Here is a 108,022-nt window from a genome sequence, read left to right on the forward strand (position 1 = left end):
ATTGACAATCGGAGGTCGTGGACCCCACGGGGTTCCAGATCGACCGATTTGGCAGTTTATCGCTTCCTGAGGTCTCAAGTCTTCTAAGACCGTTTTAAATGTCTGAAATGCTAAAGTGGGCATAGGATTTACTTTAAAGTGAGTGCACGCATTTCTAAGAGTTAGGGGTCTGGGTTTTTAATTTAATACTTTTATTGAGCAGTTTTCTTAATTTAATATTCATGGTTAATCAGGCACCAGGGGCCAGATCGACCCACAGGAGGGACCTTCAAGAGGTCCAGCTAGCTCGGACCAGAAGTGAGTGGACCTTTTTTTTTATAAATAATTTATATAAATGAATTTCATTATTTGATATTGAATAAGTTTTATTTATGGTGATTTTACTAGCATGCTTGTGGATTTAATTATCTTATTTACATGCTGCTAGTCGATTATGCTAAGTAATATAAAAAAAAGCAGAATTTGAGATTTATATTAGAGGAAATAGCAGCTTAGTTCAGATCTATCAAATTACAGTTAATTATCAGACTTTTCTAAAATAGTTTATTTTAAAACCACCATGTACCTAATTGTGGTTATTACCCTCAGTTATACCGATGTCTACGGACATCCAGTTTATTCTCAGTTTTGTCAGTGCACTTGACATTTGCCTCACGAGTTTCGGGGACGTCGGACCGTGAGTGCCAGGATTTGCAGCTCGGTTGGACTTGGTGTCGCCGAGGTCTGCCATGATTTGCAGATCAGGCTGACTACGGTCTCCTGAATCCTGCCAGATAGGCTCGAGCTGACTTTGTGTCATCGAGACCTGCCAGCGGATCAGGCAGACTATAGTCCTCTGAATCCCGTCAGTTTGCGGCTCGGATAGACTGTGTGTCGCCGAGACCTGCCAGGGGAATTGACGGAATTACAGGGGTACACTTAGGTGGTAGTTTTAAAGAGATTTCAGTGCTTTTATGCGAATGTTGATTACAGTAATTTTATGCGAGCTTTCTCGACATTTGAGGATGTTTTGCATCTGCATAGAAATATATATATATATATACACATTTATGTGAATGCTTTATATTTGAATACAGTTGAACTTCAGATTTACATAGCTATTTTTCTATTGTGGGGGTTATTATGTTCACATATTATTTTCTGGAACTTTCTTTTTGTCCACTCACACTTTCAAATGTTTTGCGCCCCCAGGCAGTAGACGTGCACAGGAATCCACCACCGGGCCTTCTCCTAGCTCCCGCGCCACCCACGAAACGTAGGATTTTGTTGTAAAACACTGAAATTCTTGTAAATTTAAGCAACTGCTCTGATATCTGGTTAGAGTTGAGAACCGGAACTGTGGAATGTTTTGTTTACTTATTCTGGCAGTTGGGTGTATATAACTGTTTGTTTAACAGGTGAAATTTTTTGGGTTTGGAAAAATTACAGGGGAGACTCTGCCGAATTTTCGGTAGGAGTCTAGGGAAGTTTTAAAACGTAGGTTGTAACAGGAAGGGTAAAAAGGTCTTTTGTGTCCGACATTCGCCAGGTGTCGGACACGCATAGGGTCCCACTCGAATTCCAAAGTGGAATTAGGATCGGGTCCTGTCAATGTAACATGTACCATATTAAACTATAAAATTAAGGCATTCAATATAGAAATAATACCTGACAATTAAATATGTATAACCCCACAATAAATAAAATAAAACAGTCAAAATACTTAAATAAATAAAAACGGTTAAAATTTTAAAATCTTTTTAAAATTCCAATAAAATGTGGCAATAATTGTGGTGTTAGTTGTGGTTTTCTTCTTTAAACCTAATTGTTTAGATAACATTTGTTAAGGTGAAATTTTAAGATGAGGTCTCAAGCTCTAAAATCCCTCCATGAATTCACAAATCTCATCATAAGTGTACTAAACGGAGCACTTTAGCAATATTGGATTTTAAGTGCCATCTAGCTCCAGGCAAAACTTTGGTCTCCCATCTTAGTCCCAAATTCCAACTCAAACCCCTCATTTAGGGGGTGTATTCAATTCAAACATTTAATGACTTTCATAGAGTTTAAAAGTTTGGAGGTATTCAATTTAGATTTTTAAAGAGTATATAAAAGTCTAGTGGTATTTAATTGTGACTTTTTAAAAGTATTTAAATATTTGGTGGTATTCAGTTATGACTTTTAAAAAATATTTAAAAGTTTGGTGGTATCCAAAAAGTTAATGACTTTTAAAAATAAATGAATGACTTTTCTATACTTTTAAGGCTAATTGTTAATAGCAAAAGTCTTGCCAATTTACTAGTGACTTTTATCAACAACATGAAAGTATTTAAGAATTTGTCATCTCTATGAAAGTCACTCACTTAAAAAAAGTCTTTATAAGTATGAATTGGATACACCCCCCTTTTTGGAGGACTGCTTATTTAGTCAATTATCTATTAGTTTATCACAAAAAATTGGAAGGAAATGCATTGCATGATGGATTTAACTAATTTAAGTTGATTATATAGCGAGCTGACAAACACTGTGAGTGTAGAAAATATGTAGTAATTAATGAAAGAAGATTAAACACACCACAATCATTTATATATAATAATTTACTACAATATTTTACATTTTATACATTGCATGGTAAGATACATAAATGACTTAGTACCACATAGAGTTCCTATGAGGTTCAAAACTTTCACTATCTTCATCATCTCTATGTGTAGAGTAAGTGTATTGTGAAGAGTAGTCATCGAATGATAAATCCCCAAAATAATTTTGCATGTAATTGTTAACATGCCACCCATATGGATCCGAGATTGGTTGACGCTGTCCATGAGCAAAATCATTTGAAGATTGAGTCTCAGATTCTTTCCATGAGCTGCTCGATTCCTTCCCAAGAGGAATGGGATATGAAGGGTAGGGAAATGGTTGGTTATGAGTATAATCATAGTTACTACTTCCCACTCCAACAGAGTCTGAAGTTATAGATAACGAATCATCTTCTTGACTTGACAAAATCGCCTTGCCTCTTTCTCTACGAGTATAGTCCTTCCCTATGGCACCAATCCCTAGTCCTGCCCGCCTACTCCCATGGTCCTCATCTTGTGTTGCATGCGTGAAGTTTGCCTCACCAGTGAAGGGGCTCATAAATTCGGGAGACGGTCCAACATAGTTTCCATATCCACCACTACCTCCAGCTCCACTATATCCTTCATCATTCCCACCTCCAGTGGTAGGCGAGTCTCCTGATCTTGTACTAGAGCTATCATTAGTATCGGCGGGATCTTGTGGTTGAGTAGGATTGGAAGAAGGAGGAATTCCTTTATTTCTTGGTCTTGGGCGCAAAAGTTCTTCCAAAGAGTCAGCGCTGCTAGATCCCACCTCCTCCTCTAATACTCTTTCTACATTTATCCCTTCATTACGTGCTTCTTCAGCAACTCTTGGAGCTGGGTTGCCTTCATCATCATCTAAATGAAGAGGTCTTATCCATTGATAAAGTTGGTTACCTTCTGTATCATCATCTTCAGCAGCAATATCAAACACATCTAGTGGGTCACCACGGTCGACATGATCTATTTCTGCTTCCTTATCTCGAATTTGAAGCTTCATGTTGTAGTAGCAATAAACTAATTTTTCCAACCTACTATGAGCCAACCTATTTCTTTGCTTTGTGTGAATGAGTGCAAATGTACTCCAATTTCTTTCACAAGCAGATGAGGAAGTTGTTTGTGATAATACTTTGATTGCTAACTTTCTCACAGTTGGTGCATCAGTCCCATACATGATCCACCATTCAGCTGTAATGAAAAATAATGTTGATAAGTCTAATAACTCCAACAAATTCTATTATAAACTGATAGTGAAATATGTTTACACTCACTAGGAGACATTTTTGTTCGAGCAGCAACTGATGTTGGTTCTCCAAAAGTTCTTCTTGCATCTTTAAACCATGTTAGCTGAATTCAATAAATCGTGTTAGTGTAATCCAACAATGTAATTATTATAATTTAAGTAATTGTGTACCTCATTTCCAAATTGGCCAACTGCTGGTGATGCAGGGTCTAATTTAGAATATACTTTGTGTACAGCACGTATAAGGGTACCATCATCTCCAACACCGGGTCTGTATTGGTATCGAGGATTCAAATAATATGCTGGTCAAAGAAACATATACTATAATAAGAAAAATAATACTTATTCAACTAAAGAAATGAATTGCAAATTATGACATAATTTATACCTGCTGCATGCAAATCGTGATATAATGTTTTATACCATCGGTCATCAATTATCTTTATGACCCACCTTGCACCATGTTTTTTTTCCAATTCCTCCTTCACTACACGCATTAACTCATATATTGCCCCCATAGTAGGATACACCTCTGTGTCAACGATCCGTAAAACTTTGTAAAGAGGTTCAAACACTTGGCACACATGTTCTGATTGAGTCCAAAAAGAATGATCAAGCACTATACTTTCCACCATACGACCTGCATTTGAGCGGCTGAAATTGTGGTTGGCCCAATCTTCGCTAGTGAATAGTTGCTTTAACCCTGATTTCTTTTTAAGTAGGCTGTCTAATGCAATATAGTTTGTGGCGAATCGAGTGGTAGCTGGACGAATAATTTCTCCTTTGCAAAATTCACGCATCTTTGCCAACAACCAACCGTGATTGTAAATATAATTTGTGATCGTTCTAGCTCTTTTTATGACATTGGAAATATTCTCTCTCTTCCCCATTGCCTCAAACATGAGATCAATACAATGTGCTGCACATGATGTCCAAAATACATTATGATGCTTCATTAACTTTTTTTCGGCTTTGACAAATGCAGAACCGTTGTCGGTCACGACTTGGACAACATTATGCTCTCCCACCTCCATGATCACATCCCTCAATAGTTTGTAAATATACTTGTAGTTCTTTATATGGTCTGAAGCATCAACAGACTTCAAAAAAATTGTCTTTCCCTTTGAGTATACCATGAAGTTTATGATAGACAATCTGGTCGGGCCAGTCCATCCGTCACACATGATTGTGCAACCATTAGTTTCCCACTTTGACCTCAACTTGTTGACATACTCGCTAATGTCTTTATACTCCATTTCCAAATATTTGTTTCTTACCTCATAGGGAGTAGGAGGTTGTACTCCAACACTGGCCTGTTGACATCCCAATACCATATTTTTGAAATGATGTGATGATGCCTTCTCAGCAGGGACATTGTCATAGATAAAGAACTTGCTAATTAGACGCCCCATTCCCTCCTTCACATTACCTCCAGCGAAATAACTCCAAACACTCTTTTGGCGTGCTTTGGATGATTTATATAAACTTGGGGCCATTGGTGGTGTTGGTTGTGATTCCCTAACACTTGCTCCCCGTCTCATCTGTGCACCACCACTTGTCCCGGAAACTTGTGCTCTATTAGGAAGTTTGTGGAGGTGTTCTCTTTCCCATGCTGACTGTTTGGAGGCACGTAATGCTTGTTTAAAATTGCGTCGCTCTTCAGGTCCCATGTCATCATCATATTCATCCTCATCGTCATCATCATCACTGTCAACTGCTTGGCCAATGACTTCTCCTCGTAGTCCAGCTCGAATATTTTCCATTCCATGTGTTTTCTTTTCCTTCTGGTGTTGTTTATTTTTTAACAATGTGGTGATGAATGCCTTCACTTCTGGGGGAACACTATCGCATCGTTGGACATTATTTCCTGGATCTAATCCACTAAGATGATACTTAAGTCGTGTCACTCCACCACTCTTCATTACCCGACCACAATATTTGCAAATTGAGCCATTTTTGTTTCCGTCTATTGGGTCTCCATGTTCCCAAGCTGGATCACGTTTAACAACTCCACTAGACATCTTAAACGTACCTATATTTATTTGTCATAGAAATTATGTAATTATTTTTGGCCAAAAAATATAATAGTGACGGTTATATAAGAGAACCTAAATAATAAAGTTATTCTACGGAAGAATTAAATAGGAAGCAAGGAAAATGATTGTAGGAATTTAAGTAATTACGAAAATAATATTGAATAATAAAACCTAATAATGAATAATAATCCAATTCAGTAATAAAATAATAAATAACATTAAACATATTAAAATTATCCTAGAGAATAATTATACAACATTACTTAATTACTTCAAAGAATTAACATGCAAGTATTATTTGGTTCTCATATCACATGCACCAGTTCACACAAATTTTTTGTTGTTGTATAAATTACAATAACATATATATAAGTTTGTAAACTTACCTTAAATATGAAACTCTTTGTGTAAAGGCCAAATAGAATATGCATGAACCAACAAGAAAACAATAATGAAACAAGTGTAACAAAATGTGATGGAAGCATATAAAGTCTTTAATAATGAATTTAGAGACAATAAATACACATGTAAGTGACCAAATAAAGAATAGAAAAATTAAAAACCACATGTCATTGACTAAGTAAGTAATTGACACAATTTAAAATATAATACCACCCTTAAATTTGGAATAGATAATAATAAACATGCAAATTAAATAACAATAATGAATGAGAATAACTTACTATGAACTTGTGGGGAAATTGAGGTTGATAGATGTTGAGAAAAATATGAGCATTATGTTTTGTTTTGGAGAGATGTTGAGAAACAAGAGACGGCATGGTAACCTAACTATATGTATAGAAATATGACTACAACTAATTAGTTAGGTGTGTGGTTGAATGGTGGAGTAAAAAAGTTAGTTGAAACGTGGTGAGTAGTTGAAAAGTTGAAACTTGAAAACCAGCTCGCAATTAGTTATTATATATATTAGATTACATAGATAATAATCACAAACTGACGACCAGCGCAGTGGTGAAGAGGCTGCCAACTTCGAGCCCCAGCGTGCGCAGGTGAGGGAGTTTACATGTTTAATTTTTGAAATTTCATCTCGCGATGTTATCGCGATATTATCGATAATATCGCGATATATTGACCATAAAGAAGCCGAATATTGAACGAAAATATCGCAGCCGAAATATCCTCGAAAATATCGACGAAATTATCGATATATTGACGATAAATGGAAGGTTATGTGCGAAAATATCGTCTGTCCAAAAAAACGATATTTTCGCCGAAATATTGGCGAAAATATCGGCATTTAATACACTGGTGGTATCCAAAAAGTTAATGACTTTTAAAAAGCTTATTAAATGAATGACTTTTCTATACTTTTAAGGCTAATTGTTAAGAGCAAAAGTCTTGCCAATTTACTAGTGACTTTTATCAATTCTATGAAAGTATTTAAAAATTTGTCATCTCTATGAAAGTCACTCACTTAAAAAAAGTCTTTATAAGTATGAATTGGATACACCCCCCTAAATCAAAATTGTCAATTTACTGATGATCTATTTTTTGGTAAATTAAGGACTTTAACTACATAAAAATAGCCAATTTGAGACTTGTCGTCAATTTTTTAGATTTCCATCCAAACTTTCGTTAAAATGAGGAGTAAAATCGTAATTTTTTTTATTAAAAAAAAAAATGAGAAAATTTTAAATTTTAAATTTTAAAAATAACAAATAAAATGAGAAAATAACAAATAAAAAAAAACCCAGCCCCTATCCCTGTACCCAACATAGCCGCACGCTCCCCGCCTCCCCTCCTCCCCGCCTCCTCCGGCAAGCGAAAGCCACTACCCAAAGAGCGACTCTACGTAGCTTGGATTCGATTTGAGGGCCAAAGGAGACACCTCCGTAAGTTGCAACAACTCGACAACAAACGACGCCGCATCCACCGCGATTTCCATACTCATCTATACACATATACAGATCACAGAACCCTAGATTCAGAATTCAAATCCCCAAGAGAAGTGAGAGAAAGGGAGAGAGTTTCGGTACCCACACATTGTTGTTCCGTTTGAGGAATTTGATTCCGTTTTGCATTGGCTGATTACGAATTCAAATTGTCCAGGTTTGGTTAATTCTTGTTTCCACTGAATAAGCATTTTGGAAAATTTCCCTGTTTTGTGAAATAGACAAAGCATAAAGAAAAAGGGTGATCATGAGTAACTATCAATTAGGTGTTTGGAGCATATTGAGAAGTACCGAACAAGTTCCATATTTGATAGGATATGTGACCATTACATCTACATCCATACTATGTAGCTTTTAATCCAAGAACAAGTCTCTACATGGTTGTTTAGCTCTTGACTGAGTGATTGCTATTTCTGCTTAACTGTTGATATATTTAAAGAAAGTAATGAGCTTGAGCAAATTTGCATGCAACTTAGAAATGTTCATGTCACAGCTATATGTTGCTTTTGACGGATCATCATGGGCGTGCATGACCTACCATTTATAGCTGGCCAAGAGGTAGAATCAAGATCATTTATTGCAGGTTTTCGTGGTGCATGGTTCCGATGTAAGGTATCTATCATGATAAAGATTACTAGCTTTATCCATTGATGATCAATTTTGTTTCATCCTAAGTGTATTTTAAACTTGACTGTTGCACTCTTAAAACTGTGGTTAACAATTGCCAACATTTTGTATTGGTCTCATTGTTTTCACTATTGATACTGATACAAAACATTTATAACATTTGTCAGAGTCCGTTTGTTTCCTTATAAAGGGATATTAGGGAGTGCGAATGCTAAGAAGTTACTTAGGAATATGAAAAGAGTCATCCTTTGTTTAAGGAAACCTTAAAAGTCTGTTTAGGGTGGAGGAAGAATCATTAGTAATCAAATTGTAAAAGAGACAGTACCTGCAGTCTTGAAGATCATATTTTGACAGAACAATATGGCTTTGTAACAAAGGATTGGTTGTTTTATTAGTATATCAGGCTTTTTATGATTTCAGATTTAAAAAATCTAGGTTTGGAGTTATTTATCGACTAGATCATGCTGTTGGTAGGCAAAGAAACCATCAAACAGATGTGACCAATGCGTTCTAGAAATATTTCAGCAATAGCAGCCATTGGCAGAGATTTCAAATGAAATAGATGAAACTTTCCCTTTGCATTGACCACTAATTATTAATCAGAATGTTGATTGTCATCAAGATTTGTGACTTAAGGTGGAGATACCAGAATTTATTGGAGAACAACTAGGGGAAGTTTTGGGTTGGTTAACTGAAGATGAAAGAATTTTGAATACCTTGATCTTCCAGATAGAAAGAAGGTGAAGTTGGTAGTAGTTTAGTTGAGAGGGGAACTACTATGAAGGACAAAAAGCTCAAGTAGGAAACCAGCGAATTCAATCCTGCTCTAAGATGCATAAATTGACCATAGTCAGTTCTTCCACTAAACTATAAAGGAAACTTATCTTATTAATACTTAATAATAGTAATACCAAGCCCTCTAAAAGGAAATCATTAAGTTTGAGGATAAAGGCTAATGTTAGCTGAATCTGTGATGCAGGGCAGCGGCTATAAGCTGCTGTCCAGCGACCCAAACATACCCAAAAAACAGAGGATAGAAGGATAAAGCAGTAGAATCGAAGTTGGAATGAAGATAACTGAGTTCTAGGGCAAAATCCCAATAGAAACTCTATAGACTAAAGTCTGAAATTATATTCATCAACAAAAACTAAATACAAGAGTCTCTTAGTAGCCTGTTTATACTAGAATATAGAAAACCTAATTGACGTAGAAATTAAAAACCTAAACAGGAAGTTAAACCAAATCCTAGTAAGAATAGGAAAACAAGTAATAAAATAACCTATTAATTTAATATAACTAAAACTTAGCCTTGTTGGCTGATGCTCACTTAGATTAGGAAAGTCTAATAGATGCTCCTGCATCAATCTGAAATGTAGATCTTCTTGTTATTTGATAGGATAAAGAGGATAAAGGCTAATGTTATTCAGGAAATTAGGAACCAGTAGTCTGGTGGAATTAAATAAGAACCATGCTGGACTATAGGTTGTGTTGGTTAGGAATGAAGATTGAAGCACATGTATGACCTAGAAACCAACCTAATTATTTTTTAATAGGACCTGAATAAGTAGCTTCTGGATTAGGCTCAAGAAAATATCAGGCAGATTGTTTATGATAGGATTGAAGTTTTGCATGATGAAGTTGGTGGTAAAGAATATATTTGTTTACTGCATAAAGTATCTTTTGAAGATGATGACCTAACACTGAAATTTTCAGTCAATTACAATGATCAATTGGTATCAAGATGTTGTTGATCATGCAATGAGGATGCTGTGAATGTTTCTATACCAACTACTTTGGTTGATATTGAGGGGGACTGAAAGTTTTGTGAGGTTTTCAATCATGATTTAGTGAATCTTGCCAACAAATTGAAGGCTGTAATTGAAGGAGGGCCAAAATATTATGACATCCAATGAAAGTCAAAGACCCTGTTTGATTTCTTATAAAATAATAATAGTATGGGTCAGGAATACTAAGAAATTATTTATAAATGTTAAATAGTCATCGATGTTTTGTGGGAGCATTAAAAATCTGTTTAGGGAAGAAGAAGAGTTATTAGTAAGATATTTTGATAGCGACGTATTGTCTTATAGAAGTATTGGTATTTTCAGGTCTTAGTATATCAGATATTTTCGAGATTTCTCCTTAAGAATCGAGGCTCAAACAATGTTTGAAGTTTGAAGTATGATTAGTCATCTACCTACTGTGTAGCAGGGACTCTGCTATGTTCTATTTACATCATACACCAAGAAGTTGTTGACCATTTAGGTAATCAAAGGCCTCATTCTTTCCTTAGGCATTTACTTTCTCATAGAAAAGATTCTGATGTTGAAAAATTTCATTAAACAAGGAAAATTCCGATGTAGTATGTGTTTCAAGCAAATGAGTACATGAGTTTTAATACATTTTCATACAGTTGTTGGGCTCTCTCTCCCCCATCCCTCTCCCTCTGTGTGATCTCTTGAGTGATCCATAGGTGCTGGTGGGATGGCATGTCTTTTGGTTAAGAAGGCAAGTAGAGCAGAGTGGGTAACTGTTAGAGTGGAATGATAGTTTATTTGAGAGGCAGATACTATTTTGGAAGCTAGGTAGAAGATTTTAGGGAGGAGGTAGAGTTTTCCCTGGGATAGAGTTATATTGTTTTTGCTATTTTGAACTGAGTATTATCAGGGATAGTTGGGGTTGGGGAGTTGTTGTTTTCTAGCCGATGTGTTCTCGATGGACTTCTGGTCCATCTTGCTCTGTAAATTTCTTTTAACAAAATTGCTGTTTCTTATCAAATAAATTCTGGAAGTAAAATACATTTCTTGTGGTTGCATTCTCCTGTTCCCTTAAGATTTTTTTTTGTAGCTTTTGTATTTTCTTTTTGTTCCTTGGTTATATTTCATAAAATCTTTACTTACTCCACTAATAAAGAACAGATTTTACTGCAATATTAGGTGGGATTTTTAGATTTATGACTAAGCCTTTAGAACCATTTGTGTGCATAATTTACTTTTTCCAACCTGAATTATTCAACATATACATGCTTAAGCTTTACAAATACTACCATCAATTCTCCTATTTTTTGCTAAAAAAATTGGGCATCTGATATAACTTCCAATGATTTATGGTTTAAGGTGTCTGCTTGTGCATATACATAACTTCCAATGATTTATGGTTTATTCTTCAAGATAATGATATCGTGCTCTCTAAATGTTTTAATTGTCACCCAGATAATAGAGATTGCCTGGAGAATGGGTCAGATTTCAACCTCCTTGGAGTATTTTGACTTTCCGGGTGAAAGTAAGTGATATCCGTCGGTATGTTTCCTCAATGAGGATTTTTTTTTTTTTTTTTGAAAACGCTTGTTTGAGTTTGTTCTATATTTATTGTATATGTTAATGTACTTGATTAGTTGTACTTTGATTTTGAGGATCATAAAGTAATTTATTATGTAAGAATTGCATATACTATCAAACAATATGGTCTGTGAGACGGAAATAGTAATAGTTGCCTAGTTTTTATTTATATCTATGAAGGCTTCGTTTCTGGTTATCAAGTAAAATAAATATTGTGATGGCTCTCTTTTTCCCTTTTTGTTTTCTGTAATTGTCCTTATCTGCAGAAATAACTTGGACAAAAATATATCAAGCAAGCCATGCTTATAGTAAAAAGTCATCAAAGTCAAGAAAATTGCAATTGATGTTGCGGCCTTACTTTCCTCCTGTCTATCACGAAAGTACAATGCCTGATGTCAATACAATAGCGGAGGTGGTAGTTCTTGTCGGTGATGTCTGGAAAGTGGGAGATTTAGTTGATTGGTGGAAGGATGGTTGTTATTGGTCTGGAAGAATAACAGAAGTATTAGGGAATGAGAAAGTTAAGGTGATTCTTATATTCCTCTCATATTGTCTTGTCTTATTTTAAGTGCTGACTTTAGATACGTGTTTTCATTTTGTGTCGTGGCGCATTCGTTGAGGTGTTAAGCATAATTTTTTCCCCCTTCAGATTCTACGCTGTCTTCACTCCAATTTTTGACAAACCAATTGTTTGACCTCTGATTCACTGTAGATTGTTTAAACATAGCCGAAGTCATTGACTCCTTACAAAACCATGCTATACATGATTTTTCTTGAGCTCTTCGCTTAATTCACATGTCATTACTGGGTCAGGGGGAATGTGCTATGTTTATCTAGTGCAATAGAGTACTAGCTGCACTTGTTCGTTGAACGATAGTTACTTTGATGTCAAAGAGATGCTTTGCTTCTATATAATAATTGGTGTTCTCTATTTTTTTTCCAGATTGAGTTGCCGCCTCCTCCTGTTGGCGAAGGATGTTCCTATGAAGTTTCTTGCAAGGACTTGCGCCCATCCTTGGATTGGTCTCCAGAAAATGGTTGGACAGTACCCACAACGGTACCTACAGCCCATTCATTTATCTGTATCTTTTATCCTGTGTTTCGTTTATGCTTTGTTATGTAAAACTTTGTTTGAGCAGAAATATCAGATATTACCTCGAAATTGAGATGTGCGTTTATTTTGAATAATCATGTCCATCAGCTTGAATTGTCAGTTGTCCACATGCCCATCACATGATGATGATGATGATGATGCGGTACTTCCGGAAATTGGCACTTAACTAATGAGTGCCATGCATGAAATCATTTGTGAAGTTACAATATATATATATATATATATATATGTATTGCTTTTTACTGAGAGCTCTCTTTCTCTCTCACGTTGTCACTTTGGTGTTGAACTTTTCGCATTGACCTTGCATCTAGTATTCTCCTATTGAAAATAATACATCTTTCATTTTTTTGTTTTTTGTTGGAACAATACGTCATAGCGTTTTAATTATTTATGTTCTGTTTATTTTTTTTTCTGCAATTCTTACTTCTTGCCATCATGGGCTCCTGATTCATGAAAAAATGCCACAATCCTTGGCTAACCAATAATGCATTTGTCACCCATGTTAACATTCTTTCTCCAATTTGGTATTGAAGTATTAAAGCTACTTCTGCCTTGTCACTTTTGGTGGTTCTTCTGCCGTGTAGGTTTTGATGCTTCATGTTCAATTAAGAAAAGGAAAACAATTATTTTATCCTTCTATTTCTAAATTATTTGGAATGCCTTTTTGGTTGCAGGAGAGTGAAAATGGGCATCCTTGTGCTCGAGTAATGAAGCCTTGTAATCAAGGTACGGATGCACATTTTACTTCTCACTGGTCAACAATATATTTGCAAACTTATGCATGTTATTATGTTGTTTTTATCCTTCTGACTCCAAAATCTAGGGCTAGCAACAACTGGCTGTTATAAAATAAAATTGAAGCCATTAGAGGTGATTACTTATACATTGTGTTTTAAACTTTTTTTTTTTTTTTTTTTTAAAACTTAATTTTTATGTCAGTTCTGACAAGGCATTGGAACATCGACTATTCTAAAATGACAATGTCCATAAGACTGAGTGGTCATTTGATCTTTGGTGGAGTTGGCCAGTTGCTAACCTGGTCAATTATTAAACAACCAAAGATAAAGAAAGATCAAATCAGATAGCAGAACTGGAACCAATTTTATAATTCAATGGGATGTGGTGCCTTCTGGAAACTTAAGCATTTGCAACACTTATGCATCTTCTCCAGCCTTGTGGGCTTTGGTTATTGTCAATGCTGCTTGAACGGGTTTCAAATGCCACTCAACAATATTGAGATTTTAACCTTTTTATTAGGAGTTTAATACTTTGCCTTTGAATATAGTAAGATCTGGTCATTAGTTAATATAAACTTTGAATTGCATCCATAGTTTATTGACTTTTATCTTTCATATTGCTCAAGTAGAGGCTTTTTTTAATATTTTTTTGGGTGGACCATATGGAGAGGAAACAGTTACATACACATACAAGACTAAAATAGGTAGATCCCGTACAGAGGCTTGTTAAAGCTTTAAGCCAAACTAGTCTTCCCACATTTTGGCGTTGCTTTTCTCATACTACTTGTCCAGGCCTGGTGAAAGTACAGCAGTTTTAAGCATGTGGCAACTGTAGTTACACCTTATAATCTCCGTATAGGCTTATGTGATGTTAAAGGCAAATTATGAGTTCTTGTATAATTATCCAGTTAACACAGGTCATATAGATATTGGTTTCAACTCCTCCTTGGTTAAGATTGACATGGGACAAGTGAAACCAGATAAAAGTTTCAAGAGTTTGAAATGAATAATGAAAAAGTCTATGTTGAGCTTAAAAAAAGTAATAGTAGGAGAAGAAAAACAGAACATCAACGCTATAAGAATATTGTGGTGGAATTTTTGGTGAGTGTATAGTTGTCTGGCACCAGGTTTCATATCACTTCTATTGTAGTGTGCATAATGCAATCAAATTTAACCATAACAACTTGCTTCTTGCTCTTGAATCTTGCCTTTCAAATTTTTTGTAAACAGGAACTACAATTAATAGCACAATTGATCTGATTGAGAGAGGATTATATTGTTGTTGCAGGGGTCATTTCAAGCTTGACAGCCCATTCTGTAGGTGATGGAAGAAAGGGTGTCCAAGCCATTGCTGGAGCATCACATCCTTCTTCTCAAGTATCTGCTAGCTCATTGCAACCTCTTGATGGATTAGAGGAAATGGCAAAGCAACCGTTAGGTGCTATAACAGCAAAGTTGACACCCACACCAGAAACAAATGTTGATTCTGACATGGCAGATAGTGGGATTGGGAAGACGAGTTGCTCAGATAGTGTTTCAAGTTCGCATATTAAAAATGCATCAAAGGGGATGGGGAGATCTACAACTGGGAAAGACAGAGTTGACAACAATGGGTCCTTAAAGAAGTTGAAAACAGATCAAAGCATAGTTTTAAATTCAATGAGCTCTGATACATTAGAAAGTGCGATTTTAGACTTGGAGGAACTTGTAAACCGGGTTAAATGGATGAAGGGTGTCTTGGAGATTGGAATGCCTTTGACAAGTGCCATGCGCCCCACTTGGAAGTTTTTGTGACATCATCCCTCGTCCACACCAAAATGACTGAGCATTTTCACGCACAGTAAGTTTACCTTGTACACAGCACACAGCTATAACATGAAAAATTCTGAATGGCATTTAGATTGTTACCAACTCATACCCATCTGTTTTTGCCGTTTTCTTCCTTGGGGTTTAGTTGTTATTTGTTGAAAAACTGAGTGTACTGTGAAGCACATATTGAAAGGAAGGATGAATTTTGTGCACAACTTTCTTGACAAACGAACACTTCTCTTGTACCCACACTCCGTATAATTTTCCTCAAGTACAAACTTAAGGTCTATGTCCAGTGAATATACTGTCTTTAATAAGTATGACTTTGTGAATTTCAAATTCTAACTCTGGGAGTGGCAGAAACAGATTGAGATTGGCAACTCTTTTGGTGAAGTAGATTAGTTTGTGATTGACATATTATGAAGTACTATTTCAATTGTGTTGATGCGTGGAAAATGAGTTTAGGTAAAGTTTACTTGCTGACAGTTAAAATTTGTGCTTCAGTTTGCCCTGGTTTTGCTAAACAAAGGCAACCAGGGCTTGTGAAACATTTGCTGGTCCTGAAAATATGCTTTCTCAAAGATAATCACGTACTTGATAAATATAAAAAATGCTCATGGTGTGATGCAATAGTCTTTGTTATGATATGAATTGCACTCCTTTTGCCATCTGGTTGTGATGAAGCAATAATGACAATTTTTAACTGCTTTCATATTGGGTCTGGTGCCAAGGAAGGCAGGAGCAAAATGGACCAATAACATAGCCAGGAGAATTCACCTCTGTCCAATCTAGCAACTTTTTTTAGCACACTTGTGGATTATGGATATTCATGAGTAAGCTGCATTTAACCATATTGTTCCACTGCATTGTTATAAAATTTAGCATGATTATACCTTGCCCTAAGTATGTTTTTTTTCCCTTCTATTTATTCAGTCTTTTGTTGGAGATTGATTCTGTCGTCCTGTTCAAGATCTAGAGCCCTGAAGCAGGAAAGCTATCAGAAATTATTGATCAAATTTTGATTGCAGAAGCCAGACATTCTGAAGGCTCTTTCCTTTACCTGGCTTTAGCTTCTTCCAGTGGTCTCCATATATACCACGTGTTGAGATGCTTTCTTAATCTTGTAAATCAGTTTTGTTGTGATACTGTTATTACTCGTACTGAAAATGCCATTTTACAAGCCAACCTGTCACTGAATGTGCTTTCTCAAAGATGTGCAGTCAAAAATGCCATTCTACTTCATTTTTTTAATACAAGCGATAGTCTAAACTACAAGGGGGTTTTCACACACATTATACCAAGGTGCCATAAGAGTTCGAACTTGAGATCACTGGTTTGCAAGTCAAGGCCCTTCTCCATTGGACTAGACCCCATTGACCCGGGGCCTCCCATCATCTAATAGTAAATACTAAAATGAAACATGAGATGAGATCTATAATATTGCACTATGGGCTTTGAAATTATTTCGATTTTTGACATTTTATATGATTATTAACACATAAGAAATCAAATGGTTTATGAGTTTTACATTAAAATTTGTAATCCAATATTAAAAAAATTCAAAAATAAGATTGATTAGGAAAGTAGTTGATTCCATACTTATTTGTATCTCCCTAATCCTTGATGTATCCGATTCACACTTTCTTGGTTCAATATAGAAAACATCCATCAAAGTAAGACTACTTTGATTGAGAACAGGGGTTGAGTTCTATAGCATCTTCCTTAAAGGGCGGTAGGACTTGGATTGTTCGCCGTTCTAGAATTATATAGGCCTATGCAAGTACAACACAAATACTAAATGGGCTGGCACAAACACGAATGGACCCAATTTTAATGGGCTGAATCGGGTCAGGCTATTATTTCATTCTAGATTTTTTTGTTTTGATGAAATATAGGTTTTATATTTTTTTCTGGTCTGAAATAATAGATCTAGATTGTAAATTAAAAAAGAAAAGGACGAAATAAAAAATGAAAGTATAGGGGAATCTAACTCGAACTTCACCGGTTTATTCACTCTGAAAAGCATTTCAAACTCAAAAACTTTCCCTCCTTCCTTCTCTGAAAAAATGGAGCCTTTAGCTCTCAAGCTGATAATGGTCCAAGGCCCGCGGGAGGGCGAAACCCTAGACTTCGGACCCGGATCCAAGGTCCGAATCGGCCGCGTCGTCCGGGGAAACAACCTCCCGATCAAAGACTCCGGCATTTCCTCCAAGCACCTCTCAATCGAATACGAATCAGGCAAATGGGTGCTCCGAGACCTCGAATCTTCAAACGGTACCCTGTTGAACGACACCAAGGTCACCCCAAACACGCCCTTGGACCTCAGCGACGGCGACGAAATCAAAATCGGCGAGTACACCTCGATCACCGTGAAGTTCGACGGCTACGAGGAGAGCCGGCTCAGACGGAACCCTAGGCGTGCCGCAGTCGCAGTCGTTGAGGAGACTACGGTGGTGTCGGTTGCACAGGGTCGGGGCCAGAGAGGTAGGGCTGCGAAGGAGAGGGAAGCAAAGCGCGAGTTGGAGAAAGAAAATGCTGAGGCGATTGAGGCCATAGGGAATCGAAGGCGGGGCCGACCGCGCAAAGCTAGGGTTTTGAAGAGTGAGGTTGAAGATGAGAAGCCGGTGGAGGAAAATTTGGTTCCGGAAATGAGTACGAGGCGAACTCGGAGCTCAAAGAAAGAGGAATTGGGAAAGATTCCAGATAATTCTGGTGTAGATGGTGGAGAGGTGAAGATTGAGCCAAAAAGGACACGTGGCGGTGCGAGGAGGAGGAATAATGTACCAGAGGAGCTACCGGTGTGTGATAAACCTGATGTTCCTGAGCAGAGAGACTGTGTAATAATTGATGTGAAGGACGATGAGGCTTCAAAAGAGCTGAATTTTGAGGAAGAGAAACATGAAGAGGCTGGTAAAGAGTTTAATGTTAGAGGAGAGAGTGGTGATAAGGGTGAGAATGGAAGTGGGAGTGGTGATAAGGTTGACAATGGAAGTGCGAGTGGTGATAAGGTTGACAATGGAAGTGCGAGTGGTGATAAAGGTGAGAATGGAAGTGGGAGGGGTGGCAAGGGTGACAATGGAAGTAGTAGTGGTGTTAAGGGTGACAATGGAAGTGGTAGTGGTTCAGGTGTTAATGAGAGTTGTGACTTGGAGAAGATGACACTTGGCCAGTGGTTTGATTTTTTGGAGGTTCATCTGCCGAAGCAGATCATTGATGAGACGGAGGAGGTCATTGGGGAAATGGTAGAGAAAGCTAAGCGACTTCAGGAGTACATGGCACAACAGAAGGAGAAGGGTCATGTGCTTGTGGGCTAAAGGGAGGAGCTGGGAGGATCAGAACCTTGTTTTTTGTGGTAAGTTGCAGCTCTAAATTTCTCTGTTTTTGTATGAATTACTTTGTTAACGAAATTTGTATTGTGTTGGTTTTATTATGATAGACCTTAATATATGCATATGCCATTGCTTAACTGCGCTGAAGTTACTAGGTTTTTAATTTGAAGTCTTGGATATGAATACGAAGTGGAATCTATTGAATGTCTAATAAGGGGTGAGATGAAACTAATTTAAGTGCAGAAGTGAGCATGATTTATATTGAGGGGGCTGGTTTAGCATTTGCAATCAAGTGTTCTACCTGAGAAATATGACTGATAGCAAAATAAAGAATTTTCCCGTTTTGGGTAGGTTGATTGTGTGTTAAAATTGTATTACTGATAAAAAGGAGGTCACATATGTACACTGTCAAAGCAATGGTTTTTGATAACTTATCCAATAAAGAGGGAGCATAAATGATATGCTGCATTCTCTAGCCAATTGCTTGTGCGTGTTTGTTCATTGTGTTATGGAAAAAATAATTGAATTGTTTATCACCAGAAAGCATTCTCTCTATGAAGGCCTTTAGAACTTATTATTCTTGTGTACTATGCAAGATAAATGGTTTTCAAAACAAATTGTCTTGGGCGGCTACTAAACACTGTCAACTACTGCTGTATATCAGAGAAATGAAAATTTTGAATTTGTGATATTTTAACATTGGTGACCAGAAGTTATCATCATCTGTAACATTCTCGATGTGTGACAACATTCAGTAACTGTTATGTTGTGTTTTTTTTTTTTTTGCCTGTCTTAAGTTGAAATTACCGGTGGCATGCCCACAACCTATGAATGACTATCTTGTAACAAAGTGATTTAAGTTTGGAATTGATTGAACTTTTCACTGGGCAAAAGTTGACCCGTACTGTTGTGTTTTTTTGTTTGTTCATTCGGTAATTTCTCCAGGATATCGGTGTGGTGTATGCAAATCCAAATGTTAGGGAAATCTTCACTCAAACCATCTGGACCAGATGATTAAATGAAACTAAGAGCAAGTCACACTACACAACAAATTCAAGAAATGCTTGAAAGCTCAAGCATTCGGGTATTAGCTTCCTTAACTGGCTTGGCATGTCAAGTTCATATAGGTGATTTCCTTGCTGAATTTGGGAGTGCAAAGGAGATAATGGTGACATCTTCTCTAGTTCATATCTATCTGTATTAGTCTGACCTAGTTTATATATGCTGGTGACATCTTCTGTAGTTGTATATATATCTTGCCATGAATTTGTTAACTCTTGCGTCCAGGTCAGTTACAAGTCTTGATTGCAGACATAATTTTACTGGACAGGTCAGTTGGGTTAAGTGGATTGAAATTTAGAATCTACTTAACAAAGTTGGATCTTATGGAAATATTCCTGTTCTAATATAACCTGCTTCGATTGCATTGTTTGTGAGACATTTACAAATAGGTTAACTGGATTAAACCTTTTATACAATCAATTCCCATCCTCCTACTCTTTTCCTCATCCCTTTCATTCTTCCTCTCATTTCAGACTTAGTTCATTCTGAGCCTTGAGGGCAAAGGAATGATTCATTTTCATGCTTTTAAGTATATTATGTGTAATGTTTTCTTATAGACTATACATTTTATTTCATAACATAGCCACAAACATACATTTTATAGACTTTGGGTTTGGACTTAATTTAGATTGATTGATATTAAATATTTAGCCCTCAAATTTACATATTAGCCGTTGGATGTGTTTTTTTTAACCCTTGAGATTGAATGGATTAATCATGGCCATGAGATGAAGCTTAATCAGCATTATTATTTTATTTTTTTTATAATAGTACTAGTAGGATTTTGAAGAAATTTTGTTTGAATACTAAAGTGTCCGAGGGTGCCCTCTTGAACTGAAATTCCTGGTTTTGTTTTTTCATGGCAAACGTTTCAAACTAATCCTTTCATTCCCATCCCACATTCAATTGATGGAATTTGATATTACTGACTTGGGCAACATTTTTGTCTTTCTTTTTCTCCTTTTTTTGTGGTGCATGTATGCGTAGCCTGCTAACATGCATACCAAATGCCCAAGTCCTATCAAATTCCTCTTAAGTGTGGAGAGAGAGATCTAGGCTTTATTTGATTAGTTATGTTTTATAAATTATTTGACGGACACGTTAGTGTTGGGAGACGAGAGACTTCAAACTTGGTCCAAAAAATGTGTTTTTACTTGAGCAAATGAGATTTATTTGGTCCAACGTCTCCAAAGGAATATTCTTCTCTCGCTGCATGAAATCTCTAAGTGCCTAAAAATATATATTAGAGTTTTCAAAAGAAAGTAAATATTTTTTTGGGAGATTCACTATTATACTCAATATAAGGGCTCAAGTTATAAAAAAAAAAAAACCTTATATGAAATGGACTTTAGAAACACATTTAAAGTCCATTTACAACTTAACAAATATGCATTTAACTTCTTAAAACAAGCACTACCCCAAAACTTTATAAAAATACACAAAACACTCAATAGAGTATCAAAGTAATTTAATAATCAAAATTAAATTCAATAGGACTAGCTGTCATTTTTTGAGTTTGTTTATAAAAATTAAATTGTGTAGGGTTTATTCATATTATTAGTGCTAAGAATGGGTATATGACTAAATATCTTTTTTTTTTTTTTTAATGTGAAAGGAGATTCGAATTTGTGATATTTATTTTAAGAAAAGTATAGTTTATTGGTGTAACTGCATATACTTCTTTTTTCATACCAGCAATACTAAGGGAAGGGGAAATCGAACTTAAGATCACTAGTGCAGGGATAAAAACTCATAATCACTTGAGTTACAAATCCCTCACAACTATATATGCTTCTTAATATTATATTCCGGGTTGTTCAAGAAATGTACTTTAAAAAAAAAATATATAAGTGATAATCTAAATTACTTTAAATTCATTTATTTTATTAAAATTAATTTCAACTCAAGAGACTTGACTCACTATCTTAATTGGCTGACATAACGCACTTTTGCTTAGAGAATGTACTTCAAACTATCTAAAATAAAATTCGAATTTGTGTTATTTTCTAAGAAAATTATTATTATGTTTGGGGCTTGGCCGCCACGCACCACCTTGTTGTTTTCTTTCTAGGACTGATATTTTTTTTTTCTTGCGCCTCAAGATTGATTGCCATTGGAAAATAATTATAATGTTTGGGGCTTGGCGCCACGCACCACCTTGTTGTTTATTTTTTATTCTTGCGCCTCAAGATTGATTGCCATTGGCCCACGAAGTCGCGTTTTTGCCAATGAAAAACAACAAGAATACATTGTTTTGCTGATTGTGCCAAAATCTTCTTTGACTTAGCCGCAGATAAGTTTCAATAACATGAGACGTAATTGACTTGGACAGGCCCATTAAATTTTTGGACCCTTGTAACCACAGAACCATAACTTCTCTTTTGAATACATATAATTCAGGCATATATTGTTGAAAAAATTAGAGTATACAACTCTAATATAGATTTGTTAGAGATAAAATAAGTAAACAATTTACTTGTATTAAACTCATAAAATATTACAATAAAATAATTCTTAAAGAAAAAACCGACTCTTACAAACACTTTTTTTCACTTCTAAACACAAACTCTAAAACACTCGTAATCCTCATAAAAACTACTTAACTCTATAGCTTATTGCTCACTCTTTTTTGGACTCAATCCTTGACTCTTGATTGGTTAAATTATAACGCTTCTTTCGGCTGGTGGATGACTTGCTAGGAGTCTCTCATGGCCGTCAGATCTCCTTTAATAAAGTTCAGCTGTTAGGTGGGGTTTTTTCTATTCATAGTTGTTGTTGCGGACACATTTTTATTTTTAATTATTTAATTAAACAGTGTTATGGTCCTTTAAAAGGAGGTGGAGGGTGTAGGTAGGTGATACTGGTGTGTGTTGAGACTTGAGAGAATGCACGTACCAAGCACAAAACTTGTCACAATAGAAGAAGATATGGAGAGTTCTTCTAAGCTACCCCTTCATCTCTGCCATGTCCACAAACTTTCAATCGTCATCAACCGTACACATATATTCTTCCACTCTATAGCTTTAGTCTTCTTGCTTTACTACAGAGCTTCTTTCTTCTTCTTCCAAGACTCTACCAAAACCAAAGCAACCACCGTAGCATGGCTTCTTGTGTTTGTCTCAGAAATCCTCCTATCCTTCGAGTGCCTCCTCGGCCAGTCTTCTCGGTGGCGTCCTGTTTCGCGAACAGCGTTCCTGGAGAGGCTGCCTGCCGATGATAAGCTCCCGGCTGTTGATGTGTTCATCTGCACTGTGTAAGATTTTTATGTTTTAAATCTCACTCAAGTGGTCTACTAATCAACATAGAGTTCCAAACCAACGTGGAGACTAGGAATTTGATTATAACTGGACTTGTAAGTCTTGGAGAGAAGTGTTTCAGTTCAAGTCCAAGACTGCTAAGGTTCCTAATTTATAGTGGATTAGAACTCCTAATTCTGATGCAATAAGGAGAGGTTGAGGACTCCTTGATGGGCAAGGAGTCCCGACTGATGCATATAAATACACAGTCCCTGCTCATATCGAAAACCCCACTCAAAAGAGCTCATACCCCATCTGTGAGAGAGATACAGAAAGCGATATTGAGGAGTTGTGCTGTGTGTCAAGTTACTCTTTCAATCATTCCAATGGCTACAGAACAAGGTAGTGTTCTCTTATATGCAATCTATTTGGCTTACATGTGGTATTAGAGCTTAGGTTGCATGTTTTAGAACCTAAAAGCAATTCAACCTAGCATGTTAACAAAGTCTTAATAATTGAAACGACACATAATGTTTTCAATAATCTGAATTCAAGTTTTAATCGTATGTGTCTATTTTCACTCTTCTATTTATATAGATCTGTTAAGCATGTTTCATATATAAGGATTTTTGTCAACCATGCTCGAAAGCTTCACGATCAAGAATCCAAGAAATCTTGGATCAACCAAGCAAGCCACAGCGGTTTGGTTGATTAAAAGAATCTCGGATTCAAGAAAGATGATCGAGAAATATTGCACAATGGACCATTGTAATCTTGATTGCCTTCTGTCCACAGATGTTGGTAATCATGGTTATGGTGATTCATTGTGGTGTGATGCAAAATATGGGATATCTGAATTAAACAGTGATTACTTTAAATCCACAGATGTGAGAAATCATCCTGTGAAAGAAATTCATGTATCAAATATTTTGGTGATCACTATAACATGTTCAGTTCTCAGCCCACAGGCGTAAATTGATAATGTACAGATTATTTGGGGACAGTTTTGATTTATGCGTTTATTTGTTTCAATAAACTCCTACAGTTTTTGCTACCAACTTGAACACCATCGAAACCCTCAATGGATCAAACTATAAGAAATGGAAAAGGGATCTTGAGATGGCTCTGGGATTTCTAGACTATGACTTGGCTATAAGAGAGCAAGCTCCAGAAAAGCCTGCTGAAGGAGCAATTGCAGAGGAAATAGCTCACTTTGCCAAATGGGAAAAGGCAAATAGGATGGCTATTTTGATCATGCTCAAGTCTATGTCACAAACTGTGAGAGGAGGTATTCCACCTTCCAACAATGCTAAGGAATTCCTAGAGTCAATTAGCCTGAAATTTAAGGAATCTGAGAAAGCTGAGATGGGATCCCTGATCAACAAACTGACAGACATGAGGTATGCTGGCAATGGATGTGTTAGGGTGCACATTCTAAACATGATCGATATTGGTATGAATCTAAGGGGTTATGGAGTCAACATAGATGACAATATGTTGGTTCACCTTGCACTCAACTCACTGCCTATAGATTTCAAGCAAATCAAAAGCTCTTATGTTGCACAAAAGGAGTCATGGTCTCTCAATGAATTGATTGCAATCTGTGTTCAGGAAGAACAGAACATTAAGAAGGAGAAATCTCTCAATCATGTCAATCTGGTCCAAGACATGAAACCTATCAAGAAAGATGGATACAAGGAAAGAAATAAGGAAAACAATGCTGCTGGAAAAACCAAGAACAATGACAAAGGTTCAAAGGCAGTAGGTGTGAATAGAGTTAAGTGTTTTTTCTGCAAAAAGTTTGGACACATGAAGAAAGAGTGTCGTAGGTACAAGAGGTGGTTGGAAAAGAGGCAAGCTAAAGGTAATGAAATCCAAGTTTGTTTTGAATCAAATTTAATTGATATATCACACTATAGCTGGTGGCTTGACAGTGGGGCAACAATACATGTTTCTAATTCCTTGCAGGGGTTCACAACCAAGAGGGTGCCAAACAAGTATGAACTAAAGGTGTTCGTTGGCAATGGAGTCCAAGTAGAAGTGGAATTCATGGGAGCAGTCAAGATTGAGTTAGAGTCTGGTTTTACGTTGGATTTATTTGAAGTAGCTTATGTACCTTCCATGAGAAGGAATTTGGTGTCAGTAGCTAGGCTTGTTAAAGCTAAGTTCGAAGTAGTAGTCAATGATGTTGGATTTTCTATTTTGAAGAATAAAATTTCAGTTGGTAATGGAACTCTTGTGAATGGCATGTTTTCTTTAAATATCAAAGAATATGAGCATGCTATGAATGTTGCAAGCACCAGCAAAACACAAAGCCAAAATGAATCACCTAACTTATGGCATAAAAGACTTTGTCATATTTCCAAAGATAGAATTAGAACTCTCTGCAAAGAACATGTGTTGCCGCCACTTGACTTGGATGAATTGAATGAAATTTGCATCAGTTGTGTAAAAGGAAAACTCACAAATGCAAGGAAGAAAGGGGCAATTAAAAGTACCAATCTGTTAGAACTCATTCATACTGATATTTGTGGTCCTTTTCCAACACAAACTCATGATGGTTTCAAGTACTTTATCACTTTTACAGATGACTTCTCACGTTTTGGTTATGTGTATTTGATAGCAGAAAAATCAAATGCTCTAGACATGTTCAAAGTGTTTAAAGCAGAAGTTGAAAATCAACTTGATCTCAAAATCAAAGTAGTTAGATCAGATAGAGGGGGTGAGTTTTATGGCAGATTTGATGAAGCTGGAAGAAATCCTGGACCCTTTGCAAGATTTCTTCAACAAGAAGGCATTGTGGCTCAATATACAAACCCAGGAACTCCACAACAAAATGGAGTCTCTGAGAGAAGAAACAGAACCCTCAAAGATATGATGAGATCCATGATTGCCAGTTCAAATCTTCCTATTTTTCTTTGGGGAGAAGCCCTGAAAACCGCAAATTATATTCTCAATAGAGTACCAACTAAGAGTGTGAATCAAATACCTTTCGAGCTTTGGAACAAAAGAAAACCGAGTTTGAACCATATAAAAGTCTGGGGATGTAAAGCTGAAGCCAAGTTGTATAACCCTTTGGAAAAGAAACTAGATGCTAGAACAACTAGCTGCTTTTTCATGGGGTATCCAGAGAGGACGAAAGGATATCGATTCTACTGTCCAAATAATACAACCAGATTTGTTGAAACTGGGAGAGCAGTTTTTATAGAAGAAGAAAGTGAAAACGTTGAAGATAGGACATTGGATTTTGATGAACTAACAGACAGCAATATCATGCAGTCTAAAGAAATTGAAGAAGAGGACTATATAGTTCTACCAAATACTATTTTGCAAAATGAAGAAACAGCACCTCAGGAAACGGTGCCTCAAATGCACCAAGTTGATGTCAATGCACCAGTTGAGATGAATATTAACCAACCAGAAATCCATATAGATGCACAGCCACAAAACCAATATAATTTACAAGAAGAGCAAGAAGTGAGAAGATCAAAAAGAACCAGAAGATCAGCCTTGTCCAGCGACTATGTTTATCTTCAAGAATCTGAGCAAAATGATCCATGCCTGGAAGATCCCATCACCCTTAAACAAGCTTTGACAAGTTCAGCAAATGAGCAATGGTTGCAGGCAATGAAATCCGAGTTAAATTCAATGGAGAAAAATAAAGTATGGGAATTGGTTCAATTGCCTCAAGGATGTCGACCTATAGGGTGCAAATGGATTTTCAAAACTAAAAAGGATTCCAAGGGTCTCATTGACAGATACAAAGCTAGGCTAGTTGCAAAAGGATTCACACAGCAGGCAGGAGTTGATTACAATGAGACATTTTCTCCAGTCTCTACAAAGGATTCGTTTAGAGTCATGATGGCCTTGGTAGCTCATTTCAATCTCTACCTCCATCAAATGGATGTAAAGACTGCATTCTTGAATGGAGACCTCTATGAAGAGATCTACATGCAGCAGCCTGAGGGTTTCATTCAAGAAGGGAGAGAAGATCAGGTTTGCAAATTAAGGAAATCCATTTATGGATTGAAACAAGCTTCTAGACAATGGTATTTAAAATTTGATGAGGTGGTGAGGTCTCATGGTTTCAGTGAAAGCCCTGTGGATGAATGTATATATATTAAAGTCAGTGGGAGAAATTTTATTTTTCTGATACTTTATGTGGATGACATTCTCTTGGCAAGCAAAAATTTGACCTTACTACATGATACCAAAGTTTTTCTGTCAAAAGTTTTTGATATGACAAACCTTGGAGAAGCCTCTTATGTACTTGGTATTGAAATCAGCCGTGACAGGGAGAGAGGATTGCTTGGATTATCCCAAAAAGGTTACATAGAGAAGGTGTTGAGAAGATTTAATATGGAGAATTGTGCAGGTGGAGATGTGCCCTTCTCAAAAGGAGACAAACTGAGTATGGAACAATCACCTAAAACTGAACAAGAAAAATTAGAAATGGTTGACAAGCCCTATGCCTCACTTGTAGGAAGTTTGATGTATGCTCAAGTCTGTACTAGACCAGACTTAGCTTTTGCAGTAAGTGTTTTGGGAAGATTTCAGTCCAACCCAGGCCAAGCACATTGGGTGGCTGCAAAGAAAGTTTTAAGATATTTACAGAGAACCAAAAGTTACAATTTGGTTTATAGGCAAGTTGAGAATCTGGAGTTGTTTGGTTATGCAGATGCAGATTTAGGAGGATGTGTGGATTCTCTAAAGTCCACTTCTGGTTATGTATTTCTTTTTGGAGGAGGAGCTGTCTCGTGGAAAAGTGTGAAGCAAACACACACTGCAACCTCCACTATGCAGTCTGAATACATTGCATGTTATGAAGCTGCAAGTCAAGCTATCTGGCTTAAGAACTTTATCACAAGTTTGAGGGTTGTTGACTCAATTGAAAGACCAGTTCAGATTTGGAATGATAATAGTGCTGCAGTGTTCTTCACCAAAAGCAACAAAAGATCATCAGGCACTAAACATTTGAAGTTTAAATATCTATCAGTTAGAGAAAATATCAGGGATGGCCTTGTGAAGCTTGATCATATTGGTACACATTTCATGATCGCTGATCCGTTAACTAAGGGTCTGCCAAATGGTGTTTTTCATGGACATGTAAGGAGCATGGGATTGGTGTCCAGTTTTGATAGGGAGGACTAGTGGGAGTCTGTTGCAGAATCTAGTCTTTCATTTTGGTAGCTTGCATTTTGTTATTTGAGAACCTTGATTGAGTTTCACTTAAAGTGCAGTTTTCTTATTATTTGATTCTGTGTTTAATATGTTTAAACAAGTGATTTCAGTTGGTATCAAGTGTAGACAAGCTAGCTTCAATAACTACACTAGATACTTACTCACGAAAGAGTTATTTTGGAAAGGGAGATCTTGTAATCTCTTAAAGAATGGACTGCAGATGGTAATGATATATAAAGCTTTTTAAAGAAAAGTCATGTTCATCTTGTGTTCTAATCTTGACGGAAGCTTTATGTGGCTGTGCAGATAGGTATATGTGGTTATAAAGGTCCTGGATGTTTTATATTCAAGGCACCTTGATGATCCAATGCTTGTTTTCATAGTTGACCAAGAGCTTGTTTAGGAATACAGTTTAATCGATTTCCATGGCCATAAAGTAGTCAAAACATGGTTTTGTTGATTATTGACCAAGTGGGAGAATGTAAGATTTTTATGTTTTAAATCTCACTCAAGTGGTCTACTAATCAACATAGAGTTCCAAACCAACGTGGAGACTAGGAATTTGATTATAACTGGACTTGTAAGTCTTGGAGAGAAGTGTTTCAGTTCAAGTCCAAGACTGCTAAGGTTCCTAATTTATAGTGGATTAGAACTCCTAATTCTGATGCAATAAGGAGAGGTTGAGGACTCCTTGATGGGCAAGGAATCCCGACTGATGCATATAAATACACAGTCCCTGCTCATATCGTAAAACCCCACTAAAAAGAGCTCATACCCCATCTGTGAGAGAGTATACAGAAAGCGATATTGAGGAGTTGTGCTGTGTGTCAAGTTACTCTTTCAATCATTCCAATGGCTACAGAACAAGGTAGTGTTCTCTGCGGATTTGGGGGTGATGAACGGCATTCATGAGAAGAGAAGATATTTGCAAGTGTGAATGAGAGTTGAAATTTTCGAATTAACTGTATATCACCGATTTATTAGAGAGATGATATACAAAATCAACAGTTAATAGGACACAAGAAAACAGTACTCATATGTGACAATATATTATGTATTATATTAATGGTGTTTCTAGCTACCAGAGTTGATGGGGGAGATTTGGGTGCAGGAGAAATATGAGGCGTTCAAGAAAAAAGTAAAAGCAACGGTTGGAGACACAAGGAGCGGACCGAGTCGAAATCACCCTGCAGTGATTGAGGTATATATTGACATTTGGTATTGTTTTGGTTTTGAGAGTAAGCCTTGGTCTGTGATCTCATCATCACAAAAAGCCATGTTTCCAAGTTCTTCTTTGGTTTGCCAACCAACAAGTGAGCATTTTCCTATTTTGTCCTTTACTAATGGATATGTATAAACGCAGTTAGCTATATAGAAAGCATTCCATGCCCACACAAAAAACAAAAACAAAACGAGAAAATACATGTCCCCACCGCTAACATGAATTCATGATCATAACCCATATCTGGAAATTTGGCAGGTTATACAAGAAACATCCAGCGAGGATGCAATTCAAGAAAATGAAACCAAAAATATGCCTCTCCTTGTATACGTTTCTCGTGAGAAAAGGCCTTCTCATTTTCACAATTTTAAGGCTGGAGCGCTCAATGTTCTAGTATGTATCTCTCTCTTTCAATTTTTCGTTAATCTTCTTCTATTTATGCATTTACGGTAATATTCTTTTATCAAATATCTAGTATGATCATCGACCCAAAGTGACAATGTGACATAATTTATACAAGCCCGACTATGTGACAAGTGAACAATTTTTCTATGCATCTATGTATTTATTTATTTACGTGTAAATTAATATATTGTGCACTTATTGTTTTTCAGCTACGGGTCTCTGGTGTGATAAGCAATTCTCCGTACATATTAGGGCTAGATTGTGACATGCATTGCCATGATCCAAGTTCGGCTCGGCAAGCAATGTGTTTCCATCTTGACCCAAAGATATCACCCTCTCTAGCATTTGTTCAATTCCCTCAAAAATTTCACAACATCAGTAATAATGATATCTATGACAGTCAGATGAGGTCGATATTTTCGGTATGGATTCAAGGACAAAACTTCACATTAGTTATACATGAATATATTTAATTACAAATTGGCCCCTAAATATAATTAATGAAAATCATATATATATATATTTTATGTGCAATAATATATCTGACAATTTTATGACTTGTTGGTCTTGACTACTTTCAAAGCTGCTATGGCAAGGTGTTGATGGGGTTGGAGGGCCAGGTGTGGCTGGTACTGGCTATTACATCAAGAGGTTGTCCTTATGTTCAAGCTCCAAACATGAAGGTGTGTTTTTGTATACATAGTTTTACTTGGATCGACTTGGTAATTGAGAGTGCATATCTGTGTCATTGTCTTTGTTGTACAACTGCAGGTCACACTTAATAAATACCAAACAGTCAATCACCCAGTTTTTGTCAATCATTTCAGTTTGATCGTATTAATCTTTGCTTCAAGGAAAAAGCTATGGTTTGAAAAAGAAAATTAAATTGTTATTATCCTGACAAGTTTATCCTAGGACATCGAGTGCAGGGTAAATGTTCTGCTTGAGCTATCAACCCCTTATCCATTAATAGTATATATTCTTAGACATTATATAAGCATGTATTTGTATGTTATAATTAATCACAAGCTTCTTACTAGTTTCACTATTGAATTTCCAGATGGGGATCCCATGAAACTTAGACAATCTTTTGGTCCATCCAATGAGTTCATCAAATGCCTCCACCAAAACAAGAAGCCTGATATGCTCATCCACAGAAAGAATGCATTGCTAAATGAAGCCCAACTTCTAGCCTCTTGTGCCTTCGAAAATGGCACCGAATGGGGGGAAGAGGCAAGTACAGATACTTTTAAAACTATACCCATTGAATCATTCAACTTAATAATATTAATAATTATTGTGGTCTTTCTTTCATTTATGGCAGGTTGGTTTCATGTATGGGTCTGTGGCGGAAGATTACGTCACAGGGTTTCGTTTGCATTGCAAAGGTTGGATTTCAGTGTATTATAATCCACCAAGGCCACAGTTCTTGGGCAGAGGTATCACCAATTTGGATGACTTTTTTGTCCACGTAACTAGATGGACCTCTGGGATGGTTGATGTTCTTTTCTCCAAGTTTTGTCCTCTTATATATGGCCCTTTGAAAACGTCCACTTTCCTTCAAAGTATGTGTTATGCAGAAATGGCTCTTGTCCCCATTTTCCATTTCTTGCCATTGTGGTGCCTTGCTACCATACCTCAGCTCTGCCTCCTCAATGGCATTCCTTTGTACCCAGAGGTAATTAAAGATTCTTTTAGCATATATTTCTTCCTATCGAATATCTTTTGCGCAAATGATTCAAGATAAAGAGTACTTATCTTTTAAGGAAATTCTTGCGCATAATAAAAAAAATTTATCTTTTATTACGCTATCTGACAACAAAGATTGACACAGTCTGACAATGTCACAATATAAATATTTATCTTATAGTCATCCATTCTATTCTACTGCCCTCATAAAAAAAAAAATAATTCTCGTCATAAAATCTTCAATTTGATTTAGTGTCATGCAATATCCTAATACATACTGGTCTTGTTCTTGGATTTGCAGGTCTCAAATTCATACTTCATTGTATTTTCGTTCGTATTCCTATCGTTGATTTCAAAACATTTATACGAGGTTCTCTCAACGGGATTTACGTTTCAACATTGGATAAATGAACAAAGGGTATGGATGATGAAGTCAGTTATATCTGACTTATATGGCAGTGTGGATGGCTTCATGAAGAAAATTGGTATGAGAGAAGCCAGTTTCTACCTAACCAACAAAGTTGACGATGTTGACCAACTCAAGCGTTACAACATGGGGGTGTTTGATTTCCAAACATCAATATTATTTCTTGCTCCAATGGCTGCTCTGGTGATCTTGAACATGGCTTCCTTTGCAGTTGGGATTTATAGAGTCATCTTGTTGGGGGAGTTGGACAAATTTTTCATACAAGTTTTCATACCCTTTTATGTCATTTTGATGAACTACCCTATCGTTGAAGGGATGCTGATAAGGAAAGACGGGGGTCGCATTCCACCATCAGTCACATTACTCTCTGCCATAGTTTCCTTGATTTTCTATTTTTTGGGTTATATTATTTTCATGTAGCAAGGCCAATAGGGACATGGCCGGTGTCCATGATATTTCTATCTTTTTGAGTTAATAATATGATTTGTATGCTTTTATTCTTCTTCTTATTATTATTTGTTGATGCAAAAAAGTGATTTGGCACTTTTGGGCTTAACTTAGTGATGTATTGGGCCTTCTAAATGCTCCGGCCTTGGTAGAGCGATTGATTTGCAAAATGAGAACGCTCGGTAAGACCTAGGGCACCGGTGTTGAAACGGCCGAAGACTCTCCAATGCCTAAATTAATGGCTAAGTATGCCGAAAGTTCCAATTACTTCCATTCGGGGACTTGTGCCCCTTTTTATAAGTCTTGAGAGGTATGCATGTTGTGTAGAATTTCAATGTGGGACTGTAGACATTCACTGTGAGTGCTCCACGTGGCCAAGGGATGCATTCGTCCTGACCTTGCCATCGGCAGTCTATGATGCTGAAGGCTACCTTGCCGATGCTCTCTTTTGTCCATGTGGCATGCCCTTACAAGGAGAATGAAATTTCTCGCACACACACTACTAAAGTGTCAAGATGGTTCAAACCTAAAACCATTGCTTTGCAAGTCAAGGTTATTTTCTTTTCTTGTTCGAGTATAAGCGATAGTCTAAACTAAAGGAGATGGTGGGTTTTTCACATACACTACTATGATGTTATAGAGGTTCGAACCTGCTTCCACTAGTCTGCAAGTTAATACCCTTTTCTTTTATTCACTAAAGAATTCTACTGCTTTTGCCTTCAAATTAGGTGTTCTATAGAGTGAAGCCATAATATGATTAAATTGTATCACAAAACATAAATTGTATAAAGAATTCTATAAAGAATTCTCAGTGTCTAACGCTCGATTAATTGTATCACAAAACATAAATAATAGGATTAAATTATCCTCTGCATTCCTCTGTATGTGTACTTTTAATATGGAAATGAAACAATTTCTATTTTCACCCATTATACACATACAAATTAATTCATGCCTTTTGTATGAATTCATTAATGAAAATACAATAAATAAAAAATTTCGACATAGAACCCTTAGGTGCCTACTGCCTGCAAATAGTGCACCTTTAATAATTGTCGTTTCTATGAATCCATTTGTATTCATCCATAAACGCTCATTCATAAGCCGATATATTGATTCATATATACAATTGCTAGTTACAGTGCACCATTCATAATATATAATATTATTAAACATTCACCCAACTTCAAAATATGCACTAATTATTTTATCAAAGAAAGTTAATCAAAAACACAATAGATCATGAACACTGTTACGGTTCAATCAAATTAAAAGATCAAACCCTATAAATCATAATGGAAAATCAAGAGAGTTCTTAACCATGCTCTAATACCACATGTAAATTTAATATTGGATAAAACCATAAGAACCCAATCCATGACCAAAAATCTTGAACTTCATGATTTTCACAATAACATTAGGCGAAAATTCAATTACACTATTACATACATACCTTGAATGATTAGTCTTCTACCATATCAAGATATTTGCCTTGAGCGATCTGTAGGCAAGCCTTCAATGTTGAGGAAATAGATTTCTCTCTCTAGCCTTTTGCACGTTTAGAAAGACCCTAATACATGTCTTCATCAGTGTACACATAAGATGGGTATGTGCACTATTATAAGTATAGCCGCCAGGCTATACTTATTTTTTAAAATATAAATATAAGAGAAAACTGAGTACAGCTGCGTGGCTATACTATTTACATATATAAGAGAAAACTGAGTATAGTGCGCCTTGCAATTAGAAGCCAACGCATCAAAATAAGTATAGCCGCTCGGCTATACTATTTTTAACAAAACGAAAAAGAAAACAAGTATAGTCGCTCGACGATCATTAGATCACATAAGGAGGTTACCTCTAATTAATCTATCTTTTGTCACGCTATCTGACAACAAAGATTGGCACAATCTGACAATTTCACAGTATAAATATTTATCTTATAGTCATCCATTATATTCTACTGCCCTCATAAAAAAATAATTCTCGTCATAAAATCTTCAATTTGATTTAGCGTCATGCAATATCCTAATACATATTGGTCTTGTTCTTGGATTTGTACGTCTCAAATTTATACTTCATCGTATTTTAGTTCGTATTCCTTTAGTTGATTTCAAAATATTTATACAAGGTTCTCTCAACGGGATTTACATTTCGACATTGAATAAATGAGCAAAGGAAATGGACGATGAAGTCAGTTACATCTGACGTATATGGCAGTGTGGATGGCTTCATGAAGAAAATTGGTATGAGAGAAGCCAGTTTCTGCCTAACCAACAAAGTTGACAATGTTGACCAACTCAAGCGTTACAATATGGGGGTGTTTGATTCCCAAGCATGAATATTACTTCTTGCTCCAAGGGCTGTTGTTGAACATTGTCTTCCTTTGTAGTTGGGATTTCTAGAGTCATCTTTTTGGGGGAGTTGGACAAACTTTTCATACAAGTTTTCATACCCTTTTTACGTCATTTTGATGAACTACCCTATCGTTGAAGGGATACTGATAAGGAAAGACTGGGGTCGCATTCCACCATCAGTCACATTACTCGCTGCCATAGTTTCCTTGATTTTCTAGTTTTTGGGTTCTATTATTTTCATGTAGCAAGGCCAATAGGGACATGGCCAGTGTCCATGATATTTCCATTTTTCTGAGTTAATAATATGGTTTGTATGTTTTTATTGTTCTTATTATTATTCTTTAATACAAGCGATAGTCTAAATTACAAGGGAAATGGAGTTTCTCGCACACACACTACTAAGGTGTCAAGATGGTTCAAACACAAAATCATTGCTTTGCAAGTCAAGGTTATTTTCTTTTCTTTTTCGAGTATAAGAGATAGTCTAAGCTAGAGGAGATGGTGAGTTTCTCACGCACACTACTATGATGTCATAGAGGTTCAAACCTACTACCACTAGTCTGCAAGTCAATACCCTTTTCTTTTATTCACTAAAGAATTCTACTGCTTTTCCCTTCAAAATAGGCGTTCTATAGAGTGGAGCCATAATATGGAAGAAATTTCACCAATAGAGTGGACCTCTCTCTCATGGCAAGAGAAGAGAAAAAGCTTCAACCATTGAGTTCAAGTTGAGACAAACTACCTCTTAGTTTAATAATTTTTTTCGTTTCATATTTTTCCTTGTTTTAATTTTAAGGAAAACTCAAATTTGAAATCCCTCTTAAGTTACAAATAAAATAATAATAAAAAGTCCAAATTATGGTAATGTAAAAATAGAACTTACAGGTAATGTATGATTTTTTTTTATAAAAAAATTATGACAAAAGTATTACTAATTATGATAACATCAAACTTTTGGTGGACACGTCAGTGTGTAACACTCAATTATTGTATCACAAAACATAAATAATAGGATTAAAAATTGTTAAAAGACTTCCTTCCCAAGAAAATGCTGACATGGCAAATAACTGTATTATCTTAACCAACCTAACTAATTCCAATTACAAAGAAACCCTCACAAACGATCAAAGATTCTTTCAAGTATCAAAGATAACTGTATTATCTTAACCAACCTAACTAATTACATGCAATAACTTCGCTTTCAGCCCCCGACTCTTGAATGTTAAAAGTTTAAAAGCCACACTCACCGCTTCATCAACCTTCCACAAGATTTCTGCTTAAACCCCTATTTTTCTTTTTCTCTTCAAAACCCATCAATCTCCTCCAACAAAACCCACTTCCCAGAATTCAGAAAAACCCAATTCAGTTCATCAAGATCTCTGCTTTTTTGTCTTCTCCAATGTCGACTTCTTCTTCTCACCAAGAAAACCCAGAACCCAAGAAAGTCCAATTCCCATTGGACTCAACTGCGTACCAAATCCTCGATGAAATTGGCTTCGGCGTCAGCGCTGTTGTTTACAAAGCCATCTGTTTGCCGATGAACAACACAATCGTGGCAATCAAGTCCATCGATCTCGATCAATCCCGGGCCGATTTCGACAACATTCTAAGTGAAACCAAGACGCTCTCTCTTCTTTCACACCCCAATATCCTCAGTGCCTATTGTTCTTTCACTGTGGACCGTCATCTTTGGGTCGTCATGCCGTTCATGTCCGCCGGGTCTCTCCAATCCATAATCTCCTCTGCTTTCCCCGACGGCCTACCTGAGCCCTGCATTGCCGTCGTCCTCAGGGAGACACTGAACGCCATGTCGTACCTTCATGAGCAAGGGCACCTTCACAGAGACATCAAGGCTGGTAATATCTTGATTGACTTCAATGGGTCGGTTAAAGTTGCAGACTTTGGGGTTTCTGCATCTGTTTCTGAGGCCAATTTGAGTGGAGAGTCTTCGATTCGGTTAAACGATGTTGCTGGGACGCCGTATTGGATAGCGCCGGAGGTGTTACACTCGCACAACGGCTACGGATGCAAGGCGGATGTATGGTCTTTTGGTATCACAGCTCTGGAATTGGCTCATGGGGGGCCTCCTCTGTCTAACTTGCCTCCTTCAAAGTCTCTGCTTTTGAAGATCATGAAGAGGTTCCACTTTTCGGATTATGAAAATCATCAGGACAAGAATTACAAGAGCAAGAAGTTCTCTAAGGCCTTTAAGGACTTGGTGGGTTGTTGTCTTGATCAAGACCCGAACAAGAGGCCCACTGCGGAGAGGTTGCTGAGGCACTCGTTTTTCAAGAATTACAAGGGCTTGGATTTTCTGGTGAAGAATGTGCTTCTGGGTTTGCCCAGCGTTGAGGAAAGGTTCAAGAAAACCCAGGGTTTGGGTGGGCTGATGAAGGAGAAGGGTATTAATGCTGAGCATGGTGAGGATGAAGAGGAAGATGATGAAGGTAGCTCAGCGAGGCAGAGGGCTAAGCACAGAAGGATTAGTGGGTGGAATTTCAATGAGGATGAGTTTGTTCTCGACCCTGTGTTCCCAGTTGAGCCTGAAGGCGATTCTGCGGTGAAAATGGTTCGGTTTGGTGGAGAAACCATCATCCAGGACAGGGCAGGTGAGTGGAGTGAGTCGAATCCGAGTTCACCGGGTCGGGTTGGGGAGGAGGCCAAGAGTGAGAATGTGGGTGTGATAGGAGCTGAGAGGGAAGCAATGTCGGTGGGTGAGCATAGTGAGAATGTGGGCGAGACAGGGGGATTGTTGGGTGGTGGTGGTGTTGATGTGGAAGCCCTGGTGGGTGCCCTGAGTGGAAATGTGGGCGGTGGTTTGTATGGGGAAATAATGTTGGGTAAGCTGGCGGATTTCATAGGGAGCTTGGATCAGCAGAGGCAGCAAATTCTGACATTGTTTGGCATGGTGAGAGGGGTGGATGCTAGGCAGGTGATCAGAGAGGAGGAGATGGGGCAAGTGATTGAGAGGCTGAGGGTGGAGTTGGAGAACGAGAGGGAGAGGAATTTCCAGTTGGAGATGGAATTGGAGTCTCTAAGGATTCAGGTTTCTGGTGCACATAGCAGCACTGGGGCTGGTATTGATTGAGATATGTTAGTTGAATTTTGAGGCAGGACATGCATGCATATTTGCAAATTGCAAGAGAGTTTTGCTTTTTGATTAATGGTGAATTCTTGGCATGCTTTTGCTTTTTCATACAGAAGAATACAGATTCCTTTGTTGTACTTTTGATGGACGACACCATTTCATCTATTGAGGTCATTCATGCAAATTGCAAACATCTTGTATCGGTCTCATTGTTTTCACTATTGATACTGATACAAAACATTTATAACATTTGTCAGAGTCCGTTTGTTTTCTTATAAAGGGATATTAGGGAGTGCGAATGCTAAGAAGTTACTTAGGTATATGAAAAGAGTCATCCTTTGTTTTAGGAAACATTAGAAGTCTGTTTAGGGAGGAGGAAGAATCATTAGTAAGCAAATTGTAAAAGAGACAGAACCTGCAGTCTTGAAGATCACATTTCGACAGAACAATTTGGCTTTGTAACAAAGGATTGGTAGTTTTTAAAAACTCCAGGTTTGGAGTTATTTATCGACTACATCATGCCGTTTGTAGGCAAAGAAACCATCAAACAGATGTGACCAATGCGTTCTAGAAATATTCCAGCAATAGCAGCCATTGGCAGAGATTTCAGGCTGGCACAAAGACCCTGTTTTATCGTCGGAGGGCCAAAATATTTACGACATCCAATGAAAGTCAAAGACCCTGTTTGTTTTCTTATATAATAATATTAGTGTGGGTCAGGAATACTAAGAAATTATTTATAAATGTTAAATAGTGTGTTTTGTGGGAGCTTTAAAAGTCTGTTCAGGGAAGAAGAAGAGTTATTACTAGTAAGATATTTTGATAGCGACGTACTGTCTTAATTATACAAGTAATGGTATTTTCGAGATTTCTCCTTAATAATCGAGGCTCGAACAATGTTTGAACTTTGAAGTGTTCTTAGTCATCTACTGTGTAGGTAATCAAAGGCCTCATTCTTTGCTTAGGCATTTACTTTCTCATAGAAAAGATTCTGATGTTGAAAATTTTCATTAAACAAGGAAGATTCTGATGTTGTATGTGTTTCAAGCAAATGAGTATATGAGTTGTAATACATGTTCATGCAGTTGTTGGGCTCTCTCTCCCCCATCCCTCTCCCTCTGTGTGATCTCTTGAGTTTTCCATAGGTGCTGGTGGGATGGCATGGCATTTTGTTAACAAGGCAAGTAGAGCAGATTGGGGAACTGTTAGAGTGGAATCATAGTTTATTTCAGAGGCAGTGCGACACCAGCTCCAACGGTAAAAAAAATTTGAACCAGCGCGACACCAGCTCCAACGGGAAGATGCCACGTGTCGCCCTCCCAGCCCTCCGATCAGCATCTCTGAATCCAATCTAACGGCTGGCATTTTTTGGGCAATAAAATTATGAAAAAAAAATCAAAATTATTTTAAAAAAATTCTAAAAAATTCAGTTTTTTTTTTTTTTTTTTTTTCTATAAATACCTATCAATACCCTTCACTTTCAACACCAATCCTCATACATTTCATTATACTTCTACTATTATTCATTCTTTACTCAACATTTTCTTCTTTTTCACCTTGTATTTTTATTTCATATTTTTATGGCTTCTTCTATCGAAACCGGAGGGGCTTGGAGCACCATGGAAGATGTTTCCTTGTGTGAGGCTTGGCTCCAAATTTGTCATTGTCCCATGTCCGGCAATGAGATGAAATTTTTTCATATGTGAAAAAAAATTCATGCCGAATTTTGTGAAAAAATTTCGGGATCTACTCGTACGGAGATGACATTATCTAGTAGGTGGAAAATTCTCAATAAAGAGTTGGGAAAATGGAGAGATGCCCTAGCAAAAGCGGTGGACAACTATAGAAGCGGGGAAAATCGTACTAACGATGTAAGTATTTTATAATTTTTGTTTTATTAAGTTTAATCTCCTAATATATATATTTTGTTAATATTTCTTGCATTTTCAAAATTTTGTTAATATTTCTTGCATTTTAAATATTTTGTTCATATTTCTTGCATTATCAATATTTTGTTAATATTTCTTGCATTTTAAATATTTTGTTCATATTTCTTGCATTTGAAATATTTTGTTCATATTTCTTACATTATCAATATTTTGTTAATATTTCTTGCATTTTAAATATTTTGTTAATATTTCTTGCATTTTCAATATTTTGTTAATATTTCTTGCATTTTCAATATGTTGTTAATATTTCTTGCATTTCCAATTGTTTCTTAATTTTCTTGCACTTCTAATTTATTTGTAAGGTTAATTTACTTGCATATCCAATATATTTAAAATATTTATTGCATTTCCATTTTTTTTGTTAAATAGATGATTCAAGCACAAATGTGGTTTGGTGCAACCAGGGGTGACAAAAAAAATTTCAACCATCATGAATGTTGGGAGGTGGTGAAATATTGCAAACGCTTCATAATTATTCTGACGGGTCCCGCCGTTGTGTTAAACGAGACACCACTCCGTGATTCAATGACATAGGATTCACCTCTCGTGTAAGAACCCAAAACAAAATATCAAAAAGAAAGAAAATATCTAAAAAGGTAAGGAAAATATCTTTTAGCGAAATGACCAAATTGCCCTCACATATTTTAATGGGGGAAAATTTGGCTTTTTAATCGGGAAAGAATTTGGGAATTTCGCCTACGCCATTGCGTAGAGCGCGGCGAAAGGAGTTCGTAGACACGGAGTAGACCCGAATCGGAGCCGTAACGAAGAAGTTATGGTCTAAAAACCGCGAGGGGCAAAATGGTAATTTGGTCAAAAAGTCAGATATTTATATCACTCTCTCTCCTCTCCCCCGTCAGCTCTCTCTCTCCTCCCGCAGCTGCCCTCGCCCGCGACCTTCCTCCCTTCCCGACGTCGCACCGGCCGCCTCGCTTGGAGTTGATCTCCGAGACCGGTGCCAAACAAACCAGCACACGACGGCCGACGTTTCCTTACCCACCTCCGCCGCTGCCGTGGTCGGAATCGGCCGGAATCTGCCATGGAAGTCGACGGTTCGTCCGAATGCCATCCGAACTTCCAGCCGCTCGATCTCCTCCGTTTCTCAACCAAATCAGTCGAGTGAGGTATCAGGAGCCCGACAGAATTTTAAAAGGAGACCTCCGAGGGATCGAAGTAGCTCGGACCATCTGCCGTAGAAGTTCGCGGGATCCACCACCGGGCCAATCATAGTTTCTGCGCCAAGGTAAAGTTTTGCAGAAGATCCTTGCAACCTTGAAAACCCTAGAAAATGCTCTGATATCATGTTGAACATAAGGAATTGAGGTTGGAATCTGTTTGTTGACTTAGTCTGGCTGTTGGTAGGGTTTCTGAGATTATTTGACAGGTGAAAATTTTGGGATAAATCAAAAATACAGGGGAGGTTCTGCCGAATTTTCGGCAGAAATCTAAGGAAATTTAAAGAGAAATTGAAGTCAAAAGGGTAAGAAGGTCATTTGTGCCCGACATTTGTCAGGTGTCGGACACGCACAGGACTTGGCTCGAATTCCAAAGTGGAAATTGGGTCGGGTCCTGTCATCTCGATTCCCCTATGAGTCAAAACTCACCCATCGAAAAGGAGCAGAGGCCCATTGGCCGAAAGGCCGCGAAGGCAAAGAAAGCGGGTAATTCAAGCAATAATAATTCAAAGTTTTTGGAGGAAATTGCAAGGCAAAACGGCATAAGAATTGAAATGGAGCAGAAACGCCAGGATAAGAGTTGGCCCTTCAAGCCGAGTATGCACTAGAAATGGAGTATTTGCGCAAAAAAGATATGGACAAGACGGATCGGGAAACCATGGTGATGGATACAAGTCATATGTCCCCTGAAACAAAACAATTTTGGAAGGTAGAACGAAGGGATGTTATGAGAAGAATACTTTTCCGGGATGATGGGTCTAGCAACACGGATTGGTTAAATGATGGAAACCATTATATTAGTTAGCATACCTTTTATGTATTTGTATTTTTCATGTTTTCTATTAAAGTTGTTGTAATTCATGTATTTTATTTTAGTAGTAGTAATTCTTAATGACTTGTATTAGATTTCTTTATTTAATAAATAAAGCATTCAATAAATTACCTTTTTATTCAACGTATTCCATACTTCAAATAAAACAAAATAAAAATAAAAAAAACTACAAACAAGGCACAATAATAATAACAAACCACAACCAAACCATAATAAATAAAAATACAACACAACCTAACCATAACTAAATAAAATATAACCAAAGCATCTATGCTCCATCATTCATCTTCATTGCCTTTCATCGCCTATAGATGCTCCATCAAGTGAACTTGACGCATTTCATGAATATACGAAGATTGCATCTCTGTATATCGATCTATCATTCGGGTCATCAAATGACCATCCCTCACCAACGGTTCCGGCTCAAACGGTTCTCCACTTGGCCCCATGGGCCTTTCATAAATCTGTGTCAAGGCCGTGTTCATTGGATCCGGTTCGTAGACCTCTAAAGCATCATAATCATACTCATCCTCCACAATCATATTATGGAGGATGATGCAAGTCATCATAATGCTTTTGAGGATCTCCTCATCAAACATACGGGCCGCACCTCGAATAATCAACCACCGAGCTTAAAGGATGCCAAAACACCTTTCGACATCTTTCATGTATCCCTCTTGATAGGTAGCAAATAATTTTTGCTTACGGGATCGGGGATTCGAAATGGATTTGACAAAAGTGGTCCACCTCGGGTAGATGCCGTCAGCTAGATAATACCCCGTCTGGTACACTGTATAGTTGACTTGATAGGTGATATTGGGGCCCTGGCCTCTCAATACATCTTTAAAGACCGGGGATTGACCCAGCACGTTGAGGTCATTTTGGGATCCTGCAACTCCAAAGAAGGCATGCTAAACCCATGTGTCGAAGCCAGCAACGGCTTCAAGGATGATACTTTTTTGGCCTTTTCTATTTCCGTAATCACCTTGCCAGGCAGTTGGGCAATTCTTCCATTGCCAGTGCATGCAGTCGATGCTACCAATCATTCCTGGAAATCCTCGAGCTTCGGCTTTTTGTAGAAGCCGTTGGAGGTCCCTAGGAGTAGGTCTACGCAGGTAGTCCCTAGTGTACAGAGTTTCAACTGCTTGACAAAATCTTACCAAAGCCTCCAACATAGTGGACTTCCCCCTCTGGGCAATCTCATACACCTGATCAGCAGATGCTCCATACGCCAACATTCGTATAACAGCAGTAAGCTTTTGCTCCGGAAGAAGCCCCAAAACCCCCGTAGCATCATACTTTTGAATAAAGTATGCATCATAATTGCAAATATCATGCATGAATTTATTGAACAAATGGGGTTGCATTCTAAATAGCCTTCGAAAATAAACATCAGAGTACAAAGAAGTTGGGATAAAATAATCTTCCAAAAGATTCTTACCCTGAGAATGCCTATGTCTTTTCACATTCCGGTGGCGGCCAACTTGTGAACCACAGAGGTGACCTTGGTTCTCTTCATCTTGCAAAGCCACTGCTATGAGAACTTGTTCATCGACTTGTCTCTGCAACTCATTGATTTCATCTGCTCTACGGTTTCTCTCATTTGTTTCTCGCTCTTGCTTCTCCAAGCATCTCCTAAAATCTTCCATTGAGAATGAATGAAGTATGAATTCTAAACTCTGAGAAATGAAAATATAGAAAGATGTGGTGTGAGAGGTATGAGCTGAGCCCCTGGTTTTATAGAAAATTTTGGCAAGATAGACATGCCATGTGGCTTGATTTGATTGGATGAAAATCTTATCTGAAATTTGAAATTCATCCGAAATTTGAACCCTAATTTGTACGAAATTTGAATTTTGAAATTCATCCGAAATTTGAACCCAAATTTATCTGAAATTTGAATTTTGAAATTCATTCGAAATTTGAACCCAAAAATCTTATCCAGAAATTTTATCCGATTATGAATAGTCTTGACACGTAGGAACCCGGAAATTTTATCCGAAAATATTATCCAAATTAATTATTTTTTTAAAAAAATTTGTGAAAAAAAACAAAAAAATGAATAATAATTGCCCTTAGCCATGACAATGGGTGGAAACACAAAATACTATTTGCAAGGGCAACCACTATTCAATGAATAGTGGCTGCCCTAGCTCCCCCCTTGCCATGACTAAGGATAAATGGGTGGAGTTGCTCTAAGGGAGGGGACTGAGTTTTGGGTCAGAGAGAGAGAGAGAGAGGCTGCAATGGGTTTGGGTTTTTTTTTATTTTATATTTTTTTATATTTATGTTTAAACTTTTTTAATCAATTAGAATGTTCATTAATTTTAAAAAATATTTATCTGTATTTTTTTTTTAAAATTCCATAATTTTTAAAGGTTTTATTGTAAAACTTATTTTTGGAACTAAAAAAAGTTTTTTTTAGGGAAGTATACATCGTTTTTATTTTCAAATATTTATTTAATTGAACTTTTAGTGTTTATTTTTTAAATTTAATTGCTTAAGTTAAGTTGTAAATTGAAGGAAATATAAAGTTAATATATATAGTAAGGATAAATTTGGGAACAAAAGATATATTGTCTAATGCATTAATGTCATTGTTTAAGTGTAGAGAAAATGACACATGTCATAAAAAGAAGGGATAAATTACTCAAATTGTCCTCAAACTTATACCCGATTTACATTTTGGTCCTTCAATTAAATTATTCGTTCAAATGGTCCATCTCTATATTAATCGCTCCATTGATCCTACTTTTACATTATGTTAATGTTGCTGTAAAAAATAAGGGTAAAATCGTCCATAACCGCCCTAGGTGATAAAGTGGTGAAACATAGGTGATAAAGTGGTGATATATAAGTGATAAAGTGGTGATACATAGGTGATACAGTAGTGATAAATGTAAGAACCCAAAACAAAATATCTAAAAAGTAAAGAAAATATCTTTTAGCAAAATGACCAAATTGCCCTCGCATATTTTAATAGGGAAAAATTTGACTTTTTAATCGAGAAAGAATTTGGGAATTTCGCCTACGCCACTGCGTAGAGCGCGGCGAAAGGAGTTCGTAGACACGGAGTAGACCCGAATCGGAGCCGTAACGAAGAAGATATGGTCTAAAAACCGCGAGGGGCAAAATGGTAATTTGGTCAAAAAGTCAGCTTTTTATAGCTCTCTCTCTTCTCCCCCGTCAGCTCCTTCTCTCTCCTCCCGCAGCAACCCTCCCGCGACCTTCCTCCCTTCCCGACATCACACCGGCCGCCTCGCTTGGAGCTGATCTCCGAGACTGGTGCCAAACGAACCAGCACACGACGGCCGACATTTCCCGGCCCACCTCCGCCGCTGCTGTGGTCAGAATCGGCCGGAATCTGCCATGGAAGCCGACGGTTCGTCCGAATGCCACCCGAACTTCCAGTTCGAATATCTCCCTCATTTCTTCACCAAATCTTTCGAGTGAGGTATGGATCTTCACCTATTTTTCATGCTCTAACTGATGGTAGGCTGGGCTTTGGTCGATTTCACCTCTAGATCACTCGATTTTCGACTTGAAGTTTGGCCGAAACTTCGGCCCTTCGAAACTACCATTTCCGGTCACTTTTGGGGGGTAGTCCAAGAACAAAAGTGACTCCAAATGGGGTGTTTTACCTAGGGTAGGAGTTTGGAGTCTCGGTTCCACGATTTTTCGGCACACCCGAATCGCTTTGGACACCCGATCTGCCCCGCGCGTGTGGAACGCGTGGGCCAGGGTGGGGACATGGCTCTGGCCAGTTTTGAGGTCCTAGTGTCGTCACGAGCGTGTGGGATTTCGCGGATCTCGATTCGGAGTCCGTTTGAGCCCCGAACGGATTTTCCATATCGCGCGATCCGTGAGTGGTGTGTCGTTAAATAGTCGGATCGAGCTGAATTTTGGATATGTCGGTCTATGTGATTTCAGGATCACGTAGGATTCGACGGATTGCGAATCGGAGTCCCGGATACTCCGAAATCGCGAACCCTGGGGCTAGGGTTTGAGTTTTAAGCGATAACGCGATTTTGGCCAATCCGACCTTCCGATTCGGACCAAATTCGCAGAACATGGTTCCCGTTGTGTGAGAAACCTTCAGGGGAATCCAGATTGGCCATCGGAGATTGTGGACCCAACGGGTCCCGGGTCGGCCGATCTGACAGTTATCGCTTAGCTGAGTATCGGACCTCCCAAAAACTGGTCCAACTGCCTGAAAGAGCTAATGTGGGTATAGGAGTAGTTGGATTGAGATGCGCGTATTTCTAGGAGCCGGGGGCAGGGTGTTTAGTTGAAATTCTTTTTATTCAGCAGTTTATTAATTTAATCTTTCGGGGTAATCAGGCACCAGGAGCCCGACAGGATTTTAAAAGGAGACCTCTGAGGGATCGAAGTAGCTCGGACCATCTGTGAGTGGACCTTCTTTCATAAATCAGATTTTATGAATGAATTGATGTGCTTTTGTATGAATTGATGTGCTTTTATATAAAATAGATTTTATAAATGATTTTATCTACATGAGTTTTATAAATAAGTTTATTTGAGTAAGTTTCTTCATTCAGTCTTTGAGTAAGTTTTAATACGATTTTGAATATGAGCAGTACAGTAATAATGCTATAAGTCGGTGCTGCTTATTTACCAGTTACAGAAACAGAGTTTGAGTTTTGAATCAGTTAAGACCGCAGCACGACTTGAGTTTTACAGTTATTATTCAGATATTTCTTTTTAAAAGGACATTATTTTAAAACCACCTCGTACCCGTTTTCTTTGGTGATTACCCAGAGTTGGACCGATGTCTACGGACATCCAGTCTGATTATAGTTCAGTCAGTGCACTTGACTTGCCTCACGAGTTTCGGGGACGCTCGGCCCGTGAGTGCCAGGATTTGCGGCTCGGCAGACTTGGTGTCCCGAGACCTGCCAGGATTGCGGCTCGGGTGACTCTGTGTCCCCGAGACCTGCCAGGATTGCGGATCAGGCTGACTACGGTCCCCTGCATCCTGCCAGAGCGACTCGAGCTGACTTGGTGTCATCGAGGAATCTGCCGGCGGGACAGGCTGATCATAGTCCCCTGATTTCGCCAGTTTGCGGCTCGGGTGGACTGCGTGGCGCCCGAGACCTGCCAGGGAATTGACGGATATAACAGGGGTACAATTAGGTGGCAGTTTTAAAGGATTTTAAAGCTTTTACTGCAGATATTGTTTACTCATTCTTTTAGTAAATTCAGTCGAACGAAGTTTTAAAGGATTTTGAGCTTTCTTTTATTCAAGGATGATTTTCAGCCATTTTATATTGGTCTCTCAGTAATTGCACATGTGTATTTTTGGTATTTTTATTTAGTATACCAGTTCTTTGATTCTTCCAGGCAGTAATATCTTTATATCAGATCGATTATGTAAGTTTCTTTATTAGTATACTAATTCATGCTTATAGAATCTTTTATATGGAGATATAGTTAAATTTTCGAAGTATATACATCTCTAGTTATTTCAAAATGGGGGAATCATATTCTAGCTTGATTTTAAGAATCTCACTTTTTGTCCACTCACAGTTTAAAACTTGTTTTTCGCCCCCAGGTTGTAGAAGTGCATAGGATCCACCACCGGGCCACTCTTAACCTCCACGCTTCAAAGTCAGGTAAAGTTGTAGAAATTTTTCCTGAAAACCCGTGAACTTTAGAAAATTGCTCTGATATCGAGTTTATTGGAAAATTTGAATCTGGCAATTTTGGTTTATCCTATTCTGGCAGTTGGGTGGAATATTTGAGATTGTTTACAGGTGAAATTTTGGGACTGGTCAAAATACAGGGGAGACTCTGCCGAATTTTCGGCAGAAGTCTAAGGAAAATTTAAAGAGAAATTGAAGTAAGAGGGCAAAAAGGTCATTTGTGCCCGACATTCGCCAGGTGTCGGACACGCACAGGACTTGGCTCGAATTTCAAAGTGGAAATTGGGTCGGGTCCTGTCAATAAAGAGGTGATAAAGGGGTCAAAAGTCTTATTTGCCCCCATAAATGTAGCATGTGCTGCTCACATGACTAAATTTAACAAAAAATGCAACGGTAGAACCAAAGCGCCGATTAATAAAAAATTGTAGACCATTTGAACGAATAATTTAGTTTAAAGAGCAAAATGTAAATCGAATACAAATTTAAAGACCATTTGAATAATTTACCCTAAAAAAAGGAAAAAAATTCAAAAGAAAAAATTAGAATAAAAGTTGCTAGCATTCTCCTTCAAAAAATTCAAATGGGTTGCATATCTCTTAGAGCATTTCCAGCAGTTTGCCCCTTGCCATGGCAAGGGGAGCCCTAGGGCAGCTATTATTCACGTGAATAGTAGATACCCAAACCCCCCTAGCAAAGTGTGTTTCCAGCAGTTGCCCTTTGCCATGGCAAATACTATTCCTTTTTTTTTTTTCAGAACTTTTTTTACTTAATAATTAATTTAGATAATATTTTCGGATAAGATTTTTGGGTTTCTACGTGTCAATACTATTCATATCGGATAATATTTTCGGAGAAGATTTTATTTTATTAGTTGTATTGGTTGGTATTTATAGAAGAAAAAAAAAGTATGAGGATTTGGTGTTAAAAGTGAAGAGTATTGGTTGGTATTTATAGATACTGGCGGACCCATAATTTTTTTAGCAGAGGTGCAATATTGACTAAGTATGAAAAATGGTTTTTCGGAATAATCATTTTTTCAAGATAATTTTTGGCGGCTTTTATTCTTTACACATCAAATAAGAAAACTTGATTTTATGAGATTTTAATATGAAGTATATATTGACTTAATGAGCCATCATTTTTAGCCTAAATCGTATTTTGCACTAAAACCAATTTTTCATATTTTGATTTGGTGGGAATTTGATTTTCTAGTATTTTTATTTGATTCCAAATGAGGGGTACTTCCTTATTTACATTGTAAACTTAAATAAATAGAGTAATATAAAAATAAATGAAAGTAAAAAGACATAAATGTTGAAAATGGAAATAAGGTATAGAGAAAAAAAAAATATCAGTAATTTTTTAAATTTTTTTTCATTTTTTAATTGCACAAAAATTGGCTGCCATTGGATTGTTGGAAAACGTCTGATCGGAGAGCCCAGCGCGCACCACGTGGAAGCTAGCCGTTTGGGGACTATAGCGGGGGCATCATCTCCAAAACGCAGGCCGGCGCTCGGGCCAACCTTCCCCTCAGGCCAGCCCAGTTTGCTGAGTCCCACTCCTTGCCCAGGCCACTTTTTATTGCTGAAAACAGCATTTTGGGCTTGGTCCGCCTAGCCCTCCCCTTGGTCCCCTTGCTGAAAATGCTCTTATATGGTCTACATTTGTTTTTCTAAGAATGCTGAGAGGTAGGACATGTGCTGGGTAATATTATATGATTAATATTTTGTAGAATATTATATTGGTTAAACAATGCTAAAATATGAAAACTATGAGAAAATGTTTGTTTGTGGGAATTTTCTGTGTATTCTTCTCCTTGTATGAGGTCATATTTATAATACAACGAAACCTGAATGGGCAAGTAAATAATAAATTCCTAAATCTATTTGTAGGAAATCAGGAATTAAAGTAAATCAATTACAATTATAATAGGAATTCTTGGTGTGTAAGGAAAGTAAGTCAATATCCACAAGTCACGGGTGCATAGATGTCGCCAATGCCCAACTGATCTAGTGAATTGTGGAATGCTTTACTGGAAATCGCCTTTGTCAAAATATCCGCCAATTGATCCTCGGATTTCACAAAAGGAAACTGAAACACTTTAGCCTCAAGCTTTTGTTTGATGAAGTGTCGATCCACCTCAACATGTTTAGTACGATCATGCTGAACCGGATTCTGTGCAATGGCTATAGCAGCCTTGTTGTCACAAAAGAGATTCATTGTGGATGTAGGTTTATACCCAAGTTCAGTAAGCAACTTTCTTAACCAAAGAAGTTCACAAATCCCTTTAGTCATGCCTCTGAACTCGGCTTCTGCACTGGATAAAGCTACTACATTCTGTTTCTTGCTTCTCCATGTCACCAAATTACCTCCCACGAATGTGAAGTAACCCGATGTGGATTTTCTATCTGTTACATTACCTGCCCAATCTGCATCTGAATAACCATCAATATTTAGATGACCATGCTTTGAGAACATAAGTCCTTTTCCAGGTGCAGACTTCAAATATCTAAGTATCCAAAGAACTGCATTCATATGGTCTTCACTTGGAGAGTGCATAAATTGACTGACAACGCTCACCGCATAAGCAATGTCTGGTCGAGTATGTGACAAATAGATCAATCTTCCCACTAACCTTTGGTATCTTTCTTTGTTAGTTAGAACTTGATCCGGATATTCTCCAAGATGATGATTCTGAACAATAGGAGTGTCCGCAGGTTTACAATCTAGCATTCCTGTGTCTGTCAACAAGTCTAAGACATATTTCCTTTGAGAGAGAAATATGCCTTGCTGCGATCGAGCCACCTCAATTCCCAAGAAATACTTGAGTCCACCTAGATCCTTCATCTCAAACTCCGTAGCACAGATAGTCTTGTAGCTGTGATATTTCCTGTTTATCATTCCCAGTAATAATCATATCATCAACATAGATTATTAATGCTGTTACCTTCCCTTTTCGATGTTTCAAGAACAGAGTATGATCTGAGTTGCACTGTTTGAAACCATTGTTCTTCATTGCCATGGTGAACCGTCCAAACCATGCACGTGGTGATTGTTTCAATCCATACAATGCTTTTCGTAACCTGCAAACTGTTCCAGTCTTGAGTAGTATTATATCCAGGAGGAATGTCCATGTACACCTCCTCCGTGAGTTCGCCATGTAGAAAAGCATTCTTTACATCAAACTGGTGTAGTGGCCAATCCAAATTAGTTGCAAGGGACAATAAGACTCTGACGGTGTTTAACTTTGCAACTGGAGCAAAGGTTTCTTCATAGTCTATACCATAGGTCTGTGTGTACCCTTTTGCCACAAGTCTTGCCTTGTATCGCTCGATAGATCCATCTGCATTGTGTTTTATAGTAAACACCCATCTACATCCGATAGTCTTTTTTTCTCGGGGTATAGTCTCCAATGTCCAAGTCTGATTTTTCTCAAGGGCTTTCATCTCCTCTTTTATAGCTTGGACCCACTTAGGATCTTTCAATGCTTCAGAGACCTTGGTTGGAATATGGATAGCAGACAACTGATGCACAAAAACCTTGAGTGGTTCAGACAGCTTCTCAGTGGATACATGATTTGCAATTGGATACTTGGATGTCTTGCCAATATCAGGTGAATAACGGTTTGGTGGTTTCCCACGATTTTGCCTGAAAGGTAATTGATATCCAATAGTTTTATCATCTAAATGCACAAGTCTAGTAGGAGTAGTTACCTCAAGGATATTCTCAGGAGATTGGTCTGTTGGTACTGTTGAGTTAGAGGGGGGGTCTTCATCTTGTTGTTCTGTATTGTCTGTAGGTGTGAGACTCGGATCAAAAATATCTTCGCATGGATCAGGTGGGTCAGGCAATTGATCGCTATGAATGGGCGATTGGTCGCTTTTCGACAGAGAATGTGTAGAGAATTTCTTTATTTTTCCAAGTTGCTCCAATTCTGCTCTTCACTTCGTATCTCCCCCTGAAGTGTAGAATTGGATGATGGGTCATGGAAGAACAGCTCAGATTCCAGAAAGGTCACATCCAAAGTGACATAGGTTCGTTGGGTAGGAGGGTGATAACAGCGGTAGCCTTTCTGATGAGTGGCATAACCCACAAAAACACAACGAAGCGCACATGGATCAAGTTTGCTACGTTGATTTTTGTGGAGATGAACGAAAGCCACACATCCAAAGATTCGGGGTGTGAGTACCAAAACAGAAGGCAGAGGTCTGTGTTGTGCAAGCACCTGTAAGGGAGTTTTAAAGGTCAGTACACCAGAAGGCATGCGGTTGATCAGATGAACTGCGGTGACAATAGCATCATCCCAGTGATGGCGAGGAACATGAGCGCCAATCAGAAGTGCTCAGGCGGTTTCAAGAAGATGTCGATTCTTTCGTTCAGCAACACCATTTTGTTGTGGTGTCTGAGGACAAGTCGTCTCATGGATAATTCCATGTTGTTGGAAGTAAGTCTGAAAGTCATGATTGACAAATTCTCCACCATTGTCCGAGCGAAGAATCTGGATTTGAGCATTAAACTGAGTTTTCATCTGTTTGTGGAAGGACTGAAAACAGGAAAACACTTCGTTTTTATTCTTCAACAAATAAAGCCATGTCATCCGTGTACAATCATCGATGAATGTGACAAACCATCGAACACCAGAAGGAGCAGTGATAGGAGAAGGTCCCCAGACATCAGAATGAATTAACGTAAATGGAGTAGTACACTTGTTCGTACTCAACGGGTAGGGCACACGGTGACTCTTGGCCAAAATACAAGTATCACATGTGAAGTCAGAGTCCTTGAAACCTAAGAATAAATCTGGTATAAGATGCTTCATATAACTAAAAGACGGATGTCCCAATCGACGGTGCCACAACCAGATTTGCTTTTGTTTGCTATCAAAGGGATGTGTCACTCTGTTAGCCATGCCGGGACTGAAGTCATCGACATAATATAGCCCCCCTCTCTTAGTACCACGACCAAGAATCTCCTTAGTGTGAATATCCTGAAGCAAACAAAAAAACTCGGGTAAATGAGTACACAACAATTCAATTGTTCAGTAAGCTGACTAACTGACAACAATTTAGTGGATAAAGATGGAACAAGTAAAGTATTAGACAGTGTGAGAGAGGATGAGAGTGCAACAGGGCCAGCCCCTGTCACAGGATAAGTAACACCATTGGCATTTGCAATACAGGTTCGTCGAGGTTGTGTAGTATTCAGAAAATCATCAGGATCAAACGTCATATGATCGGTTGCACCGGAATCAATTATCCAGCTCTTGGAATCAATCTTATCGGAAGTATGGAATCCATAACCAGTACCATTATTGGTCATATTGCATTGTCCTCGATCTGTAAGAGTAGCCCACCAATTGGGGTAGCCATGCGATTTAAAACAAGTCTCACAAGTGTGTCTCGGATCACCACAATATGCGCAATCTGGTCCATGTGTCGGGGTCGTTAGTCTAGAAGTCATAATCTGTGCAGCGGAAGATGCATAGGATACAGGTTGAGTAGGAATTGGGATCGGAATCTGAGCTGAGTCGGGGCCGGAGTCGGAGTCGAAATCGGGATCAGGGTCTGAATCAGAGACAAATTCGGGGTTGGGGTCATCATCGGAGTGGGGGTCGGGGTCGTCTTCGGAGTCGGGGTCGGGGTCGTCGTCGTTATAGTCGGAGTCGGGGTCGTCGTCAAAAGAGGATCCTGATTCTGGATCGGGTTCGGGGTCAAAGTCTGCATCTGTAGGAGCGGAGCCATCTGGGCACTCAACTCAACGATGGTTGGTGGAGAATGAGAGAAGGAGTCGGTGGTGCTACCTCCATGAGGGTTGAAAAAATCATCAACCCCCATAGCAGCGGCGGGGGGTTGAAACTAGAGTCAGCAATTCCAAGATCGCCGCTCTGATACCATGCTAAAATATGAAAACTATGAGAGAATATTTGTTTGTGGGAATTTTCTGTGTATTATTCTCCTTGTAGGAGGTCATATTTATAATACAACGAAACCTGAATGGGCAAGTAAATAATAAATTCATAAATCTATTTACAGTAGGAAATCAGGAATTAAAGTAAATCAATTACAATTATAATAGGAATTCTTGGTGTGTAAAGAAAGTAAGTCAATATCCATAAGTCACGCCAACAAATAATATTACAATGATAGGTGGGACATGTGCTGTGTCAAAGCGCACATGAGGATGGCTGTCATTTGAACAATATTACAACGATTGGTGACAATATCATATGATATACCATTTCAAAAAAGAAAAGAAAAGAAAGAAATAGTTCCTCACCTTGGATGGGGACTTGGGGACTTGGAGTTGCTTAGTACGAAGGTTGATGCAACTCCCCACCCAAGGCGTGCATGTCTTAATAGCAAGCCACCACGTGCGCCCTAACACCTTCTCACAATCCACTACTGTTTGTCGTCATGGGACGACCGCCTATAAGCTTGACTCAAATCCATCAAGGAATGTCCTGCACGTATTCCAAGGGCACGTCAGACACCTCCAGTTGTTGGTTGTGCTAAAAACACCTACAACAATTGATATTCAATATTTAGCCATTGGATGTTTTTTTTAACCGTTGAGATTGAATGGATTAATCATAGCCATGAGATGAAGCTTAATCAGCATTATTATTATTATTTTATTTAAAAAACAGTTCTAGGATTTTGAAGAAATTTTGTTTGAATTCTAAAATGTCTGAGGTGCCCTCTTGAACTGAAATTCCTGGTTTTGTTTTTTCATGGCAAACGTTTCAAACTAATCCTTTCATTTCCATCCCAAATTCAATTGATGGTATTGGATATTACTGACTAGGTCAACATTTTTGTCTTTCTTTTCCTCTTTGTTTTTGTGGTGCATGTATGCGTAGCCTGCTAACATAACATGCATACCAAATGCCCAAGTCCCTATCAAATTCCTCTCAAGTGTGGAGAGATAGATCTACGCTTTATTTAATTAGTTATGTTTTATAAATTATTTGATGGACACGTTAGTGGTGGGAGACTAGAGACTTCAAACTCGGTCCAAAAAATGTGTTTTTACTTGGTCTAACAAATCAGCTTTATTTGGTCCAACCCCTCCAATAGAATATTCTTTTCCTGGCTGCGTGAAGTCTCTACAGAGTGCCTAAAGTTTTCAGAAGAAAGTAAATATTTTTTTTTATGTGAAAGGAGATTTGAATTTGTGTTATTTTTTTTTTTAAAAAAAAAGAAAAGTATGGTTTATTAGTGTAACTGCATGCACTTTTTTTTATAAAAAAAAAAAAAAACAAGCAATATTGAGGGAGAGAGGAATTGAACCAAGGATCTCTGATGCAGGGGTAAATGTTCATAACCACTTGAGTTACAAATCTCTCACAACTGCATATGCTTCTTAATATTATATTTCGGGTTCTTCAAGGAAAATATTGTTTTGAAAAATATAGTCTTTTTTAAATACAAATGATAATTTAAATTACTTTAATGGCATGTTTACTAATCCGTAGTTAGATTAGGAGGAATTCAATTCCGGAATTGAATTGAGGAGAATTAGATTCTGAATTCCTATTGAAGTTGTTTACTAAACCATATGGATTCAGGAGAGTCAGATTCCAAATTCCTTTTAAAGTTGTTTACTAAACCATATGGATTTAGGAGAGTCAGATTCCAAATTCCTACTAAAGTTGTTTACTAAACCATATGGAATTGGGGTAGGATTTGTACTAATTACTAAAATGTCTTCATTTTTAGATTAAAGTAGATGACAAATTTGGAATTTTTAAAATTATATGAGGATATAATGGGTAAAAAATAAGAATTTCTAATGAGTTAGTTCTCCGGAAATTAGAATATCATCTCCCACCGAAGAATTGAATTCCTCCAAAATCAAGAATTCAATTCCTAATTTTGTGTGGGCCCCTCTTACTTTTTAATTCCTTGATATGAAGTAAACACATGAATCCTCCATATGTAGAATTCAATTCTTGATAAGAATTCCAATTCCTAATTAATAAACACACCATAAATTAATTTACTTTATTGGAATTAAACTCAAACTCAAGAGGCTCGACTCTACCTTAACCAGCCGACATAATCTACCTATGCTTAGAGAATGTACTTAAAAACTATCTAAAATGATATTCGAATTTGTGTTATTTTCGTAAAAAATAATTATAATTTTTGGGGCTTGGCCACAACGCACCACCTTCTTGTTTTCTTTTGCTGATTGTGCCAAAAGCTTCATTGACTTAGCCGCAGAGAAGTTCCAACAACATGAGACGTAATTGACTTGGACAAAATGCGTGGCCAATTTTGAGACGTAAACTTGATTAATATCCAAACATATAACAAGTTGATGGTGGTCCTTTGCAATTAGGAACAAATTACTTGTGGAGATGTCATATGAAATAAGCCCGTCTTTTTCAAGGCAAATTAAACATTTGAAGTTTCTGTTTGTTTTAACGAAACAGATATACAATACAAGTTCTGTTTGAGAACTGTGGAGAAATATCACTAAATCCGTAGCTAATTGGTAACTATAAATTAAATAATCAATGGATACTCTCTCTCTCTCTCTCTCTCTCTCTCTCTCTCTCTCTCTCTCTCTCTCTCTAATATTATTGTAACGTAAGTAGAGAAAGTTATTAGTCGTCCTCATTGAAATACATAGTCACAGAAGTCAGCCGGCCGCGGCCATGGTATCTTGCTGATCAAGAAAACTGAAAACATTTTTCAACATATTTTTATTTTTAAATTTTCATAAAGCTTAGTTTTACCTTAATTTATGAGTCAATACTCTGTCGTTTATGGTCCTTTAAAAGGAGGTGGAGGGTGTAGGTAGTTGATTCTTGTGTGTGTTGAGAGAACGCACATGCCAAGCACAAAACTTGCCACAATAGAAGAAGATATGGAGACTTCTTCTAAGCTCCCCCTTCATATCTGCCATGTCCACAAGCTTTCAATCTTCATCAACCGGACACATATATTCTTCCACTCTATAGCTTTAGTCTTCTTGCTTTACTACAGAGCTTCTTTCTTCTTCTTCCATGACACCACCAAAACCAAAGCAACCACCTTAGCATGGCTTCTTGTGTTTGTCTCGGAAATCCTCCTATCCTTCGAGTGGCTCCTCAGCCAGTCTTTTCGATGGCGTCCCGTTTCACGAATCGCGTTCCCGGAGAGGCTACCTGGCGATGATAAGCTCCCAGCTGTTGATGTGTTCATCTGCACTGCAGATCCGGAGAAGGAACCGACTGTTCGGGTGATGAACACTGTGTTATCTGCCATGGCAATGGACTATCCTCCAGATAAACTTCATGTGTATCTGTCTGATGATGGTGGTGCTGCTGTGACTTTGAAGGGTATGACAGAGGCTAGGAGGTTTGCAAAGTGGTGGCTTCCATTTTGTAGGAGGTATGGGATCAAGTGCAGGGCTCCGGAGGCTTATTTCTCTGCAGAAGAGGAGGATGCTGATTTTGGCGGCAGCGAGTTCATTCAAGACAGAGAAGATATTAAGGTGAATGAGAGTTGAAATTTTTGTATACTAACCAACACAACATTTTATTACTGACAAAGCTGGCCACACAAGCTATATAATTAATTTGAGCATTAAATGAAAAAGAAAACTATAACATCTCAATTGAATATCTATTGTACGATTTCGAATTAACTGTATGTGACCAATTATTAGAGAGATGATATACAAAATGAACCGTGAATAGGACACACGAAAACAATACTCAAATGTGACAGTATGTTATATATTATTTAATGGTGTTTCTAGCTACCAGAGTTGATGAGGGGGATTTGGGTGCAGGAGAAATATGAGGTGTTCAAGAAAAGAGTAAGAGAAAAAGCAACGGTTGGGGACACAAGGAGCAGACTGGGTCGAGATCACCCTGCAGTGATTGAGGTATATATTAACATTTGGTATTGTTTGTTGACTAATTTGGTTTTGATATATATTATCATCAATGTAAAGAAATCTTTTACTTTTACACCTTCTAAATAAATATCAATGGTGGTGACACTTGTAGCAAGTTAGTATTCAAAAGAAAAAGGAGAGTCAAATTCTAATCAAGCATGTAGAAACAAATAAAATTTATAAATAGAGCTATATTTAAAACCTCGTCCCTAGATATAATTTTTGGGAATATGTTGAGAGTAAGCCTTGATTTGTGAGCACATCACAACAAACCAAGTTTCCAAGTTCTTCTGCGGTTTGCCAACCGACAAGTATGCATTTTCCTACATAAATTCATGATCATAACCCATATCTGGACATTTGGCGCAGGTTATACAAGAAGCATCCAGTGATGATGCAATTCGAGAGAATGAAACCAAAAATATGCCTCTCCTTGTTTATGTTTGTCGTGAGAAAAGGCATTCTCATCCTCACTATTTTAAGGCTGGAGCGCTTAATGTTCTAGTATGTATCTTTTTTTTTCGATTTTTTACTAATCTTATAGTAATATTCTCTTATCAAATATCTATAGTATATGTTACGCATTACCAAAGCTATGAATCTAGCACCACACATTCAAACTAATAATTCATTTTATCATCGACCCAAAGTGACAGTTTGACATAACTTATATATGCCTAACTGTTTGACAAGTGAACAATTTTTCTACAAATTCATGTATTTATTTATTTATATTTACGTGTAAATTAATATATTGTGCACTTATGTGTTGTTTTTCAGCTACGGGTCTCTGGTGTGATAAGCAATTCTCCTTACATATTAGGGCTAGATTGTGACATGCATTGCCATGATCCAAGCTCGGCTCGGCAAGCAATGTGTTTCCATCTTGACCCAAAGATATCACCCTCCCTAGCACTTGTTCAATTCCCTCAAAAATTTCACAATATCAGTAATAATGATATCTATGACAGTCAGCTGAGGTCGATATTTTGGGTATGGATTCAAGGACAAAACTTCACTTTAGTTATACATGAATTAATATATTTAATTAAAAATTATCCCCTAAATATAATTAAAGAAAATCATACATATATTTTATGTGCAATAATATATCTGACAATTTTATGACTTGTTGGTCTTGACTACTTTCAAAGCTGCTATGGCAAGGTGTGTCCTTATGTTCAAACTTCATACATGAAGGTGTGTTTTGCATTCGTCATGTGTGTTTTTGTATATATACTTTTACTTGGATCGACTTGGTAATTGCAGCTGGCTAGCATCATATCATATCATATCATTCATATGTGTCATTCTTTGTAGTTCAACTGCGGGTCACACTTAACAAATACCAAACAGTCAATCACCCAGTTTTTGTCAACTCATCAACACCAATCATTTCGGTTTGATTGTATTAATCTTTGCTTCAAGGAAAGCTATGGTTTGAAAAAGAAAACACCAATCTGCAATCACCCATAAAAATTAAATTGTTATTATCCTGACAAGTTTATCCTAGGACATCGGGGGCAGAGGTAAATGTTTTGCTCTTAACTATTTGAGCTACGAACTCTTTATCTATTAATAGTATATATTCTTAGACATTATATAAGCATGTATTTGTAATCATCCATGTACATTTATCTTTCTTGTACGTTCTATAGCTAATTACTAGTTTCACTATTGAATTTCCAGATGGGGATCCCATGAAACTTAGACAATCTTTTGGTCCATCCAATGAGTTCATCAAATCCCTCCACCAAAAGAAAAAGCCTGATATGCTCATCCACAGAAAGAAAGCATTGCTAAATGAAGCCCAACTTCTAGCCTCTTGTGCCTTCGAAAATGGCACCGAATGGGGGAAAGAGGCAAGTACAGATACTATTAAAACCATACCCATTGAATCATTCAACTTAATAATAATAATAATAATTGTGGTCTTTCTTTCATTTATGGCAGGTTGGTTTCATGTATGGGTCTGTGCTGGAAGATTACTTCACAGGGTTTCGTTTGCATTGCAAAGGTTGGATTTCAGTGTATTGTAATCCACCAAGGCCACAGTTCTTGGGCAGTGGCACCACCAATTTGGATGACTTTTTAGTCCAAGGGACTAGATGGACCTCTGGGTTGGTTGATGTTGCTATCTCCAAGTTTTGTCCTCTTATATATGGCCCTTTGAAAACGTACACTTTCGTTCAAAGCATGTGTTATGCAGAACTTGCTCTTTTCCCCATTTTGTATTTCTTGCCATTGTGGTGCTTTGCTACCATACCTCAGCTCTGCCTACTCAATGGCATTCCTTTGTACCCAGAGGTAATTAAAGTTTATATATATATATATATATATATATATATATTTCTTCCTATCAAATATCTTTTACGCAAAGGATTCAAGATAAAGAGTACTTATCTTTAAGGAAATCCTTGTATATAATTAAAAAAATATCTATTTTTTGTCACGATATCTGACAACAAAGATTGTGAATCTGAACTATTAACACCAATTAAAAGCCTCAATAATTATGGGTGTTTAGTTGTTATTAACCCCTAATTGGGCACATATATGTGTTCCTATACTGACTAAATGACACAAACAATTATAAGTGGGGACATGTATCTATGCTCATTTAGAGGGCAATAACTACTAAACATCCGTGAATATTCAGGTCATTTTTACTAGTGTGAGTAAGTTTATTCTTGATTGAGTGTGTGGATTATATACACAGTCTGACAGTCTGACAATCTCACAATATAAGTATTTATCTTATAGTCATTCATTCTATTCTACCGCCCTCATAAAAAAAACAATTCTTGCCATAAAATCTTCAATTTGATTTAGTGTCATGCAATATCCTAATATATATTGGTCTTGTTCTTGGATTTGCAGGTCTCAAATTCATACTTCATCGTATTTTCGTTCGTATTCCTATCGTCGATTTCAAAACATTTATACGAAGTTCTCTCAACGGGATTTACATTTCGACATTGGATAAATGAGCAAAGGATATGGATGATGAAGTCAGTTACATCTCACTTATATGGCAGTGTGGATGCCTTCATGAAGAAAATTGGTAAGAGAGAAGCCAGTTTCTTCCCAACCAACAAAGTTGACGATGTTGACCAACTCAAGCGTTACAATATGGGGGTATTTGATTTCCAAACATCAATATTATTTCTTGCTCCAATGGCTGCTCTGGTGATCTTGAACATGGCTTCCTTTGCTGTTGGGATTTCTAGAGTCATCTTTTTGGGGGAGTTGGACAAATTTTTCATACAAGTTTTCATACCTTTTTATGTCATTTTGATGAACTACCCTATCGTTGAAGGGATGCTGATAAGGAAAGACAGGGGTCGCATTCCACCATCAGTCACATTACTCTCTGCCATAGTTTCCTTGATTTTCTATTTTTTGGGTTATATTATTTTCATGTAGCAATGCCGATAGGGACATGGGCGATGTCCATGATAGTTCCATTTTTCTGAGTTAATAATATAGTTTGTTTGCTTTTATTGTTCAAATTATTATTTTTTAATACAAGCAATAGTCTAAATTATAAGAAGGAATGAGGTTTCTCGCACACACTACTAAGGTGTCAAGATGATTCAAACTTAAAATCATTGCTCTGCAAGTCAAGGTTATTTTCTTTTCTTTTTCGAGTACAACCGATAGTCTAAACTACATAAGAGGGAGGGTTTCTCACACACACTACTATGATGTCATAAAAGTTCAAACCTGCTACCACTAATCTGCAAGTCAATGTCTTTTTCTTTTATTCACTAAAGAATTCTACTACTTTTGCCTTCAAATAAGACTTTCTATAGAGTGGAGCCATAATATGGAAGAAATTTCATCAATAATTGTGTTTGACAATGACCAGAGCAGAGCCCAACAAGTTTGGGTTGAACCTAGCCTAGCCTAAACTCAACATAATTGAAGCCCAATATGTTTCGACGGGATAGCAACATTACATTAACAATATAGGATGCCTCTCCATGACCATGCCCAGAATACTTCTGAACCCCTCTCATGTTGACTGCCCTTTTTCAAAATCACTCTTACGGCAAGAGAAGAGAAAAAGCTTCAAACATTGAGTTCAAGTTAAGATTAGGGCTGGGCGAGGTCCAATTCGATCTGGTTCAGAGCTTAACCCAAAATTGGAGTCAATATTGTTCATCCAATTCGGTCCGGTTTGGTTTTTAAAAAAAATAGAAGAAAACCAGATCAAGCTGAATTGTCTGATTTGGTCCGGTTGTCCAATTTAAACCAATTTGGGCCAGTTTACTATTTTTTTAAAATAAAAAAATTTGTTTCTTTGTGGGCTTTAGTAGCATATAAGGCCTTATTCACATTTCTATAAAAATTTGGCCTAAAATAATTTCTACATGCCATCTTAACTTCCAAATACAAAACATGGTCATCCAATCCAAACATACAATCTTAATAATTATATCTCAATGTAAAAATTGATAATTAAATTACAAACCAAATTAAAAATTTGAAACATAAGCCAAAAATTAAAACATAACACCAATGAAGGCTTCACATATTAAATTATCATTGGAATGAGGGACTTGAGTTGGTAGGTGCCAGTAAAATTGTAAGATCTACAAAAAAAACACACACATTAAAACATTAGGCAAACATGCAACTATATATATATATATATATATATATATGTTAATAGTATACATCATTAAATCATATCAAACTAAAAACAAATACCTGACTCATTGGATTCAACATAGCAGCATTAATAAACTGATAAACCCATCCAATTAATGCAATTAATTATTTATCAATACTACTATTAAACTGCTTACCTATGGCTTATGAGGAGGTGAACTGCTGCTGCTGCTCTTGCTACTGCTTCTTCTACTCAAAGACAGATAAAACACCCTCCACCATCAGAACAAGCTAAAGCCAAGTACCAGATCTTTTAAAAACCAAACAACCCACCAGTCCCATAGAAACATGAGAATTTTTTAAAGTTAAAAAACAAGTAGTGAACACAAATTTCGTAGATAAACATGTATCCAATGAAACTAAATAAAAATGCTCAGACGTAGGCATTCGTGACAAATAAAATACAATAAAGATGAAAGGACATAGGCAAATACAAGCAAATTTATATGGCGGTGAGATCCTAAAATAGATTCAAACGAACATGGAGTGAAACTCATTCAGATCAAAACTTTAAAAAGAAATTGCTAAAAATCATTACCTTCTTGGACTAGGAGATATCTTTCGGGGTACCTGTAAGATTGCACGAATTAAGCCTTGTATGGTATCCGAGAAGCTAAGCTCTCTATCTAAACAAACAAACACAAACCTTCCGAGGATCCTCGACCTCTGTCAAAGACAAGCAACAAAAAAGATGAAGACATATTAGACTCTAGAGTAATAACAAACATATGACAGGAAATTAATGAGGGAAAGTCAGTAATTTAAAAAACTAAACAAGATATCAAGCATATTCTATTCTTTCAAAATAACATGACAGACTAACAACTTTTAAAGGTATTTTGGCATAAATGAAAACATTAACTCATCTAAATATAATAGATCATTATCAAAACATATATAGTAAACAATACACATCAAGATACCAGGAGTTTAAATGGATGCATAAGGCAGGCTTTAACATTAAAACTCAGGAATAAGATGAGCACCTTGAACGCGCTTGCTGTTATGGTGTAGACTGATGACAAGTTGGATCAAAAACCTTTAGAACAAGCATGATCCAGATGAGAGATACCAGTGACTTGTTTCTTTGATTTACAAATTACAACACAAATTTAATAGCTTTGATCAATGAATATCTATCAAGATTGTTCAAGTAGGCAAGACTAATAGAACTGAAAGTGAAGGTGTGGATCGTTTACCTGATCAAAGATCCGATAGGGAGAAAGAAAAGAAAGCCGAAACGGGGTGATCCATGTGCAACAGACTCTTGATTTTTAATCAACCACCTCAAGTTCAAAACTTCATCTTTTCATCAACATTTACAGTTAAACTAAGCATATACATATTCATGCATGATCATATCTTCAGAGAGAGAGAGAGAGAGACTTACAATCCCTAGTTAAAGACTATAACTACCTCTTAGTCTAATAATTTTTTTCGTTTTAATGTTAAGAAAAAGTCAAGTTTGAATATCCCTCTTTAGTTAACCAAAAAAAAAATCCAAATTGTTTTGGAGACGAATGACACATTATTTTGAACTCAAATTTTTTGGAGACGTAAGAATAGAACTTTAAAGATTAATAATTTTTTGGAAACTTACAGATTAATATTCATCAATTCTGACAAATGTACGAATTTTTTTTTAATTATGACAAAACTATTACTAATTATGATAACATCAAACTTTTAACCAAGCAACTTCATGTGTTTATTAATTATTGTAACAAAGTATCTATGAGTAATGAAAAAGTAGAAAATGAGTCGAACTTTTGTTCACCACTCACATGCATCGTCCCAAAGGCACACTCACCGCCTCATCAACCTTTCACAAGATTTCTGCTTAAACCCCTACTTTTCTTTATCTCCTCATAACCCATCAATCTCCTCCAACAAAACCCACTTCCCAGAATTCAGAAAAACCCAATTCAGTTCATCAAGATCTCTGCTTTTTTGTCTTCTCCAATGTCGACTTCTTCTTCTCACCAAGAAAACCCAGAACCCAAGAAAGTCCAATTCCCATTGGACTCAACTGCGTACCAAATCCTCGATGAAATTGGCTTCGGCGTAAGCGCTGTTGTTTACAAAGCCATCTGTTTGCCGATGAACAACACAATCGTGGCAATCAAGTCCATCGATCTCGATCAATCCCGGGCCAATTTCGACAACATTCGACGTGAAACCAAGACGCTTTCTCTTCTTTCACACCCCAATATCCTCAGTGCCCATTGTTCTTTCACTGTGGACCGTCATCTTTGGGTCGTCATGCCGTTCATGTCCGCCGGGTCTCTCCAATCCATAATATCCTCTGCTTTCCCCGACGGCCTACCGGAGCCCTGCATTGCCGTCGTCCTCAGGGAGACATTGAAAGCCATGTCGTATCTTCATGACCAAGGGCACCTCCACAGAGACATCAAGGCTGGTAACATCTTGATTGACTTCAATGGGTCGGTTAAAGTTGCAGACTTCGGGGTTTCTGCTTCTGTTTATGACGCCAATTCGAGTGGAGAGTCTTCGATTCGGTTAAACGACGTTGCTGGGACGCCGTATTGGATGGCGCCTGAGGTGATACACTCGCATAACGGCTACGGATGCAAGGCGGATGTATGGTCTTTTGGGATCACAGCTCTGGAATTGGCTCATGGGGGGCCTCCCCTGTCTAACTTGCCACCTTCAAAGTCTCTGCTTTTGAAGATCACGAAGAGGTTTCGGTTTTCGGATTATGAAAATTGTCACGACAAGAATTACAAGAGCAAGAAGTTCTCTAAGGCCTTCAAGGACTTGGTGGGTTGTTGTCTTGATCAGGACCCGAACAAGAGGCCCACTGCGGAGAGGTTGCTGAGGCACTCGTTTTTCAAGCATTGCCGGGCCTTGGATTTTCTGGTGAAGAATGTGCTTCAGGGTTTGCCTAGCGTTGAGGAAAGGTTCAAGAAAACCAGGGCTTTGGGAGGGCTGATGAAGGAGAAGGGTATTAATGCTGAGGATGATGAGGATGAAGAGGAAGATGATGAAGGTAGCTCAGCGAGGCAGAGGGCTAAGCACAGAAGAATTAGTGGGTGGAATTTCAATGAGGATGAGTTTGATCTCCACCCTGTGTTCCCAGTTGAGCCTCAAGGCGATTCTGCTGTGAAAATGGTTCGGTTTGGTGGAGAATCCATCATCCAGGACAGGGGAGGTGAGTGGAGTGAGTCGAATCCGAGTTCACCGGGTCGGGTTGAGGAGGAGGCTGAGAGTGAGAATGTGGGTGTGATGGAAGCTGAGAGGGAAGCAATGGCGGTGGGTGAGCATAGTGAGAATGTGGGTGAGATAAGGAGATTGTTGGGTGGTGGTGGTGTTGATGAGGAAGCCCTGATGGGTGCCCTGAGTAGGAATGTGGTTGGTGGTTTGGATAGGGAAGCAATGATTGGTGCGCTAGTGGCTTTCATGGGGAGCTTGGATGAGCAGAGGCAGAATGTGATGAAATTGTTGAGCGTGTTGAGAGGGGTGGAAGCTTGGGAGTTGAGCAGAGAGGAGCAGATGGGGCAAGTGATTGAGAGGCTGAGGGTGGAGTTGGAGAATGAGAGGGGGAGGAATTTCCAGTTGGAGATGGAATTGGAGTTTCTAAGGATTCAGGTTTCTGGTGCACATAGCAGCACTGGGGGTGGTATAGATTGAGATATGTTAGTTGAATTTTGAGGCAGGGCATGCATGCATGCATATTTGCAATTGCAAGAGAGTTTTTCCTTTTTGATTAATGGTGAATTCTTGGCATGCTTTTGTGTCTAGTTGTTCTCATACAGAAGAATACAGATTCCTTTGTTGTATAGAAAGCTTTATATTTGTATCTGATTACATATGAAATGGAGTATGCCATTTTGTAAGCATTTGTTCATCTGTGCTCAGATTTTCTTTCCTTTTTTCTGCATTATGAATCTATTTCATCCCAACTTCTTGTTAGCTTTAGGTGGATCAGTTAATAAAGAAGTTAAGATTGAAGACCATGGTTTTCCAATGAAAGCAGATAGCTAACTTCAGGGGCCTAATTTAGTTGAAAGATGTAAATTGACTTGTGTGTGTATACATCATTCCAATTTCCATGTCCTAGACAAGGCTTGAGGATCCTCTGTTTTCTCCTCTTTTATTCTCTCTCTTTGTTAATGGAACTAAGCTTCTTTCCTCCTTTTGGGCCTTCAAATGGAACTAACTTCAAATAGAAGATTAATTGACTGGGTTGGGCCCATAAACAAGCCCGTTGCCACACTCAATTTGAGATCCTTCAAGGTCGTTGTCTTGTGTTGTGCGGGAAAGGCTACAATGAGGGGGCATGGATGAGGGATTTAAGTGAGGGTTCAATCTAACCATTAAATTTTAACATTTTCAACTTACATATAGTTGAATTAGACTCCTCGCTCGCTTATACCCCTCATTGTAGCAGCTCCCGTTGTGAGCTCAGATTGTTTTGGACTACAGCCTATGTTGATACTCAAAATGGCTCGGCCACTATTTGAGTCCAACTCAGTGATTAGAGGTACTAGGTCTTCAGCAGGGAAGAGGGCTGAAGCCCTTAGGTGAAATGGATTGGTAAGACCTGCAGAAGGTAAAAAGAGGAGAAGCAACCGTTAAGCTTCGGACACCGGTGTGGTGCCGGCCGAAGGCTCTCCGATGCCTAAGTCAGTTACAGGTAGTAATTCTGGCAGAGTAACAGTGAAAGTAGGGGAATGGTCTCTCGGTTTTACCTGGGTACTGTTCCCTATTTATAGGGAAGTGAAAGTGGGAGCTTTGCACAAAGTTCCAATGTGGGACTTTGTGCAAGCCGTGGTGGTGGCGACACGTGTCCTGAAGATTAGGTTTGGCATTTGAGAGCTTCGGCAGGTGTCTGGCACCTCGGAAGTGTGTCTTCCTTCTGCATGGGAGAAGGCATGGTTGCCTTGGTGCTAGTCGCTTTGTGGCTGGGTCTGCTCGACCTCGGAAGTGTGTCTTCCTTCGGCATGGGAGAAGGCATGGTTGCCTTGGTGCTAGTCGCTTTGTGGCTGGGACTGCTCGATTCATTATGGTGTAAACAGCCTACATAAAACCAAATAACTCTTTTCTTTTCTTTCAATTTCAATTACTATATGTTTTTTGATTTTGTTTTTTCATATGAAACATAATTGCTAGGTCGATTTATCGTTTTCTGCAAGTCACATTCTTTACTTCGAAAAAGATAATCAGAATTGTTACTTTTGGTGTGGGTTAGAGTGACACAAGATAACAAAAAACACTTTTCCTTTTCTCTTTTTTCTCCTTTTTTTTTTTTAAAAGTTTTTTGGTTTTTGTGTTTTGCTAAAATAGTTTTGAAAAATGTTTTGTTGGATTAGAGAGGCACTATTGCTTCCTCAAAAACACTAACTGAATAATTTTCAAATTAACCAACCAATAAATGTAGAGTAATGTTACTCTTACCACATTCGCATATCACCTTATGTAAAAAATGATGTAGACAGTCACATCAATTAAAAAGTGTCAATAAATTACAAAAGAAAAGAAGATGTTAAATTCTCCAATAAGTTTTTATGTGAGGATTGGTTACATATTTCTAATCTCAATCCTTGAATTGCATGTATGTTGCATGTTAAATCTACCAACACATCTAATGAATGCAATTCAACGGTCGAAATTAGAAATATGTAACCAATCTTTAACTTAAAATCCTTATTGGAGAATCTCCCTGATTAATTAATTATCTTGTTAAGTTCCTATATATAATACAAGTTTTGAGTCTTTTGGCAGATAGAGAGTGTATGTGATGGGAGCTTTGTCTTTTTTTCTTTGTTTTTTTCTTTATTGAGACAAGAGAGACGGGTTCAAGGATTTCAAGTCTGATGAGACAGCAATCAATGGAAAACCCTAATGATTCTCACCAATTAGCATTATGGTGACTGACAGAAAATCAAGCCCAAAGAGGGCCTCTATATATAGTCCATGTTTCGTCTATTTTCTCAGTGCCCTAAATTCTGAAACATAAACATAGAAATATATCAACAACAGAAAATCACATTAATTCATGCTACACAAAGTTGTGATTGGCTGGTCCAAATATCAAGCAGCTGCAAAAACAAAAAAAACCATGAGTGGAGAAGACGGCACCAGAGTGCACTGCGGGTAAACCCTGCCACTCAGTCTCTAGAACCTTATAGCAATCACAAACCATATTTAGCATTCCATGGACTCGCTCAATTGGCCATTGGGTCTTTCACTAAATCTCATATCTTTGGTAGGATCTTTTGGCTATGTGGGTTCTCTGATAAAACTTTCACTCCTTTTTTGCCACAAAATGCAAAGGAGAAATTTGGGTACACTCAGATTTCTTTTCTTGTGAGGCATTGAGGGGTGTGTAAACCAATGCATTCTCTTAAATTTGATTGTATTTTAAACTGAAAAGAAAACAAATATCTGGCAACAACATGTAAAGCAGTTTAGCAACTCAACCAACCACTTGTCATCAGCCAACCATATAGCTAGCTAGCTCGTCCAAGTGCAACATGCGCATGTAAAACGAAAATTAACCAAGAGGACAGGAAAATTTCAAAAAGTCTTTTTTCCTATGTATTTTTTTCAAGAAGAAGATGATTTTGAGGTAACAAATCTTCTCTATAATAAAGTTCCTAACATTCTATTAGTAATGCTAAAGGGATGATCACATTTCCCAACCACGTATGTTAATCACATAGTGTAATTTAATTCATTACTATGACAAGCGAGTTGTTAATAGACACCATAACGTAATGTTATCAACTATATAATGTGTGGTTTTAGAAAATATGATCCTGTGTAAATGTGAAGAAGTTTACAAACATCAAAGAGTATTTCTTGTACTTCTCTTAAAAGAGAATACTAACCTCCATTTCTTTATGTTATAATTTGCCGAGATGATTAGGAGTAAACGCACCATGCATGATGCGTGCATGCAAATTATGGAAATCAAACCCAAGTATGAGTCCATAAATGACTAATGATGAATAACTGAGAAGAACCAAGAACATTCATATGCTTGTGAAATTAATGAGATCAGACTTTTACCCTCGTCCATTTCAACAAAAATTACTTGACTGGAAAAGGCATTTGGTTTTCTGGGAAATAGTGCATCTACCGAGCTTAATAATAAGGTGATTTGAGCTCATGATGATGATTAATTAATATTAATTTCAGAGTAATAAGTCTTTAGAGCTTGCTCGGTAATAAGTTAATTAATGTAGTATAAATAGTTGAGTCATTGAAGTTTCCCAGCTGCTGACCAATGAAATTGAGACATGTGGTGAAGCTGATCATGTACGAAGCCAATATATATGATAAAGTTAGATACAAATTAATAGCATCCACAAACACTGAGAGCTAGATTTGGCAAAAAGGTATAATCCTGGCAGACTTTGGTTCGACGTATAGTAAGTAGTGACCAAACATATGGTACACTTTCAGGGGTACCATCCAATCAGATTTTTCAGTCTTTCGTCTACAAATTTGATGGCTTTACAGAAGCTTTAATCTCTCTCTCTCTCTCTCTCTCTCTCTCTCTCTCTCTCTGACTCAAAGCCCAATACTCCATCATCACCATTTTTCTCAGGTCAGTCACCTCCCATTTATTCATTTTACTTTTCTTTTTCTTTTTTCAATCTATATAAATCTCTTTCTCTTTCCATGATTCCACAACTTTTGAGAGATTTCATTTTCTCCTCTATTTCAAAGCTTGGAGAGTCAGAAATTTATTTCTTGACATTTTCTTTCAACACGATCTTGGACTCTTCTCTAGACAATTGATCTACATATATTGGCTGGTCCGAATCTCTTCGTTCCTCCCCTCTGCTGTAAGTCCGTCATCACTTTCATTTCTAGTGATTAAAAACTTTTCAAATAACTGAGCTGATTTGAATTCAGCAGCAGTTTCTTGAGTTATTCAAACTTTAACTTGATATATATGATTTGTGCCAGCTAGCTAGACTTCTGTGTCTTGATCTTCTTGACCGTGTTAAGCCTGGCTGATAAATCAGAGCATACACGTATGGAGAAGAACAGGTTGAGCAACAACTTGAAAGACCATGGTAGAGCCATTAGAGATTCGAACAACAAAAGAATAATCCACTGCAGCCAAAGCTGTGAAGAAGACTACATCAATGGGTTCTCATGGCCTCCAAGGTCTTACACGTGTAGCTTCTGCAAAAGAGAGTTTAGATCTGCTCAGGCTTTGGGGGGCCATATGAATGTTCACAGGAAAGACCGAGCCAGGCTAAAAAACTCACCCCCAATAGATGCTCAGTACACTAGTACCATTTTTAACCTTAACCTTAACCTTAAACCTAACCCTAACCCTAATTTCTTATCAACATCATCACCATCATCATCCTCCTCTTTGGTATCGCCATTTAGTAGCTCATTATCACTACCCTCTTTGATATCACCTCCTCTTCCTCCTCATCCACCACCTATATTTTCGGTACCATCTAGCGAAAATATGAAATGGGTTGTGGGAGGCACCCTTTTTAATCATCCTTTAAACCTCAAAGCTTCGGATTTAAGTAGTAAATTGAAGGGTGCAAAATCTTTGTGTGGGGTTGGACAAGAAGATCAAGATGGGTGCATAAAGACTTTGAAGAAGGCAGCCGATCCTCGTCAAATTCTTAGGTTGGATTTGGAGATTGGTATGTTTGGTGACACAAATAAGGAGGACTTGGATTTGGAACTTCGGTTAGGATACTCCTAGCTTTCGCTAGCTAGCTAGTGATGAACATTTTCAAGCATCCTTTTAGTTAAGAAGGTATGTTCACTTGGTTTAGATCAACTTATGAAGAGGCAAAAGAAATGTTAATGTTGGATGAGATGCTTCAATGTAAGAGAATATTAGTTAAATTAGTTGTCTTAATGGTCGTTGTTAAACTGCGTTTTCCCACAACATATATATTTGGCATGTAATCCTCTATTGTAAGCATATTATTTCATCGATCATTTCATGAGGACTTAACAAAACTGAATATATTTTTTATTTCTTGCTTCCCAGCTCGGGGAAAATCAGCTGGCCAGTCACATTAATTATAGAAGTTTGTAGTTTGATGCATGACTGAGTTATGAAGTTTGACTGATGTCTTCTCTTTTTTCCATTTAGAAAGGGAAGGGGCAGAGAGAGAGAGAGAGAGTCCAGGAATCTCACCTTCTTTTTCTTTTCTTCCCTTTTTTTTTTTTTCTGATGTTTTCTAGTTATATTCGTTGTTGGTTTGTGGAACTTGTTAGGTTAACTGTAACTTAACAAATTAACAACACGAAGTACAGTTGGTTTAATTGTAAGAGAAAGTAAATGGCTCAGGAGAAAGCTTTATGTTGGGATTATTATTCTACTCATAATGCTCTAATAATTATAATTATTAAAAGAAAACCAACATAGTTCTTCTTATTAAGTACTCTTTGAAGGATGTAATAAAAAAAGCATATGTGGTTTTCATATCCGGCCTCGGTCGCTTACAAGCTATCTAACCATTGAAACATTCCACACCAGTTACCTCAGAGAGAGAGAGAGAGAGAGAGATTAATAATAATACACAATAGAACCCATCATCTAATTTGTCTCCAAATAATCTATTCCATGCAACGAAAGGTTGTATGAGTTGGGAAGTTTACATATGCATGCATGATGATTCATGTAATATTATATAAAATTTTCTGGGAAGTTTTCAATCTTGGGTTGTCAATGTAATTTTCTTTTTCTTTAAGAGAAAAACAAAAGGGGTGATGATAGCTAACAGTATAGAAAGCCAAAAACAAGAAAAAAAATGAAAATGAAAAAGTGGCATGGGAATTAAAACATGGTAGCGAAGCGATCTCTATCATATATTGAAATTGATGTCTTGGATTGCATAAATACAAAAGACTTGCAATGTCAATGGAAATTTATGCGGTGTGGTGTGGTGGGTCATTTGGTGCTTTTCCCAAAACCTGATGGATTGCATGTTCCCGACAATGTCAGGGCGTCAAATGGTATGATGGCTTTTCCCTTACATGGAATGAAATTTTTTGGTCAGTTCAAACTATTGTAGCGAGCTGAGACACCCCAAACTCTTAGCCAAACATAGCACTCATCAAACAGGAACAATGGGGCCGCTGGCATGATGCGAGTGGTGCCACCATATAGGGTAGAGCTCCTGAAATATTGTATGTGTTAATATTATATAAATTGTATATATATTTTAGTGTGCAGCATATCGACACATAAATATATTTGGTGGAGCTGATTTCTAGCGCATGTCTCTTTGTACAAGGATAGGTTTGAGTCTCAATGATGTCAATCTATTTGTAATTTTATTCTTTTTAGTGTTTCTGGAAGTCTAGAATGATTAAAAGTTCTTTTTGACAACCAAAAGAGTTTCTGACTGTGTTGTGCATAAAATTTTGAAAGTTCTTATGAGTTTCAACAAAAATTTCAATCTCCTTCTGATAAAAGCGCTTATTAACATAATCAATTTCTATAAAAACAGCCCTGACTATTTTCAGATATATTTTGTGGTTTTTAAGTATTGGAACCAAATTTACTTCTCTCTTTATGCTCAATCCTAGATGGTTGGTTGACAAAGGAATATTGGTCACATTGAGTGCCCTACCTAATAATAACTCTGAGGTCCAAGTGAATGGAAGATAACTGAAGAAGAGAGAGAGCACATGCCCATTCTCATTTGTATTTTCATTACATGCTGTGCTCAGTTTAAAGTCACTCAGCCACAAGTATGTGAACATCACGTCATGTTGTTATCATTCTATGAATTGAAGCTCAAGCTCTCTAAAGTTAATAGACTTTGCTTGCCTAAGAAGAACCCGACCCGATTAATTGGGCCCAAAGTACAAAATTTGCAGTCCCAAATTCTCTAGGCCTTGCAGTGTACAGCCTTGGCCCATCACAATGAAACTGCTATAATGAGGGGGTTATGGTGGGGAGTTATGGGTGATGGGCTGTGGGAGGAAGGGCATGTACAAATATCAAACATTGAGAAAGGAAAGAAGCTAAACCTTTGACATGATATTGTTGTTTTCTTCGTTTTGTTTGTTATCACATTAAGAAGTTTGCGTCTATGGACAGTTTTCGTATCAAACTTATCTTAATCACTTGTTTTTTATTTTAATTTCTTCTTATGAGTCTTTGAAAACTTGGTTTCAATTTCAAACTCTCATAACAGTCGACTTTTAATTAACTCACTCTGTCCTTTTTTATAGGGTCACATGACAAAGACCTAATATCACTAAGATTCTATGTATTAAAAAATATATATATATATATGTGCAAGAGAAAAAGAGTAACGAGTTATACTAAATTAGGATCAAGGAGAGAGTAGGGAAGTAGCTTAACCCTAACTAGCAAATTATTGCATGCCATAATTTAAATAAAACCAACCACAAAGGAAAATAAGGGAAAATAATTTAGACTTAGAGGGGCCCTTCACATGTATAGTATAGCATAACGAAAGTACAGAGAAAGAAATGGAGACCAATAGGATTATGAAGAAGCGGCAAAGGTGGCTGTTTTTAGTGAAAGTGAAGAGAGATAGATGGCCATGGTGTGATGGCATAAAGGAATTAAGGCATAGTCAGCCACATCAACATCTTAATTTTCCTTATGGAATACACGGTAATAACATCCAGACGTAAATTCAGACATCCGTATAAGATAATTTATATATACGATCACATTCATGAAGTATGCATATAACAAGAAATTGTGGTTTTGGTTTTGTTTAAGAAAAGAAATTTATATAACAAGAACAAGTTCATAAATATTGCAATAGGAAAATCCAAATGTGTGGACATTTCTACAAGAATTCATTGGATTGTTTACATAGAGGCCCCGTACTTAGGCCCAAATATTTTGGCCCCCTTCTATGACTGGCCCAACCTAATTTTCCGTTTCTTTTGCGTTGTGTGTCCGTTTCTTTCTTTCCTCACCCCAATCATTTTCAACAAATCTCACTTACAAATTTGTCTCCTTTTGTTTTGAATCACATCAAGTCTCAAACTCAGTAACCAACTAGCATTTAATCTACGGGTAGGTCTTCCAACCATAGGCTGAATTCCCGGGACCAAGCAAAAAAGGCAAGACAGAGTAGAGGCACACACAATAAGCATGTGCCGCTTATGTTGAGCGATTGGGCGAAAATATGAACGTGTTTTTAAATTGCTAAAAAGATAACAACAAGGATTAAAGTGAAAATTCAAACACATTATAGGGACCAAAAGTGAAACTTAACTCTAAATCGTTGGTTGAGCCATGATATTGAAGCCAAGTTTTTGAACCTACCATACATTGATTGGAAATTCCAATTCCAGGAAGAAACAGACATAATTTGGATCGTATCTGCAAAACCCACTTCACATATTTTATTTTATAATGGCTAATCAGAATTGAATTGGCAGTGCAAGCACTAAACATACAGCACTCACGTTGCTGTCACTGACGCCCTCTTAATCTTCCATTTGTCCAAGATTTGTTTGCATGTAATCAATTATTATTATTATTAATTATTATAATTGCACATTTAATTTGATGATGATGATGAATAATTATTTGGACTTGGAGGGTTAATTATAAAAGAAGAAGGAAGAAAGTAGCCGTCTCTGTGGTCTTAGCAGTAAGCACTGATGATATCATTTTAGAGACATGGTCAAAAGGTAAAATGCCATCAGATGCCGCAGCAGGACGTGTTTTAATTTGGCCGTCTCCGATACAAAAAAGCACCAGCTAATAACTGCTACTACACACACAACTAGACAAATGGTGTGGTGGAGATTTTCCAATTTTTTAATTATTAGGGTTACTATCTATTTATTCCTTTTGAACTGCTCCCCCCAATTCCCAATTCCCACTTCTCATTATCATCATCATCATCTCCTAATTATAATTTATACCTAATTGAGTACTATAGCTAGTTGTTTAGTTGGATCTTAATTAGCTTGGTTCAATTCAATGAATGGATAATCAAACATGAAAAGTGTTATCCACACTCTCAGTTTGTCGTCTTGCGTTTTTTCTGTGAGTCCTTTAACATGATAAAGTGTACAAGTTAACGTGAAGGCACCCTTACAATTATAATTAGAGTTCGACTTTCGTGATCCCCTTTTCTTCAATCAACAATGACCATAGATGGGGTTAATTTGCTCACTCTAGGTAGTCTTGGAGACCAAGCAAGCTGACAAATGAACCACATAATCTCTTTCCAATAATCAATGAGTCACAAGAGGGTAAGAAAACGGGTTGACGTTTAATCTAAATATAGGATGTAATTAAATAAGAGAGAAACCTTATTACTTGAAGGCGTGATATAGCATCTGGAAAAAAAATTAAGTTGTACGGCAGCTGCTGTTAATAGTAGTAGCCATATTACTCGTATTGCAGTATGCTGCAGCAAAACCCCATTCACACATGTAGAGTAGAGATGATGACAAATAACAACTGGAAACAAAACCAAAATTAGCGGCAGAAAGAACTTAATGGTAAGAATACAAAAAACTAAATAAATAACGTAATTAAAATGGAACCATTTTCATAGCCGGCTCATGAAAAAGTCTTCCCACAAATGCCAAAATTGTGTTCCCCTTAATTTAAAGCCACAATATATATATATATATATAGCAAATGCCAATGTGTCTTGTAGTTTGCATCCATCACACTTCCATTAATTTCCTATCTGCATATATAATACCTCAACCCAACCCTCTTTCTCTCAGTTCATCTTGTGTCCCAACTGTGTGTGAGAGATTCTTTGGCTTTGTGATTCCAAGTGAAGAAAATTAGGAATCTTGGTTTGAAAATAACAAGGGTTTTCGACATGGAATCTTGGAGACCAAGAAGCCCAGAGACTAGTTTATCAAGTGATGAGGATCAAGTCAAAGATCATGATCAAGATTCGGGTTCTACTACGGCGAAACGAAGCTACGAATGCACATTTTGCAAGAGGGGTTTCACCAACGCTCAAGCCCTGGGAGGTCACATGAATATCCACAGGAAAGACAGAGCCAAAGCAAAGCAACTCGTCTCAGGTACTTCATCACTAAATTCAAACCACTACTCAAATGAGGATCAATACTCCTCTTTGAGTACATATCATCATCAACAATTTAGTACTGCACCAATTTCAAGCCAGGCGGGTTCAGGGTACTATCCGGTTGTGGATCAGAGGAATTACCAGATGTATTTTCAGCCATCTGGGTCCAGCCCTAGAATCCCATATGGTTATGACCATGATGATTCAATTGGGTCAAGGCATCAGTCTTTGGGTGTGAACCAAGAACTCTGGGGTGCAAATTTGAGCTTGCAGTTCAGCCCCAACCATTTGGAAGATGATGAGTACAGAAGGGGACTGAGGAGTAATGATGAGGTGGATTTGGAGCTTCGACTTGGGCATGGATAATTTGTAAGGGTACACTTTAATTGACCTAGGGATATATGACTACTACCAAGGAAACACATGGTAGAGAGATTAGTGAAGATTACTCCATCAGAACTATTTTCTTAAGCACAAAAGGTATTTAAGAAGTGCACTGTAAAAATTTATATGTATTTTCCTTAATTTGTCTAGGTTTGGTTATATATATGTATGTAGGTCTCCATTTCAAAACAATTAAGGAGAAGAAAAGAAGGATAGATATCGATTTCCTCGGTACGAATTAATTTGTTAATTAATGAAGTATTAGTGCAATATCTATAGCTTATTAACAATATAGCATGCATATATATTTCTGTTCTTCACTTACAGATTAAGTTTACAAAGTTTTTCACTTGGCTGTCCTTTTGATATGACATACATCTTTCAAAATTCTTGGTATTTACAGAAATCTTGTAGCACGCACACACATCTCCTTTTTCTTGTAAGAATAAAGCCACAGATCATCAGATTACCAATAAATATATATATGTCTTTGTGCAAGTTTTTCATGGCATTATATTAGCAGTCATGACATAATTAAAAGGAAGGTCTGCACTTTTCTTACAGTCCCATAATAAACATGGAAAAGGTCAACGCCTTCTCTGACTCTTTGAGTCTTTGAGTTCTACTACATGTGAGCTTTTGCAGAAATGTCCATGGGAAGCCTACATGTAATGACAAAAGATCAACGAATTAGGGTCATAATTAAAATTGAACAACTCATTATGGACCTTTAATTACAGCCACCAGAAAAGGGGAACGTCTATATCTCAAAGAATCAACCTTTACTTAATTTCTGTACCGTACTGTGGTATACATATCTCCCTCATTCATTTTCTGTAAACTCTTTTACGGACAATACCTAGCTATAGCATGCATGTGCCTCCACTTCATCCTAGCTCTCAACAAGCTTCATTAATATTCTTCCTTCCAAGCAAAAGCGGAGGTAGAGTTTGATGTTTGGGGGGCCACAAGCTTTAAACTATGAAATTTTTTCTGCAATTGATATATAATTATTAATTACTATACTCTCTAATAGTAAAAGGAGGTGAGAAGATGGAGGGGGCCAAGGCCACTTCAGGCGCCTATGAATAGCTCGGTGCCTGCTTCGAAGAAAGGTTGTGTGCTATAAAGTATATACTATAACAAAATTACATTTTATACTAAGCATATAAAATTAAGTAGCTAGTGCTCTACTCTAACATTTTTGTTGTTGTTAACCTTTTAATCATCTTTTTGTCTCTGCTTCTTCATTGCCAACTTTCTATTTTTGACATATACAAGCAAGAGAGAGAGAGAGAGAGAGAGAGAGAGAGAGAGAGGCTATCATTACTTGCACTAGTAGAGTTAGTAGCTAATTATAATTTTATCACTCTCATGAGGATGTAGCAGATAATAGCTACACTAAAAAAGAATGGTAAATCACAATTTGCATGCATGATGAACCATAATAATTAAGCTTCACTTTCATGTGTCGAAATCACACTTTATGTTCCAATCTATCTTATTAATGTCTCACTCTGTGTATGCGACTCTAAGAGGAAGAGACATGTGTATGTGTTTGGTACATATTAGTAAAATCAAGAAAGCAGGCTCTAGAGAGTTAGGGCACTTTCCAAATATATACATCATTTGGGGCCTATTGCTAATATAAAAAAATACGTCATTAGAAGCACACAGGTTAAAGAAACCACAACCAATACTTTGTCTTCATTCTCAAAGAACCCTAATTGAGCTCACAATTACAGATGACATATAATATATATAGTTTCTTTTTATTTGCCAGCCTAAAAAATGTGTATGCCCCTATAACATATATATTAAGATACAATATGCCAAAATGCTCCCGTTGCATATCGGCAAGTCTAATTATATGTATCACGTCTAACACATAGTTTAGAGGAAGAACACCCCGGTCCGGCGGGCATAAATCAACATTTTCAGTCCTAACCCTACTCAATCGGTCACATATTAGGTATGTAATGGGAAAAGTCTGCTGTTAAAGATGGTGTTTATAAATTAATGTTATAGACTCAGTGATTTGCTGCATTTTCTCAAAAGGCCGAATTGAAACTAAAACTTTTGTTGGGCTCAAATCAATACCATACGATGGCCAAGTTTTATGATTTAAGGCTTGGCCTACTGTGGCCCAACCATATACTCTAATGTATGTTTTAAGGATTGGCCCAACCAATTTATTTAGGTTTATACCTTTTTTTTTTTTTTTTTTGATGATATTTAGGTTTATACCTTATACAAACAAAACAAGAACAAGAATGTCCCAGCTTTGACTCTTTCCATAATTCAACATGATGAGAGGATGGGTCTGTCTGCAGCACTGTAATCAGGTCCTCATTTGAGCCAACTTGACTTCTTCAATGGCTCCCCCTTGCCTTGTGCGAAAAAAAGAATTAAAGGATGAACTTTCAATGAGCCTAGATTGAAGTTTCTGTCACATTCAGGTCAGGACAATACGTCAATAAAACATAAAGTTGCATTTCTTTTCTTTTATGTGAGCTATACAATCATCAGACTAATAGTCCTAAAGCACCAAAAATACAAAGACTGAGAAACAGGGGAAGAGAGAGGAGAAGAGTGAAGACGGCAAACCGAAGAAGAGGCGTGCTCGCTCTTGGCAAGAGAAGAGCGAAGAGTTGTTCTCCCTCTCTGTAGGAGAAGACTCGGATTCAAACCCACGTATGGGCTTGGATTTCAAAGTCCCAATTATTTGGGGCTTGGATTTCAAAGTCCCAATTATTTGGGACTTGGATTCAATGCCCATATCCAGTCTTAGACACATTTAAGCCCACTAAATAATGATTAGAACTCATATCCATTTTAATTAGATATATCCGATCTAGTCTAACTCACCAAACAGGGCCTTATAAAATTAGAATATTTATTCACAATAGATGGAGACTCCCAACTCATTATATTTTGTAATAGGATAAGTCTCTTGACAAAAAAGATCTCCAAGACATGGCCGAAAACGTTAGACGTATTAAGTAGAACAACGAAAGTTATCAAATGAAAGTGACGAGCAAAATATGATGAAACCAACACTAGTACTAGAAGATGTATAATTAGAAAAAGGCTTAGAGTAGGTGCAGAATTAGCCTAAAACCAAAGGAACATTGCTAAAAACTCAATAACTAGCCATAGATATGTATGGAGCTCTTTATTTGTAACACATGGGATGTTGTATGAGCATGTGCATTGTGCATAGACCCCTCCACCAAAAAGCACCAGCTTCCTTAAACATGTACCATCGAGCTACAAGTGCACATGGGAATGCAAGAAAAAGAAAGTGATCTTGTGCCATCTTGACTTTTCCCAACCCAATTATGCCTTATGTCCCCATAATATTAAGCATTTTGCCATCCCCATGACTTTGATACATGCTTTCCCAAGTTTCTCTATATTCTCAAGTTTTCAAATACCACAACGTTATTGTCCTTTATCTGATTCTCATCTCAATACATGAACAAGGATCCAGTTCTTTTTTCTTTTGGCTGGATACAAAAAAGTATGCAATGCCATAATGTGCCATGAGGCATTGACTCACTGTCCAAGGTTTGCCAACATCCATTTCAAGTGATCAAACTGTCATTCTGATAATTTTGAACATCTGAATGTGAATGTGCCACTATTAATACTGCAAAGAGCATAATAGATTGAATGAATGACGTATTAACATACGTGTATATAAATTCTGTTTCTCTCTATCCCTTGCTCCAAATTACTTATGAAAGACGTAAAGAGAAAAACTGGTAATTTAATATTTATCTTGTGCATTCATTTTCCAGCTGACTTCTCATAAGCAGACATGGTGGGGGGGGAACACAAAGCCTATTGGATTCATCAAAGTTCATAATGATGGTTGGGTTTAAACCGTGGTTTAATTGAAAACCGAATCCATCCATGAGGCAAGTCAAAAACAATGGGAGGGTGGATTTGAAGTCCCTAGTGCATTGAAAGAGACAGATAACTTACAGCGAGTAGTCCTGTCCGGTGAGAAAATGATACTCCAAAATGGAAAGATGTATGGAACGAAACCATGTGTCCATTAATTCTCTCTCTCAATCATATCAGTTTTGGGGTAATAATATTTGGTTTGAGCAGGTAAGCACCAGCTATCACTTTAGATTACATGATTAGTGAATACCAATCCAGTATCAACAATGAAAATCATTGAAACTCCAAAAGTTTCATGTACCGCAATATGTAACGCTGCTTTAAATTCTCTATTACATCAGTTATTATAAGATAGGCTGGGAATATAATACAATGGGGACAACTAATTATTACTTTGTGTGGTTCACGCAACATTCAAATCATTGTCAATCTCCAAACTTAGAAATTTACCGGTCACTATTCTCATACAAATGCAATGGTGGTTTCGTTTCGGCTTTATAATTTCTTGGTAGGGGCAAATCCCTTTCCTTATATGATTAGACAAGGCGTCAAATTCTTCCATTCATGTCATGGTCCAAGTTTTATTCCCCATCCCAGTGCAATGTACCACTCAACTAATATTTTTCCCAAAAGCATGCATCTATTCTATACATAGTTCTAAATCATAGCTCTTCATTTTTTTTCTTTCTAACATATGACTTATTAAGACTGAATGAGTTTTATTTTTATTTTTATAAAGTAATATTTTCAACTAATCTAATATACGGGAAGGGGGATCGAATTTGAGTACAAATGAGTGGACACATTGCCATAACCAACTAACCGAACATATGTTTGCAACAATAAAAATCTATGTAAGTACTCAAGGATATTTTTTTTAAACATAAATCCAATATTTTCCATCAGATTTATCTTTTGTCCTTTTCCACTTGGAGCCATTGCGTAATTTTTTGATCTACTGCTTTTGCTACTATCACTAAAGTTTGAATTTATACGTTTTTATTTGGCCTGTAAAAAGTGGTTAGATGTTGAGGTTTTTCGAACTAGTCTTTAGCTCCATTCGATTGGATTTGAGGACAAATACTTATGCTAATTAGTCAATCTAAATTTAAAATTACATGCTATCTGCTCTCGGATGAATATAAATTCACTCTCAAAACCGTAATCAATCATGCTTTTTGTTGTTTTGAGTGTTCAACTTAAGCTAACAATTCAATTTAGTAAGGTTTTCGAAAGCTTATAACTCTAGTTGTAAAATACTTACCAATCCCACACGTATATATGTCATAATTCGACTTTTGCTTTCAAGGGTAGAGCCACGCATAGGCGAGAGGTGGTTGTGGCTTCCCCCAATTCTCAGGAACTCCATTAAAATTTTTATATAAAACTTAAAATTTGTATGTATTTTCGTATCTTTTTCAGCTATTGACCCCCCTAATATAGACTCTAGCTCCGCCATTGTTTACTTTAGTTGTTTTATATTTTTTAATAAAAGAAATAAGAATTTAAAGATTAAGTAAATCATTAATCTTGAATCAAAAGCGTGCAACACATATAGGCGGGCAAACTAGTTAAAGACAAAAAGGCAAGCTACATATTCAACACAAAACAAAATAGCTATAGGTCCAACCCAAAGAAAAGAAAGGCTCTATGGGAACTCAGAAACCCGCCCAAAGTGTGGCATGTGAATTGTGATATCCCACCAATTAATTAATGCCTAATGGTAGAGAGATTGGGGTGCTTAATTAAATGCATAAACACTCTGTTAAATACGTCTTAATTAACAAATTAATAAGTTACACGTAATTCAACGCAAAATGGAGTGGAAAGAGTGATATATAATATGTATTATTCTTTTCCAAATATAGAAAAAAAGGATCTAGATGGCGCAATCACTCTCCTCGTGCGTCCTCATTCTTTTTCTCTCTCTACCCCCAAACGGACGGAGTTCACGGCCGGGCTGTACAAGTTACAATCACCATATGTATCTCATTTGCTTTGCGATTCCCGCGACTGCAATTTGCAATCCCAAGTTGGCGCGTCAAGTGTGCGAGTCTTTCATCATCAGCAATCAGCATGTGCCTCACGTTTCAAACGTTGTCCAAATTTGTGGATGCTTCAATTTATTTCTCCTTTCTTCTTGCTCCTCCCAAACAAGAGAACTACCTTACTTTACAGCTGCCTGCCTGCTTGGTCTGTGACTCTGTGTTGTTATTTCTTTGTTTGTGTTTTGGATAAACAATGGGAACACCAAACACATTTTCTCCTTTTGAAATATACTTTATTACAAAACTCCAATTCAGGACCTCCTTCATTGCAAGAGCTTCTTATGATGGAAATGACATGAGCTTATGATGAAAACTCCAATTCCGTCCTCAGTAAAACCGACTTGATTTCATGGCCGCCCGAGTAGTTTTAGTATCACAAATTCGGTCTTTAGAGATATAGTTTTTGAAATATCATTAATGAGATTAAATGAGTTCTGAATAGGTTAGGTCCACGGAATTAAGTAAGTAGGGATTGTGTCTTCCTAGGGTGAAAGACCCCAATTTTGATTAGAGTCCATTTTTGTGAGGTGTATTCGATTATCATAATTTGAGGTGGTTGCCGAAATCGATAATTAGAGCTCATAAATACAATGTTGGGCTAACTAAGAAAATGAATTTGATGAACCTTTTATCTTCCAATAAAAAATAGCTTCACTTTGTATATTAGGTACTCTTTAGTGGTTTTAATTACTAGTAGTACTATACAAGTTCTTCAAATCTTGTTCTTTGAAAATGTGAATGTTTTGACTTGAATGTATACGATATGTATTTTTGCCTTTTATGTTTTGTCAGAATCTTGGTTATAATGAATAATTTTCTTATACCTATATGAAGCTTATGAAACTCACCCTATTTTATCATTTTATGACATGAGCAAAGTGATAAAATGAGTAATATCCTCGCGCTATCATGAGATCCGAGTCTTGTTTGGTTTTTCCAACTATTGTGTGGTGTTTTCATGTAATGTTTGGTATAGCTTATTTAAGGCTATGGTGTAAATATGAGATGGTATGGCACATCTAGAGGTGGATGATTTTTTGGTATAATAAGTCTCATTGTAAATATGTATACATATATATATATTTATTTATTTATACCAGGGATATTGGGGAGGGATGAATCGAATCTAGAACCTATGATGCAGGAGTAAATACTCTTAACCACTTGAGTTACTAAATATGTATATATTTAGTTTTACTAATCATATTTCTTATATATGGGATTTAAAAAGTAATTTTAGGGGTTAATTTTGATTTTTTTTTTCATACTCACTTTTAAAAATAAATATTGATGTCATAAAAATATACCAATTCTAAAATCGAATTATAATAAACATTTTAGTTGCAAGAGACTTGTAGATCAAGTGGTTAAAAACATTTACTTCTACACCTAACGTCCTAAGTTCAATACCCCTTCCCGCAATATCACTTGTTTAACCAACATTGGTATTTTGTAATGTTTTATTCATTAAATTTGGACATCTTGAAATAATTAAGTAATAGTATTTAGGGTAAACATCCAAAGCAGGTAGCATAACAACAAATATAACATCGATTGTTTCTATTGCATTATGTTCTTCCCCCCTTGCACGAATGTGACCTCTATGTTTTCCTATTATTTAATTAGTTTGGAAGTTGCTAACTCTTATTGTGTAAGTCAGGTACCTATAATATAAAACTCCTTTGTTTATTCAAAAGAATTATTTGTTTGTAAAGAAATAACTTAGTCTCAAATGGAGCTCCTAGCAAGTTGTAGAGAGGATATTCTCATAAAGCCAGATTTTTCATACAAATACAAACACAAACTTTAGAAAGGAAAAAAATAAAAAGAAAAAAAGAGTTGAAACCGAACTTGGCTCTAAATAGTTCATATTGAATTAATGTACATAAAAATGGTGGTTAGAGATTTAATAATTTTTCGGAAGGGTGCTGATTTTTTCATTCTTTTTTTGTTCACTTACACTCCCTTATGATTTTCGCAATGTCTACTTACACTTACTCTCTTTTAATGGTAATTACTAAAGTGTAAAAAAAATCAAAAGAGCCTGTAAGTAGACAAAAGATAAGTGAAAAAATCAGTTCATTTTCTAAAATAGACAATAACTTTCGGAGGATTCCTAATCTGTTAAAACTTGCGATAGGAGAGAGAGGGTAGAGGTTCATACTAGATTACATGTTAATTTGGTATATAATTAAGGCAAAATGTCACTTTTGGTCCTCGTGGTTTATCACTTTTATTATTAAGGTCCTTGTGGTTTCAATTTGATCATTTTTGACAATTTGTTTTTCAATTTAAGAAATTCAAAGACAATCTCTAATTTCTACCAAATTAGAGTAACTTCCGTTGTTTTGTTGAGGGGCATTTCAGTCAAAAAACAAGAAAGAGAAAAAAAGAAGGGAGAGATAGAGAACCTCACAGCTCAGCCACACCACTACCCCCCAAAATCTCCCCAGCCAGTAACCCCACCACCTTGATCTTGAATCTCTTCTCACTTTTTCGACTTTATCAATGGGCAGTTGGTTTCTCCAGTGGGTGGTTGCTGCCATGGTTTCTGCAAGGGTTCCAGCAAACCATTTGGTATGGACTCAACTCATCTAACAAATGGTTTGGATGGCCATCAGCTCTCGTTGAGATAAACCCTTCAGATACCATGCGGACTCGAGACTTGGAAAATCTGTAGTCCTAGCCACATTAAAGTGGTGGACTTCTACTGGGTTGGGGAGATGCGGCCGAGTGTGTAGGTTGGCGTGTGGGCTGGTGGGGTTGGTTGTGTCGCTGCGCTGAGGGCTTCTCTTTCCTTATTTTTTTTAGGTGCGTCTTTTTTCGTCTTTCTTGTTTTTGGACCGAAATGCCCCTCAACAAGTAACGGAAGTTACTTGAATTTGACAGAAATTAAAGATTGTTCTTATATTGCTTAAATTGAAAACAACACGGGACGTTAATGATAAAAGTGCCTATAATTAATGCAAAATGCAAATGCGTGTGAATAGAACGCGCTTGTAACGAAAGCTGGTAAAGTTCAGGTAGGCCTCCATGACTGCCACGTGGACTTGTTTTTTTTTTTTTTTTTCGGGTGTTGATCTTTGTTTTTGTTCTGGAGAGATAGAAATGAAAAAAAAAATACAAACGTTTTTGGGTGTGACGATGACGTTTTGTGCCAAAGAGCGTCCAAGTTCTCTTCATGTAACAAGGGTGGGCCCCACCTCTTTCCTTCTCTTTCTTTTTTCTTTAATATTTTTTTCCTGCTCTTCCTACGAAACAACGGCGCAAAGCGCAAACAATATTCCCTCTCTCTCTCTCTCTCTCTAAAAAAATCCTTCCTTTTTAATTTTATTTTGGTCCAAATTTGAAAACACATAAAGAAAAGAGAGGAAGAGATTTATGGGTTTTTGTTTTTAATTTTTCTTTTCTTTGTTGCTATAAAGGGAGCTGAAGACTGGGAAAACAAGAGAGAGACGTAGAGAGAGAGAGAGAGAGAGAGAGAGAGAGAGAGAGAGAGAGGCAACCTGGTTTTTGGTTTTGTGCTTTCCACCGAATCACACACCGCCTTCTCAACTCTCAAGCTCAAGTTTTTAGTGCCCACCAGCGGTTTACACGGCGCGAGGTGGCCGGTTTAGTGTTTCAGAAAACTGGGTTTAATGGTTTTTAAAAACTTTTTCACTTGCAAAAAATAAAATCTTTCTTCTTCTTGGGTTTGCAATTTTTATTGGGATTTGTCACTGGGTTTTTTTCTCCGATGGGGAGGAGGCTTGTAGCTGCTGCTAGCTGCTTGTTATTACTATAAATGGGCAGCGGGAAATTTTGGTGGTTCTGTGTGTTTGTCTTTTTATGAGATTGCGTCGTTGCTGAAGGCTGGGGAGGTGCTTTGAGTCTCCTGCATGTGCTATAAGGCTAAGATCTGTAGGTGGTTCAATTGGAATCTGGGTTTTGGCAACGCTTGGCGATACAGGTACGTTTTCTACTTGGCCCGCATTTATCTTTATTTTTATTTTTTGGTTTGGTTTGGTGGGCTTATATTTATAAAAACGGTTTCTTTGGTTCTGAGTTTATTTTCTTTCCTTTTCATGGGTTTCTGTTTTGGCATAACATTCTTTGTATCTGGGTTATTGTCTTCTAATTGAGGAAAATTATGTGTTCTTAATCACTGTGCCATTCATCTATTCATAGCATAAAATTTAGACAGGATTTAGTTTTTTGTGTGTTAGATCTCACGTTTGTTTGTATAAAATTCCTTCTAGTTGTTAATGGGGGGGCTTTTGTTTGTGCTCTTTTATTGTGTTTACAGGAAATGGAAATTAGAGGTTTTCTGGATTGAAGAAGCAGTTGTTTGGATGCAATGTTAAAAGCATTAGCATCTGGGCTATCAATTTTGTTGCTCCTCGTTTGTGTTTCCGCGTCTGATAACGGATTTCCGCGGTGCAATTGTGACGATGATAACAGCTTGTGGAGCATTGAGAGCATACTAGAATGTCAGCGAGTGAGCGATTTCTTAATTGCCGTGGCCTACTTTTCCATCCCCATTGAGCTGCTTTACTTTGTCAGCTGCTCAAATGTGCCTTTCAAATGGGTCCTTTTTGAGTTCATTGCCTTCATTGTGCTATGTGGATTGACACATTTACTCAATGGCTGGACTTATGGCCCTCACCCGTTCCAGCTTATGCTGGCTCTCACAGTTTTCAAAATTCTTACTGCTCTGGTCTCTTGTGCCACTGCTATAACACTCATCACTCTCATCCCTTTGCTTCTCAAAGTGAAAGTGAGGGAGTTTATGTTGAAGAAGAAGACTCGGGATCTTGGGAGAGAGGTTGGAATTATAATGAGACAGAAAGAAGCTGGAATGCATGTTCGGATGCTTACCCAAGAGATTCGCAAGTCGCTTGATAGGCATACAATTCTTTCAACAACACTTTTTGAGCTATCTGAGACATTGGGTTTGCAGTACTGTGCAGTTTGGATGCCTAATGAAAATAAAACAGAGATGATCCTGATCCATGAGTTGAAGGGGAGGAATTATTCTCATATGTACAACTTTTCTATTCCGATAAATGATTCAGATGTTGTACATATCAAGGCGAGTGATGGGGTGAACATCCTCAGGCCTGACTCACCACTTGTTCATGCCAGTGGTGACTCAGGTGAGCCAGGACCAGTAGCTGCAATTCGGATGCCAATGCTTCGGGTCTCCAATTTCAAAGGAGGAACTCCAGAGTTGATCCAGACTTGTTATGCGATATTGGTTTTGGTCCTCCCTGGTGGGCATCCTAGATCTTGGAGCAGCCAGGACCTTGAGATAATTAAGGTAGTTGCTGATCAAGTGGCCGTCGCTTTATCCCATGCTGCAGTCCTTGAAGAGTCACAACTCATGAGGGAGAAGTTGGCCGAGCAAAATCGAGCCCTGCAACAGGCAAAGATGAATGCTATGATGGCAAGCCACGCAAGAAACTCATTCCAAAAGGTAATGAGTGATGGGATGAGGAGGCCAATGCACTCAATTTTGGGATTGCTTTCAATGATGCAGGATGAGAATTTGAATAATGATCAACGAGTTATTATTGATGCAATGGTGAGGACTAGCAATGTCCTATCAACCTTGATAAATGATGTGATGGATAATTCTGCAAAGGATAGTGGAAGATTTCCATTGGAGATGAGATCTTTTCGGTTACATGCATTGATAAAGGAAGCAGCTTGCCTTGCCAAATGCTTGTGTGTGTACAAGGGCTTTGGATTTGCAATTGATGTGGAGAAGTCCTTACCTGATCATGTCATGGGGGATGAAAGAAGGGTGTTTCAGGTGATTTTGCATATGGTGGGAAGCCTGTTAAATGGATATAAGGGGGGAGGGTTGGTTGTATTTCGGGTTGCTTCAGATAATGGAAGTCAGGGAAGGAATGATCAAAGGTGGGCAGCCTGGAGACATAACTCGTCTGATGGCGATGTATATATTAAATTTGAGATTGCGATGACCCATAGTGGTTCTATGTCAGAGGGCACTATTCCAGCGGTGCAGCTTGTTGGTAGGAGATACGTCAGTGAGGGAATAGATGAGGGCTTGAGCTTCACCATTTGCAAAAAGCTAGTGCAGGTGAGGGTGATGAACTTTGTCTTTGTGTGTGTGTGTGTGTGGACATATGTTAGATTCTTTTGACTAATGAAGGAATGCACATTAAAAGTTTTAGAGTTAGACTCTGCATCCTTTTTATGTTAGGAAACTTAAAAAGCAGAAAGATGTTTGTGAAGCTAGAATTTGCATGAGGAAAGTTTTTGCACTAGTTTCTCTCAGGATATAACAGTTTTCTTTTTCTTGATAACCAAAGGTGTTAACTTTATTTTTATCACAGTAGAATGTATAGTGACCTCACCCTTTGATAGGTAAGGTTGGATAGAAGGAAAAAAATAAAAAAATTCCCGCTGCCATATCTGGTTGTTGAAATACATCTAGTTTACGTGCTTAATTGAATACCCGATGGTTTTTTATATGCATGTCTCTAGCTTGGAGGAGTTGGTGTTGGCATTGATCAGTTTGCTGATGTATCTTATTAATAGCTCATTTTAAGAATATTTTTGTGAAGAACTTAGTTTCAAAGCATAGTGGTTTAGTATACAAGTATAGTCTCCAAGTTACGAAGATAAACATGATAGTTTCGCTCAAATTGTCACTACTTTACTGGCATTAATACATGATTAAGTTATTTTGAGATAGATTGTTTCGTTCAGATTTTCAAGACCTTTATATATATCTGCTAGTTTTACATTTCATGGGAGGAAGGGCTATTGCTTGGTGTTCCTTAGTTGTCTGTTAGATATTTTCACTTTTAACTTAAGTATCTCTAAATAAGTTTTTATTGGCAGTTGATGCAAGGAAATATATGGGCAGTCCCTAACCCTCAAGGATTTGCTCAAAGCATGGCACTCGTTCTTCGGTTTCAACTTCGACCATCCGTTGCAATAGCCATCTCTGAACCTGGAGAATCATCAGAGCACCCACATTCGAATTCCATTTTCAGGGGCTTGCAGGTTTTATTAACTGATGATGATGATGTAAACAGGGCTGTGACGCGGAGACTGCTTGAGAAGCTAGGCTGCATTGTAACTTCTGTTTCATCTGGATTAGAATGCCTTTCTACTATTGGTCCCGCTGGAACCTCTATCCAAATTGTTTTTCTGGATCTTCACATGCCCGAGTTGGATGGTTTTGAAGTTGCATTGAGAATTAGAAAATTTCGAAGCCGAACGTGGCCATTGATTATTGGCATAACTGCTAGTGCTGATGAAGATGTGTGGGATCGATGTAAGCAGAGTGGCATCAACGGAGTTATCCGAAAACCAGTGTTGTTGCAAGGGATTGCCAATGAGCTACGATGTGTCTTGCAGCAGGCAAACAAAGGGATGACATAAGCTTTAATTTGCTTCAAGTAGCAAGCTCCACAACATTCTCAGTCAAACTGGTTTACAAGATTAGCAGCTCCTTTTTCTCTCTTGTGCGGTTGAGCTTGTTATAGTTACATAGATAGTTTCAGATTTGATCACAGGTAATGGAAACTGTCTTCAAGACATCCTTCTATATTAAAAGAACACAAAAATTCCGAAGGAAAGTTTGTTGGAAAATCATATACTGTAGAGCAATAAGAAATATCTGCAGAAATTGAGTAGAGTTGAGTTACTACTTGACAATCAAAATTAGCAGTTATTTCTTTGTATTTGTAGGTGAAGCAGTTGGTTGAACTTGAAGTAATGAAAAAAGACATCACAATTAATATAAACTATAGTATTTGTTGTCAGAAAACTGTTTTTTCTTTAATTGGCAACACTTGAAAATAGTTTTATTATACTTGTCTGAAATTCAAGTCCTGAAAAAGAAATCATAACCAATATAAATACTCATTAATTCTTTGGAAAAAAGAAAATGCGGTACTCTACTTTATGGATATTTTACATGACAATGTGTAATCACTTCGAAATATAAAAGGACATTGTCTGTCATGAATTATCGTCAGCACTAAGCTAAACTAATGTTAATTTATTGTCTGAACGTCCGGATATTATTATTATGTAGACGTTATTGTAAACATGGAGCAACACTAATGTTAATTCATTGTCTGAACGTCCGGACGTTATTATTATGTAGACGTTATTGTAAACATGGAGCAACGAGGTAGTAGAACCTTAATATAAAACATGATTAATAATTCAAGGTGGTCAGATAAAGAAAAAAGAAAAAGAAAAAAGAAATGGTTATCCAGCGAGGCACAGGTAATTGGACAGTTGAGTATATTAGTTAACAAGTAGTTGCTCAGAGTGAGAGAGGGTGCAGTGTTTCCTTTGTTTAAGCTGTAAATACTTATTTGAGATCTGAAAAGTGAAAAGCTGGGATTATTTTTATTTAAAATGGTTTTCTTTCATGCGGAAATGGAATAGGATATTTTGAGGCCAGAAAGTAAATGGAAGAGTATGGGTCAAGTTGAGCTTTGCAGACTTTCTCTGTTGGATACCTATTTATTTCCAAGGAAAAAGCTAGCCATGCATGAACCAAGTACGTACATGGACTCTTTATGTTTGAATATCGATCATATCAAAGTGGACCCCTTTCTCTTATCTTCCTCCCTCCCTCCCTCCCTCCCTCCCTCCACATATACCCCACCCAACAAGTTGGCTTTGATATTATTTTAGTGTGGAATAAATTTGGCAATTTGGTTTTGTGGAAACACATTTTTTCCGCAACCACTTAGGTGATGCCACGTGGAAGATTAAATATTTTCTAGGTCATCTTGCTTGTGCCAATTAAATTCCCATTTAATTGGCTTATTAATTTGATTTAATGAAGGAAGGGAAATATCTCCATAAGAGCATCTCTAACATGGACATGAAATGATAAAAATTGAAAGTTAAAGTTGCTCAAATCGAATAGTCAAATTCTACATGAATTTAAAGGCCATAAGAGATGTGTCAAAAACAATATATCAAAAAACTTGATGTCAAATGTTATTTTAGTCATGAACCCCATTATCTGGCCTATTTACTTTTTAAAATATAATATGATATTTGGCATTTCGGATGGAGTTAATTTTTTCTAAAGTGTCAAATTGTCACATAAGCCATCAAATTCAAATTTAACATTTTGCATTTGACATCTTCCTTGGAAATTCTCTAAAGATAACATCACACTAGACATAAGGTAATTATAAAACCCTAGCAAAATAACCAAAACTCATGCGTCTCTCTCTCTCTCTCTCTCTCTCTCTCTCTCTCTCTCACGGCTCTGCACCACCACCCCCCTTTACCACGTTTATGCCTCCTCTCACGTAGAGAAAAGCTCCATCCTTTCAGTTAAATATGCATCTCATTAAGACCATTTTACTTTCTTAGACATCCCCGGGTATTCTACGTTGACAGCCATTTCTTCTCGTCAATGATTATATTCCACATAGTTGACGTTAATATCCCTTCACAAAAATTCTTTGGTTTTGCCATCCTTTTCTTTCTGCCTATCAACTTCAAATATACATTTCTTGGAAAGTGGAATTGAGCCTTTCTTTCTGCCTATCAACTTCATAAGGCGTAGCCATCTTACTCTCAATGATGTATTCAACCCATATAACCTACCATGCATGCACTTAACTTTGTCACGAGTCGGACAAGTCCCAATTAATGTATCTGAAATCTCTCTCAACAAAGTTCGTACAAATCAACACCGGACAATTATCTTTAATATTGACCTAACGCACTTTAAGCCAATCCAATCCAATCCCACATTTACTAATACTTCCCTTACTTTCTTCATAATAATTTTCATGGAGCACTTGAATGTAATTGGAAACCAAATGCATCGATCCAGCATAATCATCATCAACAACATTATTTTATCGGTGAGGCAGCCCTAATGATGATGGTCAAGTTCATACAGAGGGCTCTAGGTCAGAACATTTTTTCTTTCTTTTAGATAGCTCCTCCAACCAATCTGATATTTTCTGAGTTTCTGACAATATTATTTATTAGGCAGTGGAGGTTGTCTCTTGTGGAGCAACAGGTGAGTCAAAATAGCTGATCCATTTTAAGAATGATGCGTCTGAATTCTATATTGCCTAAAAACATGTACATGGCCTTGTATTCGTTCCATTGAAACAGTGTCTTCGCCAGGGGGTCTGAATGTTGAAAATTGTTGTTTGGATAAAGTGTTGGACTTTTCGTGCCGGCCTTGGAGTACATCAACTGAATCTAGATCTTTCGAATCAAACAAAAAACAAATCTACAACTTCTTTCCAATTAAACAATGCCAACTTGGCAACTTGGTTCTTTACAAAATATTTAGTATATTCCTCGCATTGTTTATAACTTGATTTGCCTTCACCAGAAGCTCAAGTCTTCATATCTGCGTTGTTTAAAAAACAGAAACAAAGGAACCATTGAAATGTCAGCATTCAACACAAAATCAATTAAGAATAAGATTAATTAAGAACGAGGTAAGTGATTCAACTCCTTATAAGTTTTTACAAGACGTCTTTACTTTTAATTCTATGCATTTTCCTATCTTTCATTACATCATGATCTATTGGTTTTTACTATTGCACATCATCAACTAAAGATTGTCATGTTTTTTATATAAAAAAGAAATTATATTTTAATCTAATTTAAATTATAGACAGGTGATTCAAATACGAGTGTAGATAAAGAGCACATCCGCTCTAATCAATTTAACTTTTATATAATAATATATAGAAGACGTAAACCATCGTAATTCATAAACTACTATTTTGGTTTGATTTACATAAAAGTGTGACAAACCTTTTATTATTATCTCCTACTGATACGTAATAGTTGGCAATAATTTAAAGAAAAAAAGAAGGCAAGTCATATTAGTATCTAACAGTGCTGATTTCTTGGACCCCTGTAGTCCAAGAGATTTATGGTCACTCACCGTTGGATATAAATTCAATGGTTCACTCATTTATGACTTGAATTGGGTAATAATCATTTATGTCATATTGTATTTATATATCATTTTGAACCATTGGATTAATATCCAACGGTGAGTGACCACAATCTCTTGGACTCCTATGGTCCAAGAGATCGAAACTGTAGTATCTAATGCTTCCAAAATGGGATAAAAAGGCATCCTGCTCCTTTCTGACATGGATTTCTGCTGCCCCTGCTTGCTTTCAAGAAACTTGGATCTCTAAACCAGTTGTCACTTGGACTGACTGTTTTGTATTTTTTATGAATCAAATTTTGAAAGTTGGGATTTGATAACATCTGGATTCATCTGAAGCCCCTCAGGCATGATTGAGCTCAGTTTGAAATACATTCTGTGAGCTTTGAAAGGCCCCGACTTGACTTGATTTGATTTTTAAAATGGCCCATTAGCCATAGCCATGACGTGATGAATTGCCCAATAACAAAACCATGCATCAATGAGAGGCTAGCAGATGAAGGCCCATATCACTAACTGAGAGTTTTTGGGTAGACTTTCTTCCATCTGTTGCAAAATCCCATGGTTTGTGCATCTTGTTTGGTGCACTTAAAAGGTCAAGAAATCCAATGTGCCATGAAAAGTACGAGCTTGGGCTTAGATGGAGTTTTTATAATGAGGGGCTATGTTGAGGGGTTACAATAAAGAGGTTCAATTCAATAATAACTATGCACTTGATCGAACGAGTATTAAAGAACCCTTCATTCTAGCCTCCTTGCTTTTTTTAATGAGTATGAGTGGACTTGGGCAGCCTCTTCTCACCATACAATCTAACAAACTTGAGAGTGCAAATTTCATGTTTACTGTAATTTTTCATAGTTTCTTGAATTTGACTAATCCAGATCATCACATGACATCCAGTGCATTCATCAACAAGAGAGTCAAAGATCATGTATCAGACTCATATCATGCATTATAATTTGATTGTCACCGTCGGGTGCCACCAAGCACCGCCGGACTCGTTGAGGAGCTAGAACTCGTGTAAAGGCAGCTACTAGTTGGACCGGGTGAGCTGACACTTTGTCTCCTAAACTCGTTCATCTTGGTCGAAGCGAGAATGGGCCACAATTACGACCCTATGCTTTTGGGCCAATCACGACACGACAGCCTACAGCCTATTTCTAGCTCAAACTCAAGCACTCTTTTCATGTCCCATCAAATGAGAAATAGGCTGAATATTTTGTAAATATAAGCAATAATTCAAATTACGAAGAGAGGAAGAACAATTTCTAACACACATTGTGCCATGAGATTCAAATATGAGATCACTGATACATTAATCAAAGTTTTTTTTTATCGATCTAGACCCTATTAGCAACCTTTATTGGTATATATTGAAAGAATATAAAAAAATTTCCACCATTATAACCAATCATCTATATTTAGCCTTTAGATATATAAAGAATAAACTAATAAAATCCGTTTGCAAACAAAGGACAAACAGTGGTCTCCCCAATAAACAATGTAATTTTCAAGTAAGAGCTGGATAAAATATAATTACATATTACAATAATATATAATTTATCAGGCACAAGTCTCCAAACCAAAGTTCCGAGGCACACATTTTAAATCCCATGTCCTCTGCCGGCAATAACTGGACCAATTCTATGTCCTTATTTTATTTACTTGTCGACAGATTCAAAACTTATGTCTTATCCTTAATTAGCTATTAAAATTTAATTGCTTGTAAGAAGATCTGTCATCAGTCACGATCATTTTCGCATATCATTGAGGGATATGTTATATTATTAGGTCTAAATTTAGAGCCCACCCTAGTGTAGTATTTTATCCCAATACTTTTTATTATTTTACTTCTCATTTTTTTAATAAGGGAAATGCTAGTAACCTTCTCTCTAACCTTTTTCTTTGAATTTTTTCTCTTTTTCTCATGACATGTGTCATTCTCATTACACTAAAAATAATGTCATTAATGCATTATACAAGCTAACTTTTGCTTTCCAAGTTTACCATATTCAATTGATCTAAATTTTTTTTTTGACAACTTTCTTACCATCTTAATAAAAAGTTTAAAAAATAAAAAAAATAAAAATTTAACTTCAGTTATTTTTGGATCTTTGCTTCTTTTTATTTTTTTATTTTTTTTTATACAGGTTTTGGCTCTTCTCTAAGCCTTTTGCATTGGGTTGTTATAAATGTTTGTCTTCATGACCATTAAAAATAGAGTAGAGCAACATATTATAGCCGTTTGTATAATATAGATGCAAACCACTCTTTTGTTTTTCTTTTGTTAATCTAAACTGTTTCATATTGAATTCGATTTTGATGATTTTCCTTCTATATATTTTATCTCAAGCCTATGTTGTTAGGGGATATTTTGGTTTATTTAGTAGTATAAAAAAAATGCAATCAAGCAATTTCCTTTATTAAAAAAAAAAGTTAGTCTGTAAACTCTATACCATTGGGGTGCTTACAAATGTGAATGACGTCTTTTTTATATATAAAATAGAAAATTGAAATTTCTTTTGTGTTAAAAAAGAGAGGAAAGCAGACATTTTCTTTCAAAAAAAATAACTTATGTTATAAATAAAAATAAAAAAACTTTTTATTAAGAAGGTAAGAGAGTTGTTTTTAAAATAAAAAAAAATTTTAATTGAATATGGTAAACTTGGGAAGCAAAAATTAGCTTGTATAATGTGTTAATGACATTGGTTTAAGTGTAATGAGAATGACACATGTCATAAGGAAAAGGGAGAAGATCCAAAGGAGAAGGTTAAAGAGAATGTTGCTAGCATTCCCTTTTTAGTAAAAGGAAAGACAAAGCAAAATTAAAACAAACAAAACGTAAGAGGGAACAAAACTTAAATTGCTGCAAAAATATGTTTTTAACAATACTAGGGTAGGCTTGTTATACTCTTTCATGCAATCATACATAAAAAGTATAAGTTCATTATTTTTATTTTTTTTAATTATTGAGAATGGGGATTCGAACATTAAATATCTTTTAATATAAGAGAAGTATTATTGGACTAAAAGCTTAAACGATCAGGTTTCTTTTAAAGTGCACATAAAAATCCACCGAAAGTATTCCATGTGTATAATTTTGAGCTATTTTTGTTTGAACAAGCAATATATATATTTAATACAAACCACTAAGAGCACTTCTAGCGTTGATTCCGTGCTAGGGCAGGAGGGGACCCAAGCCCCAAATTCGTCTTCCAGCGAGCTGAAGTTGCCAGGGCAGTTGCTGGGTCCCACGAAACCAGGCCAGCCTAAAGGCAAAATGAGTCCGTGCTCTAACTTGAGTTTGCTGACGTCAACGATGATGTCAGCAAAGAAAAAAACAAATCTAAAAAAAAAACTAAAAATTTCTGAATTTTTAAAAAATAAATACTTGGTCATATTCTTCACTTCCCACACTAAAACTCTATACAAATTCCTCTCCTTATATCTCATGTGAATAGTGGTTGCCATGACAATTGGTGGAAACACCACAAGCTTTTTGCAAGAGCTGCCACTATTCTCGTGAATAGTAACAATTCTTGCCCTTATCCTTTGCCATAACAAATGAATAGAAATGCTCTAAGGTGACATTGAGATTTGAATATAAGACTACTAACATACAAATCAATATTCTTTTTACTGGGCTAGACCCATTCGCGTATAATTTCCAACTATGAATATATTGTTGAATAGACATGCATCATCCTCCTTCCCGTGCCTGGTGTGCCACTGCACTTGGTCGCGGTATTCCATACGGTAAACTGTGTACCGCATTTGACGGGATGGAAACAAACACGCAGATTTGGACGGCACCAGCTGAGAAATGTGCCACGTGTAAGAATCCCAACGAATAGACCGGTCAAACCGATCAATTTTGACGCCCAATTGGAGACCAAAGATGGAGAGGGTGGATGTGGACCCCACCACCTTGTTCTGTTTTTTGGGTCAATTTCTCCCACTGCCTATTTTATTTGTTTTTTCTTTTGTTGCCCACTGCACACTTTTGATCCCTCTGCTCCATCTTCTCGTGCGTTTATCCCTCTCTTGGGCTGCGTTCTTGCACCACTGCTCAAAGTCTTTATAGTTTGTTTCATTTATAAACTCATGAATTTTAGTAAAAGTAAAATGAAATTCTTTTAACTCCTTGGGTTATAACAAATTCCTATTTTTATTCTTTTTGGTGTAAGAATGATAATTCTCTATCTTATAGTGTAGTACAATAGTATGATCACATGGTACCTAAAATGAAAAAATATTTTCAATTTAGTTCATTCATATTATAACACTTATATGAACTATATTACGTGCAAGAGTGGAACTAAGCTAATATTTTATTAAACGATAAAACAAAATTAAGTCAAACCAAGAACAACTAAATTTTAATTTTTTTGAACTTGAACGATTCAATTAACATGATATAAAACTTGAAAACTACGACTTTTCTTAACTAGCCAGCCATAAAAGTGAAGAATTTGCACATATGAGAGCTGGCTGGGGTGGGCTAAATGTCAAAATCTTGAAGTTACCTGCTATAAAAAGTACTTTTGACCAAGGTTCAACTGGCCTATAGTCGAAGGTGGCCTATATGTAGTTCCACCATTATTACGTGACCGTACTGCAGTATTATTATATAATTTATCTTTAATTACCGAGAAGGTGCCTAATTTAAAGCACAAACTTTCGTCAAAATATATAGTTGCATAGGAAATGCTTGAAGCATTTGTTTACATTATCAATTTGTCCATCTCTAGGGAACAAAGGACCTTTAGTTCTTGAATTCCCAAAATTGTAACTTAAGGGACCATAATTAATTAAACGTAGAACTGTTGGATTTGTTTACTTCATGAGAGTTCACCAAGGAATTTCATAATGTTTCTCGAAATATGATGAGGGGGGAGGGGGAATTACTTTTCCCTCATTGAAGGACATTCCCAAAAGTTCATTATTCCTTATTCTTTTGCTCTTAGGTTTTATGTCACTGATGATTTCAAAATACAATTAATATAAATGAGGCAGTTTGTAGAGGACAAGCATAAATCTTTTTCATGTATAAATTCTATCCTAGGATTCTGATGTGATTACTCTTTTTTTTTTTAAAGCCTAAAGGCATAAAATTCCATGATCCGTAGTGACCGTATGGTATACATAGATGTTTTGTGCCTATCTTCTTGTACTATCCAATCTGCCAAAAACCTGTTTTAATTATATTGGAATTTTGAGAAGATGTTGGCCCCAAGGTTTTTTGTAAGTTTGTAACACTTTCTTTTGTTTTGTAGGGATTGGGAGCTGATATATTCATGAATTGTATCTTTCTTTCTTTTTTCTTTTTTTTAATTATATATATACAAGCGTTATTGGGGGAGGGGGGTTTTCTCACATACACACACTGTCAAGGTGACATGGAAGTTCGAAATTAAGACCACATATTTACAAATTAAGGTCATTTTCCACTGAACTAGACTCTATTGACTTCATGAATTGTATTTTTGACTATATTATAAGGGACCAACAATTTGACCTATTCAAATCCTAAACAATTTTCTCCACCTTCGCTCACCACTTGGTCAATCCCGGACATTAAGAAGGCAGTAGTCTTTGTTGGTGATCAAACATGATTATGAACATCAATACTTTGTTACCTCCATAATTAGTAACAAACTAATGTTTTTGTTTCCAAATCAGTTAATTACAAATATTGTTTGAATACAATATCCATCGAAAGTAAGTAATCAGTAATCGCCTTGTTGGAAATCTTCTTCTGGATAAGGTTATACTTTTTTCTTCTTTTTTTGTGTGTTCTCAATCAATTGATTACATATGACCAATCACTTTCAAATGAATTATTTTTCAGAAGTGATTATCGAAGATGACCTAACAATTATATGAAACCACGTTAATCATAGTTAAAAACTTGGGTTTTTCTTTGTTAATAACACATTGACTTAATTAGTATAGAAACTTGGAAATTAATTTCAACCTAGTTGCTCATTTATTTGTTGTGAAAGTTGCCTCCTCACCCTGGAGAAAGGAGATGATGATGAGTTTGAATTAGGTTAAACCAGAGTTGATTGGATATCCAAAGGGCTGGCGTACGTGTATTCCATGACAGGATCATCAAGACAACAAGTGTTTCAATTTCTCCTCTTGTGTGATGTCTAGTTGCAGAACCACCAACCAATTTAAGCTTAATTAATTTATAATTTCACTGACTTTAATATAAAAAGGGATTAATTAATGGGTGGTTTACAATTCATTAATCTAAGCTTAGTGGATTCCCCTTTAAAATATAAAATTAAAAAAATGAATGAAGTGGCTTTTCAGAGCCTGAGATATAAACAGTGGCAAGTGGTCATGTGCTTACACTGAGGAAAGGCAATTGGAAGAAGAAAAGGAGGGAGAGAATATGTTTTGTTTTATCAATGTGTGTGTTGATGAGGATTATTAAATTAACAGAGCTCGTAATTATTGAAGCAAAGGGTCCCATGGATGGACATTGCGACTTTAATTAGCATTTTGAATGTTGATCATAATTTTATATTGTGGGTTTTAAAACTAGGACACGTGAATCCATGTGAAGGGGGTCCTCCATGTTGTTAATTACTCTAGGATCCTTTGAGTGTTGGGTAGAAAATCCACTAAAGAGGTTGATTAATTAACTGTAAACATGTTTAAAGTTTTGATTAACTTTTTACAGCTACTTAATGGCACTTGGAAATATTGACTGATGATAAAGATTGCTATTTCAATTCCATCGCAGCTAGAGACTGATTAATGCATTAATAATTCATCTCTAGAACCATGTTTTTTTGTTTTCCAATTTTTATTGACCATGCGATCCATGAGGGAAATGATTATTTTTCTATTCTAAAAGAACTCGTTCAAACAAAAAAGTGCAGTATGATTTCTTCTAGAAATTTCTAAAACAATCCAGAGAAAATTTCAAAAGTAATCCACATAAATATTGTATTTTTTATGGATTTATAACTGTCTGTTAATAAATAAGGTGAGCATTTTTCCAATCAAATTGAAACCTCATTAGTCTCTTTTCTAATAAGGAGAAGGAGATTTGTCACATAACTAGTTATACGTAATGTAGGAATTATAGGAGTTAACAAACTAGGTATGTAGGAATTAGGGAGTTAACAAACTAGGTGTGTTATGTTGAGAGTATCGGAGATGGAGGTTTAGCATAAAGAGCTTAAAGATCTTCAGCCTCTCCAATTGGTTTTGGGTTGTATGCTTGACATTCCAATATGATATCAGACTATCCATGTGGTAGGCTCAAAGAACTCACATGCTCCCAAATCACCTAATAAAACACAAAATTAAGATACTAAAATTAAGATGTTGAGAGTATCTCACATTGAAGGATGAAAGTGTAGCTTAAGAGCTTAAATCTCCCGCCTAATGTCATTCACACCGAACACATGAGGGCGTGTTGAGAGTCTGAATGCCACCTCTAAAATTAAAGTCTTGTCTTATAGTTTTTAGATTGAAGACTCACATTCTAATAAGTTAGCGCCTAACAAGTTAGGTAAAGAAGTTAACCAATTGCGTGGATTTAATGATATTTCTGGATTGTGGATCTAACAAGTTCATCATCTTCAAGAAATTGATATTTTTATATAAAAGTCATTTAGCCTATTAGAGTAATTTTACAAGGAATAATTGTCATTGCATTTGAACAAAAAATTATTCTAACAAAGTAATAGTATATATACTAAATAAAAAGAACAATTTCCCTTTTTTATATTTTACGTCATTTCATTTAAATATGTATTTATTGTTCATCCCTACAAGAGCATACAAAAACTTATGCAGAGTTTGGTATCTGATTTGGACATTACATTTCCTCTTGGACTGAAAGATAGTATGAATCATGATTCAACTCAAACGTTGTCTTACTCCAAAAAAAACAAAAAACTTTGCACACATTTTGATTTCCTAGGCTGCTCATTTCATTCATCTTTTCAAGAAAAGATGGTATTTCATTAAACCCTTAAGAACATTACTTGGTAAGAACTAGCATGTTAATAGTGGCCTCGTTAAAACCTTCCCGTAGAAATCACGTGGAGCAAAACCCCGATATAGAAAAGAGATGCATATACAATTGAACAGATTTTTTAAATCAGAGAAAGCCCTGCCCACACGCTACATTAAATTGGGGAAAAAAAATGTAGAATAAAATAAAAAATCTATCAAAAACCCCTGATAATAAAGTCAAAAATAGACCTAGATGATCATTGAATTATTCTTGGCAAAACAGAGAAGTTACTTGATTGTTATTTTATTTCAAATCGGATCGAGAAGGAAAAATATTTTTCATTTTGTTGGCCGCCACAGAAACCCCTCTTTTTTCACAATTTCTCTGCAGAACTAATTGGAAACCTGGTATGTATACAAGTTCAGTTCGTTGGACTAACCCTAGTTGTCATTCGTTTGACATAAATCCTATTAAAAAGAAAGGGACAATAAAAAAACAGAATCAAAAGTTAGGTCACATGTTTTTCTGGTAAGCTTTCCTGAATGTTGGGTGCAGATTTGAAGATAAATTTGAGGTGTAGAATTGAAGACAGAAAAGATGTTGATTAAATATTAAGCTGCAGAAACCGAAATTAAAGTCTCCAATTATTCTGACCACAAAAAAAAAAAAAAAAAAAAAAAAAGTGTTTAATTATTTACTATATCTTCCAAGTCCAATCCATCATATCAGGTAATAAACTATAAATCATTGACAGATATAATAAAAAACTAAATTGAAACCAAAATCCCCACCAAGAAAATTACTCAAGAAATAACTGGAAGGGGAAATACACCAGATCATGAACAATTAGTAGCACAGAACCCCAATTGAAAATTAGAGTTACATCAATTATTATCTTTTTCATTGCAAACTGATCATCAAAAGGCAGTAAATTAACTCAAAAGAAGAAGCTGAGCTAGCTAGCTTTTATACTATAACATCCAGAAGACACCCAAAGTTTCTCTCTTCTAGTGTTCTTAATTCACATCCCTCCCTCTCTTGCTTTCTCTCTCTCTAACTCATTTCTAAGATTTATATATTTCAATACAACAAAATGGAAGCACAGGCTTCAATTTTGATCTTGTCCTCAAAGTTTCAGTAAGGTGGTCTTGCCCAAGCATAGGCTTCATGGCCAAGCTGTCCATGGCCACCATTTGGGATCAGATTTGGAGGGAGATGATGACTGTAAATATTAGGCAGCCCTCCAGATGAAGGGTCAGGCAGCTGCTGCTGATGCTGATGCCCTCCACTCCCCAACTGGGCCCCACTGCTCCCTCCCGCAGTTGGAGAATTCCCTGAACCCCCATTGTTATGCCCTCCTCCTCCACTTCCTCCACCTTCTTCATCTTCCTCAAGAGGCAGTCTCTCATATGTAGCATTTGCAAATGTTGCTGCCACCACCATCACTGGCCCTGCTGCCACAAGTGACCCCACCACACTGCCCCCAACCACCTGCCCGTTCCCGGCAGCCAAGTACACCGTCAGCCCCGTCGACCCGGGTGGGGCGGGCCCGGGCAGGAAGGCACCACTCAGAGACAAAATCTCAAACCTTCCTTGTAGTGCCACAACAGCTCCAGGAGCCGCAGGTTGCCTGAGCGTTACATTCGCCACTGAGCCACTCCCGCTGAGGACACACACTCCTCTCTGCCGCCGCCTCGCAAACTGGGCCACGCTCTCGGCCACGTCAGCGCCTCCAGCCACCTCCATGACGTGGCTGCGGAGGGAGTTGGGGCTGTCCCGGGTGACGAAGATGGGGGGTTTGGGCTTGTTTTTGGATCCCGGAGGGCGGCCTCTTGGCCTGCGGGATCCAATCTCGACTGCTCCTTCTTTGGGCTCATCTTGGTCTCTGTCTTCATCTCCGCCGCTGCTTCTGCCGCTGTTGTTTTCGTTGATGGAGATTTCGAGCTCGCGCTGCTTGTTGAGTGCGGCCGAATTGGTGGCTGCCGAGTCCATGCCCGGTAGCCCCAAGTTACCGCTCCACCAGGGGTTAGCCAGAGTGGCAATTGTCGATCAAATTTAAGGAATTGTAACAAGGAAGAGAGAAATTAACAAGAAGAGTATATAAAGACAAGCTATATTTATTTTTTTTCTTTCCTTGTTCTCTTTTGTTTGAGAATTTGAGATCAAGAAGTCAAAGGCATATGTATATGCATACAGCTCATAATATACTCGCACAACGCATCAAGGGGTAAAAGAAGATGAAAAAGAAAAGAAGCAAAGCAAGCTTCTATAACCTAATAATACTCATATACTCACACAACACAGGAAAAAAGAGAGAGCGGCCGGAAGTTGATTTTGGGGGGGGGGGGGAAGAGAAAGAGAGAGCAGTAGCTAGGAGTTACAGAGGTGATGAAGATGTAGCCCAAAGATGGTCATCATCAGGCGATGGGGGAAGTGTGATGAGGTTAGTGGAGAGAATATGGAACAGATGCAAAAACCCTTAAGCTTGATTGATAGAATCAATTAAGCACAAACAAGAAAGAGAGAATATTAATTAAAATTAAGCAAAGCAGTACAAGTACAGAAAGAAAAAGACTGAAACGAAACTTAAAGACAGTATATTTATATAAAATACAATAATTAAAAATAAAAAAAGAAGAAGGGAAAGACACAATTAAGTGTTTGTGTGGCTGGGGTTTGGTGTTTGGTGTTTGGTGTTTAATAAGCTAATAAGCTGCTAAGCTCTGTTGTGATTTGGGGAGCTGAGGATTTAACCCTTTTTTTTCCTTTGTCTCGATCTCTCTCTTGATTTCTCTTGGATATCTCTTCTCTCTGTCTGTCTGTCTGTCTAAAATAGTAAGCAGAAAAAGATTAGTGATGTCTGCTTTTTTGGAAGGGAAGGGAGAGAGGTTCTTGGGAAGGTTAGGGTTTCGTGGGGTCGCGTGCGCGTGGGAGGTGGGGATCACGTCGTTGTCTCGGGCCCAACATATATACATATATGTATATATGAGCCTATGGATACACAAAGTGTGTGTGTTTTGTCTGTGAGTGTGTGTCCGTGTGCGCCACGGTGGTGTGTAAATAATAAACAGATCTAATTCAGCAAAAGCTGGAGAGGACTGAGAGTGAGAGGACCTTGTGTGGATGGTGTTTGCTCTAGCTACTAATACTTACTATTGCCACCAGCCTCGGTCCCTTTTCTGGTTTTGCAGTTTTTTTCTTATTTTGGGTCTTAACGTACAGTCTGTTTTTGCCTAAATTGGAAATCTACCCATGATTTCTTTTCTAAAAACAGGGAAATGTAACTGTTTTGTTTTTGGAAAAAATAAAATGAAATTCTAAAAGGGTTCTATTACAAATTCATCAGTACAGTTGGTTCAATCATGACAAAATAAAGCAAGTGGGTAAACTCAAACCTACTAAGTTCAAATTTTTATGAACACAAAATTACCTGATGAACGTTTGGCAAGGATCCAATCCTAGAGACTTGCAAGTTGCTATGTTTTCTCATCTCATATCAATCCCTCAGAAAATGAATTTGATAATATTACGTGTTTTTTTAAGAGAAATATGATAGATTGCATTTATAATTCAGGCCTACAAGCCGTCAATCACAAGTATAAATATAAATACATATAACCACATAGAGTTAATACAAATATGAAAGCACAGTAACCACATGGGGTTAATACAAATACGAAGGAGCCCACCAGCAACATCAAATGCACAAGGTGTAGAATCATAGCCATACAGGACCTAAGAAATTTCGACAAAAGACCCGAAAGGGGGTTATGGCTGAAACTTTTATCTCTTTAGCGTTTTCTCTCTCTAGAGAGAGTTTTTCAATAATTGCTTGGAGTCGATCACATTATATGTTTTAGTAAAATGCATTTCTAACTATAATAAGTAGATAAATCATTGTCATCATCACAATTAAGATTAGATTTCTCCTCAGTAACATTGAGTGGTGTTTGCTCTAGCTACTACTACTCACTACTGCTACCTGCCTTGGCCCCCCTTTTAATAGGTTTTGCAGTTTTTCTCATTTTGGGTTTTAACCTACAGTCTTTTGTTGCCTAAAATGGAATCTACCCATGATTTATTCTCTTAAAGAGAGGGAAATGTAAAGTAATAATGACATAGTCTACTTTTTTGAAAAATAAAATGGAATTCTACAAGGTTCTATTGAAAACTCATCCGTACAGTTGGGTCAATTGTGACGACGTAAAGCAAGTAGGTAAACTCAAATGTACTACATTCAAACCTTTATATCAATGCAAAATTGCCCAATAAAGGATTGACGAGGATCAAATTCAAGAGATTTGCAAATATTTGTTATGTTTTCTCATCTCATATCAATGAGATGAGAAAACGAATTTGATAATATCATATGGTATAGTACAATGCATTAGATAAATCATTTTCATCGTCACAATTAAGATTAGGTTGCTACTCACTAGAATGGTAAAATTTTCATCTTTTATTAGAAAAACATGATTGACGGAGTACGCAATCACACATTTGAAGAGATTACAAAGGCCTTCCATAGTTGTATTTCTTTGCTTTTCCAAGGAGATGCAATGTCTGGGGATTTTTGCCCTATCAACAAATAACCTATTTGCTTTTGCCATATATTATCTCCTCGGATGCCGATTTAGGACCATCAAAATAAATACTAATGATGCACTTTCAAATTGTGGTGGCAGAAATAGTTGCGGTGATGGTCATGGTCTAGAAGTAAGTGCAAACAGGTTGGAAGCAGTGAGGTTCAATTAAATAAACAAGTAATTATTGAGTTGATCGTAATTTAGTATCATAGATTTGACAAAATAACAAAATTTAAAAATGAATCATAAGTAAGACCAATGATTACAGCATTATTGGCAGAAATTTTGGACAGATCTGATGTAGATGACTGCAAGTTGAAGTTTTGTATTCAGAAACAATCCTGAGCTGTGGCTTTAGAAAAGCAATAATTAATAGTCCCTTGGCCAGAAAAAAAAAAAAAAAAACAAGGATTGGGCCTAAAGTGATCAACATTGTTGATAGTACTGTTGGAGGAGGAAGCTTTGGAGCAGAAGGGAAGAAGGGGACAGAGAGGTAGAGTGTTCAGAAGAGAAAATTTAGGAATTGGCATGTCTTCTAGTGCATGTTTTGTTTACACACATTCAGCATTGTGATCTGGTGATAGAGATTTTATAATTTCTTGTTTAAATATGTTTAATTCAGACAGTTGCAAAGATCTTTAATTAAAGTGTGTGACATTATCCATTTATATTTATTAAAGAAGAAGGTGGAATCTGACATGCTGCAAAGTTAGATTTTGTGTAATCCATATTTGGAAGAAGAAAAAAATGTTACTCTGTTGTATTGTTTTTAAAAAATAATAATAATAATCAATAATTGTATTCATAAATAACACAGATAATAATAATTTATTGTATTGTTAATTTTTTAGTTAAATTTGTGAGATCTTATTATTTGAGGTAATCTAGCGTATAAAACACAACCCAATACATAGTGACTTTGGTTTGATGACAAGGATATCCAACAACAAAGAGGAAATGAATTATACATGGTGGGGCATCCAAGGTGCACTTTAACTTTCATTACAATGAATTATTTTGGAGTCATTGGATTTTCCCAAAGATTTGGCAATATATATATATATATATATATATTTATACTAAAAAGCTTCAGTTGAGAGAATTTTCAACTAAATTTATTTAAGAGACTCCGCATTTTATTTCAAAAATCTGAATCGTTCAAACATCATCTATAAGCACTAGAACATATAGAGGTTGATATTTCATGGTTACCATTGTAGCAATTTATTTTTTAATTTTCTGGTTAATTTTATTAAAATAAATCTTCATAATATGTATGAGTGTGACATGCAGCAATGGCCAAGAGCATGTTTTACACGATGCATATATGGACGTGAGAGATGGATGTTCATTGAATTTTGTTAAAAGAGTAAGCAGACACATGGCTCAATTGAATGGTTGATGGACCACTATGTTGCTTACACCTTAAACAAAACCAAAGGATGATTCGTACATATTGACAATTTTTCCAAAGCCAGCGCAATACATTTCGTCATCTCTTTATAAATTATAATTATTTGTAAATGATGGTTCAACTTTGGAAATAGAAGTTGCGTCTTGTAGCTCCAGTGTTACAAGAGATTAAGAAATAGTCTTATGCTACTATTTTCCTATTTAAAAAAACAAAAACAAGCCAACATGATCTAGTCCAGTGAAAAAGGTTATTAATTTACAGATAGGTGATCTCAGGTAGATTTAAATTATCGCTTATATTCAAAAACAAAAACAAAGACCTGTCTAAACATATATGACAAAGTTTTATTATTGATCAACATTGACAAGGGATTGAAAAAGTCCGTAGCTATCTGCTATGCAAAATCTTGTGAAATTCAAAAGCAGCTTCGTCGGAATTTCATTAAGAACCTTCTTTTTGGATTAGTGACTTACTTAGCATATTCTTTTTTACCAAACTTTCTTTGATTAGCGACTTTGTCGGCTTAATTTACCTCGCCTCTTCTTCATTTCACATTGCCAATAAAGACTTCGGTGGCCTAAATGTTACTTCTGTTGGGTGAAGAGGCCAATAGTATCTGGGTAAATTCCATCTCCTGCTGCGATTTTTACATTGATCTTTGATTATTTTCCCGGTTTAAATGTCGAGTGTCGGCAGGTTTCATTCGTTAAACTAGAT

The 108,022-nt window shown here is 36.9% G+C and overlaps 10 protein-coding genes and 1 long non-coding RNA gene across 17 annotated transcripts; 9 read left to right on the forward strand and 2 right to left on the reverse strand.

Moving 5' to 3' along the window:
* Window positions 1–7,569: 7,569 nt before the first annotated feature.
* On the forward strand, window positions 7,570–16,638 carry LOC117613959. 6 transcript variants are annotated; one of them, XR_004583816.1, is made up of 9 exons: window positions 7,570–7,928; window positions 8,265–8,383; window positions 11,611–11,680; window positions 12,003–12,262; window positions 12,680–12,793; window positions 13,525–13,576; window positions 14,876–15,427; window positions 16,128–16,229; window positions 16,330–16,638. XR_004583816.1 is itself a non-coding variant. In XM_034342597.1 (8 exons), the coding sequence occupies exons 2-7, from the start codon at window positions 8,291–8,293 to the stop codon at window positions 15,379–15,381; spliced, it is 1,095 nt and encodes a 364-aa protein (XP_034198488.1). In that variant the 5' UTR covers window positions 7,570–7,928; window positions 8,265–8,290; the 3' UTR covers window positions 15,382–15,427; window positions 16,330–16,638. The 6 variants fall into 6 exon arrangements, 2 of the variants coding, with proteins under 2 accessions (XP_034198488.1, XP_034198487.1); XR_004583817.1 differs by having other exon boundaries at window positions 16,132–16,229; XR_004583818.1 differs by having other exon boundaries at window positions 7,570–7,838.
* A 772-nt stretch (window positions 16,639–17,410) lies between these two features.
* On the forward strand, window positions 17,411–20,156 carry LOC117615704 (FHA domain-containing protein At4g14490-like). Its single transcript, XM_034344839.1, has 2 exons — window positions 17,411–18,748; window positions 19,671–20,156. Exon 1 carries the CDS (start codon window positions 17,463–17,465, stop codon window positions 18,708–18,710), a length of 1,248 nt encoding a protein of 415 aa, XP_034200730.1. The 5' UTR covers window positions 17,411–17,462; the 3' UTR covers window positions 18,711–18,748; window positions 19,671–20,156.
* A 9,019-nt stretch (window positions 20,157–29,175) lies between these two features.
* Window positions 29,176–32,444, forward strand: LOC117615703 (cellulose synthase-like protein E1). The gene is made up of 7 exons (XM_034344838.1): window positions 29,176–29,405; window positions 29,685–29,819; window positions 30,041–30,253; window positions 30,415–30,514; window positions 30,892–31,064; window positions 31,156–31,509; window positions 31,822–32,444. Exons 1-7 carry the CDS (start codon window positions 29,295–29,297, stop codon window positions 32,365–32,367), a joined length of 1,632 nt encoding a protein of 543 aa, XP_034200729.1. The 5' UTR covers window positions 29,176–29,294; the 3' UTR covers window positions 32,368–32,444.
* A 3,689-nt stretch (window positions 32,445–36,133) lies between these two features.
* On the forward strand, window positions 36,134–37,947 carry LOC117621332 (serine/threonine-protein kinase BLUS1-like). The gene has a single exon (XM_034351751.1). It carries the CDS (start codon window positions 36,151–36,153, stop codon window positions 37,837–37,839), a length of 1,689 nt encoding a protein of 562 aa, XP_034207642.1. The 5' UTR covers window positions 36,134–36,150; the 3' UTR covers window positions 37,840–37,947.
* An 18,311-nt stretch (window positions 37,948–56,258) lies between these two features.
* On the forward strand, window positions 56,259–60,861 carry LOC117615374 (cellulose synthase A catalytic subunit 4 [UDP-forming]-like). Its single transcript, XM_034344446.1, has 8 exons — window positions 56,259–56,941; window positions 57,242–57,337; window positions 57,719–57,853; window positions 58,130–58,472; window positions 58,517–58,549; window positions 59,039–59,211; window positions 59,303–59,656; window positions 60,230–60,861. The coding sequence occupies exons 1-8, from the start codon at window positions 56,297–56,299 to the stop codon at window positions 60,773–60,775; spliced, it is 2,325 nt and encodes a 774-aa protein (XP_034200337.1). The 5' UTR covers window positions 56,259–56,296; the 3' UTR covers window positions 60,776–60,861.
* Window positions 60,862–62,670: 1,809 nt separating this feature from the next.
* LOC117616603 lies at window positions 62,671–63,425 on the reverse strand. Its single transcript, XR_004584151.1, has 3 exons — window positions 63,226–63,425; window positions 63,013–63,111; window positions 62,671–62,692 (listed from the first exon to the last, which is right to left on the reverse strand). It is a non-coding gene; the product is annotated as an uncharacterized LOC117616603 (long non-coding RNA).
* A 378-nt stretch (window positions 63,426–63,803) lies between these two features.
* Window positions 63,804–65,730, forward strand: LOC117615475 (serine/threonine-protein kinase BLUS1-like). The gene has a single exon (XM_034344558.1). The coding sequence runs from the start codon at window positions 63,989–63,991 to the stop codon at window positions 65,675–65,677; it is 1,689 nt and encodes a 562-aa protein (XP_034200449.1). The 5' UTR covers window positions 63,804–63,988; the 3' UTR covers window positions 65,678–65,730.
* A 3,712-nt stretch (window positions 65,731–69,442) lies between these two features.
* Window positions 69,443–70,978, forward strand: LOC117614275 (transcriptional regulator SUPERMAN). 2 transcript variants are annotated; one of them, XM_034343027.1, is made up of 3 exons: window positions 69,443–69,602; window positions 69,725–69,843; window positions 69,968–70,978. In XM_034343027.1, exon 3 carries the CDS (start codon window positions 70,038–70,040, stop codon window positions 70,734–70,736), a length of 699 nt encoding a protein of 232 aa, XP_034198918.1. In that variant the 5' UTR covers window positions 69,443–69,602; window positions 69,725–69,843; window positions 69,968–70,037; the 3' UTR covers window positions 70,737–70,978. The 2 variants fall into 2 exon arrangements, with proteins under 2 accessions (XP_034198918.1, XP_034198919.1); XM_034343028.1 differs by having other exon boundaries at window positions 69,443–69,843; window positions 69,972–70,978.
* Window positions 70,979–75,834: 4,856 nt separating this feature from the next.
* On the forward strand, window positions 75,835–76,416 carry LOC117615982 (transcriptional regulator SUPERMAN). The gene has a single exon (XM_034345178.1). The coding sequence runs from the start codon at window positions 75,835–75,837 to the stop codon at window positions 76,414–76,416; it is 582 nt and encodes a 193-aa protein (XP_034201069.1).
* A 9,191-nt stretch (window positions 76,417–85,607) lies between these two features.
* On the forward strand, window positions 85,608–90,175 carry LOC117624385 (ethylene receptor 2). Its single transcript, XM_034355592.1, has 3 exons — window positions 85,608–86,343; window positions 86,680–88,479; window positions 89,247–90,175. Exons 2-3 carry the CDS (start codon window positions 86,731–86,733, stop codon window positions 89,790–89,792), a joined length of 2,295 nt encoding a protein of 764 aa, XP_034211483.1. The 5' UTR covers window positions 85,608–86,343; window positions 86,680–86,730; the 3' UTR covers window positions 89,793–90,175.
* Window positions 90,176–102,302: 12,127 nt separating this feature from the next.
* LOC117615214 (AT-hook motif nuclear-localized protein 20-like) lies at window positions 102,303–103,631 on the reverse strand. Its single transcript, XM_034344255.1, has one exon. The coding sequence runs from the start codon at window positions 103,295–103,297 to the stop codon at window positions 102,440–102,442; it is 858 nt and encodes a 285-aa protein (XP_034200146.1). The 5' UTR covers window positions 103,298–103,631; the 3' UTR covers window positions 102,303–102,439.
* Between the last annotated feature and the right edge of the window lie 4,391 nt (window positions 103,632–108,022).

Source organism: Prunus dulcis, chromosome 1 (genome assembly GCF_902201215.1).
Source record: "Prunus dulcis chromosome 1, ALMONDv2, whole genome shotgun sequence".
Classification (NCBI taxonomy): Eukaryota; Viridiplantae; Streptophyta; class Magnoliopsida; order Rosales; family Rosaceae; genus Prunus; species Prunus dulcis.

Bases quoted from the DNA above. Each gene is read 5' to 3' on its own strand.
- LOC117613959 (XM_034342597.1), top strand. From the start codon at position 8,291: ATGGGCGTGCATGACCTACCATTTATAGCTGGCCAAGAGGTAGAATCA. The intron at 8,384-11,610 runs GTATCTATCATG...ATTGTCACCCAG, and splicing joins GTGCATGGTTCCGATGTAAG to ATAATAGAGATTGCCTGGAG. The intron at 12,794-13,524 runs GTACCTACAGCC...TTTTGGTTGCAG, and splicing joins GTTGGACAGTACCCACAACG to GAGAGTGAAAATGGGCATCC.
- LOC117615704 (XM_034344839.1), top strand. From the start codon at position 17,463: ATGGAGCCTTTAGCTCTCAAGCTGATAATGGTCCAAGGCCCGCGGGAG.
- LOC117615703 (XM_034344838.1), top strand. From the start codon at position 29,295: ATGGGGGAGATTTGGGTGCAGGAGAAATATGAGGCGTTCAAGAAAAAA. The intron at 31,065-31,155 runs GCAAGTACAGAT...CATTTATGGCAG, and splicing joins GCACCGAATGGGGGGAAGAG to GTTGGTTTCATGTATGGGTC. The intron at 31,510-31,821 runs GTAATTAAAGAT...TTGGATTTGCAG, and splicing joins GCATTCCTTTGTACCCAGAG to GTCTCAAATTCATACTTCAT.
- LOC117621332 (XM_034351751.1), top strand. From the start codon at position 36,151: ATGTCGACTTCTTCTTCTCACCAAGAAAACCCAGAACCCAAGAAAGTC.
- LOC117615374 (XM_034344446.1), top strand. From the start codon at position 56,297: ATGCCAAGCACAAAACTTGCCACAATAGAAGAAGATATGGAGACTTCT. The intron at 56,942-57,241 runs GTGAATGAGAGT...ATTTGGGTGCAG, and splicing joins AAGACAGAGAAGATATTAAG to GAGAAATATGAGGTGTTCAA. The intron at 59,212-59,302 runs GCAAGTACAGAT...CATTTATGGCAG, and splicing joins GCACCGAATGGGGGAAAGAG to GTTGGTTTCATGTATGGGTC.
- LOC117615475 (XM_034344558.1), top strand. From the start codon at position 63,989: ATGTCGACTTCTTCTTCTCACCAAGAAAACCCAGAACCCAAGAAAGTC.
- LOC117614275 (XM_034343028.1), top strand. From the start codon at position 70,038: ATGGAGAAGAACAGGTTGAGCAACAACTTGAAAGACCATGGTAGAGCC.
- LOC117615982 (XM_034345178.1), top strand. From the start codon at position 75,835: ATGGAATCTTGGAGACCAAGAAGCCCAGAGACTAGTTTATCAAGTGAT.
- LOC117624385 (XM_034355592.1), top strand. From the start codon at position 86,731: ATGTTAAAAGCATTAGCATCTGGGCTATCAATTTTGTTGCTCCTCGTT. The intron at 88,480-89,246 runs GTGAGGGTGATG...TTTTATTGGCAG, and splicing joins TTTGCAAAAAGCTAGTGCAG to TTGATGCAAGGAAATATATG.
- LOC117615214 (XM_034344255.1), bottom strand. From the start codon at position 103,297: ATGGACTCGGCAGCCACCAATTCGGCCGCACTCAACAAGCAGCGCGAG.